Source organism: Pisolithus orientalis, assembly GCF_024613125.1.
Source record: "Pisolithus orientalis strain OTSU chromosome Unknown F5J12scaffold_49, whole genome shotgun sequence".
Taxonomy (NCBI): domain Eukaryota; kingdom Fungi; phylum Basidiomycota; class Agaricomycetes; order Boletales; family Pisolithaceae; genus Pisolithus; species Pisolithus orientalis.
Window position 1 is genome coordinate 131,052 of NW_026260830.1, and position 136,558 is coordinate 267,609.

Below are 136,558 nucleotides of genomic sequence, written 5' to 3' on the forward strand. Positions count from 1 at the left end.
AAAGTAGATTGATGATAGATGATAATAAGCAAAGTAGATGATAGTTAGACCCTTAACGAAGTCTCAACTATTGAAGCTGCTGAATGAATTACTGAGTGATGATAAAATGCAAGCAAGAGGGGCTCTCTGACATCTTCTTCTTATCCAGCTATCTAAGTACAGTGATTTATATACAGTACAGGGGCATTGCCTATGGAAAACAAGGTGCAAACACTTGGTAAGTGATTGGTAACTGATAAGTAAGGAATGTGAGCAGTAGGTAATCATCTTAGAAAGCATTGGTGAGCATTGGTAAGGATAAGTAAGCCAAAAGGCAAAGAATCATTAAGCAGGGTCAAAAGATTGGTAAGTATTGGCAATAGGTGAGTCAAAGACAGTCAGAATGTCAAAGTATGAGTCAAGTGATGTCAGGAACTGGGAAAGCACACTGGAATTGCATTAGGGGGAGGCTGTGCATGTCACATCTCAAAGAGATTGCTTCTGGGCCAAAGTGGGATGACAGAGAGGCAGTGCTGATCTGATGCTGATATAGTACATCCAAAAGTGGACAGGGTGAGTCAGGTGTCAACAGGGGTCAAGCTTTGGGGGTCTGTGGGGTGACAGGAGCATAGGGGATCACAACTTTCCTCCCCTAACTGTCCTCTCAGTGAAGCAAATAAAAAACTTGATGAATGAGGCTCTGTTGGAAGAGAGGATGAAGGGGGAGTGTCTTCTGCTGTATTTTGCAACAAGGAGGCAAGATGTGTGTCATACTCATCATGGATGTGATCAGGGAGAGTGGAGAACAGTAGATTATACTGTAGCTGTTGCAATTTTGGAAGAATGATGGATGAGACTGGTATGAAGATGTTGCAGGGAGCAGGGAGGAAGGATCCATATGCTTCTTGGACTGGAGAGACTGAAATGACCACATAAGACCTTTCCAAGTGAATGACAGACCTGAGGTGACCAAAGAATGTGCTGTCCAAGCTGGATGGGCTGAGAGGGGGCAGATGAGGATGGGATGTACCAGGATGCTTTAGGATGGAAGCTGGTAGGAATTCCTGGTAGATATGCATAGCCATGGTCCCTAGCAAAGGGGACAAGTGAAATGATTGATGTGGAGGTGGCCATATCAGAAGAATTAGCAAAATGAGTGTCTTTTGGAGGGAGTGCTGTAGAAACATGTGGAGTGTGCAAATCCTTTCCAATTTTGGAAGGTAGGATTGCATGGCTGAGCACTATAAGTGAGTGTGGGAATGGTGTCAGTATCTGTGGAATTGGTGGAGATACATTGAAAACTGGAATGCCATACATGGGTGCTTAAGAACTTTTATTGGCACTTAACTTGCTTGCTTCCTTTTTCTTTGGCACTGATGACTGTTATGCTTGACCATAGTCAAGACATAGTTCAAGCATCATGTGCCACAAGGGCTTCTTCTCTAGCTTTTTGGAGTTCTTTGAGTCTAGACTTGGCAGCAGGAAGGTGGGTTTCTGCAATCAGGGATGGAAGTGGTTTTGGTTCATACCTGTACATGAGGTAGAATGGTGACTGGTGGGTGATGGAGTGGGGGCAGTGGTTATGCATGAATTCTGCCATAGGGAGGTTATCCACCCATAGGGTGGGGTTGTTCTGACAGAAGATGTGGAGGTATGTTTCAACCTCTTGATTTATGCATTCAGTTTCCCCATCAGTTTGAGGGTGATATGCTGTCAACAGGGCAAGGGAGTATCCCAGAAGGGAGGCAAGTTCTCTAGCAAACATTGAGGTGAACTGAGGGCTTCTGTCAGATATGATTTTGTCATACAGTCCAAAGCAGGAGTAAACCATTTTGAAAAAGAGTGCCATGATGTTGGTGTTATGCTGATGACTCATATCACATCATGAATTGAGTGCTAATGCACAAGCATGTGACTGCACAAGAAGTGACACATAATTTAACTTCACTAGTGAATGGAGCACTAGCCTTGGCCAACCAAAGTCATACTGTTGAGTCCTTGTTGGTACAGCAAGCAGAGCTAAGGGTGGTTGCAAAGTAGATTTTGAATGAGGTAGCAGTATGGTACAGGCAGGTTTATATACATCTATAGAGTACTGCATGACAAACATTTGAAAATGTTTAAATGTGCACCCAAGTTCCTAATGAGGCATTGTTGAGTCATAGTGAGTCACTGCACAGCAGGACCACATGTACAACCAAGTCTGTGCAGTGGAGGGAACTGGGGGTGAATGTATGATGAAAGGGAAGTAACTGCATATGTGATGTACAGGGGTGGATGGGTACCAGGGGTACACATGTCACATGACTGCATGGATCAGGGCCACCAGTGGATCACAGAAGGAAGGGTAAATGGACACAGTCCAGCTATAGTACAACATGGGATAAACAGGGGGATAACATAAAAGGAAAATGTATGGAATGTGAGTCCAGTTGCAAGGGTGGTGGCTCACAGTGGCAGAACATCATCACTTGAAAGTGTGATGAGCATGGAAAGTACAGTATAAAGTCTAAAAAGGGAAGCTATGTGAGTGCAGTGTAACATCACCCCCCCCAAAGGCCTGAGATCCTCCAAAGGCAGGTAGAGGCCTTGGACTACCCAGGAGTGGATTTTGCTGTTAGTTGCCACTGCAAGCTGGGCAGTTAGATGACCAATGTCCAAGGCATGAACATCAGTAACAGGTGAATTGATGCAGGGGATGCTGCCAATTGAGGGGTATGAGCCCACCAAGTTCATGTTTGCTGAGGGAATCATTGGAGACTGGAATGAAGGGATAAGACAGCAGAGGTCAGGTTGTCTTATAGTAGCATAGAAGATGGCCCATCCTGCCAAGTCTCTGCAGGCTTGAGTGAAAATGTTGAGCCAGTCATGAGGGGTTCCATTGAAAGGGACTTCTGCAATGGCCTGGAAATGTTCTTGGCCTTCACCTGGTATAATCTTCTCCCAGCAATCATGACACCTCTGTTCAACATCTCCTCCAGCCTCTGATACTCCTCCTCATTGATGTTGTGGACTCCTTTGGTGACTGGCTTCTTCTCCTGTGATTGTCCATGCTTCTTTTTGGTCAGGGTCTGAAGGAAGGCTTGATCTTCCAGGCACTGCTTGACTCACTGGAGAGAAGAGCCCATGGACCATGATGTTGAGGGGGAGTTGGTTGAGAAAGGAATGGAAGGAAAATATAAGTGAGGGGCCAAAGTCTTCATGAATGATCTTGACAATGGCCTCCTATGTCTTCAGGGCTTCTTGGAGGATGGAAGAATTTGTGCAATCAAGGTTTTTGTATGTATGGGCTTCGAAGTTTCCATCTGCAGTACTGACCTGGTCATGAATGTGCTTACTGATCACTTCTGAGCTTTGGAAGACTGTAGACAGCATCTGTAGATGCTCATGGTGTTCTCCTGCTCTCCAGCCATGTGATTCCCAGTGCTTGAAGTTGTTAAGCAGCTGCATGTAACCAAGGAAGAGGCTTGCCTCAGGAGCCAGCCAGCTTGTTGTGGTGGCAGGAGCAGAGGGGGTGACCACAGGGGCCTGGAGTGCAGCTGGCGCAACATAAGGCTCTGGAGCAGATGAGCCAGGGTGAGAAGCCAGGGTTGGCAATCTGTAGGCAGCCTGGGAGAGTGGAGGGGTGTTACAGGATCAGAAAGAGGCATCATAGTGAGGTTCTGATGGTCCCTCTTGAGCCTTAGGCTTTCCCTTGCAGGCATCTTTGCAGGCTCTCTGGGAAGTGGGGACCAAGTGGATGACTGGGTATGGGTATGGGCATGCAGCAGAGGCATTGGAGTTGTGAAGGGGTTGGTAGGCACTGCCATGTGAGGAGTTGGGGGATAGTGAGGGGGATAAGGAGCATAGCAGGGGTGCTGGCATAGTGATCGAAGTAGGGATGGGTTGGATCATAGGGTTTGTTGATGTCAGCATGGAAGTCATTGTCAATGTAATTGGAGCCAGGGTTTTCAGTGTTGGGGGTGTAGGACATAGCAGGTCAGAGGTTGTGAATGTGCTTGTACTCCCCAAGAGCCTCTGGGGCATTTATAAGGTTGTCCTTGCTTTCCCAACTGTTCTGGGAATGTGGGTAACTGAGCTACTTGATGAGATAGAGGTATTTTTGCTGTGGGGTTACACTGGGCTCTTTAGATGATGACTTGACCTTGCATGCATGTTTGTGCTTGAGTATGGCTTCAACCTCCCATTTGTTCTTGTCTCCTACCAATTCTGGTGGAGGTGGGGGTTGAGCCAGGCCATACTCCTTTGTTTTGATGAAAGGGGTGAGTTTGGATGTGTGGAACACAGGATGTATTCACCAGTTAGGGGGTAATTGGAGTTTGTAGGTGACTGGGCTGATCTGTTTGGAAATTATAAATAGGCCATGGCATTGGGGCACAAGCTTCTTCAATGGGACATCCCTTTTTAGGTCAGAAGCATCCAACCAAACCTTATCTCCTATGGAGAACTCCATATGGGCTCCTTTTGATTGCTGTTTCATTAACTCCTGTGCTTCTTTGTGAGTGATAATTGCAGCATCCCAATTTGCAGCCAACTGCTTGAGTTGATCACCCACTAATAGAGGGACATGGAAGCTTTCTTTACCTCCTGGTACAAGTCAGCATTCAGCTGGAAAATGTGTCCCCTACCTTTCTGAACCTTTAGCTTGTCCTCAGGCAGGCATTCAGAGGTTTCTGGTTCTCTGAAAGAGACCTTCTGGACAGGGGCTGGGGCCTTGGGAACAGTCCAATCTTGAAAAGGGAAACAACAGGGGGTCTCACCCCCCCTCAAGCCAAATGGCCTTTGGAAGCAGGGTAGAGATGGTGGTGGAGTCACACACCAAGGGTGTTGGGGACATGGTTACAGCTGACTCTGCCTAACTTGTCAATGAGTTGCATGCAACACCCATGCCATGCAGATGAAGACTAAAGGCCTCATGTGTAGAAAGACTGCTGGATGTTAACAGACATCCTTCACACAAGAACAAGTTGTCAGTGCTAAAGAGAAAAGAGGAAGCAAGTTAAGCATGCATTAAAAGGTTTTAGTGCTGTCACAGACCAAAGGTGTTTGGTGAGGTGGACATAGATACAGCTGATGAATGGAGATGAAGACCATAGCCCTCATGCGAAGAAGGACAGCCAGAAATGTCAGCAGTCATCCCTTGCACAAGAATGAGTCATCAGTGCCAAAGAAAAAGAAAGGGAGTGAGTTAAGTGCTGGTTAAAATTCTTAAGTGCCCATGTATGGCATTCTGGTTTTTGACATATCTCCACTGTTTCTGCAGATACTGAGACCATTCCCACACTCACTTTTTAGTGCTCAGCCACATGATCCTACCTTCCAAAATTGGAAAGGATTTGCACACTCCACACATTTCTACAGCACTCCCTCCAAAAGACACTCATTTCACTAATTCTTCTGATATGGCCACCTCCATGTCACTCATTTTGCTTGTCCCCTTTGCTAGGGACCATGGCTACATATATCTACCAGGAGTTCCTACCAGCTTCCATCCTGAAGCATCCTGGTACATCCCACCCTTGTCTGCACCCTCTCAGCCCATCCAGCTTGGACAGTGTGTTCTTTTTGTCAGTATGACCTCTAGGAGGATGTTCCTTGGTTGCCTCAGGTCTGTCATTCACTTGGAAAGGTCTTATGTGGTTGTTTCAGTCTCTCTGGTCCAAGAAGCATATGGATCCTTCCTCCCTGCTCCCTGCAATGTCTTCATACCAGTTGTATCCATCATTCTTCCAAGATTGTGACAGCTACAGTATAATCTACTGTTCTCCACTCTCCCTGATTGCATTCATGATGAGTATGATGCACATCTTGCCTCCTTGTTGCAAGATACAGCAGAAGACACTCCCCCTTCATCCTCTCTTCCAACAGAGCCACATTCATGAAGTTTTACTTGCTTCACTGAGAGGATGGTTTGGGGGGGAAAGTTGTGATCCCCTATGCTCCTGTCACCCCACAGACCCCCAAAGCTTGACCCCTGTTGACATCTGACTCACCCTGTCCACTTTTGGATGTACTGTATCAGCATCAGATCAGCATTGCCTCTCTGTCATCCCACCTTGGCCTAGAAGTGATCTCTTTGAGATGTGACATGCACAGCCTCCCCCTAATGCAATTCCAGTGCACTTTCCCAGTTCCTGACATTACTTGACTCATACTTTGATGTTTTGACTGTCTTTGACTCACCTATTGCCAATACTTACCAATCTTTTGACTTTGCTTACTGATCCTTCACCTTTTGGCTTGCTTATCCTTACCAATGCTTACCAATGCTTTCCAAGATGATTATCCATCACTTACATTCCTTACTTATCAGTTACCAATCACTTACCAAGTGTTTGCACCCTGTTTTCCATGGGCAACACCCCTGTACTGTATATAAATCACTGTACTTAGATAGCAAAAAGAGAGAAAAAGACATCAGAGAGCCCCTCTTGCTCACATTTTATCATCACTCAGTAATTCATTCAGCAGCTTCAATAGTTGAGACTTTATTAAGGGTCTAACTATCATCTACTTCACTTATCCTCATCTATCATCAATATACTTCACTCCAAGCCCTCCCTGAGCTCAGTGCAGCTTAGGACATCGAATTAAGTCACCATCCATCCTTCTGTAGGCTGACAGCAGTCTACCCTGTTGCTTTCTATCACATTCTTGCTCCCTCTTCATCAGGAGCACCCCCAACCCTCAGCACTTGTCTTTGAGTGTTGTAGCTTGCAAAAACCCACCCAAATCAAGGGTTCTACCATCTAGGTACTGCATAGGCACACCACCACTTGCTCTTTTTGTCTTTTGTGTTGGTTTTGGTTGGTTTTCACCACTGAACCACACTTTGACTCACAGTGCCCATGTATGGCATTTCAGTTTTTGTCATATCTCCACCATTTCCAAAGATATTGACTCCATTCTCACACTTGCTTAAAGTGCTCAGCCACACAGTTCTGCCTTCCAAATTTGGAGAGGATCCTTGCACCCTGCATGTTTCTACAGCACTCCATCCATCAGATGCTCATTTTGCTAAGTCCATCAATCATGGCCACCTCTTCATCAATCATCTTGCTTGTCTTATTTGCCAGAGACAGTGGCTACATATATCTGCCAGGCATTCCCACCAGCTTCTGTCCTGAAGCCCCCTGGTTTATCCCATTGTTGTCAGCCCCATCTCATCCCATGCAGCTTGGTCAGTATGTTCTCCTTGTCAGTATGACTTCCAGAAGGACATTCTTTGGTCACCTCAGGTCTGTCACTCAGTTAGAAAGGTCTTATGTGGTTGTTTTGGTCTCCCCTCTTGATGAAGCATATGGATTGTTCCTCTCTGCTCCCTGCACCATCTTTATTCCAATCTTGTCCATCATTCTTCCTGCATTGTGACAGCTGCAGCATAGTCTACTGTTCTCCAGCCTCCCTGATCACATTCATGACAAGTATGATGTGCATCTTGCCTTCTTAATGCAAGATCCAGCAGAAGATGTCCCCCCTTCTCCTCCTCCTCCATCAGAGCCCCATTCATGAAGCTTTTGTTAACTTTGCTGAGAGGATGAAAGGGTGGGAGACATGATTGCTTATGCTCCCATTGCCCCACAGACCCCAAATGCCCTAGCCCCTTTGATGCCTGACTCATGCCCTTCAATTCTGGAATTAATACTTCCCTATCTGGAAACACCATCCATCTGTCATGCCATCTTTGGATCTAGAGATGTCTCCACTGAGATCTGACTTGCATCGCCACCCCCTAATGTGATATCAGTGTGCTTACTCAGTTTCTGACTCCATTTGACTCATTCTGTGATATTTTGACTGTCCTTGACTCATTTATTGCCAATACTTACCAATCTTCTTTGCTTGCTTACTTTTCATTTCTCACTTACTCATCAAGATTACTCAGTCCTTACTCATTACTTAACAAGTGTTTGTGCCTTGTTTGTCACAAGCTGTGCTCCCCCCACAGTATATACACCCCCATGTACTTAGCTACACCCCCAGTGAACCAGAAGCCATTCACTCAGCAGTCAGTTCGGCTCAGCTCAGCAAAACTCATTGTTGACAGTTGAGGCTCTACAAAGGGGTCTGTCTACCTCCATCATTATCTGAAGCTTTCATCCACACTTAGTCAGCAAGTCTGCTTAGTCATCCATCCACTCCTGCATAACTTGTCATCAACTTGCACCAGGAGCATATTCATATTCTATCAAAGTCCATTACTCCCAAGTACTTTCAGCTGAGCACCTTCACTCTGTTCAGCATCCCCTTCTCAATCAGCATTCATTCATCTTCTCCTGCATAACTTGTCATCAACTTGCACTAGGAGCACCTGCCATTGAAATTTCCCCCACTTTAGGTTTCTCTGCCCTCCAGGTTCCATGGAGGTAAACCACCACTTGCTCATATTTGTCTTTGGTGTTGGTTTTGGTTGGTTTTCACCACCTTTCCACACTTTGACTCACAGCAGGCTTGGCATTGAAGTCTGAGCAGTGGGAGAGAGTGTTGGTGGCTGAGTTTTTAGTTCCCATGATGTGGACAAACTGGAGCAGGTACTCTTGGAGGGTAGCCTGCCAATGGGCCTGATGAGTGGTCAACCTTTGTGGCTGTGCATAGTAGGTAATATTTTGATGATCAGTGTAAACACAAGTCAGCTCTGGGGGCAAGAGCAGATAGGGGTGCCACTGCTTGAGGGTGTGCATAACTGCTAACATCTCCAGATCATAGACCTGGTAGTTTTGCTGAGCTCCAGTGAGCAACTGCGACATGTAGGCACAAGGATGGAGTGTTCCTGAGTCATCAGCTTGTGACAGGACAGTGCCAGTGCCAAGTTTCAAGGCATTGGTGTGGAGTACAAATGGCTTTCAAGGGTCCAGGAGACAAAGAATGGGCTTGGACAACAGGGCCTTCTTCAAGGCTTTGAAGGTGGAGGCCTGTTTGGGTCCCCAGGTCCACTTTGCATTTTTCTTCAAAAGATCATGAAGGGGGCATGCTGTCTGCAAGAAGTTGGAAATGAACTGTCAGTAGAAGTTACAGAAGCCAAGGAAGGAATGGAGTTCCTTAAGGGTCATTGGAGCAGGCCAGGTTTTGATGGCTTCAATCTTAACTTCTGATGGTTTGTACTGACCCTGACAGATCATGAACCCTAAAAACTCTGTTTCTTCAGCTTCAAAGGTGCATTTCTTGAGCTTCAAATAAAGGTGTTCCTTCACAGCGATGCACAGGAACTGTCAGATGGCAGCATGTAGTCCTTCTCTAGTCTTTGAGTGTATGGTGACATTATCCATAAAGGTAACAGCCTTCCTTTTGCTTTTGAGTTCTCTGAATGTATGGTCCATGTACCTCTGGAAGGTAGGCAGTGAGTTGCACTGCCTGAAGAACATTACTGTCAGCTCAAAGAGTCCTCTGGGAGTAATAAAGGCTCCCTTCCACTTGTCACCTTCTTTTACCTGTATATTTGTAAACCCCCAATGAACATTGAACTTGGTGAAATACTTCAAGTCAGTGAGCTCATTGAGAAGGGTTTTTACATTGGGAAGGGGATAAGAGTCAATGATGGTGTGCAAGTTTAGGTAGCAGTAATCTTGGATGAGTCTTCTTTTTCCATCTTTCTTTCCAATGAAAAACATGGGGGCAGCTTGCAAAGACTTTGAGGGGTGGATCTTTCCACACTTGAGGTTTTCATCAATGACCTCATTGAGGACCTTGAGTTTGTCAAGTGAGAGGGGATAGATCACTCCTTTCTTCAGCTGGAAGCTGGGCCTCAAGCATATTTCATGGTCAAGGAACCCCCAGTGAGGCAGAAGAGGGATTTCTTCTTTGGAGAAGACTACTGAGAACTCCCAGTATTCTGGTGGTAACTCAACTTCTGCTTGTATGTGTGAGGCTTTGAGTTTTGTGGAAATAGAGGTGCAGTTAATTTTGACAGTCCAGGTGAAGTCAGTTCCATGAATGCAATTTTTCTTGTCAAGACCAGTCACAAGGGCAGTGGCTCACAGCAGCAGAACATTGTCACTCAAAAGTGTGATGAGCATGGAAAGTACAGTATAAAGTGGAATGCGAGTCCAGTTGCAGGGATGGTGGCTCATGGCAGCAGAACATCATCACTAGAAAGTGTGACAAGCATGAAAAGTACAGTATAAAGTCTAAAAAGGGAAGCTATGTGAGCACAGTGTAACAGTTGGCAGCAGAGGCAGTTTTCTTTGTAGGTGCTAAAATTACCCCCTTAGTAAGCCCATGGTTGATCACAACCAAGAGGGAATCATAACCCTTTGACAGGGGTAAATCAGTGACCAGATCACAAGAGATCTGTTGAAAGGGGTGGGTCAAGGTCAAGGGGATGGGTGTAAGGGGTGGTGTCATTGGGTGAGTGTTAACTTTATTCTGCTGGCATGTAGCACAGCCTTCAATGTATTTTCAGATGAAAGAAGTGAGTCCCAGCCACCAAAACTCAGAAGAGATGAGCTATTGGGTTTTTAAGATGCCAGGGTGTCCTGCAGAGGAGTGGTCATGGTGGTTGGACACAATAGTTTGTCAGAGGGAAGAGTCATCAGGAATGTACACCTGGTCTTTATAGAGTAAAATGCTGTTATCAAACCTCCAATCAGAGAGGTGGGATTTGAATGGGAGGGGCATATCAACATTTTCAATGGCTTGAAGAGCCATCTGAATGACAGGGTCTTTCTAGAGGAGGTGGCCACCTTCTGAGTCAGGTTGGAGTCAATGAGGTTGACAAACATTGTCTGGGGAAGGAGGGTCACCCCTTTGTTGTCATCATTGTCATCAGGAATGTGGTCCAGTCAGCAAGAGAGTGCATCAGGGGCTGCCAGGTATTTGCCTGGGACATGTTCAAGCTGTAAATCGAAGTCTGCAAGGTTGAGAAGCCAGTGAGCTTGTCGATGGTTCAGGTTCTGCAGTGCTTTGAAATAGGTCAAATTTTTGTGGTCAGTGTAGGGAATCTGCATTCCCTGGACACATAAGCCCCTATCATTGACCATTCTGTGACTACCATTACATCTCCTCACCACTTGCATCCACTGCTGTTCATGTGCTGTCTTCCTGCCACCTTGCTGCCTTCCCACACCCTTGCTCCCTCTCATGCAATGCTATACCCACAGCTGCTGTGCTCCAGTCTCATCCTTTCCTCAGACTCTTTTCCTTTACCACAGTCTCTGTTCCCTTTACATTAGTAGTATATCCTCAGCCTCTGTTCTGGCCTGTTGTCATAGTTGTGTCTCAACCCTGGCCAGACTCAGCCTCACCAATTTCTTATCTCCAGATGTCCTAGTGCAATGAACACTGCTTTGCAGTGCATGTTACTTTGGTTAAGGTCTGCCTGGTCTTGTCCCTGGCCCACCCTGTCCTGGTCTACATTACCTTAGTCATACCTTACTAATATTTGTCATACCAATCACCTTAGCAATCTTTTGTGAGACCAGCATTACTGGTCTCCATACTATAGCTACTTCTAGTATATGAGCCCATAGATACTCGGCCTGTATTCCCTCAGTCTCAAATCAAATAAGTTCTATCTGTAATCCTTGGCCTCAGACTCAGACTGCAACCCATGCAAGGGAATAGTGCTGTAGCCTCAGTCACTAAGTCCAATCAGTCCACCACTCTGTATCTTCATCTTTCCTCCTGATCCTGACCCCTTGGCCTCATGCCCACTTTGGTCTCTGGTCCAGACTCAACCTGGACTTCATGACCTTGACAGTATTTCAGACTTGCCACTTGTGTGGTTCTAATACATCATGGCAACCAAGACTCACTTCCAACCTCCCTGTGGCCATTCTGCCACCAACCCCAACTCTGCCTCAGCCAGTGGGACTCACTGTGAGACAACACTAGCTGCCTTGGGTACCACTAGGTGATCCCCAGACCCTGTTAGCCCTTTCAGCGGCTTTTCCACCTGAACATCCAACACTCCTACTCCACATTGCCCCATTGCCCCCTTTATGACCTCTAGAAGAAGAATGTTCCATGGAAGTAGGAGTTGGCTCAGAAGGAAGCTTTCAAGCAGCTCAAGGCTGCTTCTCTTCAAAGCCTGATCTTTGCCTCCTGGACCTCAAGAAACCTTTTGTGCTTCATACTGATGCCTCCAAACTCAGTACTGGCATGGTTCTCTCTCAAGCTAACAGAAAAGGGGTTCTACACCCCTGTGCCTTCATATTTTGGTCCCATACCAGTGTGGAGCAGAACTATCAAGTCTATGACCTGGAGGTGTTCATGGTGATGCATTCCCTCCAGCAGTGGTGCCCCTATCTCCTCTCACCATCTGAGCCTACTAAGGTTTATACTGACCATCAGAATATTATGTGTTTCTCAGCCCCTCAGAAGCTGACTGCTTGTCAGTTCCAGAGGCAGGCTACCCTCCAGGAATACCCACTCCAACTCATCCATGTCATTGGCACCAAGAATACTGCTTCTGACATGCTCTCCTGATATTCTGACTTCAGTGAAGAGCCTACTACAGTCTCTACCTTGAGGAGGGGGATGAGACATCCTGTGCCTGCAAATGCCCACTTGAGGAAACTCCAAAGTTTGGAAGCTTATTAAGGGACAATGACAAGTATACCAGCTCAATGCAGACCTGTACAAAGAGGTAAAAAATGCCTCTACATCCCTCAAGGTCCCAAAAACAACAGAAGGGTCTGATGGAGTCTGAAGAAAAGGAAGAATATTCATACCAGAACCAGTTTGCTAACAGGTCCTTTGTCAGTATCACAACATGCCTTTCACTGGCCATCCCAGAGTCAAGGCCTTGAGCAAGGAGATGTATGGTGGCTGGGAATGTGCCAACAAATCCACAAATATATTGCCAGATGTCCAGTGTGCTAAACTAGCAAGGTCAACAAGCACCCTACCATGCCACCAGTCACACCCCATGACATTGCAAAAAACCCTTTCCCATTCAAGCAGGTTTCCATGCACCTTGTTACTGACTTGCTGGTGTCAGGAGGATACAGCTCTATTCTCACTATAGTAGGTGAGAAGCTTACTAAGCGCACTGTTTGCCTCCCATCAAACATGGCTGTTGACTCCATGGGAATTGCTAACTGCCACCACATGTGTGTCTATCTACACTGGGGCATCCCAGAAGCAGTAATCTGCAACTGAGGCCCTTAGTTCATTTCTGCCTTCACCTGAGACCTTTACCTTTACAAGGCCATAGGGGTTGAACTCAAGGTTTCTACTGCATACCACCTGCAGACCAATGGTGAAGCTGAATGTGTGATCCAAGAGGTCAGGACCTTCTTATGAATGTACTCTGACTGCAACCGCTATAATTGGCACTCCAAGCTGCCTGACACAGAAATGGTGCTCAACTCCCATGTCCATTCAACCCACAGCCAACCCCCATTTTTGCTTCTGTATAGCTACAACCTGATGCCCTACCTCATGGAAAAACCACCTGAAGGTTTACTGCCAGAAGATTGGCCCAAAAGCAGCTGGCCATCAATCAGGATGCAGCTATACTGTAATTTCAAGAGCAAAGGCAAGTCCCCTTTGCTTATGTTTGCCAAGAGTGGGTGCATGGTGACATGAATGGAGATGAAAGACTAGAGTCCAACACATGGGAGTATTGTTGGATGTTAATAGTCATCCTTCACACAAGAACAAGTCATCAGTGCCAAAGAAAAGAGAAAGAAGTGAGTTAAGCACCTTGGAAAAATTCTTAGTGCCTGTGTATGTTATGATATGTACTCTTTTCCTTTGCTTTCCTTTTCTTCTCATCTTATCTAATCTCTTATCTTATCTTATCTCTTTGGACATGGTCCAGACTCTGGTCTGGACCTTGCCTTGCTGCCTCCTCATGCCTGCCTTCTAGTATGCTCCACTCCACTATGATATCATCATGACATCACTATGATGTCATGGACCTCATGTATGCCTCACCATTACTGCATGTACCATAGTATAAGTATCACCACTCAATCCCCAGGCTAGCTCCAAGCTAGTTCATTTGGGTCTATGAGATCTAAAGTTGCCTGCTCTGAAGTTCACTCCCTTGCTCTCCTTCTCTTTTCTTCTTTGGTTCTTGGTGTGAGCCTACAACAAACCATGTTGTTAGGTCTCATCACACTTGAACTAGCTTCCTCTTCATTGTACCCTCATGCTGCTCATTGCTGTCACCACTCCTTGCTTCTTCCATGAAGGCTCATGGGTGTACTTGCCAAGTCCCCCAGCTTCAGAACCCAACCCAAACCTTTTCATTCTGTTCATCCCCAAGTATCATTCACTCACACCACTCTTCAACCACTCTCTCTACCCCTTACCACCACCTCCTCTATTCCCATCTGCTGTCTTCCTTTCTTCATGCCCCACTGAACCCCAGCACCCCTGTTACAACCTTTGCCCCCATCAAACATTGAAATACCCTGAATGTCATGGACAGAATCCAGGACCAGATAACTGACCTGCAAAATGCCCTAGACATGGACCCCATGTAGTCCATTTAGTCACAATACATGGGCAGCCTGTGCACCAAAACACCAACACTTATATAGACCCCAAGATGGGCCTGCCTAAATAGATTAGCCAGTACACATGGACAGGCCCAAGGGACTAAGGTGAGAGCAACATATGTACAGGCCCATAAGTGCATTACCACAACATATGGGAGGGCCCATGGTGGGTAAGGATGTTGAAACATTTAGACAGGCCCATGACCAATTAACAATACTGAGCTGCTGTAAGACATGGACAGGCCCATCCTAGTAGGTTACACCCCTGTCACAACATCAAGGTGGGCCTGCCTATCATAACATGGAGAGGGTCACAACATAAGGATGGGCCTGTCTATGATTAGAATACAAAGTTGGCAACATGTGGACAGGCCTGGGAGGAATATCATTTATGGTGTCACAACATATAAACAGGCCCATTCATAATAAGCCATACCCTGGTCACAACATCAAGATGGGCTCATCAGTAATGTCATTTCATAATGTCACAACATATGGATGGGCCTGTCAATAGTAAGATGTACTGCTGTTGAAACATAAAGATGGGCCCATCACTAATATCATTTAATAGAGTCACAACATAAGGTTGGGCCCTTCAGGGGTATTATTTATATTGTTGCAACATATGGACAGGACCATCCACAGTAAGATGTACCTCTGACAAAACATAAAGATGGGCCTGTCAGTAATCTCATGTATAGCATCACAACATATGGATGGGCCCTTCAGTAGTATTATTTATATTGTCACAACATATGGGTGGGCCTGGATTCAGTAAGATGTACCCTGTCAAAACACAAAGACAGGCCTGTCACTAATATCATTTAATAGAGTCACAACATATGGCTGGGCCCTTCAGTAGTATTATTTATATTGTCACAACAGATGGGTGGGCCTGGCCCCAGTAAGATGTACCCTGTCAAAACATAAAGACAGGCCTGTCACTAATATCATTTAATAGAGTCACAACAGATGGGTGGGCCCAGCCCCAGTAAGATGTACCCTGTCAAAACATAAAGATGGGCCTGTCACTAATGGATGCAGTATCCCTGGCACCCACTGAACAGTGGCTTTCCATGGACACCATGCTGGCATGAATCAGAGATGATTTGAGTGACCCAGACCTCACATGCTGCACCTGGGATGTATGTCTCATTAATCAGAGTATTGCCAGCAATCTGCCCATCTGTATTGAGCAGATGCAGTATCCACAGCACCTAGTGAACAGCAGCTTTCCATTCACACCATTCCAGCATGCATTGGAGCTGATTTGAGTAACCCAGATCTTGCAAGCTGCACCCTGGATGTATTTGGTATTAATCAGACTATTTCCAGCCATCTTCCCATCTGCATTGAGCAGATGCAGTATCCCTAGCACCTGCTGAAGAGTGGCTTTCCATGGACACCTTTCTGGCATGAATTGGAGATGATTTGAGTGACCCAGATCCTGCAAGGTGCACCCTGGATGTATGTGCCATTCATCCAACTGTTGTGAGCCATCCACCAATCTGTATTGAGCAGATGTGGTAACCCTGGCACCCCCTCAACAGCAGCTTTCTGCAGACACCATTCCCACATGAATTGGAGGTGATTTCAGTGATCCAGATGCAGCAGGCTGCAGCCTGACTGTGTGCTGCATGAATCAAGCTATTGCTGGCCATCCACCTATCTGTTTTGTGTGGATGTCATATCCTCAGCACCCACTCAACAGCAGTTTTCCATGCACACCATTCCATCATGAATTGGAGGTGAAGGGCATAGTGGTCATAACAAGTGTATTTGCATGTAATTTGATCATCCATGAAGTGTCTGAAAGGCTCAGAAAAACCAGAAAGTATCTTAGGGGTTCAAACGAAGAATGTTTTCGCATTTTTGATATATTTGACATGGTCACTTGAAAAAGGAACTAGCTTTGAGGATGGTTCTGTACCTACAACATATCAACAGCTCATTATGTGGGGCAGACACCTTGAGGTATTGTGCCATGATCTCTTCTTGCTGGTATTTAGGGGTTTCATCATGTTCTAGGCTGTTTACTGCTATTCTGACTATCTAGGCAGCACTGTAATACTGATTGGCAGTCACCACAACATTCCCAAGCTCATCCCTTCAGGGGAGAGCACTGGGGAACTGACACAATCCTCGAGAGACCATGGGAAAAGGTGCAAAAAATTGCAGACTTTCAAAACATGTCAAAAAGATGAAAATGCACACCCCACACAATGTGTGGTATCCAATGGATAGTAGTACTGAGTTTCTCTTGGTGATGGGATATACATACATGTAACATATTATATTCATCACTCATTAAAACCCAAAAATGCGAAAATTGATACACTAGGACCTGTCATTCAATGGATAAATTTGACTACTCAAGGTGTGGGAGACTAACACCCAGTCTGAAGTTCTGAGTTATGTTACACTCAAGTGGGTCTAATATAGTCCAAGGAGGTCCTAACATATCAAAATCTCAGTACTACAATCCATTGGATACCACACATTGTGTGGGGTGTGCATTTTCATCTTTTTGACATGTTTTGAAAGTCTGCAATTTTTTGCACCTTTTCCCATGGTCTCTCGAGGATTGTGTCAGTTCCCCAGTGCTCTCCCCTGAAGGGATGAGCTTGGGAATGTTGTGGTGACTGCCAATCAGTATTACAGTGCTGCCTAGATAGTCAGAATAGCAGTAAACAGCCTAGAACATGATGAAACCCCTAAATACCAGCAAGAAGAGATCATGGCACAATACCTCAAGGTGTCTGCCCCACATAATGAGCTGTTGATATGTTGTAGGTACAGAACCATCCTCAAAGCTAGTTCCTTTTTCAAGTGACCATGTCAAATATATCAAAAATGCGAAAACATTCTTCGTTTGAACCCCTAAGATACTTTCTGGTTTTTCTGAGCCTTTCAGACACTTCATGGATGATCAAATTACATGCAAATACACTTGTTATGACCACTATGCCCTTCACCTCCAATTCATGATGGAATGGTGTGCATGGAAAACTGCTGTTGAGTGGGTGCTGAGGATATGACATCCACACAAAACAGATAGGTGGATGGCCAGCAATAGCTTGATTCATGCAGCACACAGTCAGGCTGCAGCCTGCTGCATCTGGATCACTGAAATCACCTCCAATTCATGTGGGAATGGTGTCTGCAGAAAGCTGCTGTTGAGGGGGTGCCAGGGTTACCACATCTGCTCAATACAGATTGGTGGATGGCTCACAACAGTTGGATGAATGGCACATACATCCAGGGTGCACCTTGCAGGATCTGGGTCACTCAAATCATCTCCAATTCATGCCAGAAAGGTGTCCATGGAAAGCCACTCTTCAGCAGGTGCTAGGGATACTGCATCTGCTCAATGCAGATGGGAAGATGGCTGGAAATAGTCTGATTAATACCAAATACATCCAGGGTGCAGCTTGCAAGATCTGGGTTACTCAAATCAGCTCCAATGCATGCTGGAATGGTGTGAATGGAAAGCTGCTGTTCACTAGGTGCTGTGGATACTGCATCTGCTCAATACAGATGGGCAGATTGCTGGCAATACTCTGATTAATGAGACATACATCCCAGGTGCAGCATGTGAGGTCTGGGTCACTCAAATCATCTCTGATTCATGCCAGCATGGTGTCCATGGAAAGCCACTGTTCAGTGGGTGCCAGGGATACTGCATCCATTAGTGACAGGCCCATCTTTATGTTTTGACAGGGTACATCTTACTGGGGCTGGGCCCACCCATCTGTTGTGACTCTATTAAATGATATTAGTGACAGGCCTGTCTTTATGTTTTGACAGGGTACATCTTACTGGGGCCAGGCCCACCCATCTGTTGTGACAATATAAATAATACTACTGAAGGGCCCAGCCATATGTTGTGACTCTATTAAATGATATTAGTGACAGGCCTGTCTTTGTGTTTTGACAGGGTACATCTTACTGAATCCAGGCCCACCCATATGTTGTGACAATATAAATAATACTACTGAAGGGCCCATCCATATGCTGTGATGTTATACATGAGATTACTGACAGGCCCATCTTTATGTTTTGTCAGAGGTACATCTTACTGTGGATGGTCCTGTCCATATGTTGCAACAATATAAATAATACCCCTGAAGGGCCTGACCATATGTTGTGACTCTATTAAATGATATTAGTGACAGGCCTGTCTTTATGTTTCAACAGTGGTACATCTTACTATTGACAGGCTCATCCATATGTTGTGACATTATGAAATGACATTACTGATGGGCCCATCTTGATGTTGTGACCAGGGTATGGCTTATTATGAATGGGCCTGTTTATATGTTGTGACACCATAAATGATATACCTCCCAGGCCTGTCCATATGTTGCCAACTTTGTATTCTAATCATTGACAGGCCTGTCCTTATGTTGTGACCCTCTCCATGTTATGATAGGCAGGCCCAGTGTAGGGAATCCACATTCCCTGGATGCATAACCCCCTATCATTGACTGTTCCATGACTACCATTATGTCCCCTCACTGCTCACATCCACCACTGTTCATGTGCTGTCTTCCCACCTACCTTGCTACCTTCCCATGCCCTTGCCCCCTCTCACACAATGCTATACCTGTGGCCGCTGTGCTCTGGTCTCATCCTTTCCTCAGACTCTTTTCTTTTTGCCATGGTCACTTTCCCTTCACACTAGTAGTATATCCTCAGCCCCTATTTGGCCTGTCTTATGTGTGTGCAGTGTTGCATGGTTTTCCCTTACTTGTACTCTGTCTTACTTAGGTTCTGGGTTTGCCTGGACTATAAAGCCCTGTACTTAGGTACAGAATGATACCTTTTGGCACTTGGAAGGTCACTATGAGTTTCTGTTTCACTTTGTCTACACCACACATCTTGCAGACTACCATGCATGAACTATGCATACCACTTGCACCACTCACATCACCAGTACTATGTCACAGACCACACTGTGCATGTCATGAATTGCTACCACTACAAAGTGCTGGGTCCCACCTTCTAGGCTCAGCAGTCCAGAATCCCTTGGGACAAGCAATTCATTCACTTCATTTTATTGTTGTTTCCTAAGCCATCCAGCTCATATTATACAGCTACTTGGACTTTTCCTACAACTGGAGCCCACCACAAGGGATTCTGCTGTTGCTTCCAGAAGGTCACTCAGGCACACCACCAAATGCACCAAACTAGAAAATTTATGCCTGCACTTTTGCAACCTCAACCTGTCAGAAGACTCTGACCTCTTCTGCCCTGTTTCACCCATAACACTGGATCATGCACAATTACCTGCTGACATTCTGTGGGTACTACCTGTGATCACTCCTCCTGATATTTTGGCAGATCAGATACCCATTGTGCCAGATCACCTGGATCTCACTGCCCCTGATTTTCCCAGTGGCTTTATCCACTTGACTCCCTGAAGACCTGAAACCCTGCCATCACCTTTAACACCTCTCACATTGTCTGATTCATCATCACTGACACCCTCTTTTTCCTGTCTCTTTGATGCCTCTGAACCTATACCCAGAATCTCAGTTCCATCTGCCACACTGCCACAACCACTCATTCAGTCACAGACCACCCATCAGCCAATTAGTAACCTGCCAGTTCATTCATGCATGATACCACCCACTCTGCATCCACAACCAATACCCACTCCTCCCATTACCAATCTGGCACTGCCACCACAGGTTAACCCACCAATGGCTAATCCCCAATTTCGGGTGCCACTCTGCAGTACACAAAACTCACCTAAATTTAGTGGAGATTCCCCTGCACACCCATGGCCAATGACTGGGATGCCTTTGTAGCCACTGTTAAGGGCTTGTACCCTGGCTGTGAGGGTGATGACTGCTACTGCCATGCAGACTTGCAGTACCTTGTCAAAGAATATCAGTCCAAGCCCATGTGAAACCAGGATGACCTTGGAGAATACCAGCAGAAATTCACTAAGATTTCTGCCCTGCTCATTAAAACTAACAAGCTTGCAGAGACAGAACAGGATTCCATGTTCCTGAATGGCTTCCCAAGGGCCATTGCAGATTGTATTCATCACCAACTCTCCATTGTCTGCACTGACCTCCACCCAGATGACCCATACCCACTTGCAGAAGTCATCAAAGCTTCCAAGTTTCTTCTGACAGGATCTGCTCTCCATAGTGCACTACCAACATTGGCTGCCATGGCCTCACCAGCTTACATGCCACAAGTGCCACCTGCTGGCACTGTCATTAAACAAGAATACAACTTCCAGCCACAGCACCTGCCACAGCAATGCAGACCCAGCTGCAGATTCTGTGCAGACCCCAGGCACTGGACAAGGATGTGCACTGTAGGAAATGGGATTTAAGAGTGTGAAGACTGGGTGATGGATTATCTGAGGGGATGAGTAAGCCAAAGGGGCTTCTATAACCTGGGACTGGATCCTGGTAGTCATCTGAAGGCTTCTATGGCTGTCTTGGTGCAGGGAATGACCTGCTTGAACTCATCTCTTGTCTTAGGGTAACTCATCTATTTTTTCTAAAGGAAAAAACCATACACAAGTAGCACTACTGCTGACTAAGCAACTAAAAATGCGAAATCTAAGTGCAACTCTTAGAAAAAAGTATCTAGAATGAAAATGAAGTAAAACAAGCAAAATAAGGCAATTCCCTACAGTGCACTCATTGAAGTTTATATCTGCACTGGTAAGATCATGAGGGGAACAGACAACCATCTCTATCCTGCAGACAGAAGCTGAATTCTGCACTTCCCTGAATGTAACTCACTGAGAGAGGCTGTTGACCACATTGTGGCTGACAGAGACCAGGCCAGTGCACATGCTGTGACTCCTGCTGCTCTGTGCAACACAGCTGCACAAGGCACCACTAATCTTTTCTATGTTGCTCATCCTGAAGTCAACATGCAGTTGGAGATCTGGCCTTCTGCCTTCTTAAACACTGTCCAAGAGGTTACCATTGCACAGTGACCATCTCATGACTATGACCTCTGCTAACATGTCTAAAGACACTACTGTAGGCATTTTAGAGAACCTGAAACTCAACTTTGGAGCCAGGCCAGTCATGCTCCAGGTTCAGGTAATTGAACATGCCAACTTCAACATGCTTCTCAGGTGTCCATTCATCTGCCCTATGAGCACAGTAACAAATGACTATCCTGATGGCAGACAGTGGATTACTCTCCATGACCCAAATGATGGCCACAAGTATGCTCTGCCCACACACCCATGGCACAAGGGCTGCCCATGCTGTAAGTGCAGCAAACACTGCCATAGTCACCAGAGCATTGTTGAATGGGGTTTTTGAGTATTGATGATCCACCAAACAGTCAGGGAGAGCCTACTAAGATGTCCTGTTTCCTATTCAGCTGCTGTTATCCATTCCTCAGTCCCACAGTTTCATCTCTGGCCTTCACCTCAATGAACTTCCCTTCACTCACAGCACTCATACCATGGAACATACCCACTGGAATACCCTCACCCACTGTGAGTCAAAGTGTGGTTCAGTGGTGAAAACCAACCAAAACCAACACAAAAGACAAAAAGAGCAAGTGGTGGTGTGCCTATGTGATACCTAGATGGTAGAACCTGTTCTTTGGGAGGGTTTTTGTGAGCTACAGCACTCAAAGACAAGTGCTGAGGGATGGGGGTGCTCCTGATGAAGAGGGAGCAAGAATGTGATAGAAAGTGATAGGGTAGACTGCTGTCAGCCTACAGAAGGATGGATGACGACTTAATTCAATGCTCTGAGCTGCTCTGAGCTCAGGGAGGGCTTGGAGTGAAGTATATTGATGATAGACAAGGATAAGTGAAGTAGACAATAGTTAGACCCTTAATAAAGTCTCAACTATTGAAGCTGCTGAATGAATTACTGAGTGATGATAAAATGCAAGCAAGAGGGGCTCTCTGACATCTTTTTCTCTCTTTTTGCTATCTAAGTACAGTGATGTGTATACAGTACAGGGGTGTTGCCCTTGGAAAACAAGGTGCAATCACTTGGTAAGTGATTGGTAACTGATGAGTAAGGGATGTAAGCAATGGATAATCATCTTGGAAAGCATTGGTAAGCATTGGTAAGGATAAGCAAGCCAAAAGGTGAAGGATCAGTAAGCAAAGTCAAAAGATTGGTAAGTATTGGCAATAGGTGAGTCAAAGACAGTCAAAACATCAAAGTATGAGTCAAGTAATGTCAGGAACTGGGAAAGTGCACTGGAACTGCATTAGGGGGAGGCTGTGCATGTCACATCTCAAAGAGATCACTTCTAGGCCAAGGTGGGATGACAGAGAGGCAGCACTGATCTGATGCCAATATAGTACATCCAAAAGTGGACAGGGTGAGTCAGATGTCAACAGGGGTCAAGCTTTGGGGGTCTGTGGGGTGACAGGAGCATAGGGGATCACAACTTTCCCCCCCAAACCATCCTCTCAGTGAAGCAAGTAAAACTTCATGAATGTGGCTCTGTTGGAAGAGAGGATGAAGGGGGAGTGTCTTCTGCTGTATCTTGCAACAAGGAGGCAAGATGTGCATCATACTCATCATGAATGCAATCAGGGAGAGTGGAGAACAGTAGATTATACTGTAGCTGTCACAATCTTGGAAGAATGATGGATACAACTGGTATGAAGACATTGCAGGGAGCAGGGAGGAAGGATCCATATGCTTCTTGGACCAGAGAGACTGAAACAACCACATAAGACCTTTCCAAGTGAATGACAGACCTGAGGCAACCAAGGAACATCCTCCTAGAGGTCATACTGACAAAAAGAACACACTGTCCAAGCTGGATGGGCTGAGAGGGTGCAGACAAGGGTGGGATGTACCAGGATGCTTCAGGATGGAAGCTGGTAGGAACTCCTGGTAGATATATGTAGCCATGGTCCCTAGCAAAGGGGACAAGCAAAATGAGTGACATGGAGGTGGCCATATCAGAAGAATTAGTGAAATGAGTGTCTTTTGGAGGGAGTGCTGTAGAAATGTGTGGAGTGTGCAAATCCTTTCCAATTTTGGAAGGTAGGATCATGTGGCTGAGCACTACAAGCAAGTGTGGGAATGGTCTCAGTATCTGCAGAGACAGTGGAGATATGTCAAAAACCAGAATGCCATACACAGGTGCTTAAGAATTTTAACCAGTGCTTAACTCACTCCCTTTCTTTTTCTTTGGCACTGATGACTCATTCTTGTGCAAGGGATGACTGCTGACATTTCTGGCTGTCCTTCTTTGCATGATGGCTATGGTCTTCATCTCCATTCATCAGCTGTATCTATGTCCACCTCACCAAACACCTTTGGTGTGTGACACCACTTTCACTTTCCTCTCCTCCACTCAGACCATACTAAACCCCTCTGCTATAGCCACTTTTGACAGCATTTACCAATGAGACCCCACAGTTCGGACTCTCATTTATAAGCCAGTTGCCAAGAAGGTTTGGACAGTACCTACCCCAATGGTGGAAGAATACTGCATCATGCACAGCCTGCCTGACAATCCACTCACTGGTCTCCAACCACTTCCAACACATCTGCCACTTCACTGCTGAATGTGGCCACTCATTGGTAGACACACCTGTCTATGCCTTCTTACCCACAGACTTGTTCAATTTTTCACACCCCTGCTTCATGCACACACAGCCATCACACATCTGCCCCATGGGTCCAGTGCAAGCTGCCTTCTTCACCATGCACCACACACAGGGGACCTTGTGGAGGATCGAGCCAGGTGGAACAATGATCTTGGGCTCATCCTCACCTTTGCTCTCTGCAACAGTCTGCCACAATCACTTTGGATTCCAGTATCAGCTGCTACCACACCATTCAAACTGCACACTTCCCTTCCAAACAGGCTGGGACACCACCTCCACATGTGACATCTTCTCTGTTGCCACTAGCACTGTGACACTCACACCCCACTCTCCTGCCTCCTGCATGACCTTCTCTTCTATTCACATGTCCTCATCACTGCCCCCATGCACTGCTGCTGCAACCTCCTCTGCAGACCACCTCTGATCAGCCTCATCAGCCTCTGCAATAGTGGGCCCATCTGCTGCATCTATCTTGACATCAATGTCCAGCTCTTGCCCACACTCAATGATGGAGTACACTTCAACCTGGAAGACTGTCAATGCCATGGGTCTCAAATGAACTGCCCACTCACTGTTCTCTCCTCCCATTGGTGAATCCACATCACCTTCTCCTCCCACAGCTCCTCCCTGTTGTTGGGAAGACATTTGGCCTCTGCAACCAGAGCCATGGAGGCAGTCACAAACCTTGCCCTAAGTGTGACCTTCTCTGCCTTGATCAGGTTGGGTGTTGCCATGCATACGAGCTGGGAAAGTTGGGGGGCATGGTTAGCAGACATGATGAGGGTGTTAGAGACAATTGATGGGGGGGAAAGAATTGAATCAATGCAAAGGTTTGAGCTGCACAGTAACAATTATATACTTAGTGGCCATGAGGTGCTTATGTCATCAGCCCAGACACCTATATGTGGCATTCAATGGTCTTCTCACATTCCTTGGCTCCATGCTTCCTTTGTTTCTATGTGGAATCCTCCAGTGTTCTCAAACCCTCAGCACCACACCTTTGCCATCACCATGTGGCAAAGTTATTTACATCCTCCATGCCACATGGCTGACCAGGGACAGTCAGCATCTAAGTCCCCTGCAGGTGTAGGGAATCCACATTCCCTGGATGTGTAAGCCCCTATCATTGACTGTTCTGTGATTACCATTACATCCCCTCACTGCTCACATCCACTTCTGTTCACATGCTGTCTTCCTGCCTACCTTGCTACCTTCCCACTGTTGTATATTCTGTCTTTCACATTATGCTTTCATCCACTTAGTATTATGGTACACATTTAGCCATATTACATAATCATGTTCATTTTCACACTCAAGTAGCATAGTCACACCTCAGTTGGCTACTTAACCCAACTGAGGTGAGCACTTTCCACATTCTGTCTTTACACTCTGCTAATAGTCCTGTAGTATATATTCTACAGGTTATGAGCCCTGATGCTCACTAACTGGGAACTTGTAGCAACATGTTGTTCACATCCAAGCTTGGAGATGATTTCCTTAAGGTCCCAAAGCTCTCAGCAGATGGAGAGAACTGGGTAACAAATAAGGACAGGCTAATGTGGTCTTTGGATTCTTGTGGGCTGCTTGGGTACATAGATGGTACTGAGACAATGCCAGTCAACCCCAAGACACTACCAAACAGGAGTGAGAGCTGGATACCTATCTCTGCAGAGGAGAAAAAGGAAGTGACAAACCACCAAGCTACTCTAAAAGAATGGAGGCTTGGCCAAGCCATTGTGAAGCAACAAATCACCAGCATGATCCCTGACACACTGTTCATCCAAATAAAGAGTCTCACTAATGCACTCAGCATCTGGACATACCAATCCAACCTCTTTGAGAAGTGCTCTTGTGTTGTATCAGTTGAACTGCTGAAGAAGCTCCAAACTATAAAATGCATGGAGAAAGGAAATGTCAGGGAACACTTCAACAAAATGTGGCAACTGAACAAACAACTTGCCTCAATGGGCCAAGTCCGACAGACAAAAGCTACATGACTATGGTCATGACATCCCTCCCAAGCTCTTATGACTCTGTCATCAGAGCAATGTCCACACTCACAAAAGTTTCCACCTCCACTACCCTAACAACTGTGACTCTCATGGATGCAGTACAAGATGAGTATGACTGCTGTGCCACAAAGCAGAAGAAGTCTAGCAATGCAGATGACACAGCATACTCAGCTGGAGGAAAGCAGAAGTTCACTGGAACTTGCTACAAATGTGGAAAATGTGGGCACTGAGTTCATGAATGCAGGTCAAGTGGGGATGACTCACAAAGTGGAGGGAAGTCTCCAAACAAAGGGAAGCAAAAAGAGCATGCAGCAGTGGCCAAGGATGACAGTGGCAATGACCCAGATGGGGTATGGCTCACACATATCAATGACAGCTATGAAGCTGAGGTTGATGAAGCTCAACCATCCCCAGAGACATTTGCTACTAGTGTGTACACAAGACCACCAAGCTACACTACTCTATATGAGTCTGGAGCCTCTTGTCACATGTCATCATACAAGGATAACTTTGTCAACTATAAGCCCATTACTCCTAAACCCATTACTGCAGCAGACAAACAAACCTTTGAAGCTATTGGAAAAGGAGATGTGTACATATCCCTACCAAATGGCAACTCACCCACTTGTATCCTCTTGAAGGATGTTCTGCATACACCTAAGATTGGCATGACCCTGGTACCCATTAGCTGCCTGGATGCAAGTGGATATGCCATACTCTTCCATGACTCACACTGCAAGATCTTTAATGGACAAAAGAAACTCCTTGGGGAAGTACCAGTCAGCAGTGGCCTCTATACAACCAAAGCCATGCAGAAGGTTTACACAGGCTTGGCAAACTTGAGAGTAACCCTTACAATGGAAGATATCCATGCACAGCTCAGCCATATATCACCAGACACTATTAAACAAATGCTAAAGGATGGCATTGTAACCAGAATAAGCCTAGACCCTTCCCATGCAACAATTGAATCTTGCAATGCATGTGAGTATGCCAAGGCAACCCAAAAACCCATAGGAAAAATCCAAGACCCCCCACACTGAGACAAGGTTGGTGATGAAATCCATATGGACTTATGGGGACCATCCCCTGTCCAAACAAATGCAAGGAGTCAGTATTTTGTGTCATACACTGATGACTATACTTGCTTTACAAGCCTGTACCTCCTGAAGTCAAAGGACAAAACCTTTGAGTCCTACCAGAAGTATGAAGCCTGGCTACTGATGCAGTTCAACATGAAGGTTAAAAGGCTTCACTCAGACCAGGGTGGGGAATTCCTAAGCAAAGAGTTTTCACATCATCTCAAGCTAAAAGGAACAGAGAGGAAGCTCACAGTGCATGATACACCACAGCATAATGGTGTCACTGAAAGGCTGAACTGCACACTTGTCAAACATGTACATGCCATGCTAAATGCAAGCAGCCTCCCAAAGTTGCTATTGGGAGAAGCCATAATGCATGCAAACTGGCTAAAGAACTGAACCTCCACCTGCACACTCAACAAAACAACACCCTATGAAATGCTGTATAAAAAGAAACCAGATCTATCTAATCTACTGATCTGGGGCTGCCATGTCAAAGTCCACACAGCAGATGGTTCAAAACTAGACATGCATGCAAAAGATGGTTGCTGGGTGGGCTTTGATAAGGACACAAATGTGCACAGTATTTATTTCAAGGACTCATGACATGTGAGTGTTGAACAAAATGTCTGATTCAGCTCACAAGAGGTCACCATTCCTATCAGCATGCAGCTTGAGGGGGAGAAATACATCACAGATGATGAGGGAGCACCATCCACCTCGCACATAGCTGGTAAAAGCAATCAGCATGCCATATAAACCACAGAAAGCACACCTATGACACCAAGTACTCCCATTGACCACCTTGGACTGAGATTTGAACCCACAGCACCCACCCATCACTCTGGTCACACATGCATTGAGTCAGCATATGTACAGCACCTGCATGAGGGCAAGGGTACATACAATGGATGAATCCCACTACCTACACTACCACTACCTCAAGGAATACAACCAGGCTCGCAACAAGAGGAGAATAGAGAGACAGCAAACCTGGGCATGATGGGGGTGATGGACAAAGATGATGAAGAAGTTTTTGCCTTGGTTGCTGGGACTGTAGAGCTAGAAGGGACAGATCCCATCATGATTGAAGACACTCATGCAAGACCTGATTGGTCAAAGTGGGAGGAAGCAATTAATAAAGAACTTACCTCATTGGACAAAGCACAAATGTGGACCATTGTTGAGGGACTGCAAGGTGTCAACATGGTTGGCTGTAAATGGGTATTTCACATCAAGTGCAACACACAGGGAGAAATTGAAAAATACAAAGCACCACTTGTAGCAGAAGGCTACTTGCAGGTCCATGGCATTGACTACTATGATACCTATGCACCCATCACACACATGGAATCTATCCACACCATCCTTGCTATTGCAGTGCAGAATGACTGGGATGTTGATGTTTTCGACTTCCAGAGTGCTTTCCTAAATGGGAAGTTGGATGATGACAAAGTAATCTACATGCAACTGCCACCTGGACTCTCAGTTAACAGCAAATATAAAATTCCTGTCACCTGACTGCACATAGCACTTTATGGATCAAAGCAAGGAGCATTGAAGTGGTATGAGTGGCTGTGCACCACACTTGCTATGCTCAGTATGTGTCATGCTGAAGCTGACTGGGGTGTTTTCTTCATGCACACAGGCTGGGACATCCTACACCTTGCATTGCACATCAACAACTGCTCCATTACTGGCAATAACCCTAGCTTAATCAAAAGGTTCAAATCTGAAGTGGCCACAAACTTCAAATTAACAGATTTAGGCCCCACCTCATCCCTACTCAGAATAAAAGTCATGCATAATTGCTCAGCACACATGCTCTCACTCTTTCAGGCATCCTACATCGATTCTATGCTGTTAAAATATAATTTTGTAGATCTATGGCCTGTTGCAATGCCTATGGACCCCTCAGTCCAATTCTCAACTGCCCAGTGCCCTGAAAATGCACACTGAGGCTGCATGCATGAAAAACATGCCATATTGCGAAGCCATCAGCTCACTGATGCACCTAGCAGTCACCACATGCCCTGACATGGCTTTTTCTGTTGCAACATTGTCACAATTCCTGCAATAATCCTGGGTTAGCACACTGGGAGGGTGTAAAATGGATATTTAGATACCTTTTAGGCATGAAAGGGCTTGCATTGATGTTCAGAGGTGATAGGTATGGCCTTGAGGGCTATATGGACACAGATGGCGCCTCACAGGAGCACTGGCATGCCATTTCTAGCTATGCCTTCCTGCTCAATGGCGGAGTGATCTCCTGGGCCTCAAAGAAACAATCATTACTTTATCTACTACAGAAGCTGAGTATGTTGCCACTACTCATGCAGCAAAAGAAGCCATCTGGCTTCATCACCTCATCCAAGAATTGTTCTGCCCACTCTCACTCCCAACCATAATCCATTGTGACAATCAGTCTGCAATTGCACTCACTCACCATGGCAATTACCATGCCCATACAAAACACATAGACATTCATTATCATTTTATATGCTATGCTATTGATAATGGCTTGCTTCACCTCATCTACTGTACTACTGGCAGTATGGTTGCAGATACCCTTACCAAGGCTCTTCCAAACATCAAAGTCAAGCACTTTGCTTATGAGCTTGGACTCCATGGTGTTTGAGGGGGAGTGTTGTACATTCTGCCTTTCACATTATGCTTTCATCCACTTAGTATTATGGTACACATTTAGCCATATTACATAATCATGTTCATTTTCACACTCAAGTAGCATAGTCACACCTCAGTTGGCTACTTAACCCAACTGAGGTGAGCACTTTCCACATTCTGTCTTTACACTCTGCTAATAGTCCTGTAGTATATATTCTACACCCACACCCTCACTCCCTCTCATGCAATGCTATACCTGCAGCCACTGTGCTCCAGTCTCATCCTTTCCTCAGACTCTTTTCTTTTTGCCATGGTCACTTTCCCTTTACACTAGTAGTATACCCTCAGCCCCTATTCAGCCTGTCTTATGTGTATGCACTGTCATGTGGTTTTCCCTTACTTGTACTCTGTCTTACTTAGGTTCTGGGTTTTCCTGGACTATAAAGCCCTGTACTTAGGTGCAGAATGATACCTTTTGGCACTTGGAAGGTCACTACAAGTTTCTTTTTCACTTTGTCTACACCACACATCTTGCATACCACTGTGCACAAACTACACATACTGCTCACACCACTTGCATTGCCAGTACTACTCTGCAGACCATGCCATGCATGTCATGAATTGCTACTGCTACAAAGTGCTGGGTCCCACCTTCTAGGCTTGGCAGTCCAGAATCCCTTGGGATGAGCAATTCATTCCCTTCATTTTATTGTTGTTTCCTAAGCCATCTAGCTCATATTATACAGCTACTTGGACTTTTCCTACACTGCCTTGGTGTTGTGACAGGGGTGTAACCTACCAGGATGGGCCCATCCATGTCTTACAGCAGCTCAGTATTCTTAATTGGTCATGGGCCTGTCTAAATGTTTCAACATCCTTACCCATCACAGGCCCTCCCATTTGTTGTGGTAATGCACTTATGGGCCTGTACATATGTTGCTCTCACTTTAGTCCCTTGGGCCTGTCCATGCATACTGGCTAATCTGTTTAGGTGGGCCTGTCTTGGGGTCTATATAAGTGTTGGTGTTTTGGTGCACAGGCTGCCCATGTGTTGTGACTAAGTGTGACATCACTATGTGAGACACACTCCAAGATGAAAACTACAGGCTAAACAACAGCCTAAGAACTGCACAGGAAATGATCACAATGATTGAGGGCTAGTGTAATCAGTGGAATGCCCTCCCTGCAGATGCCATCCAAAGAAGGATTGAGGTTATGGCTGACCTGGGTCAGTACACCAGTGATCATGCCAAGTTTTCAGAATGGTGGGTCAAGATGAAGGTATGAGTTGCACAGAATAGGACTGCCCTACCAACCCCCCAGGATAAGTGTACCATGGTGTGGTCCTGCATGACTGGACCCATGGCAGGAAGGTTTTCCCAGGCTAAGTTCTCCCTCACAATTGTCACTGGGGTATGGCCAGATACAGCAGAGATGATTGAGGATATAGATCACTTCTTTGCCCCTCAGACTGATGTCAAATGGGTGAAGGCTCAGATGTGCACCATGCACCAGGACAACTCTTGCTATGAGGAGTTCTATGCAAAGTCTGAGTCCCTAAAGGTCCAGGGATGTGTTACTGATGAGACTGCTGGCTTCCTGTTGGAGAATGCTGTTCATCCTGCTATTGTAAAGGAAGCCCTAAGGAGGGGATATACCCAGGGCAATTATTTGCAGATGCCCATCACCTTCTGAGAAGCAGCTCTGGCCAGGGACCACTTCAAACTCCTCTATAATCACTACCCCAATGAACCTGCTCCCCACCTCTCCTTGTACAACTCCTCCCCCTACTCCTCCCACTTTACCCCCACAGGTACCCAACCTTGTTGTGGTGCTCCCATGGAAATCGGTGCTGCCCAGTTTCCCCCTTGCCCCATACCCTCCCATATCAAGTGCTTCAACTGTCAGGGCAATCATTATAAATGTGACTGTCCTCATGCCAAAGGGAATGGGCATGCTAGGCCTAACATACAAGAAGCAATGCAGGAGGCACAAGAGACTGCCTTGCACCAGATGTCTTTCAAGGAGATGCAAGCCTTCTTCTATGACAAGCAGATCAATGAGATGAAGGTTCAGGGAAAAGAGTTTGGCCAGTAGAGGATTGGGTCTCTTCTGGCTACATTTACAATAAGTTTCCTGTCTTAGGCATTGATGATTTCTCTACTGAGCAGGATATATTTAACTCAGAGACTACTGTACCATCTGAAGAGGCAACCACAGTGGGCATGGCTGCAGATGTAAAACTATTGGTGCTTGATTCCTCTTGCAATAAAAAAAAAATATGCCTATCCAGCTAATGAAGGAAACCCTGAAAGTAAGGACTGTAGATCTGAAAGCAGAGTTAGAGTTGGAGGTGGTGTTGGAAGGAAGAGAAAGGAAGTGAGATGTGAGCATGCTGGTGGATTCTGGTCCAAATGACACTTTCTTGGACAAAAGAGGGGCCAATGAAAATGACATTGCCCTTATCAAGCTTGGTCATCCCATTGGTGTCCTGAATGTTGATGGAACCCCTAACATTGCTGGCAATATCACACACATTGCTTCTCTTGTTATGAATTACCAAGGACATTGAGAGTCCGTCTGGGCTCAGGTCACCACACTCAGTACTCACCCCCTCATCCTTAGTTACACTTGGCTCTGCAAGCATAATCCTGAGGTTTGTTGGGAGACCAAACAGGTGAAACTGTCATGTTGCCCTTGCAAGTGTCATGACCTCACTCCAAAGACAATAAAGGAGAGATTGGCTGAAGAACAGGAGGCTCAGGATATGGAGTACCTCTATCCAAAGCTCTGCTCCACAAGGATTAGAGCTGGTACCATGGAAGAGCTTGTCCCAAAGGAGTACCACCAGTACCTTAAGGTCTTCTCGAAAGAGGAGTTGGAGAGGATGCCTCTTCACAAGCCATGGGATCATGCCATTGACCTCAAGGAAACCTTTGCTCCTAAATATGGGTGCCTCATCCCTCTCTTCACTGAGGAACAGAAAGAGGTTTTGGACTTCCTCAAGGATCAGCTACACAAGGGCTACATCCATCCTTCAAAGTCACCCCAGACCTCTCCTGTCTTCTTTTTGTCTAAGAAGGATGGCAAGAAGCGCATAGTACAGGACTACCACTACCTCAATGAGCACATGGTTAAGAATGCATACCCTCTCCCCCTCATCTCCCAGCTTGTTGATAAGCTCAAGGGCTGTAAGCTCTTCACCAAGATGGATCTCCATTGGGGATACAACAATGTTCGTGTCAACAAAGGAGATCAATGGAAGGCTGCCTTCATCACTCACAAGGGCACCTATGAACCCCTTGTCATGTATCTTGGTCTCTGCAACTCCCCTTCTACCTTCCAAAACATGATGAATGACATTTTCAGTGACACAGAGGACATCCTGGTGGTCTATATCAATGACCTTATGATCTTCACAAAGACAGATGATGAGGCTGATGTAGGGAGTGGTATACTCCCTGAGGCTGAAATAGGGATGCCAACACCAAAATTCCACCATTACAAAAGTCAACCACTATCAGAGTTCAACATCTGTCATCTTCAGAATTATTGCATCTGCCTCATGCATCTGCCTCATGCACTGCCTCACCCATTGAACCTTCAGATCAATAACACACACCAGTCATTGTCCCAGAATTCCAGGTCAACATCAACCTGACATACATCTATCTGGAATTCTGCAGCCATGTTGCCTCAACCTTTGCCTCACCACATAGCCAGGAAATCATGCAGATCATCAGTAAAAACTCCAGTCACCCCTCTTGTTCTTTTCCTGTGAACCTTTCTCTGCAATGTGAGTTCCCCTTTGCACCTATGGCCTCTACCCTTTGCATTCCACTCCACAGTACAATGTACACTTGTCCTATCAGAAGATACCCATCTTTTCCTGTTTGTTTTTTCCCAGTTACTACTTTACAGTTTATTTTCACACAATTCTGTATGGCTTTGACATCTGACACATCGCCCTCTTTGTTTTTTTTCAGAATTTTGCTTTACCTGCACCACATTTCTCCGATCAGTACCTTACTATCCATGTACTATATAATTCCGCCTCAGCAACAAAAAAAAAAAACATCATCTTTTGGGACTCACATTCTGTGTCATATGCATGTCTAAAGTGTTCAAAGGGTCTTTGCATCCTCTGTGTCTGCTGCATCTCTGTGTCCTTGTGTCACCTGTGTCTACTGTGTCTTCTGCATCTTTGTGTCCTTGATCTGCTAGCACCTCATTTCCCCTCCCATTGTAGGGAGCTGTATACTCCCTGAGGCTGGAACAGGAGTCTGTCACTAAATTCTGCTGGCCTCTGTGACAAACCCCTGTCACTCTAGGCCTTTGGATGCTTTCAGAGTTCTTCCTGCTCATAACCTCATGTTGCCTCCCAACCCCTGTCACCTTTGGAGTTTCTCCCAACCTTCAGCATGTTGCCCAGCCATCAATGAGCTGATCCAGAAATTCTGCATTCACCCAGAGTCATCTGGAATTCAGTAGCTGAGCCACCCCCAGCCACATCACCACTCACCCATGTCAGTTGCCTTTACAAAAAACTCTGGTTACCTCTGTTGCCCCAAATTCCACAAGCCAGACTTCATGCCAGTACACTCTGCCCTCTTGTGCTTCCCCCTCCCACCAACTCCACCTCTCACTGGTACATGTAACCTTGTTCTGTCAGAAGATACCCCTTACCATTGTCCCATTTTACTCTCATCTACTACTCACTGGCCCATTTCACATGCACCTGTATTTCTTTGATGTCTGTCATCCTCTCCTTTATTTTCTGGTCTTTTAGTTTTTCTGCCCCACCTTACTCCAACTCATACCTACTTCCCTTGTACTATATAATTCCACCATGATGTCAGAAATATACCAACCACCTTTAGAGTTGCTATCTGTGTGTGTTCCACAAGTTTGAGAGTTCTCAAAGTCTAAGTGCATATATTGAGCCTACAGCATCTACAGCATCTCCAGTGGTCTTCATGTCTCTTGCATCTCCCAATCCTGCACTCCTTACCCCATATCCCTCTCACCTCAAATACACTCTTCTCACTGCCAATCAGCTTCTCAGAATTTCATATACCCATCTCACTGTTCCTCACATGTCCACATCCCTCCAGAATTAAATTCTGTAACCCTCACATGTATTACCCCACCCCTTCTAGGGTAATCCTCAACTTCTCCAGCACCCCTCAGGTCAATCCTAGGGAATTCTCCCTTCAGCTTTCCTCTAGTCACACACTTCCCAGAAGTCATGTCCCACAATGTGCACTTAATTTGTCTTGGAATTACTTCATTGGGTCAAGAAGGTCACTCAGGATTTTGAAAGCAAGTTTATTCATACCCAATTCATCTACAACTCAGTGGAATTAAATTCCACACCCTACATTCAACTCCTTGACTGACTCTACCATCATATTATACATCTCCTTCCAACTCAGTACCCCTTGGGTCAAGCCTAGGGACTTCCCTACAGCTTTCCCCTATTCACATGCTACCCAGAGGTAGTGTCCCACACTGAGCATGATAGGATTGTCCTGGAGGTGCTAAGGTTGGAGGAGAACAACCTGTTTGTGAAGCTGGAGAAGTGCTTCTTCAAGCAAAAACAGGTGGAGTTCTTGGGCATGGTCATCAGCACTGATGGGGTCAAAATGGATGAAAGCAAGGTCAAGGCTATAACTGAGTGGCCAGTGCCAACAAAGGTCCATTCAGTGTGAGCCTTTTTAGGCTTGGTGAACTTTTACCATCACTTCATCAAGGACTTTGCTCAAACAGCCCATCCTCTCAATGACCTCACCAGGAAGGATCAGTTGTGGACCTGGGGTCCCAGAGAGCAACAGACCTTCAATGCTTTAAAATTTGCATTTACAACCACCCCTGTCCTTGCTTTCCCTGACCAGGATTGAGAGTTCTGCCTCAAGACTGATGCTTCAGACTTTGCCACTGGTGCTGTCCTTTCTGTAAAGTGTGAAGACAACCTTTGGTAACCTGTCACCTACAATTCCCATTCCATGTCTCCCCCTGAGAGGAACTACCAGGTTTTTGATAAGGAGATGCTTGCCATCATCCAGGTGTTGGAGACCTGGCACCATTATCTTGAGGTGACCCCTGACCAGTTTGAAGTCTGGACAGACCACTCCAATCTCCAGTATTTCATGAAGGCACAAAACCTAGACCACTGCTGGGCATGTTGGGCCCAGTATCTCTTGCACTTCAACTATAAGCTGGTCTACAAGCCCAGTTCCTCAATGGTAAAGGCAGATGCACTGTCTCAAAGGGAGGATCATGAACCAGAGAAAGGGTCAGATAACCAGGGTGTCACTCTCCTTGACCCTTCAAGGGTCACTTCCACTGTGGTGGTTGGAGAGGATGTGGATCTCATCATTGCCCTGAAGTCCACCTCTTCAGTAATGCCTCAGCCAGAGGGGTTGGTCCTCCAAGAGGGACTTTACATCTGTTCTGGGAAGGTCTATGTTCCCCCTGCTGTCTGTGTCCACTGTTTGGAGAAGCACCATGACACCCCTGTTTCTGGACATCTGGGTTGGAAGAAAACTCTGGAGCTCATGTCCCGCAACTACACCTGGCCTGGCATGACCTCCTCAGTAAAAGACTACGTGGCAGCCTGTCATTGCTGTCAGATGGCCAAAAGCTCAAGGATCCCTCCTGCCAGTAAACTCCTTCCAAACCCTGTTCCTGATCACCCCTGGACTGACATCTGCATTGACTTCATGAGCTACCTGAAGCACAGGGCTTCAACAATGTCATGGTGGTGGTCAACAGGTTCTCCAAGGAGGTGGTCTTCATGCCCACTACTAAAGAGGTCTCCTCACTACAAACTGCAGAACTCTTCCAGGACCATGTGTGGACTCAGCCTGGTCTACCTTCCTCTGTCATTTCTGATCAGGGACCACAGTTTGCCAGTATGTTTACTAGCAAACTTTGCAAAATGCTTGGTGTTAAACCCAAGCTCTCTACTGCCTTCCACCCTCAAACTGATGGTCAAACTGAGCAACTCAACCAGGATCTCCAACAGTATCTTCACCTTTTCATCAATGACAGACAGGGATCCTGGCCCTCTTAGTTAAAGGTCACTCAGTTTTCTTACAACAACAAGTGACAGGAGTCCACTGGTAAAAGCCCCTTCTCAGTTACCTGCTCTTACTCCCCATGCATGGGCATCAAACCTTTCCTCTCAAAGGTGGAGGCCACCACTGATCATGCCATGGATCTGGCCAAGGTCTTGGCAGATACCAAAAAGGCACTGGAGAAGGCCACAGACCAGATGAGGGTCAACTCTGAGGCATATCATTCAGAGACACTGGCATACTCTGTTGGGGACATGGTCTGGCTGGAAACCTCAAGGATCTCCCTTTCTGTCATCCTTCCCACAAGCTCACTGAATGATGGATTGGCCCCTACAAGGTTGTCTCACTCAAACCAAATGTGGTTGAGCTGAAGCTTCCAAAGACCCTTAAAATCCATCCAGTTGTGAACATCTCACAGGTTAAGCTGTACAAGGGACCATTGGAAGGCCAGACTGTTGCCCATCCTGGGCCAGTGGTGGGCCATGAGGGCAATGAGGAGTTCAAGGTGGATTATGTTACAGACTCTCACCTTAAAAGGAACAGGCTCAAGTACCTGGTTCATTGGAAGGGCTACCACAATGAGGACCACACCTGGGAACCCAAGTCCACCTTGAAGTCTGCCCCAGCTGCTGTAAGGGACTTCTATCATTGCAACCCCTCTGCCCCTCAAAAACTCCATGGCATGGATTCCTCCCTTTTCACTTCCCTCTTCTGCCCCCTTGAAAATTTCACTGACATTGTTCCCACCTTTAATCACCTGGAAGTTGATTCCTAAGGAGGAGATAGTGTTACAATACATACTCTTTTCCTTTTCTTTCCTTTTCTTTTCATCTTATCTAATCTCTTTTCTTCTCTTATCTCTTTAGACTTAGTCCAGACTCTAGTCTGGACCTTGCCTTGCTGCCTCCTCATGCCTGCCTTCTAGTATGCTCCACTCCACTATGATATTATCATGACATCACTGTGATGTCACAGACCTCATGTATGCCTCACTATTACTGCATTTACCATAGTATAAGTATCACCACTCAATCCCCAGACTAGCTCCAAGCTAGCTCACTTGGGTCTATGAGATCTAAAGTTGCCTGCTTCTAAGTTCACTCCCTTGTTCTCCTTCTGTTTTCTTCTTTGGTTCTTGGTGCAAGCCTACAACAAACCCTGTTGTTAGGTCTTGTCACAGTGTACAGCATTTTGGTTTTCAACATATCTTCCCCATTTTCCAAGATGCCAACTCAATTTCCACACTTACTTATAGTGCTCAGCCACATGATCATACCTTCCAAATTTGGAAAAGATCCTTGCACTCCACACATTTCTATAGCACTCCACCCAACAAATGCTCATTTTGCTAATCCTTCTGATATGGCTGCCTACATGTCAATCATTTTGCTTGTCCCCTTCACTAGAGACAATGGCTACATATATTCACCAAGAGTTCCTACCACCTTCTGCCTTGAAGCATCCTGGTATATCCTATCCTCATCTGCCCCCTCTCAGCCTGTCCAGCTTGGACAGTGCTTTCTCCTTGTCAGTATGATGTCCAGAAGGATGTTTTTTAGTCACCTCAAGTATGTCATTCAGCTAGAAAGGTCTTATGTGGTCATTTCAGTCTCCCTGGTTGATGAAGTACATGGATCCTTCCTCTCTGCCCCCTGCAATGTCTTTATACCAATCTTGTCCATTGTTCTCCCAAAGTTGCAACAGCTACAGTATACTCTACTGTTCTCCACTCTCCCTGATCATATCCATGATGAGTATGACATGCATCTTGCCTTCCTATTGCAAGATATAGCAGAAGACATCCCCCTTCATCCTCTCCTCCTTCAGAGCCTCATCCATGAAGTTTTCATTTGCTTCACTGAGAGGACAAGTATGTGGGAAGAATGCAATCCCCTATTCTCTTGTTACCCCACAGATCCCCAACACTTGGGCCCATTGACAACAGATGCCTGCCATCCTTTTCTGGATGGAATGCTTCCATGCTTGGCAAGCAGTGCCACTCCATCATCCCCATCTTGCTTTGGTCTAGCAGCACTTCAGGACATGATGAGCAACCAAACCACCTTTCAACCAGTGCATTCCTGCCACAGGAAAGCTGGTGTTGGGGTTGGGGTGAGGCAAAACTCTCTTTATGATCTGGTGTCATGGGAGGGATATACTACCAAGCTACCAGGGTCCAGACTCCTCCCCTTCCATCTGGCCCTGGATGATGCCTTTGGCCTCATATGATCAAATAATCCTTCCCCAGTGATCCACAGTGCAGCTCAGAGCACATTTTAGCCACCCTTTCATGGCACTTGGTGTGCAAGCAAGGATTTGCCACACCCAAATCTTTATACCAGCTTTCCCAGCACTGATTAGTTACAAACCATGTCAAGCATGGGTGGGGGAAACAATACTAGGATGGCTACCAGTAAGTTGTTTATGGGTCTGATGCTACTGTAGTGGGCACCAGTGCAGGCTCAAATTTCCCTGAGAGAACACATGATGAGGTTGGTGTCCTTGGTGGATAGAGACCTCATGATGGTTAGGGTGGGCATGTGAATTTGTTCAATCTCAGACATAATGTTGCTACATGTATGTTTGTTTGTATGGCAAACAACACTAATTATCCCTTCATTTGACTGAGATTCCACCTGCTGGGCTGAAAGTGAATAAACCGTTGCAATGGCATCTCTGCTCTAAAATGGACATATCTCCACACACACAATACTGAGATTTGCAGTCCATTGGGTGCTACATCATGGTTACTACAAAACAGCCAAACATTGCAACAGCTTCTGTAGCTTGTCAGACTACTGAGGTCTCTTATAGTTCTGCAACCAGAGCTAAGCAACTGGCCCAAAACATTGATGCCACTTTGTGCCATGAACCATCTGGCTTAAATCCAACTCTATACAGCTACCTTTGGGGATTATTAGTGTGTTCCACATTGAATAGAATGGATTCCAAAATGTTGGAGGTATCCAAAGCAACAACCTGCCCTTTGGACCTCTTATCCAGCCATCATTAAAAAACTTCACTGGCTGATATATCACATCCCCATCTTCCTCCAGAAGTCCATCAAGGAGTTGTTGAGTATCAAGTAATGCATGTGAAGAGACTGATGAAAAGCAGATTGGATAAGCTGTAATAAATTTAGGTTGGCTAGATAATTTGAGAATAGATAACAAGTGGTTATGACTCACAACTAATGATATGGGATGGAGTATTTACAGTTGGTGTGTTGTATCTTGGCTGGCTGGCTTCTTGACCACAACTATCCCACACCATGCTGTTCTCTGACCCCAAGATGACCCTCCCACTGTGTCCCAGCAGACATTGATTTATCTGGATAACTCTCTTGGCATCCCAGATCCTCACAGACTTGTCATGTGAGCCTGAGACCACCCACTTCCCATCAGAGGAGAATCCAACTGACTCAGACCCCACCAGTATGGCCCTCAAGAGGACCACCAATCTGGACACCTCTCTCAGCATCCCAGATCCTCACAGTCTTGTCCAAAGAGCCTGAAACAATCCTCTTGCCATCAGAGGAGAATCCAACTGACTTGACTGCACTAGGTATGCCCTTGAAGAGGGCCACCAATCTGGACACCTCTCTCAGCATCCCAGATCCTCACAGTCTTGTCCTGCTGAGCCTGAGGCAATCCTCTTTCCATCAGAGGAGAATCCAACTGAGTTGATGGAAAGAGTATGCCCTTGAAGAGGGCCACCAATCTGGACATGTCTCTCAGCATCCCATATCCTCACAGTCTTGTCATCTGAGCCTGACACAATCCTCTCACCATCAGAGGAGAATGCCAACTGACAAGACCCCATGAGTATGCCCCTGAAGAGGTTCACCCACCTGGACACCTCTCTCAGTATCCCAGATCCTCACAGTCTTGTCCTTTGAGCCTGAGACAACCCACTTCCCATCAGAGGAGAATGCAACTGATAAGACCACAACAGTATGCCCCTCAAGAGGACCACCAATCTGGACACCTCTCTCAGCATCCCAGATCCTCACAGTCTTGTCCAAAGAGCCTGAAACAATCCTCTTGCCATCAGAGGAGAATCCAACTGACTTGACTGCACTAGTATGCCCTTGAAGAGGGCCACCAATCTGGGCACCTCTCTCAGCATCCCAGATCCTCACAGTCTTGTCAACTGAGCCTGAGACAATCCTCTTTCCATTAGAGGATAATCCAACTGACAAGACCCCAAAAGAAAGCCCCTGATGAGGGCCACCAATCTGGACACTGCTCTCAGCATCCCAGATCCTCACAGTCTTGTCCTTTGAGCCTGAGACAATCCTTTTCCCATCAGAGGAGAATTGAACTGAGTTGACCCCATGGGTGTGCCCCTCAAGAGGACCACCAATCTGAACACCTCTCTCAGCATCCCAGATCCTCACAGTCTTGTCCTCTGAGCCTGAGACAACCCACTTCCCATCAGAGGAGAATCCAACTGACAGGACCCAATGAGTATGCCCCTCAAGAGGACCACCAATCTGGACACCTCTCTCAGCATCCCAGATCCTCACAGGCCTGTCAACTGAGCCTGAGACAATCCTCTTACCATCAGAGGAGAATCCAACTGACAAGATCCCAAAAGTAGGTGCCTGATGAGGGCCACCAATCTGGACACCTCTCTCAGCATCCCAGATCCTCATGGTCTCATTCTTTGAGCCTGAGACAATCCTCTTTCCATTAGAGGAGAATGCAACTGCCAAGACCCCACCAACATGCCCCCCAAGAGGACCACCAATCTGGACACCTCTCTCAGCATCCCAGATCCTCACAGTCTTGTCAGCAGAGCCTGAGACAATCCTCTTGCCATCAGAGGAGAATCCAACTGAGTTGACTGTACTAGCATGCCCCTCAAGAGGACTACCAATCTGGACACCTCTCTCAGCATCCCAAATCTGCACAGTCTTATCATAAGAGCCTGAGACAATCCTCTTTCCATCAGAAGAGAATCCAACTGACTCAACCCCACCAGTATGGCCCTCAAGAGGACCACCAATCTGGACACCTCTCTCAGCATCCCAGATTCTCAAAGTCTTGTCAGCAGAGCCTGACACAATCCTCTTCCCATCAGGGGAGAATCCAACTGACAGCACCCAACCACTATGACCTTCCATTACAACCTGAGCAGCTGACCATTCCTTAAGCCCTCCTGCAGAAACTCTAACCAGCCAAGAAAATTTTGCCACAAACATTCTGGCAAACACTGTGTTTGATGGTGTGAATGGTAATGCAGATATATAAAGATGTGGTGTGCTGTGGGAGATCACACCCCCAAAGTTCTGCACAAATGTAATCCCATCTCGTGCTGATGCCAATGTTTCCTCAAATCCATCTTGGCCCTTGAATATTATGTTAGAAGACATCAACTGCCACTCTGTTTCACCCACCTGTAGCCATGATATAGCAGAGGCCAGAGCACTTGTAGCCTGCCCAAGTCCACTGATAAGACTGAGTGTCTCCAGCCAGAAGAGAATCTTTTCACTTCCAACAACCATTTTTACTAACATTGCAAGTCCAGATTCAAACACAACTTTCTGCAGATGGTTGGCCCAATATCCGGCATGAGTAGGATAGATTGAGTCCGATATTTCGGTTAATTTTATCCTGCAAATCAACTACCTCAGAGTTGCAACAGTAAGAACTATCCAATCCACAGATGTTGAATTTCAGTTCTTTGCACAGGGTGTGCAATGAAGTAAACGCAAGAGCACTATCCATGCCAGTGCTCGAGACACCAACACAATATACCCCACTTCGCGAGTGATTGGTGAGGAAGTCATAGAAGGATGCATGGAGAGGTCGAACAACGGAGCACCTGTCTACAATGCCACTCAACAGCAGGCGCCATAAATTCGAGAATGATAATGATGTCGAAATGGTCTTCCTCGGAGGGGAAGTGACTGCGCATCTCATTTAAAGTTCCCATTTGCTGAGGGACAGACATTGAGATGATCTGTTGCATGACGGAGCGAAATCGAGCGAGTGTGATGTCGTCCTCTGGTACAGTGTCCCCAAGGATTGTGCTGTACATGAAGTCCAGCAAGGTTCCCCCACTTTGGACATGAGGGGACATGATTTCATTGTAGCGGTCCCTGACTGTTCTGCCTGGCCTGTTCGGCCTAATGAACCCACATGCTAGACGAGCCCATTCAAATAGGCCATCTGATTTCCAAGTAATGTTTTGGATTTATGTGGCACCAATCTCTCGAAGATCACCGAGTTCACTGGAGACAGTACAGTTCGATGTCGTGTTCCACAGATATTGCAGGAATATCATCCAATGACATTGTCTTCACAGTGAGAAGTGACACGCAGGACCTGTTCAATGTCTGGCAATGGTCTGGACGTCAAAAAGATGCGGAAACTGGAGGGTAGACGAGCAGCTTCTTTCGACGTGAGAAGATGTAGGATGTGCTCTCTCGATGTGTCCAGTCCACTTTCATCCAAGGCATCGATCACGACGACCACATTCCCGACTATCGCCCCATTAACCTTGCACAGCGGTTCCAAAATCAAATGCTGCCATTGTTGCATTATGTCAGGCGTGGTCCGGAGGGAGCGGTCCTTTGCAACTATGTCGGCCAATGCGCGTCGAAACGCTGGATCACGGTCTGCCAGATCACGAGCAATCGTCGTCAGAATCTTCTCTTGGTGGCGCTCAGCGTGCCTGTCACGAGCGAAGCAGAAGCAGGACCCAAGTCCCCCAGCGTCCTTGATCCATGATGCAATTGTATGGGCAATGGCTGATTTTCCCCTTCCGGCTTGCCCGTGAAGCCACAGAATGCGAGGAGCGTTGACATCGGGGTCATTAATCCAATCAATGATCTCCTGCAAAATCTCTGTCCTCGTACCGTCGAGGCACTTCTTTGTCATATTGAAGCTCGCTCCATCTGCGTAAGCCATGCCTTCAAGGCTAAGGTCCTCAAATATGCAGTATGTGTTGACGCGAGTGTCCCGAACCGCACGATCGCGGTATTGTTGCATCAAGCTATCTAGAGTCTTGACGTAACCATTGACAATTGTCTGTGTTTCAGAAAAGACGTTCTTTTTAGCCCTCAACCCTAAGGATGTATCGTATCAAATCTCGGAGCCGAAAGGAGCACAAAACTTACAGAAGCTTTTCGTCTCAAAGTAGTTTTTGACGAACTGTGCAGACTCGCTTATCACACGCGCAATCTGCACAAGGGTATCTTTCATATTTTCAATATAGTTAAGGGTGTCTGGCTCCGATAGAAATTCGTAGACCTGTCGGACCATATCAAGAAGGTCGGATACCGCGTTATCCAGATTTGCGTGATGTATGAACAACTACAGACGATTAAGCAGGATGAAGAATGATAATAGTAGTCTGAAATGTACCTGAGAAGCAAACGTTAAGACCACCAAGGCAATCCAGGCATAGGGATGGACCTGGAACCCGTATGTGATCGTTGCAAGGACGCAAAACCGGCACACTCATGTTGGTAAGAGTGGTAACGACTTGATTGAAGACCTTGAATGGTTTAAGATATGTATCGCTCATGTTTTGAGCCTCGATGACTGCGCTATCTGCCCGACCGACCGCGTCGACAGCACCTTTACCAATACGCGACATAGAACCCATGTCGTCGAATGCCTTGACTGCAGCATCAACGTCCTTGCCAATTGCCGCCGTTGCCGGTTCTGGTTCTAATCTGTTGGTTAACTTTTTAGTCTGTTCCAACAGAATCATTTAGTCATAATCGTAAATGGTATTCGGGAATCACATACATCCTGTATTGGCGTCACTTCGAGTCCCTCTCGTCGCTCCTGAGTTCCACCACCAGTATCGGTATCGACAGTCTTCGATGAATCACTCAGTATCATCACGGTGACTGAATATGGCTTGCAACGTACTACCTCTTGGACCGGACCTGCATGGTGTAGGTGTCCTTGTCCCTGCGCTTCCGCACAGGGGACTGTACCAGCAGCTTCGGTCGCAATGGTGGTCGAAAGGCCTTTGTTCGATCGGTGGAAGAAGCGTTTCATTCTGGCGAACATTCCCAGAGAGGTCATACCCGACGTTTCAGACACAGGGCCAACGTCCCCTGCCCGAGCTTGAAGTCGTCCTGGCGGCTAATTTCTCGCGGATCCAGAAGTACATATCCAGCAAAGGATAGTAACATACCAAAGCAAGACTGGCCGTCGAGTTGGCCGTCTTCGCGAATCCCAAGAGACGGCGTTTCTTTGATTGCGTTCTGGCCATTGAGAAACAGGTGTTTGGTGAAAAATCAAGGGCTGATTCGGGGTTGGAGGTGCAGACAAGGAACTAGTGATGACGGTGTTCGAAATTAGACGCCATCAACGCATTGTAGCTGGTGCACGAACGTCAGAATTGTGTAGTACTGCGCATCGCCCCCTAGGATGTTTCACCTGTCCATCCTATTCCCCTGTCCTCGTCCACACCCATGACTCTGGATGATCATGATTCAGAGAATCGGTAAAAGACGGAAACGGGGAAATCTTCTTGATGAACATCGAGACGTAGCTCTGTCCTGGAACAGTGTGCGAATGGGCCAAGAGCAGGTAATATTGCTGAGGAGTCAGGCCGTGACAGCGGAAAGAGTTGGTGGCGGTCGATCGCACGCGATGGCGGAAATGACAAACGGTTTGCTGATTTTTCGCGCAATTCTGGTGACGTTTTTCCAACGTATAGGCCTTCGGTGGAGAAGGATAGGGATAACACCCCTAAGTCTAATACCATTCTTTGCTCCCGTCCTCGTACTCGTCGTCTTCGGACTTGCCTATGCAAACACAAACCCACTCTTGTACAGAAATGGTACGTTATTTCGCCACTGGGACTGTTCGTCATCGGTCCCCGTTTCAGATGAGGTGCGTCGTGCTATGTACACACGGGCCGAAGGCGTCGGTTTTAGTAGCGTATCGACGCGCTCGTGCCTGCTGATTTATCATCTGTACAGGCGGCCAGGGGTCCCGCATATACAAGGTAAACTATCGTCCGATATCGCAACCCATCATTGACGCGACTTGACAGATCAGCCGACATCGAGGAGATATGCACGGGAAGTGGGAAGATACGCGCGAAGGTCGGCTTTCTTCCTGCCCCGCCAACGTATCTCGGGATTGACTCGTCCCGCTTACTCCACTACCAGACCCTCACTGTTGTGAATCAGTGAATGCCGGCTCGAACTGATACCTTACCGACAGGCTGCCCCGATAGCCTGTTTACTCGATGGAAACCCAGTATTCTCACCTTTGTATTCATGTGTTGCAAGGGGCATGTGGCATAACAGTTAACCCCAGCGTCGAATATCATTCTGGCAATACCAAAGTTACATCTTTGAATAACCTTTTTCTGTAAAAACTCGAGGTCGAAGTACAGTGAGTCTCGAGTAACTTCATGCATGAAAATCTTCCATGATCATAATCGCCCGCGCAATTGCGTCTCATAATCTGACATCCCCCTATTTGAACATCGTCACCTCTCCCTTCCTTATTTGAATCTCTTTTTTCTTTGCCAACCTCCCAGTGTCGATCTTGTCCGCGAATTTCAGGCCTGCAGTAACGAGTTCTCCGACATCAATTGCGCATGCCTTGATTGAATCGACGACGATCGTCCCTACTCGTTCCGCGACACTACGGTCTGTTTCAACCATACTCAGTTTGAAGCTGCCAGCGAGATTGATATGTGAGCTGGGTGATATCACTTGGAGGGGAATGCAGTCGAGTGGATGAGTTTCTGCGTAAATTACATTTGCATGGTCTCGAATGTCGGTCGTATCGCCCAATACAAGCAAGTCCTTCAAATACGGCAGGGGCGATTCATGTAGTACGGGGAGCAGATTTTCCAGAAATACATCCTTTGAATGACTGACATTGCACGGCGCCTCACGGGCGAAAAGGCACGAATATAAAGATCCACGTCGGCCCCAATCGGTTTCCCAATGCCGAAGGCGATCAACTGACTGGCAATGATGTAGACAGCTTCGAGAGAAGTGAGGGTGTCACATGGACAGAGCTTATCAGCTGTAGTATGTGCCTTGCCCGATTTTATAAGGCACATATATGAGATGAGTCCACACTAACGGCCGTCCTCAAGGCTGCCAGTGTGTGCTCATGTTCATGATCTCCTTCACACGCCTGCTTTCCTCTTACACGGGGATGGTCGAAGCGAGCAAACCACGTTATTATCGGCGAAGGTAGGAACTGAAATGACCTTGATCACGGTTCCCGAAGTCAATATCGAAGTAAGCGCTTTGGTTATTCAGGCAGACATCAGCGGCATAACGAGTGACGCTCTCCGTACTCCATTGGATTTCAACGATGTCGACGCGCTGTGCATCTCGGGATCGAATGTGACCTTGCACTGCGCCACAGTTAGTCCCAAGATGAGCCGCACCATTCTTGCAGTCGCTTCATTGACAACTGTCTGGCGGTGTCTATGCATGGTGGAGTTTCTTGGGAGTGGTTGGCATCAATGTCTTTTCAGCGCAATATGCGCACTCCGTAAGGTGCAGCTCTCGGGGTGCCTAGTGGACCGGTTATTCCACCGCTATCGATAATGTAAGCTTGGTCATTGTCTCCGTACCTTGCTTGTACTTCCCTACTCCCAACGACTTCATTCGGGGAACATGCTTCCAATTGGTTACGCAATGCCAGCTAACTCGCATTGTAGGCACGGCTAGAGTTGTGTCTCCGTGATCTGCAAGACGCCATGGCTCTACTGCGGGAGTTTCTTTCAACACACAGTTGTCTGCCAGCTTTGTCACTTCAGTCGTCCATGGGCAGACTCTCAATTTTTCACTTCACCTAGTTGTAAATCACTGCAACACACTCACCATCTGGCCTTGCCCATTCATTGCACAGGCTAACTTGACTACGGAACGAGGCCTGGAATCGGACACTGAGATGAAGTCCCGGTCACCGACTGTAGCAATTCAAATCCATGGACCATGGGTTCAGGCAGGGCAGATGTTATTGAACACGTTACAGTACATATTATTCTTGCAAAGCACCCGCGGGGATCAAGGTAGATTCTGGTCTTTAGAGTCGCTGCTTGCATTTCTCGGTGAATGATCGTAAGGTAACGACGCTTACTGTGCAGGTCTTGTAGCGTGTTCGCGCTTGCGTTGACGGACGTTTGGCAGACGCACTGGGGGAGACCGGTCCAACCCTCCAAGCCTGTGCGAATTGGTTGCGCCTTGAATGCCATTGCAGCACGGGGGCTCCCTCCACGGTACATAGCAGAAAGAAAATACGACGGAATTTGAAAAAGCGGTACGCGACATCCTCTGGTCAAGAGACGGGTGGCGGACCTCCTCCACATTGCAAATGTCGGTCTACTGGTCTCCGCCGTAGTCCGCACGCAACGTTAGTACATCTTTGTAGTAGTATCTTCTGCATTCTCCAATCAAACCATTTTACCCTTCTCCTTAGTCGCGTCTCGGTCCGTCAGCAGGTTGGCGAAGTTGTTGAATAACCCCTCAGTTCGAATTGTCAAGGTCGTCACTCAATGTCTCACGATCGCGTATGCGCTCCTCATCTGTACCCTGTAAGAGATTTTCCACTAACCGCATTGGCATCACTCAGCATCTTCGCCTTCTCTTGTCATTCGTCAGATGCTCCAATCGTACACAGCAACTGGAATGGGCTTTGTTGTCCCAGTGTAAATCTGGGATAGTGGATTTCGCCCAGCTGACAACGGAATTAAGTTATCCGCCATCGGGTTCATGTAGAAAGTCATCCTCTTGCAATTCCGTGATATTTCTAATCTTAGGGTACGTGTCTTACTTTTCCCTCCTGGGATTGGAACCAAATTAATGCAAATTGAGCAGCTTCAAAATAAGAACGACCCCAACATTGCCATCGTTCCCGTGGACCACTCGTTTATATCCGCGTCTGCTCTGGAGGCAGAGGTAATGAAGTTGTTGGAGAACATGCTCATGGTGGTGTACTCAAGCCAGTGAGCTTACCCGAATTCGACCTCCTCCCCCGCACGGCGAGGTCTCTCATCATAATGATCACTCGGATTCATTCTACAGGGAACCTGATATCCTCACGGCCATCGTCAACAACTGCAACATTCTCATCAAGCAACGACCTTCGTCGGTTCACTTGATCGTTTCTTCTCTGGTTTCGTGGACGCCAGTTTCCCTTGCCGGACTACCGGCGTCTGTGATCAGGGGCGTGGAAAAGAGCATTCGAATATTACCTGTACACATATCCAGGTAAGTCTAAGGGTCACGAAACATATCTCGGGTTGTCTGTTGAGCTCCTTTTGTAGAGATCCTCACAGTTCGGCCTTCGGTGCCCAGATTAACAAAGCTTTCGCCATACAAGTTGAACGTATAGAACGTGCTTCCGCCGAAGAGAAAGCACCAAGGGCAGCTATCGCAGCTGCAGCAACTGAGACAACTCGTAAACGCCCGCCTTCCTCCATTTCTGCAGAAGAAAAAAAAGATCCAAAATGTCCAACAGCCGAAGTCGACAGTGGAGCGGCAAACTCTGCGGTATTCCTTGCTGCGTTCAACTCTACCACGCTCCCGGTCAGACTCGTAACGGACCTCATTGTTGCTAATCTGCAAGCGTTCTCGAAGTCCGCATTAATGAATTTGGTTCAATCGTATCGACAAAGTAGAGGATTACCATCCGTACCACCAGCTAAGCCCCCTCGGCCACCAGACTCTGTTGCTCGTACCGAAGGTACCTTAGTTGGCGGCACGCTCGCAGGTGCCGAAACTGTCAAGGAGGAAGTGTCGACCCATTGAAAATGGATATCGATGAAGAGGAAATGGAGTATGAACCGGACAAATTGAACCTGGAAGTTAGTGCCTTATTTCAACTGTGGTCGGAATCACCTGACTTAGCTTTCATTCTCTAGATTTCCGCTGAAGAAGCTGCCGCCTACAAGGATATTCCTGACGACTGTCCCCTTGATCTGTTAGATTTCAAGCTCCCGTCACCCAAAGACCTCTCCGCGGACGAACGGGTCGCTCTCATGCGGAGCGCTACCACTCGAATATGGGATAGTGCGGAGGATATACGGCGTACAACTTCCATGTGCAGTAGTCAGACTTCCAGTGACATGTGGATGGTGCTCATCGTTCCCGTGACCACTCGCGCGGTTATACTTCCCGGAGCATCTGAATCACCAAAAGACGATGCCGAATCGAGCGATGCGACGGACACAACTAACGGCGTTGTATTCGCGGCAAGATGCGCTCCGGCAGACCCTTTGCGAATATATCATGAACGATTTTCCTTCTAGGTTTGTTTTGACAGCTTTTTTTGTTCCTTTGCGATGACAGCCATGAAAACATCTCATAACAGGTTACACTTGGCGATTACTTGGATGAATGAAGAGTGGCACAACGACCGCATACGAAGTGCGGCTGACCCCGATTGCGTATGTTCAACATGTGACTTTACCTGCAGCTCCTCTGCTGACTACTGCCCAGCGCCCGAATTACCAGTCGTGGCTAAACCAAATCATTTCTACGTATCAGACCGTCCTGGAAGGCAATGCTGATGAAAAACCTGACAGTAAAGACAAAGCGTTCTCGAGGTTTTCGTTGGACTTGCCAGATGTACCCTCGGACATTTGGGACATACTCCGTGACCTTTCCGTCAACGTAGAAAAGCTGGCCCTGTATTGCCTCGTGATTAATTCGGATCATTGATTGACTTAGCAGGATGCACGTGGGCTTCGCGATGCTCCGAGACTTGTTTTGGAGCGGCCATTGTTACGGGCAGAGGCATTGCACGCGCTATTGGATTTGACGACTCATCCAGATTCGGTTGCACGGCGTGCAACTATTAATATGGTGAGGCGGTGGGTCCCAGGCATAGAAGCCCTGCATAGCATGATTCGAGACTTCGCCTTGCAAATTCTACGGTGCTTGCAGAAACGACTGTCTCAAGAAAGCAAAGGCACTAATGGTAAAGTGTGAGGCTGAAGTTGATAATATGGAAGATGGACAACTTCCACCGGAGGAGCTTATCCAGACGCCATACCTTATCGACGAAATACAGCTTCCGGCGGAGAAGTCGCATGTTCTTCAACACGTCGAGCTCCTCTTCGCTCTATCTGTCAAAATTCCCGAGTTCTGGGATAGGTATGTGTCACCCGCCCATTTTTATGGTGTAAGCTTATGCTTTATTTGCGTCCAGGATCGTTGTGTCGTACAGCCAAATGGACGTCACTGTACAGGAGGCCATACAAGATCTCATAATGGCACTGATCAAGTCGTTGGGCTGGGGCAACGGGAAACTCCTGACGCTCATGCGGACGTGCCCGGCTGGCTCTGAATCGTTGGCTCTTCGGGTGTTGACGATCTTCATGGAACACGGGCGACCGAGTGCACAGCTGGTTGCGCTGGTCAAGGGTCTCATTTCAGAGCGCGGTCCCGATGCACATTTCCTGATACCGATCGTCGCAGAGATGGACAAGGTGGACATCATGCGGCACCTCCCCCGTATCGTCTCTACCCTCGATGGGCAGCCGGAGCCGAAGAACTTGGTTCGGTTGGTATTCAGCTCTATCGTGACGACGCCTCCGCAGACGTTTGGAAGCGCGACATCAAGTTTACTGCGTGCACGACAGAGCGAGTTGCTCACGCCTGCTGAATTAACGGTGCTTATGCACGAGGCTGAGAAAGAGATTGGGTTGATGAGCGCGATCGAAGGTATGTGTTAGTGGTTCCATTCTTTGGTTTTCTTTGTGGGTTCTAATGCCATGAGGGAATCGAAACAAGCCATTGGGATTTGTTTTTCCATGACGGATATTTTCCGTTCTGAGATCCTTGCTGTGGTGATGCAGCAAATTGTTGACGAACCAGTTCTTCCAGTATTGTTCCTACGGACGGTGCGTATTGCTGCATAAATAGGGAGCCACGAATGATGGGCTAACCATGAATTGACGAACATGTCATCCAAATGGTAACGGCATATAAGTCACTCATTCCGTTCGTCTCGACATCACTCTTGTCGTGGTTAATCACGAAGGAAACTGGCAAAACCCTCACTTGTGGGAGGGTTTCATTCGTTGTGCTAAAGCGATCGCTCCAGCTAGTTTTGGGACACTGCTCCAGCTTCCTAAAGAACAACTGCGTGAGCTATTGGACAAGCAGCCGAATTTAAAATCCGGTCTGCGGGAGTACCGTTGCCAAGAGCCCAGGGAATCAGGCGAGGGTGGCTGGGTTTCTGGATATCTTCGGGGACAACGATAATACGCCGGTGGATGCTGTGATTGCCATGCCTGCATAGCATGCTTGTACTACTACTTTATGTGATCAGGAAGTTAAAGAGATGGACCTGTATTTATGTTGAGAAGCTATTGCACCTCTGATAGCTGAGTGGTAAATAGGGCATGAATCTCATTGGCATCCAATGTAACCTGTTGTGCTGAAGCATATGTCCTCATTCAATCATCTTTCCCAATTCCAAGAGACATTTGCATGGAATGCTAAAATGAACATTAGGACCTGTGGCCATCTAATCAAAATGATGATCCATGAAATGTGAGATTCTCATTCCAAAGCATTGAACACTGCTTCTGTAATATGGAATACAAAGTTACAGTATGTAGGCAATACAAGAGTTAAACAGCTGGCTTGAAACATTGATGCTACATTGTACTATGAACTATCTGGCTTAAGTCCAACTCTATACAGCTACCCTTGGGGATTACTACTGTGTTCCACATTGAATAAAATGGACTCCAGAATGTTGGAGGTATCCAAAGCAACAGTCTCCCCTTTGGGCCTCTGATCCAGCCATCATTAAAACACTTCACTGGCTCATATATCACATCCCCATCTTCCTCCAGAAGTCCATAAAGGAGTTCTTGAGTGTTCAATAAGCCATGTGAAAAGATTGATGAAAAGCAGATTGGATAAGCTGTGATAAATTTAAGTTGGCCAAATAGTGTGAGGACAGATGAAAAATGATTATGACTCACAATTAATGATGCAAGATAGAACATTTACACCCTCTGGGTTGTAGGCAACATCCATTGAGTGGCCAGCTTCATGACCACCAGTCTCCCAGGCCATGTTATTCTCTGACCCTAAGAGGGTCCTCCTGCCATCAGAGGATTGAACTGAGTTGACCCTCCCACTGTGCCCCAGGAGACATTGATCCATCTGGATGATTCTCTCAGCATCCCAGATCCTCACAGTCTTATCAAAAGAGCCTGAGACAATCTTGTTGCCATCAGAGGAGAATCCAACTGAGGTGACCCTATCAGTATGTCCCTGAAGAGAGCCACCAATCTGGACACCTCTCTCAGCATCCCAGACCCTCACAGTCTTGTCAGATGAGCCTGAGACAATCCTCTTGCCATCAGAGGAGAATCTGACTGAGTTGACTGCACCAGTGTTCCCCTGAAGAGGGAAACCAATCTGGACACCTCTCTCAGCATCCCAGATCCTCATGGTCTTGTCCTTTGAGCCTGAAACAATCCTCTTGCCATCAAAGGAGAATCCCACTGAGCTGACCCAATCAATATGCCCCTGAAGAGGCCCACCAATCTGAACACCTCTCTCAGCATCCCAGATCCTCACAGTGTTGTCAGAAGAGCCTGAGACAATTCTCTTCCCATTAGATGAGAATCTGACTGAATAGACCCCACCAGAATGCCCCTGAAGAGGGCCACCAATCTCAACCACTCTCTCAGCATCCCAGATCCTCACCATCCTGTCAGAAGAGCCTGACACAACCCTCTTGCCATCAGAGGAGAATCCAACTGAGTTGACACAATCACTATGCCCCTCAAGGGGACCACCAATCTGGACACCTCTCTCAGCATCCCAGATCCTCACAGTCTTATCAAAAGAGCCTGAGACAATCCACTTGCCATTGGAAGAGCATCCAACTGAGTTGACTGCACCAGTATGTCCCTGAAGAGGGCCTCCAACCTGGACTGCTCTCTCTATATCCCAGATCCTCACAGTGTTGTCATCTGCACCTGAGACAATCCTCTTTCCATCAGAGGAGAATCCAACTGAGTTGACTCTATCATTATGCCCCTCAAGAGGGCCTCCAAATGGGATACCTCTCTCAGCATCCCAGATCCTCACAGTGTTGTCAAAAGAGCCTGAGACAATTCTCTTGCCATCAGAGGAGAATCCAACTGACTTGACCCATTGAGTATGCCCCTCAAGAGGGCCACCAATTTGGACTCCCCTCTTAGCATCCCAGATCCTTACAGTCTTGTCAGAAGAACATGAGACAATCTTGTTGCCATCAGAGGAGAGTTCAACTGAGTTGACCCAATGAGTATGTCCCTGAAGAGGGCCACCAATCTGGACACCTTGCTCAGTATCCCAGATCCTTACAGTCTTGTCATTTGAGCCTGAGACAATCCTCTTGCCATCAGAAGAGAATCCTACTGAGTTGACCCAATCACTATGTCCCTGAAGTGGGTCATCAATCTGGACTCCTCTCTCTGCATCCCAGATCCTCACAGTGTTGTCATCTGAGCCTGAGACAATCTTCTTGCCATCAGGGGAGAATCTAACTGAGTTGACACAATCATTATGCCCCTCAAGAGGGCCACCAGTCTGGACACCTTTCTCTGCATCCCAGATCCTCACAGTGTTGTCATCAGAGCCTGACACAATCCTCTTCCCATTAGATGAGAATCCAACTGACAGGACTACACCAGTATGCCCCTCAAGAGGTCCACCAACCCCAACAACCCTCTCAGCATCCCAGATCCTCACAGTCTTGTCAGAGGAGCCTGAGACAATCCTCTTGCCATCAGAGGAGAATCCAACTGAGAGGACCCCACCAGTATGCCCCTCAAGGGTAATCTGGACACCCTTCTGAGCATCCCAGATCCTCACAGTCATATCAGAAGAGCCTGACACAATCCTCTTGCCATCAGAGGAGAATCCAACTGACAAGACCCCACTAGTATGGCCCCACATTGCAACTTGAGCAGCTGGCCATTCTTTAAGCCCTCCTACAGAAACCCTAACAAGGTGAGAAAATTTTGCCATGAGCATTCTAGCAAATATTGTGTTTGATGGTGTAAATGGTAGTGCAGAAATATAGAGGTGTGGGGTGCTGTGGGAGATCACACTCCCAAAGTTCTGCACAAATTTGATCCCATCTTGTGTTGATGCCAAGGTTTCCTCAAATCCATCCTGGCCCTTGAACATTAGATTAGGAGACATCAATCACCATGCTGTTTCACCCACCTGTAGCCATAATATTGTACAGGCAAGAGCACTTGAAGCTTGTCCAAGTCCACCAATAAGACTCAGTGCCTCCAACCAGAAGATAATCTTTTCACTTCCAACAACCATTGTCACCAATGTTGCAAGTTTAGAGTTAAATGCAACTTTCTGCAGATGGTTGGCCCAGTATTGGCACGAGTAGGATAGATTGCACGAGATATTTTGATTGATTCTCTCCTGCAAATCAGCTACCTCAGAGTTACGGCAGTAGGAACTGTCCAATCCACAGATGTTGAATTTCAGGTCTTTGCACATGGTGTCCAATGAAGCAAAGGCAAGGGCACTATCCATCCTAGTGCTGGATGCACCAACGCAGTATACCCCACTCCGTGAGTGATCAATGAGGAAGTCGTAGAAGGATGCATGGAGAGGTCGAACAACGAAACGCCTGTCTGCAATACCACTCAACAGAGGCGCCATGAATTCGAGAATGATAACGATGTTGAAATGCTCTTCCTCCGAGGGGAAGTGACTGCGCATCTCATTTAAGGTGTCCAGTTGCTGAGGTGCAAATGTTGACATAATCTGCTGCATCACAGAATGGAACCGTGCAAGCGTGATCTCATCTGGAGGTACCATATCCTCCAGGATTGTTTTGTACATCACATCTAACAGGGCTCCCCCGCCTCCGGAACGAGGGAACATGATCTCTTTGTAGCACTCCATCACCGTTCGACCTGGCCTATTCGGCCTTACGAACCCACAGGCCAGACGAGCCCACTCAAACAGACCATCTGACTTCTCAGCAATTCTTTGCACTTCCGCAGTGCCAATCTCTGGAAGATGGCGAAGTTCGGTGGAAACATATAATCGGATGTCGCGCTCAGCGGATACTGCCGAGATGGAATCTAACGAGGTGGCTTTAACATGCACAGCAGTACCCAGGACACGTTCGATGTCTGGGAGCGGTCTGGACGTCAAAAGGATGCGGAAATTGGAAGGCAGATGGGCAGCTTCCGGTGAGGTGAGAAGAGATAGGATGTGCTCTCTCGATTTCTCCGGCCCGCTTTCATTTAGGGCATCGATCACCACGACCACTTTCCCGACTATCACCCCATTGACCTTGGACAGCGGCTCCAAAATAAGCTGCTCCCACTGCTGCACCACGTCAGGCGTGGTCTTGAGCGAGTGGTCCTTTGACACGGCGTCTGCCAACGCTCGCCGAAACGCTAGGTCACGATCAGCCAAATCCCGAGCAATCGTCGTCAGAATCTTCTCCTCACGGTGCTCGGCCTGCCGGTCACGAGCAAAACAAAAGCAAGACCCGAGTCCTCCCGCGTCCTTGATACACGACGCAATCGTATGAGCGATGGCCGACTTTCCCCTTCCCGCCTGCCCATGAAGCCACAGGATGCGAGGAACATCGACGTTGGGATCGTTAATCCAGTTGATGATCTCCTGCAAAATCTCCTTCCTGGTGCCGTCGAGGCATTTCTTCGTCTTGTTCAGCCCCGCTCCCCCTGCATAAGCCATTCCATCCAGACTCAAGTCTTCAAATATGCGGTACGTGTTGACATGAGTGTCCCGCACGGCGCGGTCGCGGTATTGTTGCATCAAGCCGTCTAGAGTCTTAGTGTAGCCATCCACGACGGTCTGAGTCTCAGAGAAAATATTCTTCGCAGTTCTTTTCCCTGGTGGGGTATTGTGTCACGGTACGGGAACCGAGATGAGGATATGACCCACAGAAGCTTTTCGTTGCAGAATAGTTGTTGATGAATTGCGCCGAGTCGCTTATCGATCGCGCGATCTTCGCAAGGGTATCTCTCATCTTGTCAATATTGTTTATGCTATCTCCTTCCGCAAGAAATTCGTAAACGCTTTGCACCTTGTCGAGGAGATCGGACACCGCCTTGTCTACATTCGCTTGGTTGATGAGCAACTACAGACGACTACGTGAGACGCGAAACGCCTGTGATGAGCAGCCACGAACCTGAGCGGCAGAGGTTAAGATTCCTAGTGCAATCTGGGCATAGGGGTGGACCTGAGACGAGCATGCGATCATTACATGGGTGCAAAAAGTGAAACGCTTACATTGGCAAGAGTGGAAACGGCTTGATTGAATACTTTGAAAGGTTTGAGATACGTATCACTCAAGTTTTGAATCTCGGAGAATGTAGTATTGGCGATACCGACGGCATCAATAGCACCTTTGGTGATATGCGGAATGGGACGGAGGCCGACAAATTCTTTTACTGCAGAATCGACATCATTGCCAGCCGACGCTTGGGTGGGTTCTGGTTCTGGTTTGGCGGCTGACTTTCCAACCTGTCCAGCCGAATCATTTCATTATCGTAGCAGCCGCACATCACAAATCACATACGCTCTTAGTCTGAAATGCCTGGGACTTCCCTTCTTGCTCTCGAGCCCCACCAGTGGGACTTGTGGCACCAGTCTGTTCAGCGAATCAAACGCTCAGTGTCGTCGTATCAATTGGATGTAGTAGATTACATACATCTGGAGCCGCCTCTGACTGCTCCTGAGTCCTCCCGCCAACCCCTGTATTAGCAATTTCTGTCGCGACGGTGGTTGGAAGATCTTGGTTCGATCGACGGAAGAAGCGCTTCGCTCTGGCGAGCATACCCAGGGAGGCCGGGACCGACGTGCCAGGCATGGAGGTCAAATCTCCTGCTCGAGCCTCGGACCGTCCTGGTGGCTTTTTTTTTTTTTTTTGAGATTGATTGATGCATCTCGGCAAAGGAATGGCTACGCACCGAGGCAAGGCCTGCCGCTGAACTGGATTTCTTCGCAAATCCCAAGAGACGACTTTTTCTTGGATGCGTTCTAGCCATTGAGAAATGGGTATGTTGTAAGTTTGAACTTGAGGTTGAGGTTGAGGGTGTACCGGGTAAACGAGGAAGTGGTGCTGTTCGAAATTAGACGCCATGATCACGCTCTATATGGCGCACGGACCAGCATGCACAATGCCGGATTTAGTGCACATTGCCCCTGTGTTGTGCTCCACATCGTCATATGTCGGTCTAGTCAGTAACTGTCTAAAACTCAGCACGCAACGTTAGTACTTCTTCGTAGTAGCTTCTGCATTCTCAAATCAAACCATCTTACCCATCTTCTCCTTAGTCGCATCTCAGCCTTGGTAAATTTGTTGAATGACCCCTCCGTTCGAGCCGTCAAGGTCGTCATGTCTCACGACCGCGTATCCGCTCCTCATCCGTACCCTGCAAGAGGTTTTCCACCAACCGCATTGACCTCACCAATGTCTTCGTCTTGTCTTGTTATCATCAGATGCTCCAGTCATATACAACGACAGCAATGGAATTTGTTGTTCCAGTGCAAAACTAGGATGCTGGATTTCGCCCGGTTGTCTACAACGAACAATGGGATGAAGCTATCCGTTAACAAGTTGATCCTCTTGCAAAAATTGTTGGAGAACGTGATCACGATATTGTACACTAGCCAGTGGGCTTTCCCGAATTCGACCGCTGCCCTCGAACGACGAGGTATCTCGTCGTGATGATCACACGGATTCATTCGACGGGGAACCTAACATCCTCACTGCCATCATCAAAAGCTGGAGCACTCTCATCAAGCAACGACCTTCGACGATGCACTCGATTGTTTCGTCTCTGAATTTGTGGACGCCAGTTTCTCCTGCGGGTCTACCGACTTCCGCGATCAAAAGCGCGGAGAACGGCATTCGAATATTACTTGTACACGTATCCAGGAAGTCTAAGGATCACGAAACATATCGTTGTCTGTTGAGCTCCTTTTGTAGAGGTCTTCATGGTTCGGCCTTCGGTGGCCAATCAACGAAGCCCCCGCCGTACAGGTTCAACGCATGGAACGTGCTCCCGCCGAAGAGAAAGCACGAAAGCAGCTGTCACAGCTGCAGCGACCGAGGCAACACGCAAACACCAGTCTCCATCTATTCCTCCAGGAAGAACAAACAGATCCTAAACGTCTAAAAGCCGAAGTTAATAATGCCGGGGTGAACTCTGCGAAATTCCTCGCTGCATTCGATTTTACGACACTTCCGATCGGATTCGTAATGGACCTCATTGTTGCTAATCTGCAAGCGTTCTTAGAGCCCGCATTAATGAACTTGGTTCAATCGTATCAACAAAGCAGAGGTTTACCATCCGTACTGCCAGCTAAGCCCCCTCAAACACCAGATTCTATTGTTCGTACCGAAGGTACATCAGTCAGCGAGACACTCGCAGGTGCCGAGGCTGTCAAGGAGGAAGCTGTCGACCAATTGGAAATGGGGTATGATCCAGACAAATCGAACTTGGAGGTTAGTCTTTGGTTTCCGCTGTGGTCGGAATCACCTGACCCAGCGTTCGTTATCAAGCTTTCCGGTGAAGAGGCTGCCACCTGTGAGGAAATGATATCACTGAATATTTCTGATGACTTGCCCTTTGTCCTGTTTAATTTCAAGCCCCTGTGACCCGAAGACCACTCCACGGATGAACGGATCACTCTCATTCGGGACGCTGTAACTTGAATATGGGACGGCGCAGAGGACCTGCGGCATATGACTTCCATAGGCAGTCGTCAGACTTGTTCTTCACTCGCATGATCATTAAGGTGGTTATGATTCCCGGAGCTTCTGAGTCTCCAAAAGACGACGACAAAGCGAGTAATGTGGCGGAAACTCAGCTAACGGCACTGTACTCTCGCCAAGATGCACTCTGACAGACCCTTTGCGAATATGTCATGAACGATTTTCCTTCTAGGTTCGGTTTAACAACCTTTTTTTTTTGTTTCTCCGCGATGACAGCCATGAATATCTCATATCAGGTTATGCCTGGCAATTACTTGGATGAATGAAGAGTGGCGAACGACCGGATACGAAGTGCCGCTGACCCCAATCGGGTACGTTCAACGTGTGACTTTTAGCTGCAGCTCCTCAGCTCAACACTTCCCAGAGGCCGAGTTACGAGTTGTGGCTAAACCAAATCATTTCTACGTATCGGACCGTTCTGGAAGGCAAGGCTGACGGAAAATCGGACAGTAGAGACAAAGCGTTCTGGAGGTTTTTGTTGGACTTGCCAGATGTACCTGGGAACGTTTTGGACATACTCTGTGACCTTTGCGCCGAGGTACAAAAGTTGGTCCTTTATCGCGCCGTGATTAACTTGGATCATCGATTAATTTAGCAGGACGCACGCGGGCTTCACGACGCTTCGAGACTTGTTTTGGAGTGGCCATCATTACGGGCGAAGGCATTGCGCGTGCTATTGGATTTGACGACTCATCCAGATTCGGTTGCACGGCGTGCAGCTACCAATACGGTGAGGCAGTGGGTCCAGGCGTAGAGCCCTGCATAGCATGATTCGAGACTTCGCCTTGCAAATCCTACCGCACTTGCAAAAACGATTGTCTCAAGAAAGAAAAGGCGCCAATGATCAAGCGAATGGTGAGGCCGAAGATGATAGTATGGAAGATGGACAACTTCCAGCGGAGGAGCTTATCAAACACCACACCTTATTGACGAAATACGGCTTCCGGCGGAGAAATCGCATGTACTTCAACACGTCAAGCTCCTCATTGCCTTATCTGTTAAAATTCCCGACCTCCTGGATGAGTATGTGACACTTTCCCAGTCTTATGGTATTTTCTGTTGTCCAGCATCAGGAAAATAACACTTTACTATTTTTGACTTTTTGTGACTAATGTGACTTTTTGGGAAGGAATCTACTATCATTACCCATGTCCTGCAGGCATGGCTGCACTTGTCTTGCTGATTTTGGTCTTGTTCAAACCACCTAATTCATAGCTTTCAGTAGATACCACATACATTCAAATTGATGGAGGTTCCAAAGAGATATTGTGATTTTTCTCTCAGACAGTGTGCATCACACCAATGGCTCAATATCTCTGAATTTTCAGACATTTTCTAGTCTTCTTGGCTTAGATATATCATCACTTAGTTGTCTCAATAGATTCTGTTCTCTTTTCATTCTTCAAAATGCTGTATATGGTCAAAAAAAAAAGTACAGATAGTAGGTTCCTTCCCAAAAAGTCACAAATAGTCACAATAGTCACAAAAAAGTCAAAAAAAGTCACAAAAAGGTCAAAAATAGTAAAGTGTTAATTTCCTGATGAGAATGTTCGTATCATACAGTCAAGTAGACATCACCATACAAGATCTCATAACAGCACTGATCAAGTCATTGGGCTTGAACAATGGCAAACTCCTGACACTTGTGTGGATGTGCCTGCCTGGCCCTGAATCTTGGCTCTTCAGGTGTTAGTGATCTTCACAGAATATGGCCAACTGGGTGTACAGCTGGTTGTGCTGGTCAAAGGTCTCATTTCGGAGTGTGACCTCGATGCACATTTCCTGATACCAACCATTGCAGAAATGGCCAAGGTAGACATCATGAACCACCTCCCCCATATCATTTCTATCTTCAATGGGCAGCCAGAGCCAAAGGATTTGGTTTGATCAGCATTCAGCTCTGTTGTGACAACACCTCTGCAGGCATTTGGAGGTGTGACATCAAATTTGCTACATGTATGACAGAGCAAGTTGCTTACCCTGCTGAATTGATGGTGCTTCTGCATGAGGCTGAGAAAGAGATCTGGATAAAGAGCATGATCAAATGCATGTTTTGGTGGTTCCATTCTTTACATTTCCATGTGTGTACTCATGCCATCAGGTGATCAAAATTAGCCATTGGGATTTGCTTTTTCATGATGGATGTTTTCTGTTGTGGGATCCTTGCTGTGGTGATGCAGCAAATTGTTGACAAACTGCATCAGCAAAATGCCAAAATGCTTTCTGCATTTTTTGTGCACTTTTCACACTTTCTTTTAGCATGCATAGTCAGATAAGCATGAAACTGTCATCCATAAACCATAAACACATGTATTGGTACTTTTAAAAGTACAGTCAAAGTTCTCATAGTGAATAGTGTTGGGAAGGCCATTATTATGATGTATTATTAGATAAATTCAGCAAAAATGGTGTGACAGGTGTGACTAGCATGACTTCACTCTCCCATGAAACCCAGGTCACTGGTCCAGCATTGTCTGCTGCAGATTTCCCTGCTCCTGCTGCTGCAACTCAATCCTGAACTGTCAAAGATGTTGAGACAGGTCTGATAATGTCTCTCCAGTCCTACAGCTAATGCATATCTGCTCCATTTGTTCGAAAAGGTGAATCATCTCTCTGTGCCCCATTTCATCCCTGGCACCATTAGCATCAGCAAACCCATATTTTTGGCACAGTAGTCACAGGGTATCATAGTAGTCACAGGATGTCACAGGTCACACACAATGTAATGGCCCCATGACTAGAATGGCACACACTGTCCCACACCATCCCACAGACTCACAGTGTGACATATCCATGACTCTTGGACTCAATCCCAGTCCAGTCCAGACTGCTAGCCCCTATCTCTGGTCAAGTCTGGTCCTAGTCAGGCCTAGAAAACCTAACTCTGGCCCTAAGAAACCTAACTCTGGTCTAAATAACTCAAGTCCAGTGTTTTACCCCTATCTCTGGTCCACTCTGGCCTCCCAGCCCTGTGCTGCTCCACCCTGGTCCTCCCAGGTCCATGTCCAGGTCACCCAGACATAACTCCAGTCTGTTTTCCTTTGTTTGTACTATATTTAGCTTGGTCCATTCATCTGACTTTTGCTCACTGTACAAATCCTGTGTCTGACCCCAATTGTGCTGGTCACCCAGACTTTGACTATTAGCCTTGGCACAGCCCCTATGGCTGTCCACACTCTTGCTAATCATCTTGCTAATTGCTTATTCACAAGTCTGGCTTCATGTTCATTACTCTGGACCAGCCTTGTGTATTTAACCCCTGTACATACTTTGTAGCACCTCAGTCAGAATATCAACTTAGTATTACCCTCAACTCTGTAATACCCCTTGACTCTACTTTATAGCTAAGGCCAAGCCTTAAGCTATCCCCAGCCCCTGTCCCAGACCTCTCCCTAGCTTGCATAAGGGTACAGCACATAAGCTGAGACCAAGGGAGGTAGATCCAACCCTGGACCAGCTTTCCCCTGTGTGCACCCCAAGACTGGTCAGCTTCCCACACTACCAGCCTTATTCCTGCACCCCCAGTCTTAAGTCCAGACCTCTGGACTTAACCCCTGACCTCTGGCTTAACTCTGGTCCAACCAGACTTGGCCCCTGTCCCCTGGCCTTGACTCTGGCCACCCAGACTTAGCCCCTGACATGTGGTCTTGAAGCCTGGTCACCCAAGGGTAAACCCATACTTAACACAGTGTTACAATTGGACCAAAGTCAAGGTGTAGGTTGAGCCCAGTCACAGACTAGTGGCTTCTACTGAGCAGACTGCTTCAGTAACCTTCATAGATAACAAAGGATTTAAGCAATGCCAATTAGAGTATCCTTGTTAAGGATCTGAGGGCAAAGTTCTGAGGGTACTGCATACAGTGACTCCAAAAACCACTTCAATGTTTGCTCTAAAAGGAGTGTGTGAAGTGTAGCACAAAAAGGGGTGGGAATTTTTCTTTGCTTCTCTAGGATCAAATTTAGTACTTGCTCTTGGCTGCAGAATGGTACATTTGTCACATGATATGGCTGACAGGCAGTGGAGATATCATTGATTTAAAACTGCAATACCATTAAATTGGTTTTTTCACTTTTGATTTGAAAAGAGTATTTTGAGAACCAGAAGCTGAGATCTCAGTCAAATCAAAGGATAATTTCATTTTTTGATTGTACAAACCCAGGCACACAAATAAACATTGTATCTGAGAAGTTCACATGACCCTCAACTTTCAACCACCACCATGGTCAGATCTCTTTCTCCCACTCAACAAAAAAACATCCTGGTGAAGATATCTCCAGGGAAACTGGTATTAGTTTCTCTACCATATCTAGACTTCACTCCAAAGAGCATTCTACCCTCCCAAAGTCTATTGGGGGTCATCCCTCTAAGCTTTCTCCTACCAACATCCATCATGCCTAGCATCTTGTTTCTAATGGAAAGGCAGAGAATGCTGTCCAGGTGACCAAGGCCCTCACCAATGTCATCAACCAATCCCTCCTCTACCTTCAGATTTTGAAGGATGAGCTACTGGATACCCTGCAATGTTACCATCTCAATCCTCCTGACATCATCTTTCAGCAGGACATTGACCCCAAGCACACCTGTAGGAAAGTGAAACAGTGGCTAGACAAGCAGGATTTCAAAACTATGGTGTGACCTGCACAGTCTCCTGACCTAAACCCCATTGAACATCTCTGGGGCTATCTCAAAATGAGGCTTTCAAAGCATGAACACCCCCCTAAGGGAGTTCATGAGCTTTGTGAAAGGATTCAGGTGGGGTGGGAGAAGATACCAGTGGAGGAGTGCCAAAAGTTAATTGAGGGCATGCTCAGAAGGGTTGGTGCAGAGCTCAGAACAAAAGGAGGCTATACCAAGTACTAATAATATAAAAATACCCTTTCCAATTCAAAAGTGAAAAAAACTGTTTCAATGGTATTGCAGTTTTAAATCAATGATATCTCCACTGCCTGTCAGCCATATCATATGACAAAGGTACCATTCTGTAGCCAAGAGCAAGTACTAAATTTAATCCTAGAGAAGCAAAGAAAAATTCCCACCCCTTTTTGTGCTACACTTCACACACTCCATTTAGAGCAAACATTGAAATGGTTTTTGGAGTCACTGTACTTAGGATGCATGTGAGAGTAGACTGAAGTTGGTAGTGGGCTAGATTGTCTGTGGGATTGTACATGCTGTATGTGCTGTATCGGACTGTAGGGTACTGTTACAGCACTTGACAGAGGGGGACTTTCCTATTGTACTATAGCCTCTGTCATAGGCTGGACAGGGCTGGACAGCAGCATCTTAGTTTGCTGATGTGTCTTCATCTTTGTCTGACTCAACCTCTACAATCTCCTCCTATTCAACAGCCATCTCATGGTTTACCTGTTCCACAATCTCATCATCTCCACCATTGAAATTGTAGGCTGATTCACCAACCTCCTGCTCTTCAACAGGGTTCAGCATTTCTTCCAAGGTCAGTGCTGAGCCAATGATCTATTTGTGCTGTTTAAGGTCCTCAAGAGCTTTTGTCAAGTCCTGTTCAGCTTTGGAGAGCTGTGGAAGGGAGAGCTGTATTACAACAGCAGAAGTTTGAGTTTGTATGACTGAATTTTGATTTGCATTTGGCATTAAAAGTTTTGTTTTGTTACTTTGTCTAGTCCTTTAAGAGCCTTTGTAGTGTCATCTTCAGCATACATATCAAGTTTCAGGATTGAAGTCCACTCATCATGTTTGTAGTGGTTGCCAAGGGCCATCTGAAGACTGTCCTCTGTTTCTGGTAAGTGTGTTTCAGATGTTGTGAAGTTGTGGATAACCTTGCAAGACCTAGGGTTGTTCATTGGCCTTGCTAGAGCACAGTACATGTCTGGTGTACTGGTGTTTGGGGTGGTGTCCAGCTGGATTCCTGTGTGATTCCAGCAATTCACAATGGAGGATGATGTGACAGCTCTCCATGCTGTGGTAACCATGTTCATTGCTTCAAGTAAGTCAATTTTATAGATCTCATGGTTTCCTGCTTCATTGAGTTTGACTGGACACTAACAGAAAGCATTCTGATAAAGGGCTTTTGTTGTCCAAATGATTCTGGTATTGCATGGCTGCACATGGGAGGTAAGATTTGGCTCTAAGAATTTGGGATGAATGTTCCATGGGTGATAATCAATGTAGTGTCCAGAGAAGTTGTTGATAAGCATACAGATGTATCTGTTTTGAGACCATATTTTGAGGTCCAATGATTTGATACATCTATAGAGTGGAATTTCAGAAAAAACCCATCAGTGTAAGTGATGTCTGTACTCCTCAAATATGACTATTGCCATCCAAGCTTTTTTTATTGCTGTGGTAGTCAAAACCAAGGGCCTTTGGTGTGCATCCCCTGAAGCCCTGGGGTTTTGCAGATTTCCCAATAAAGAATAAGGAAGCTTCTCACTTACATCTGCATTGCAGGCAAGTCCAATTGTGATGTAAAATTTGTCCTTCTTCTTTCCACTCATCTGTTGGGTGGTGAGTCCATAGTCAGGTCATGCATGAGTGATATGTATCCATGTGCTGTCATCCATTGGTTTGACTGTGTAGATGATATCCTTGATGAAGATACAGGGCTGTGGGTTGTCCACCCAAGCTACATTTGCTCCTGCTATGTGTAGTTTTCACCACTTTGGGGATATGACATCTTTCCCACCTTCAGTCATTGTTATCTTACTCTATCTGGATCTCAGGAAAAAGGGGACTTTGCTATTGGTGCTTTTTGTGCTTTTTTTTTTGCCATTTTTGCCACTTTTCAGTTATAAAGTGACAAAGGATGACAGAAAGTGCAGAAAGACAATAAAAAGCAAAAAAAAAAACCACCAATAGCAAAGTCCCCTTTTCCTGAGGATGTGGCCTCAGCTTATGGCCTCAACACATATAGAGTGTTTGATCATCATGAAGCAGGGGGGACAATGAGGTTCAGAAGATGATGTTAGAGTTGATTGATCAGCTGGATTGGTTTGATCCTTAGGGGAATATTAAGGTACAGTACATATGGTATGGAACTGCCAGGGCATGTTGGATAACTCCTGATGCTGATGGCTGATTAGGTTCTAATGTAGTACAACTCACAATCACATGACTGGATAAATATTAAATCATTCTTGCTGTGTCTACTGTACTACAAGCACATCCCCCCCACCTACCTCTGAATCAAACATTCTTCCTGTGATGAACTCCACCTCTCTTGGGCACTCCCACAGTCCTAACAATTTGAATGCAAGTACATTTCATAATGCATCAAAAATGTGCCAGAAAATGTTCCTGCATTACTTAGACTGCAGAAGAGCTGGATTGGTGAGTAGAGATGCATTTTGCTCATTCAACTTTTTATTCCTGCAATGCCTACTGTATTTTGTCCATATATCTCTTGGCTGCTGATTGCTACCAAGAAAAGAGTCTGGTAAAAGTCAAAAAAGCTTACTTCTGCTAATTTGCTCATAAGTATTGTATTCACAGGTAGTGGATATCATTGCATGAGTAGGGAGTAGTGAATGATAGGCTAACATAGGTTGACAAACAGTTAAGTTAACCAAGCTGCAACAAGATAAAGATCACTAGCTCCATTCATCTCAACACCATTCTTGTCATGGTTAATCACAAAGAAATCTAGCAAAACCCTCAGTTGTGGATGCTGTGATAGCTACCATACCTATATTGCATGTTTCCACTACTATGTTATGTGATGAGGAAGTTAAAGAGATGGACCTCTATTTATGATAAGTACATACATGTCATACCTCTGATAGCATAACAGTAAATAGGGACGAATCTCATTGGCATTTCAACATAACCTGTGGCACTGGTGCTATGTCCTCATTGATCATCTGTCCAAGTTCCAAAAGACCTCTGCATGCAGCACTAGGACAGACATTCAGATTTGTGGCCATTATGTCAAAGTGATGACCTGTGCAAGGAAACAGCAGAGCTCTCATTCCAATCCATTGAACACTGTTTCCACAGTATGGAATACAAAGTTACATATGTAGATCATACCAGTGTCAACCAACTGGCTTGAAGCATCAAGTCCAGTGGGTACCATGAACCATCTGGCTTCAGTCCAACTCTATACAGCTACCCTTGGGGATTACTATGGCATTCCACATTGAATAAAATGGACTCCAGAATGTGGGAGGTATCCAAAGCAACAATCTCCCCTTTGGACCTCTGACCCAGCCATCATTAAAACACTTCACTGGCTCATATATTACATCCCCATCTTCCTCCAGAAGTCCATCAAGGAATTCCTGAGTGTTCAATAAGCCATGTGAAGAGATTGATGAAAAGCAGATTGGATAAGCTGTGATAAATTTAAGTTGGCTTAATAATGTGAGAACAGATAAAAAAATGATTATGACTCACAATTAATGATGTGGGACAGAACATTTACACCCTTTGGGTTGTAGGCAACACACATTGAGTGGCCAGCTTCATGACCACCAGTCTCCCAGACCATGTTATTCTCTGACCCTAAGAGATTCTCCTGCCATCAGAGGATTGAGCTGAGTTGACCCTCCCACTGTGCCCCAGGAGACATTGATCCATCTGGATAACTCTCTCAGTGTCCCAGATCCTCACAGTCTTGTCAAAAGAGCCTGAGACAATCTTGTTGCAATCAGAGGAGAATCCAACTGAGGTGACCCTATCAGTATGTCCCTGAAGAGAGCCACCAATCTGGACACCTCTCTAAGCACTCCAGACCCTCACAGTCTTGTCAGAAGAGCCTGAGATAATCCTCTTGCCATCAGAGGAGAAACTGACTGAGTTGACTGCACCAGAGTTCCCATGAAGAGGGAAACCAATCTGGACTCCTCTCACAGCATCCCAGATCCTCATGGTCTTGACTTCTGGGCCTGGAACAATCTTCTTGCCATCAAAGGAGAATCCCACTGAGCTGACCCAATCAATATGCCCCTGAAGAGGCCCACCAATCTAAACACCCCTCTCAGCATCCCAGATCCTCACAGTGTTGTCAGAAGAGCCTGACACAATTCTCTTGCCATCAGAGGAGAATCCAACTGAGTAGACTCCACCAGAATGCCCCTGAAGAGGGCCACCAATCTTAACCACTTTCTCAGCATCCCAGATACTCACAGTCCTGTCAGAAGAGCCTGACACAACCCTCTTGCCATCAGAGGAGAATCCAACTGAGTTGACACAATCACTATGCCCCTCAAGGGGGCCATCAATCTGGACACCTCCCTCAGCATCCCAGATCCTCATAGCCTTATCAAAAGAGCCTGAGACAATCCTCTTGCCATCAGAAGAGAAACCAACTGAGTTGACCCAATCACTATGTCCCTGAAGTGGGTCACCAATCTAGACTCCTCTCTCTGCATCCCAGATCCTCAGTGTTGTCATCTGAGCCTGAGACAATCTTCTTGCCATCAGGGGAGAATCCAACTGAGTTGACACAATCACTATGCCCCTCAAGAGGGCCACCAGTCTGGACACCTTTCTCTGCATCCCAGATCCTCACAGTGTTGTCATCAGAGCCTGACACAATCCTCTTCCCATTAGATGAGAATCCAACTGACAGGACTACACCAGTATGCCCCTCAAGAGGGCCACCAACCTCAACACCCCTCTCAGCATCTCATATTCTCACAGTTTTTTCAGAAGAGCCTGAGACAACCCTCTTGCCATCAGAGAAGAATCCAACTGACAGGACCCCACCAGTATGCCCCTCAAGAGAGCAACTAATATGGACACCTTCTCAGCATCCCAGATCCTCACAGTCATATCAGAAGAGCTTGACACAATCCTCTTGCCATCAGAGGAGAATCCAACTGACAAGACTCCACTAGTATGGCCCCACATTGTAACTTGAGCAGCTGGCCATTCTTTAAGCCATCCTACAGAAACCCTAACAAGGTAAGAAAATTTTGCCATGAACATTCTAGCAAGTATTGTGTTTGATGGTGTAAATGGTAGTGCAGAAATATAAAGGTGTGGGGTGCTGTGGGAGATCACATTCCCAAAGTTCCGCACAAATTTGATCCCAGGTTTCCTCAAATCCATCCTGGCCCTTGGACATTAGATTAGGAGACATCAATCACCATGCTGGTTCACCCACCTGTAGCCATAACATTGTATAGGCAAGAGCACTTGAAGCCTGTCCACCAATAAGACTCAGTGCCTCCAACCAGAAGATAATCTTTTCACTTCCAACAACTGCTGTTACCAATGTTGCAAGTCTAGAGTTGAATACAACTTTCTGCAGATGGTTGGCCCAGTATTGGCACAAGTAGGATAGATTGCACAAGATATTTTGATTGATTCTCTCCTGTAGATCAACTATCTGAGTTACAGCAGTAGGAACTGTCCAATCCACAGATGTTGAATTTCAAGTCTTTGCACAGGGTGTCCAATGAAGCAAAGGCAAGGGCACTATCCATTCCAGTGCTGGATGCACCAACACAGTATACCCCACTCCGTGAGTGACCAATGAGGAAGTCGTAGAAGGATGCATGGAGAGGTCGAACAACAGAACGTCTGCCTGCAATGCCATTCAACAGAGGTGCCATGAATTCGAGAATGATACTGATGTTGAAATGCTCTTCCTTGGAGGGGAAGTAACTGCGCATCTCACTTAAGGTGCCCAATTGCTGGGGTGCACACGTCGTCATGATCTGCTGCATCACAGAGCGGAACCGTGCTAGCGTGGTCTCATCCGGGGGTACCATATCCTCCAGGATTGTTCTGTACATCACATCCAGCAGGGTTTCCCCACCTCCGGAATGAGGGAATGCGATCTCCTTGCAGCGCTCCATCACTGTTCGACCTGGCCTACTAGGCTTGACGAACCCGCAGGCCAGACGAGCCCATTCAAGTAGACTATCTGACTTTTCAGCAATGTTCAGCACTTCTGTGGCTCCAATCTCTGGCAGACGGCGAAGCTCGGTGGAAACATATAATCGGATGTCGCGCTCTGCTGATACTGCAGAGATGGCGTCCAACGAGACGGCTTTAACATGCACAGTAGTACTCAGGACAAGTCCGATGTCTGGGAGCGGTCTGGACCTCAAGAGGAAGCGGAAACTGGAACGCAGACGGGCGGCTTCCGGCGATGCGGGAAGAGATAGGATGTGCTCTCTCGACGTTTCCGGCCCACTTCCGTCCAAAGCATCTATCACCACGACCAAATTCCTAACTATCATCCCGTTAACCTTAGACAACGGCTCCAGAATGAGTCGCTTCCACTGTTGCGTCACGTCAGGTGTAGTCCTGAGGGAGCGGTCGTTTGCGACGATGTCCGCCACTGCACGCCGAAATGTTGGCTCTCGGTCCGCCAGATCACGAGCAATTGTCGTCAAAATCTTCTCCTCTCGGCGTTCAGCCTGCCGATCACGAGCAAAACAAAAGCAAGACCCAAGTCCGCCCACGTCTTTGATCCAAGATGCAACTGTATGAGCAATGGCCGATTTTCCCCTGCCGGCCTGCCCATGAAGCCAAAAGATGCGCGGAGCGTCGTCGTCAGGATTGTTGATCCACTTCATGATCTCCTCCAAGATCTCTGTCCTCGTTCCATCAAGGCATTTCTTCGTTATGTTGAGCCCCGCCCCGTCTGCATAGGCCATGCCTTCGAGGTTGATGTCCTCAAATATACGGTATGTGGTAACCTGAATGTCCCGCGCCACATAATCACGGCATTGTTGCATCAAGATTTCTAGGGTCTTCGCGTGGCCATCGACGACGGTTCGTGTCTCGGACAAAATGTGCTTTCCCATTCTTTTCCCTAGTATTCTGTCAGGATCTCAAAGCCGATAGGAGCGCGTTACCCACAAAAACTTTTCGTCACGGAGTAGTTGTTTATGAAATGCGCACAGTCGCTTATAGCTCGTGCAAACTTTGCAAGGGTATCCTTGTCGAGGTTGCTAATCCTATCGTGTTCCATAAAAAATTCGTAGACACTTCGCACGGTACTCAGGAGGTCAGACACTGCCATGTCTAGATTGACTTGGTTCAGGAGCAACTGAGGACGACGCTTGAGATGACCAGCGTGAGTTGGAATGAAGAACGTACCTCAAAGACAGAGGTTAAGATTCCTAGCGCAGCCTGTGCGTATGGGTGGAACTGATGCATACATGCAATCACTGGACGGGTGCAAAAAATGGAATGCTTACATTGGCAAGAGTGGAAACGACTTGATTGAAAACTTTGAAAGGTTTTGAGATACGTATCACTTAAGTACAGGATCTCGGGGAATGTGGTATTAGCGATACCGACGGCATCGACAGCACCTTGAGCGGTACGCGAGATAGGACAAAGGTCATCAAAATCTTTTACTGCAGTATCAACATCCTTGCCAGCTGATGCCGGCGTGAGTTCTGGATCTGGTTTGGCGATTGACTTTTCAGCCTGTACAACAGGGTTGCTTCACCATCGTAGTTGTTGGACACCATATATCACATACATCGTTGGTTGGAGCCGACTGGGCTTGCTCTTGTCGCTTTTGAGCCCCGAAACTGGTGCTTGCGACGGCACCCTTCCATTAATGCTTGGGTCATTACATTAATTGGACGTGGTGGATCACATACATATTGACTCAGAGCTGCCTCAGGCGGCTCCCGTTGCTCGTGAGTTCTCCCACTGGTACCTGTGTCGGCAATTTCTGTCGCGATGGGGGTTGAAGAACCTTGACCCGATCGATAGAAGAAGCGCTTCGCTCTAGCAAGCATACCCGGTGAGGCCGCACTCAATGCTTGAGGTACGGAGGCGAAATCGCCTGGACGAGTTTCAGACCACCTTGGGGACTGATTTTTTTGCGATTGATTAATACATCTTGAGGAATGGATGGCGACGCACCGAGGCAAGGCCGGACATCGAGTTGGACGGCTTCAAAAATCCCAAAAGACGACGTTTCTTTGACCGCATTCTAGCCATCGAAAAATGGATCTGCTGCAGGTTTGGGCTTTGGTTTGAGGTTGAGGAGGTAAACGAGAAAGTGGTGCTGTTCGAAATTAGACGCCATTATCACGTTGTGGGTGACGCACGGACCACTGTGCTGCATTAGTGCACATCGCCACTTTGTTTCTGCTGCTGTCCATCCTTTTTGTCTGCACTCATCGCTCCCAACAACCCATTCCCATCCGACAGATGTCCTGGCTTTTTTTCTGTCTCGGCACCAACCCGGATGACAACCACAAAGTCAATAATACCACTATCTGCTCCCGTCCTCACACACGTCGTCTTCGGACATGCTGATGGCACAGACGAGCCGCTCTTGTTACAGAAATGGTACGTTCTTGCTAACTCAATGAGACCGTTCATGTTTCAGACTGGCTATGTCGCGCTATGTGCATACATGTGTCGAAGGCGCTGGTTTAGCGCATCGACCAACGCGCTAATGCCCGCTACTCTGTAGGACTTCTGATCTGTACAGGTGGCTATGGGTCTCGTATGTCTGTTGCATCATCGTTATGACACGATTTGACAGGCTCGTCGACATCGAGAAGACACGAGAAGAAAGGAGTACACGTAAGAGAGGGGGAAGATGGGCACGAGAGGTTGGTTTTCGTCCTGCCCCGCCAACGTACCTCGGGAGTGATTCGTTCCTTCCACTATACGCTATCAACACACCGCAACTTTACCAATGGCTGGAAGGTAACCACAACCGTTGTTTCGGAGACGGTCTTGCAGGGTATGCGCGCCCGCGTTTACCGACGTTCCGCAGACACAATGTAGCTAGTGACTCAGACACCTTCTCATGCTCCATTGAAGCCTGTGCATATTGCTTGCGCCTTGCATTCCACGGCCATGCGGAGGCTTTTCCCTTCAAGATTGAGAGGAAGATACGACGGAATTTGAAAAAGCAGTGGGGCAAGTGTATTGGACGCAAGAAATTGGGGTACTACCCTGCAATGGAGTGACCTACGGCAAGAGCGGGCTTCTGAGTAGTAAGTAATTGTAGTATGTATTCCCAAGCTGGCGAACCTTCGCGAAGAGGAGTTTTTGTGGGGAGATAAGCTTAACCCGCTGCAAAGTCAACCGAAGAGTCCGAGTTTCATATACCAATTTGTTACTATTTCCGTGGGCATATCAATGGCAAAGCTTATGATAATGTAGGATGCCGAGTAACCAGCGCACTCGCCTTATCTCGCCGTCCCAGCACGACGGCCAGAACAATATATAAACGCCGTACTGGACTATCGAACCACGGCATACCATAGAGTGGTGCATGTGCCACACGAAGTGAGTGTATTAACTTCCATCGGCAAGGTGGTGGTGGCATGACCTCACAAGTACGAGGTTGGGTAAATTCCCCGTTCACACTGCTTCCTCATGGCAAACAACACAAAGGATAACGACAACCAGTCTTCCCCTCCAGTCGCATCTGACGACTCGGAGATCCTGGATCGTGGCAGATCACGCGTCCGAAGGAAGTCCAACCAGCTCAACGAGTGCAACATGCGGAAGAAGTACGTTTACCCAACGTTCGTGGCTGGAACTGGTATTAACAGTGGTTTACAGAGGGTACCACATGTTCACGTCATCGTTTGGGAAGGTCTTCCACGTCGAGAAACGGTGGAAGCTAGTGAGGGAGATGGGGTCGGGTGCGTACGGCGTGGTTGTGTGCGTGAGACGTGTTCCATGTCCGGTGGCAATGCTTATCTTGCACCCACAGGTCTGCAACCGACCAGATATCAGGCGAAACGGTTGCTATCAAGTTAGTCACACGAATATTCGAAAAGATTCAACTCGCGAAGAGGGCGCTCCGGGAGATCACTCTTCTCAGGCATTTCTCCAACCATGAAAACATCACTGGGTTAATTGATATGGACGCTATCTCTCCCGATTTTCAAGAAATGTTCGTGCTCTTCCTCTGACATGTATTTGAAATACTCACTCGTGTGACAGATATATTTTCATGGAGGTAAGCCGCTGGCATCTGTGCTGCGGAGCTTCAACTGATCTTTAGCTCTGTAGCCTATGGAAGGTCCGTGTTTGCTTTTCCTGTGCTCGAGGTTGATCTCACTGGGATTCCATAGCGGATTTGCACCAAATAATCAAGTCTGGACAGACTCTTACTAACGAGCACGTTCAGTATTTCCTTTATCAAATCCTTAGAGGTCCCTATTCATGCAAATACGTGTGCATCGTACTTACTTAATGCACAGGGATGAAGTATATACACTCTGCCTCCGTCATTCATCGCGATCTCAAACCTGGAAACCTATTGGTGAATTCGGACTGCGAACTGAAGATATGCGACTTCGGTTTAAGCCGAGGATTCGATTCCACACCAGACGAACATATCGGCGGTCAGCTTACTGAATACGTCGCTACGCGGTGGTATAGAGCACCGGAAATCATGTTGTCATTCAGGTGATTGGATACGTGAGCCCCTTACTTGCAGCGTTCCTCAATTTTGTGTTTATAGACGATACACGACAGCGAGTAAGCCAAGTCTTGTATATGACGTTTCTGATTTGAGCATCTCAACTGGGACAGTTGATGTGTGGTCTATAGGGTGCATTTTCGCAGAACTACTACTCGGAAGACCGTTATTCAAGGGGAAAGAGTAAGTCTAGCTCTACCCTTCGTGCACATTCAGCTGGATACCTTCCTCTCAGTTATGGTAGGCGATTGGGATTCTCCACAATGCACATCTAATGAGGATCAACTCCCGATAGTGGATCAACTTAACAAGATATTTGATGTTTTGGGTGAGCCTGTCTCACGACATATGGCATCAAAGCACGATTGACTTTCCCTGGTAATAGGTACTCCAGAAGAATCCGTTATCCAACGAATAGGAAGTGATAAGGTACCAACAACCAATGACGCGCGGCTCATTTGACTTACGAAAACCAGGCACAAGTCTACGTGAGAACGCTTCCAGTCAAAGAACCTATCCCCTTCTCGAGGCTGCTGCCAGCGGCAGATCATCAAGGTAACCATGCAAGTCTCATTGTTTCACACTTGTTGATGCAGAAAAAGCTTTGGACCTCCTGCGGAAGATGCTCTCATTTGACCCGTTGTCGCGAACCGCTGTGTATGAAGCGCTGGCGCACCCATGGTTATCTACGTACCACGACGATAGCGACGAACCGGAGTGCGTAAACAAATTTGAGAAGTGGAAGGATATCGAGAAGCTGGAGACACTAGAGGAATTCCGTGAGGCGATCTGGAATGAGATCCAGGACTATAGATTGGATGTGCGGGGACTCAAGGAAGAAGAGGCCCCATTGCCCCCAGTGTCTGAGGAGTCCAGTCAACCTTCTGTCAAAGAATCCCCAGCACGCTCAGTCAGTCAAAGAACCCATAGGGAGGGAGGACACCAGCAACATTTCGGGCGTAGGATCACTTCCGCTGGTAGGCAGTCCCGAACGTATCGAAGAAGGAACAGAGACGGCTCTTGGCACTGTTACCTCACGCATTGCTTCCCCCACCTACACCGACGGATCCCGTAGTCACTTACGCACGGAGGTCCAGTATTATACAACCTCCCCGTCAACCATTTACCTATAATTCTCCTCCGGCATCTTCATCGCAGCACCCATGGCCCTGTGGTACGGAGGGCCTTCCGACAAGCAACAACCAGGTACCCTTCCCTGGCCAGACCTATGTCGTCCCCGCGCGTTCGAGGGCGCCGTCTACCACTGCAGATGTCGGGGCGCGTCAGCTCTTGCGCACGCTATCTACAGGTTTCTATCCACGAGAGTGCTGAGGGGCTACCTGGTGGTTTAGCCGCCGTTGCTCCGATTGGGAAGTACATCGTTGCACGCACGTCAGGAGCAGATGCACCTCCAAGTGAGATACCAAAGGATTTCGGGGTAGAGGAAAGTAGGTGTGACGAAGGACGTTGATTTAGCACTTCTTGCTGGCCATGCCTTTGGACATATGCTAAGGTTAATACATAGAAGCTTGACGGATACCCTCAGGTCTAGTCGTTTACGACCGTATGTGTGTGCTCTCTCAATTTTCCATAGGTAGAGTATGAGTGTGACCATGTACGGTGTTGTTCCACTCGCCAATCATGTTAGAGGTTTCTCACTAATCTCCATCCAAGCTAAAGGCACATACATTATCTTGCCCTTGACTCCTTCACTGATTTGTTGGGTGTTACATTTCTTGAAGTGAAGTACTGTATATTTACTATCTGGTATAACAAGTTGGTTGAGGATGCATAAACCATAGATTGTATGCCCAATGAGAGACAGTAGTCCCTATTTATGAATTTGAGGACTCCTTCCCAGTAAGACTCATGCTCTCATGTTTTGCTTGTTCAGCATTATACAACTGGTGCTTCAAAATCCCCAACTTGGCATTGCATGTAACCCTAAGTTGAAATGTGAGTTTAGCAAATTCCTTGAAGCCAATCATGACTACTTACTGCCATAGATAGGGTTGGTCATCACTTTGCAGTTTAGACAGAGCATTGCTAAAAATATGACCCATTTCTTGCAAGAGCTATTGATCATGTTTCAGTGCCTCTCTTGATAGACATGGGATTTACCTCATTCCTCTTTTCTAGAACTTCAGTAGTGGCTGATTTATCATTCAAGACACAATGTACCACCTAGTATTGAAAGTTAGGCCACATGCACAAGGGTGAAATAGTTGGCTTGCTTTTGCCAGCACTCCTTCAATTTCTAATTGGATACCATGCAGACATGTCCATAATATCTATTTTACACATGGAATGAATCATGCTAAACATGCATTAATAGATTTGCTCACCTTCCCTACAATGTCTTCCTCCAGTGCTTGGTGTTTATCTCCTGCTACAAACTTTGAAGGTGTTGTGCCAAGTTCACTTTGGAGTGTGATTATTTCCTGAACCATTGTCTGAAAGCTAACACCAATTAAGTGAATTATCCAAGGGATGGATTATATATTTTAACATTACTGATTGCTTCTGATTTTCTCTTCCTATTTCCCTGTAGTCATGAAATATGAACATCCAAGGATTTGAAATTAGGAATACTACCAACTTTAAACTTCTGTGTGCAATGATATGCAGCACTTATAACACCAAGTAGCTGTTCATTGAAAAAAGATGAGCTTGTTGCTTCCTTAGAAAATGCACAGAAATACCATACCATCATACCAAGGGTGTTGGAGATTGTCTCTACATCAGATTCCACCTGTCTTTTTTCAGACTTCCAGAGTTTCCAGTCAATGGAATTCCTGCCAGTATTAATTGGCATCCTCTGGATTAACTTTGATACTAGGGTCATGATGTATGGATCATTGACCATTTGGTCACCATTTACTAGATGAATGAGTAGGGAAGCAATGAGTAATATACTATTTGCTTGTACCTGCCAATGTTTGAGATAGGTTGCTACTGCTGGCACCAGCATCCAAAAGTTTGGGAAGGTGATTGAAGAAAGTTATGCTGCCAATCTGAAAAATCATAAAATAAAGTAGGATTATTGCATCCCTGCAACACTTACATAGTCTTTTAGGTGCTGGATGCCAAACATACCCATAAAAAACTTGACTGCATCTTGCTTCTGATAATCATCAGTCTGGGGAGTATTGTTACCCTGGGCAGCTATAATTTGAAAGCCAAACTGATCATGGATTATAAGTAATAAGACTCTCTCATTAACATAGCTGTTACAGAGGACATACCAACTTATGCAAAATGGAGTGACTATTCCTCTGTTTTGCCACATGGGAACCAACCTCATTAAACTGAGGCCCTTCACTGTGATAATCTTCAACTGTTATTGGGGAATGCTTGCAATACAATCAGCCAAAGATTGAACAGCTTGACAATATGATGACCCTACAGAGTTCACAAGAATATTAAAATGTTTCCTATATTCCAGAACATTACCATATGTTGTGATGACAATACATTGAAAATACCTGATATCTTCAAACAGCCTGCTGATCTCTGTGTTAACCTCATTCACACTTGCCAGACCAATGGTTGGGCAAAAGTGAATAAGGCAGGTCCTGTGGTTGTGAAAGCAATTAGGTTACTCTGAGAACCTGTAGACTGTGTCAACTGAAAGAAATGGATGGGTTCATTCCCTAGTGACAAGACTCACCTTGATGTCTACTGTGAAGTAGGCAACTCTGGACCACCCTTGTCACTAAGCATCTGCCTGGGAGATGGGTGGACAGTGCTTTTAACAATAAAACCATCTGTTGATTATTTGGAAGTGATAGAACTAACTGCATGGGTACAGTATAAGTAAACCAAAGGAAGCAGGAATCAATACCTCACCATCATTCTCCATACCTGTGCCATACTTGTTGACAACTTTTTGTTTGATGGAGATAAAGGCTGCATCCAATGGATTAACATGAAGCCTGGTAGCCAGTAACTTGAGGTCTTCAAATATATTCCCCTCACATTCCAAGTATTTGCTTTTCTGAATTCCAGTGGCCATAGTCTCCCCAACTCCTTGGATTAGTCTCTGAGGGAAATGATAATAATTTCAACTTACTTGTACCTCTTGATGTGCAGGATAAAAATTCAACTTGCTTCCCACCCACTAATAAGCTGTGGCTGTCTGGGAACCAGTCCACACTCATGAGCCCAGGCATATCATGATCATTTGCAGCTAACTTTGAGGATTATGATCAGAATTTGAATGTTCAAAGAAGAAGTGCACCCACTTTCAAACCCATCCACTTATGAGAACTATGGCAAAACCCAGTACATTGATTAACATCAATTGTAATCATGGACTTCCTTGGTTTCTTCCAAGCTCGACAAATGATCTTCACAGCCCATATGGATTGAGAAACATGGACATGTTTCATGTAAAACAGAGAGTTTCCAGAATTAGCATCTGCCATGAGATGGGCATGTTCTGCACCCATATTCCAAACTTGATGATATATTTCCTTCGCATGACTTTCCCAATCATGCACACTCTCCTTCATATAGGTTCCAGACTTCACATGTACCCACTCCTGACCAAAACACTGGCCAAATACAACAGCAAAGCCAGCACTATCCTTGTTGAACATCACCACAGTGAGGGGATTAGTTCTTGTCAACGTGACAGAACCATTTCCCATCCTAGGGGGGAAGGAAGAGCAGTAGGAGAAACCATAGTAGGGAAGGGTTCTGTAGTCAAGCTCAAAGTTGAAGTCGTTGTGTACATCATCTTGATGAGCAAGGAAGAGCTGTCGGATCACAGAATGTGACTTCGTAGTCCCAGAAGCCCCACAGTACCTATAGTATTTGGTCTTCCAGGGTGCCAGATCAATGGTCACTAGGGCACCATATCTGCGGCATGCCAGAGTGGCTTTGAAAATAAATGGACAGTTATGATAGGGAGTGAGAGGTAGCCATATCTGAATTCCCCCATTTGTGACAGAAAACGTCTGCAGCCGGGCTTGATGTAGGTCTTCTTCCAGAATAACTTCTTTTAGCTCCCTAATGAATTCATCAAACTCCACCTTCTTGATATTGTGACAGCCACGAAAGCAGGTGGGGTCATCAGCGAGGACACTGGTCGTGCGAGGGACCCTTGCATCAGGATCCCACGCAAAAATGCTGAGGTCATTAGACCTGCGAATTATCTCCTCCTGAAGGCGCTGAAATGCCTTCGTCCCTTCCCCATATAGCATAGGCATATTAACACCCAAAAGCCCCAACAGCGAGTACGCAATGTCTTCGACTCGGGTTGTCCTTCTGTCAGCAGCCCATGACAGGATTTGTGCCGCGCTCGGACGAGGGAATCCAATACCATGTTTCAAGACACTGCGTGGAATTCGCGTGATTGTCTTTAGATTATCCGCAAGGCCTTCCTTATCACCGATGAATGACCAGTGGCGATTGAAGAAGTGCACGGTTCTTGGTGCGACGAGCTCCTGAAGCGTCCAGCCACGTGTGAACCACTTGGGCCAACCACCAGACTCCGGGAACTTTTCTTCGTCGCGTTCGGTAGGAAGGGCGTCTTCAACATCTTGGAGATAGACATAACATAGCTGCGAGTTCGCATACCACTGGAACATCGAGTTGATCGCTTCGGATAGCTCCGAACTGCTCTCCCTATTGATACAACAAGTATCAACCCAGGCCCAGTGGAATCCATCCGCATTGGCCCGCCGGCAGGTATCAAGAACTTTTGCGGTACCCGTCACGCCTCCGAATTTCGTCCCTCTTCTTTGGTTTCATCGTCATAAATTTCTTAATATCCTTAAAGTGCACTTCTTTCTCCCCTTTCTCAGGTGCTTGCCAACAGTGCGACAGGATCGCATACTCGCTCCCTGCTGGCATGGCAGAACCGTAGAAGTCAACTAAAAGACGAGTTTCGGTATCTGGGTCCAGTCCTTGGCATAAATCGCCCTCAACTTCGAGGAGGGCACAAACATCGATCAAACGCATTCTATTCAGTGGAACTAAGTATAGTAGACAGACGAAGTGAAACACACTTACTGTCGTTGTTGGGCTCAGATTTTCTCCAACGGTTGGTGGGATGACAGAATACTAACACAACAGATAGACAGCAAAGCAGACTGGCCAGAAAGTTGGTTAATCCGCATCAGTCTTGAAAAGGTTCACACTTACTGGAGTGGTGGTTATGAACGGAGGTGTGCTGGTCGACACTCAGCACTTCCAACGTGGCCGTAACGCTAGGCAGCCCCGCGTGACGATTGGTAGTATTGTGATTCAACTGACTTCTTTTGCACTACGTTGCTACCGCCCAGTATCTCTGCCGGTTACAAGTGATAAGGTCTCAGATGTTGGTGTCTCAATCAAGGAAGGACATCAGTTGGGTAGAGCAGAGATGGGATCGTGCGACATAGCACATACAGAGAGCTACCCTGCAGCATACTGTCACCAGTTTGACCAAACAAATACAACGTTTAGTTGGGATCTGGAGTACTTTGCTCCGTGCGTCAATCACCAAACTAGCTGTCCACGATTTAGACTAGAACTAATTTGGCCCAGACACTGTCGGCGCTGGTTTCCCATTCCTAGAATCCTAACTGTCGGCAACTTGCCACAACTCTCGCATGCGATTACCCACCACGGCCGCTTCCCAATCAGAAGTTTAACCCCATAGTTCGCGTATATTTCATTCACGGGATTTAGCCAAAAATCTTGGCGATAATTCGAAGGAGCAACTGACCGAAAGCTGGTCCCTGCCCCACCTGAGCGCTGCTAAAATTCTGCTGATACTAACCTTTTCGTTTTTGATCGTTCGTTTACGATCCCACCGTGGCTGCGACCCGTTGTTACTGTCGGTCCTGGGACCGTGAGCAATGCAAATTGTAAGAAGCAAGGGTTTCCGCCTCTCGATTGGCTGCCAGTGTGTTCCGTGTCAGCCCCTTGGGCACCGTGTTGTAGCCGTGTTTTCCATCTTGTCGGACGTACACAGAGAAAAAGGAGGTGGGAACATATCGCTTTCGATTTCAACATGAAACCCTTACAATTGGTACCCAACCCTCACAAGGTCTCACAAATTGTATGCAGCAGTGGATACTATTTTATTCATCGCATTCTACCTATGACATGACGGACCAGTTTGACTCCGGAATAAACTTATTTTTACATCCATTAGTTTCTGTACATCAGCAATTCCAGTGCATCCGTGAGACCCATCTCTCCCTTTCTATTCAATGTACGAGCGTTAGAAGTGGTGTAGTAAAGCGTGTTGCGACGACACGTATGACGTTCACGTACTGGCGCTGTGACAAATGGCACAAATTCGCCTGCTCGGCTGCTCACGTTGTACTCGAGCGCCTGGTGCCAAGCTGCGCCTGCACGATGCAAGACGGCACAATTGTACCACGCCGTCGTTCGTCCCTCCGCTCGCCGGAAAATGCGTGATATGAGCCAGGAACTGAAACAACTGTCTGGATGGGCAACACCATTCGGAATCAACTTGGACGAGGCTGTAACCCTAGACAAGAGGATAAACTACGTTCGCGGCAGTCATGCAGTTGTTTTCCAGGGAACCTTACGCAACACAGGAACAAGGGTAGCAGTCAAGGTCCTGCGTTCCGGTCCCCCGGAGGACGAAGCCACCATCAAGGTTTGGAGTCCATGTTGAAATCGATGTTTCCAGCTGGGTCTGACCTCTGTTAGCGGGTTCTCGAAGAGGTGCATCTCTGGTCCACACTGCACCACGAAAATGTCCTCCCGCTGCTAGGAATCATTACTACATATGATCTTACGGTGTCGCTGGTGGTTAAGTGGGTCGAGAGGGGCGATGCACATGCCTATGTCCAGGATTCGAACGTCGACCCCCGCCCTTTGGTAAGTAGACAAAGTAATTGAAAGCCGCACACCTAACAAATCCGCGATGCAGCTGTTAGGCGTCGCTCGTGGACTTCAATACTTGCACGAGTTTCAATCTAAACCAGTGGTTCACGGAGGTCTCAAGGGGGTACGTGAAGCTACTGGCTTCCCCACGCCGTACATACGTTGACAGCTTTTCTCGAAAGTCCAACATACTAATATCTGAGCAAGGGCATGCGCTCCTAACAGATTATGGACTCCCTCATCTGCTTCATGGTTCTTTCAGCATGTCAATCAGTGCCCCCAGTTTAAGCGCTTTGAATTGGACGGCACCAGAAATTTTGGAATCTGATGAACAAGAGATAACCATGCCAGGGGATGTTTGGGGATTCGGAATGACTGCATTTGTACGTTAGAATGCATCACGGTTGTTCAGACTTCTGACACTAGCTCTCAGGAACTATTCACCCGTCAAATTCCCTTCTCTGATCGCCGAAGTTTTCAGAGCATCAAACAACGTGTTTCGGAAGGTCCACCAGAGCGTCCAGATACGAAAAGCACATACGATCGCATGACGGATGAATGGTGGTCAATTTGTACGTCGTGTTGGTGCAGCGATGCGTCGTCTCGTCCGAAAGCATCGGGCCTGGTCTCTGAGGTTGAACGAGCACTCGTATGTCCCTTGCAATATCGTCTCTGACCTATTTACTATCGGATATTTTCCAGGAGACCATGCGCAGGGAACATCACGTTTCGCTGTCCAGCACGGAATGTTCGGAACATGTCGCAGACCAAGAAGCTAAGGTATCTGTCCTTATTTACTGATGAATTTGCTTGTTGAAACTAGCTTACTGGTGGTTCAGTCGGCCCGTAGTTTAACTGTCAGCGATACCGAAAGGCGCCCACTCGAGGTACCCGAAGGGAGCATATTTTCCTTCATACGCAAGACGCTCTCAGCAATATTTTTGCGTGCAGGAGACAAAAGTACGACGTAGCTGGTGTTTCTTGGACTTCTTTCATTGCTTCGCACGTAGCTTGTAAGCACAGTTGAGGCCTGTAACTTAAACGCGCTTCTTCCTGGCTTGAACATGTTTTTTCTTCTTCAGTTTGACAACATCGGAAAGGTTAGAATATTAGCCCTGATACATCACCGCCAGTGAAGTCAAAGGCCCAGGCCCAGGCGCGGGCCCCATTTGAGGGTAGGAAAACGCCAGATGTTACATGTCGCGTCCCATCATTTTCAGATGAGATCCTTGATGGATAGAAGAGCAACTGAGATATCGTCGCTGAGAAGAGTGAAGTTTGCCTGGGTGGAAACCGGTAAAGTATAACATGAGAACCCTCACTTCCTCAAGCCTTACTGCGCACCTGAGACAGAATCAATCCGACATGCGGTCGGAAAACTGCCTCACCCACATAACCTTAAGTGAAAGAAAAGTGAGGATGCCCAGCTCGTGGAACGGACCAACGATGTTGTGCGCATTGCCCTTACGTGGATTGGAAGGGGTTGCTGTACCGGTGGAGACGACGCAGTTCGATGAAACCCGCTGGCGTGAGGTTGTTTGGCCAAGATATACCCATCAGAACGTATCGGTGTACTTATTCCACGAGGGATCGCTCATCAGGATATTGCAGTTCTGATCTTGTCAGTTGTGAGTTGCTAATGAGACGTACCCAACATCGGCTTTAAGGACCAGTTCGACCAACCTCATGAGGTATCCAGGTGCAGTTCCATTCAGTGGCAAGGCCCCAGCTGGACTATATAGGGTAAACCTCCTACTCAACGGTTTTTTGTCTCCCCAGTCAGCACTCGCTAGATTCCATCCCACGTAGTTGGCAGAAGCCCCTTGCAGGAAACTAGGTGCATGGTAGTAACGTAGTAGCAGAGCCAAACATGAGGACGAAGATCAGTGGTGAAGATGCTACCTAAACCCCAAATTGAGATGCATTACTCGCGTATTGCGACCTCTGCACAAGACGACGTCAGCTCCCAGTAACGAAAGACAAGAGAAAAGGCGTACTGAAGAATTCATACGAAAGCCAACAAAGAGCATTGCTTGGCATATGCGTGAGCATTCGGGGTGACATGCCCCGGAAAAACCCCCTCACTCCGTCCCGCGTCCATATAATCCGGAATGCGTCCCACATGCCTCTTACCCTCCGCAACTCAGAATCTTGAGATGTCCCTCGCGTCTGTAGCAGGGTTTTGGCGACGTCCAGAGGGGTTGTCACGCCGGCAGCCACACCTCCCGCAAGTGCGCCGGCGATTACGTGCGAAGAAGGCGAATACTCTCCTCGGGGATTCAACAGTCTCTTAACTTGCTCGTAGACAGTAAATTGCACGGCCGTAAACGGGACCGACATCATCAACGTAGTGGGATACGAAACGTAGAAGGCGGCGAGTCCTTCGTTACGGTAAACCACCCGCATGGCGGTAAAGACAGATCGGAATTCAGACTGGTGAACCTGCATCCGCTGCTTGATGACTGTAAGCATGATCGATAATCGGCTAGTGGGAATTATATCAACGGAAACGACGGGAAGCTCACCGTCAAACGGATTCATAAGCGCATCGCTTGCGATGGTTGCTGCTGCACCCGCCATCGCTGCAAGTAATGGTGATAAGCATCTGCGTAACAAGACCAGCGGCCGCGTGACACCGCAATAACGGCCATGAGGATGGAGGAAACATACCCGTCGTAAGCGGCTGGTTCCCTCCTGCTCTTCCGCCTGCAAAATCCTTCACAAACTCATACGTCCCAAAATGTACCGCGTGTGCCGGTCCTGCACCCAAAATGACCGAAGAAACACCTCGCCATAGGGCCCGCATGCCCTCCGTAGACGATATACGAGTGAACGCGTTCCCTATCCCTGTGTATACCGCTGCCGGGGACGTGGCGAAAACTTGCATTCGCGTCTGAAGAGCAAAACCCAGCGTCCGTTAGTATCACGAGTGGTAGTAAAACTAAGGATGCGATGGCTGACTTTTATGCTGTCTATAGGAAACATGACTGCGTGCTCCGTGATGCCGGCCTGTAAAAAGGTTCGTGAGCTCCCCGTCTTCTATTGTCCGTGGCAGTATCGTTGCGGACAATGACCATCTGACTTTCGAGATGGCCCGCCCGTGACGCTGCGCTAGTTGAGAAGGTGGCTTACCATGGCACCTGCTATCATATTGACCTGGAAGGGAATGAGTGAATTGAAGGCAAATGACAAGACAGATACACTGACACCGAGACCTGCATTGGAAGGTAGCGCTTCATAGTCGACCTCGTCGGCCATCTAGTCTAAGTTGAAGTGGGAATAAGAGTGAGAGATAAGCCGAATCTACGACCGAGCTGTTGTTCGGTGCCCTGAACAGTGAATAATATTGCAAGACACTGAACTGAAAGAAACCCACGCTCTTCCCCAAGCTCCTGCGAATGGAATGCGAAACTTGGTCGGTCCAAGGATGAAACGACCGCGAGCGGTGGTCAGGAAGCGACCGTCTTCCGGTGAAAAAGCAGAGGTCGGACTAAAGTCACGAGTAACTCAGGGAAAGTTGGTGTCGGTCGGCATCTAATACACACTGACAGTACAGCCAAACAACGCGCACACAAATAATCTTGATAAGCTTTCTACGACAGATATTACATATTGACAGACTTCCTCGTGCCCAAGAACTAACTATGCACCTGCGTATTCAGCCTGTCCTGCGCCGCGAGTTGGTCGTGCTCCTCAATGTCTCTGTGGGAACAGATCAGTGGATCGAAAAGGAATTCGAGCGAAAAACACACAGTGCCTCCCACGGATAGTCCAACCTACATCGGTATTACGAAGAGATTGCGCAAGAATCAGTATCTTATCACCAGCCCTGAGTAAAATGGGCGTCATCTTACCACACGTCACCCACTTCGGCGCCAGCAAAATACCTGATTAAACCAAAATTGTCAGTTTGGCAGGCATTGCTTGTTCTTGGCACTCACGGTACGTTTGGTGGGAGGATGCCAGCCTTGGGCTTGGTCTTGTTGTGAACCACAAAGGCTGCAAATTCAGTGCGGTTGGCTTCTCGTTCTGACTCCGGGAGGTCTAGCAAATGAAGCTCGATATCTTTTTGGAGTTCGGAAATGGCATATCTGATTAGGAATGTGGGATCACTCAGGGCACCCCTTGCGATAAGAAACTGACTGTAAGGTTGTGCGAGAATCATCGATTTCGTCCTGCGGCGGACCCCCGATTAAACGACTTAGCAGAAAGACGCGAACATGACACTCACGACGACGAGAGCTTTTCGGCCAAGGAGGGATTTTGTCCCGTCTGCTGTCCTGCAGCGGTCAAAGATCAGGGATGACTAACCGCACACAAATGTAGTGATGGCTTACAACCATTGTGTGCGAATAACTTCTTTTCCAATTTGCTCTGCAGATGTCTCTGCCAGAGGCTCGTACAACGAAAGGCCGATGGCTCGGATCGGAATGTTCTTTTTCGTAAGAGGATCCTTCAAAAACGTGCGCTACGTAGTTACACGACGTGATAAGATCCCCACGTTGGAAACGAGCTCGAGAATAAGAAGAGAAGAAGGCTGAGGGGCTTACCAATACTCGGGCAGGGAAGAAACCACTGATTGGTTTCCGACATGAGGTCAGGGCCGGATGACAAAGGCAGAATATCTCACCCTCCTCCTAGACGGAGAGAAACGGGTTGATATGAGGAGGGTACTCGAGATATCGCGTGATGAAGGTGCACCAACCGATTGCAATCAGCACGTCCGGTTTGAATGATTGCGATATCTTGGCTGCGCTCTCCTTGATAATCGTGTGGATCTCATTGTAAGTTGCATGAACGTGTGGGCATTCAGCAGCCATGGTGGTAAGAGGAAGAGATAAACCCACGCCGTACTCTGATTTCTGAACAAACTTGCTTCTTGCCACCTGTACTAATCAGTCGATGACAGCCTAGGCATAGCAGACACGATAACCACGTGACGCGTAATCATTTGTCCCCGATAGATAATTTCATCTCAAACCTCCGGGACCAAGTCAATGGCTGACAATGGCTCTACGAGTTCACAAAGGAGCGGGTCGCAACAGGAGGCCGGTCCATCTGGCGTTCCAAAGGCTATAGGAAGTCTGGCTAAGAAGCAGTCGGACGTGACTAGACTGGGCACCCAAAAACTCAAATTCGCCCCAACACTACCAACACGTAGGAAGAAGGGGTAAGTACCTTCCGTTGTCTAAATCCTTCTGACTAAACGAACCTGTTGCAGAGAGGTAAAGCCGGTATGTATTGGGGTTCTGGAACAATATAATGTTACGTGAACTGGTTCTTAGGAGCCACCAACAGAAAGTGCTCAGCCCGCCCCTGCCAGAGGAGATGGACGCGGACGCGGGAGAGGGAGAAGTAGAGGCGGAGAATCGAAAGGAGCAGCTCCGAGACCTTCCCAAGTAGAAATGACGGCCAGTGGTCCATTTGCGATGGGCCCCGCTCTTGCAGGGACTTCGGCTCGCCGTACGGCACCACGTTCAAACTTTACTCCTATACTGCCGCAAGGCCCAACGGCCTCTCCGTCATTAGGCGGTAAACTATCCAATGTTGGCCCCCCTCAACTTAAGAAAGATAAGCAACGCGAAAATGTACTAGAGAACACGGACCAGAAGAAGATCAAAAGCGAAAGTGACGAAGAGGTCTATTCGGAACCGGACGAAGGGGTAGTGATTATCGATATGGAGGATGTTGGAAGGCTTGATTGGATGGCACCCGAGACCTTACGCAAAGAGCGCCGAGACAGACAGAAGAAAAAGTTGGTAAAAGCAGAAATCGAGGAACCTATGATACCAGCAAGTTCTAAAGGGAAAAGTAAGCTATACCCGATTACACCGAATCCATCCGCCCTCTGACGTCTGCAGCATCCGAGAGAGACGTTATCAAACCTGAGGGCGCAGCTGACCCTTTGGAGCAAAGCGAAAGCGAGGAAGATGCCGAAATCGAGGATCTCATCGCAGACTTCGCTGTCCAGGCGGACATCGAACAGGTGTGTATTCATAGTCGCGAGGGAAATAGACTGACTTCATTTCCTTAGGAAGAAGACATTCGGCAAGAACGCCTTTACCTTTTCCAATTTCCAGAACCTTTCTTTACGTTCGTCTCGAGCGTCGCGTCCCACTCAACGACACCGATGGATGTGGATACACCAGATTCAAAAAATTTGGAGACGAAACAACGCAAGGTATCGTTTGCGGCTGATGTAAAGCCACCAGCACCAGTAGCCGCATCGTCTTCTACGGCAACAGCCGATGGTGATCCATCTGCGCAGAAGGACGCCCCCAAAGTCGATGGCGTCATAGGCCAACTCGAGGTCTACAGATCGGGTGCAGTGAAAATGCGTCTTGGGAACGATATTCTCTTAAACGTAGGATTTCTGCCCATCAGATGCCTCTAAGGTGGAGTACTGAGCCACCCCTTCAGGTTTCCGAAGCCACACGGGCCTTGTTCCTACAGCAAGCAGTTCACTTGGACATGGAAAATAAGCGGCTGCACGTCATCGGGGAAGTCAACAAGCGATATGTCGTTTCTCCGGATCTTGACACCCTTTTGAGTGCCATGCAGGCGGAGGACAATGCTAGTGCAATGGCTCTGGACGATCCTAATCTTATAAAAATGGGTCCCTGATTTTGGGGCGATGGAATAAATTGACAACAACAGGATCACTAAAAACGACATTTGAAGTTTATTCACGGCCAAAGGAAGCCAGCTTGTACATGCGAAAGACCTACGCATCCCGACTCATGCCAAGGAGATACATGAATCGTCGCCAGGCTCCTTCACGGCTTTCCGACTGCTCGACAGCAGCGTCAGGAACCATAATTGGATGTTGCAACTGGTGGAATTGCTGCTGCTGAGGATGTTGTACCGCAGCTGTCAACTGCTGTGATGTGCTGGGGTCCACAGTGGCAGGGTGTGTGATGTACTCGGGTATGCTCAGCGTGCGAGGGCATACATTGGGATCGAAAAATGAAAAGCTTCCTCCAAAATGGTCGCCCGAGTTGGGTCCAGGAGTATAGTGTGTACTCGAGTCCAAGTACACCGAGTCAAACTGTGGAGTCAGGTAACCCATAAGTGGCGGTTGTGGTAGCAGCCTCAACTGTTCTGCGAGTTCCTCGTGGGATTGGCTCAGTGTCGTGGATAGGTACGATGGACTGCGAATTGGTGGCGAATTGGAAGGCAACGGGTTGGTAATGATGCTTTTGCGGCCCCGGAGGACGTCGAGTTCGTCGGGTAAGGAAGGGCTGTGCGGTCCCCGAAGTGGTAGGCCACCTGCTCGCGCTGCCGCCATGGCAGCCGTGGTACGTTGTCTCAGCTTTCGGAGAGCGGCCTGCGAAGGTAATGAGGATCCTCTCGTGTTGACCTGCGTCAATGAGGGACGTACCAGTGTAGTTGGGGAGCGATGGGCCTCTGGCAGTTGCTCGTACAGGACAAGAGCATCATTCAGCTCCTTGGACGCGTCCTGAGCGTACTGGCAACGAGGACTGTCCGCCGCCAAAGCCCCAAGGACGACCTTGCCATTGCCCATTAGATGCCACATTGTCACCTCGAGCGATATGTACTCACGCATGACGAAAAAAAGTTTGACCAGAACCACCGCTGCCGGCTAACGGGACCGGGGTGTGCCGCATATAGGCTTTTGAGGTTAGATACCAGAAACCGCGAGCTACCATATGCTGCCGAAACCGACCGCGAGAATTTGTGCGTTAGGGGATCATCAGGGGCTTCTTCGATCGCCTGAGCGAAGTAACCTCTGTGAAGATAGAGGAGGTCTTCGCGCAATATGAGCGGAAATTTACGGGAGTCGGAACTGTGATGCCTACTAGATGCCCGCAGAAACGAGGTACAATATTGTTGCATGGCCTTGCTGCTGTCGCCGGACCAGACACAATCTACCTCCGCTCCTGCAGGGGCCTGGAGGTGAGATGGAACAATAAAATAACGGATCTGGATGTCTAGATCCAACACCGCAGAATAGTCTATACTAGGTTGGTGTATGTTGAAAGCATGACTAACGCAAGCTGATAAACAATTTGCCGAGTATCGAAACTTCCAGTTATACCCTGTAACCAGACATTGCATCAGATCTTCATCCATGAAGAATGGAAGCCGCCTTACAGCCTGCCTCCGCATTGCCTGAGCGTGTAATTACGATATCATTGTCTTCCGGAAATTTGCAGTCGGTGTGATTTATGCTCAAGGCAGGGGGCCTGCCAATGACAATACTCTGCGCGTGTATCAGGCCTCAAAGTTTACGCGTTTAAGGCGTGAAACGAACCACCCAAGCATCAAACGAAAATAGTTCCCAAAAAAGGACCCGGCGTCGTTGGACCTCGCTCGGGTCTAGATTCCACCCAGCGCTGTCTCGTTCTTTGAAATAAAGCGCTCAGTTAACAGCCTCTATAATAGAAGAAGTGTCACGTGGACTTACGTAGTCCGATCTGTCGATTTGAAAGGGTGTGGTCAGAATTCGAGTGAGTGGTACTATGAAGTGGCGTCATCGACTCACGATTTGTCCGACTCTGGCGCATAGACCAGTCAACAGCCAACTTGCTTCGTTATTCTGCCGGTCCTGTTCGTATACGAAACGCGTGATTAACAGTAGCGCTTGGACCGTTGAGCAGGTCGCCTCGTTGAAAATCGAATTAAGGCACAGAGCTGCACGCGCAACAGCGGAATACAGTTCTGCCGCACGCGGTTCGCTGTCAAAAAGGGCACCTAATGCCAGAATAATGAAGAATACAGAGAGGGTGTGAGAATGGACTCGATCCAAATTGGGGTGACCAGGTGGTCCATAAAGGATATCGATAATGCCGGACATGAAGTCATTTCTGACAATGGGGTTGCACCTTTAAGAACGGCATCAGACGGGCATTGAATGGAACGAATTCACAGAACACAACTCACATCCACGCAACCTCCTTATAGTATACGTCCACCAGGTGAAGAGCAAGCTCACGCGTCGGGATGCACGATAAGAAAAGATACTTGGTGTAAGTGGTTTTTCGTAAACCGAATGGAAACGCGTTGCATAGTTCAATAATTTCAGCAGGTAAATCCAAGTCTCTGGGAGAAGTCGAAGCTGGTCTTGAAATATTATTTGGCTATCGTGACGAGTCAGTCATATGGAGGATGCAAACCGAGAAGTCACTAACCGTAAGAAGTTGCTGAAAACACTGTAATTTGTTAGCAAACGATAGCCAATCTGGTGTTCTGAGACATAAATCATTTCATTACCTCTGAACCGGCTGATTCCCCGTGATATCTGACTTGGCCAAACTGACCAATCGACAGTGACCCCAACGCATCCGCTGCTTCACGTTTGTGACCTTCGGCACCGAACAGTGTACCAGACACTCGAGACGACTCTCCTAGAGTATGGGGTTGTTCCGTGGTGTTGGAGCTTTCTCCGGCATTTGGCAACGCTTTTTCTTTTTCAAGTTGTTTAATTTTTTCAGTCATAGCCTTAACTTCATCGGCAAGTTTCACGTTTAGGTCCATAAGGACTCTGGGGTACCGAGCTACACGTCAGATGCCCGGCTCGTAGTGTGAAAGTAAAGGGCACATAGACCAAACGCACTGGTTTCCCTTAGTAGGTGGCAAAGCCTCTAATAATGAAAGGGCTTAGAATATACCACGATGCGGCATAAATTATGAAGACAGACTATCAGGACAGATCTTTGAACATCCTCGACGCACGCACGAGTCGCAGGGAAACACTCTGAAGGAAGGTGAGTGTACGCCACTACACCAGGTAGCCGCCAGAGCTCACCTACTGCATTTCAACTTAGACCTTTGGAAGTTTTGACAAGTAGTGCAGCCATAAATAAGATGAAGGGATCAGTAAGTACCACGGTCGCGATTGGGATGGTGATATCGGCGATACCTGCGACATTCAGCACAAGAAAGGATGTTGACCTTCCTACTGCGTCTTGCTGCGCTTTTAGCACACCCTGTACTAGTGCTGCCCTCTGATGCAGCGCTCATGCCGGAGGGAGGACAACTGTAATGCATCAGGAGTGCCGTTTAGATACGCCTGTTCCGTCAGTGAGGCCGCAGGTACCTGGGAGTAACTTATCGAGTTACCGCGTTGGTCACCCTTTATTCCTTCGCCGCAACGCACACGGCACAGCAGGGGTATGACGGAGGAATAACTATAACGGGTCAAGCAAGTGAGGAGCTCTACTGCCTGCTCAGCTGAAGTTACTTGGAAGCCGTAACTGCGTTGTATGGAGCAAGTTCGACGCCGAAACCAGTATCCAAGCTACGGTACTTTCTTTGCCCGATGTACAGGGAGGCGTTGTCCCTGCCACAGGAAAGATCTACAGGTTTGAGGGACTCATACCGTCAGCGAGTGCTGGTAGGACGTACGTACGCGGGCAGGCTTCGTACACGCCATCAGTCGATTATCCGCGAATCGACTCACACGCAGGAAGCTGGGGAGCAGAGCATTTCCGTGTACCGGAGTCTTCGCGTGGTTTCCCCTTTTGCAGAACGTTGTGTACATGCTAAATTATTAGCCCCGATCAGCGCCCAAGCACCTGAGTGCACGTCGTCGTAGTGTTGCGGGTCCTCCGGTTATCAAAAATTCATTGGCCGGAAAGGTAGCCTCAAGATCGGACTGATACTTTCCAGATAATTGTTATATTCACTAGAAGGCGAAACTAGACAAATATGTTTAGGTAAAAAAGCAACAAGACATTTAACGTTCGACTTGCGAGCGACTATCACGTATATCCTTGAAAAAAAAAAGAACCCCAGAACGGCCATTAGAGCGCACAACCCTACGAGACTTATTAGCATACTGCGTTTAAAGACAAGGAAAAGATTCAGACAAAGCGGGAAAATGCCGCCAAGGCAGCACCACCCGAAGGTAGCTGAGATAGTTCTCTGCACTGCAGGAAATCCCCCACATAAAGCCAAATGCCTCAAACATCACTTGCGAAGGTATGGAACCTTCCCGACGGACATGAATACGCAACTACTTACCTGCTGTATGCGGTGTACAAGTTGGGCCGAGTCGCCCACAGACAGGATAAAAAGCGAAGAATGGAAAGGCAGCCGTGAGAACCTTATATACCCCGCTACGCGCTCAAATTCAATCTCCGACACCGCCACCTGGGTTCCCCTACCGACGCCATGTCGACGCCAGGACCATCTGACACCCAAACATCTCAGAACCAGCCAGCGCAGTATACATATTTTCAACCTCAAACCCAATCCGATGTCTTGCAGCAATCGTCTTCGACGGCGACCACGTTAGCCACGTCAGGTTCCGGCACCACGGCATCATCAAGCACTGCTGGCCCATCTACGCAATACCAGACGCGTCAAGCTGCAGAGGAAGCCAGGAAAGACCGTACACTGGCCGAATTTCTACTTATGCTCGATGAATATGAACCGTTGGTGCGTGCACTTCAGCATGCACAGGTAACGAGTGTAAGTGGGTCACCCCCCTTCCCATTAGATCCCAGCGGAGGTTACGGATTACTACCTTCAAAGAGTAGGATTTGAATGTGACGATGTACGGCTGTAAGCAGCTGATAAAACATAAATAACAACTGTGCACGCTTAAGCCATTTCCAGCAAACGACTTCTCGCACTAGCAGCACAGAAGTTTGTGTCGGACATCGCCGCCGATGCATATCAACACGCCCGTATACGTACGAACGCTGCTGGTGGTCGTACCCGGGTGAACCCCACAGGTTCGGGAGCTGCCAAGGTAGGTCACACTGGTTAGACTTTCGCTTGTATTAATGTCACAACCTGGTATAGGACAAAACAAGGACCACGCTCACTATGGATGATCTGGGCGCGGCACTTGCCGAGTATGGTATCAATGCAAAGAAACCAGATTTTTATCTTTGATTTCCTGTACCTCCATTTCAGTCTAATTCACCTCGTGTAATCTATATCTACAGTGCACGTATGATGTGATAGAATACGTCATGGCTTCACAGCAGAGTTTCGTCCCGAAAAATCAGGGAAGGTCGTGTCGAGTGAGGACCCAAACTTTCTGGATTTCAGACTTCTTTCTCTCAACATCCCCTAACTTACCCACCACTCCACAGCCTCTCGTGCATTATATCCAAATGTCCGACTCCTCACCCCCTCCCATTGCATTCGTAGATCCTCCTCATCCCAGCCTTTTGGTAGCATCATAGCTTGCAACATGTGGTCTCGCGCTTCTCGGGGGCCAGGCGGCAGCTAGGCCATCCGCATCTGCGTATGCTCCGTTTCATGCACTGTTTGACACTGCTCTTCCCGAATGTCTTGGAAGCCCCCGACAAGGTGAGGAAGCTGTTCCATGCTGTGTAATCGCAAAAGAATAACAATGGTAAGAACAAGGTTGTCCCGTAATGTAACTGCCGTACGTACAATGGGTGGGTGCGCCGCATCGCCAACGCATCGCCCATCAATATTATTCCCCCCGACGGGCCTGTCCAGTCGGATGCGGCTTGCTTCCGAGTGTGCCGCCAGCGCTGCAGGGTGGAGCAAAGCTCCAAAAGCCGCATAAGTCCGGATATCACGATGTCTACTGACATAGATGAAAAACGTCTCTACTTGGAGTCTCCTGTGATTTTCAATTTTTCTCTTGTTGTTTCAACATCCGAACCCTGGGATAGTTCGCCACCGTGATGTTTCACGTCTTTTGGTCAGAATAGATGTACCATGTACTCGCTACCACCACGCTTTCGAATACGGTTTTGGTAGGTCATTGATCATGTATTTTTAGTCAAAATCATTACCACAGCGAAGGCAGTCGCGTGGGATGATGTTTTCATCCATAGAGAGCACTGGACCAGCAGTATTATTTCCTCTTGAACTACAGCTATGGGGCACGCCTTACCTGTGGTCCCCCGCACTCTGCGCGCGTAAAAGCGTCAAGTTCGGGATCCTTTTTGAGCTGCTCTCTCGAAATCGTTGCACTAGCGGTGATGAATAAGGGCTGCACACAGTCTGAGAAGTGGTGATTTACATGCATACCGAAACTCATTTCGCCAATGGTGTCTTCGACTCTGCACCTTTCGACAACCTCACGGGTGATACCGTCTGCGCCATCCGCTCCTACAATCAAATCAGCGCGGATCACCTCGCCAGCGGCAAGGCGAACTCCGGGAGGGTGCACTTCCACTTGGATCACAGGCGTGCTAAATGATATATGAATCCCTGCGGAGGTCGCCGCTCTGTAAAATATATTATGTAGATCTTGGTACTGTATCGGAGCGATTAAGCATGGAAGAGTAATATTGTGGGATTTCTTACATGCATCAAATAGAAGCGGGCACCAATCTCGTCCATTACCGCTTCCTGCCACGTGATATGACCAAGGAGATCTCCAGTGTCCACTGAAATGAGGGGAGTCAAGGAAGGGTTCGAGGTCTGAATCTAGAACACACTCAACTAGAAAAACACTCGCTGCTCGTAGTTGTTGAGCCATATCGAGAGAGTTCCTCCCCTAAGCCCCACTCGTCAAGAATTCGGGTGGGATTAGGAGGAACGCGAACGCCGCATACTTTCTGCAAGGTTTCGATGCCTCTACCCACAGATACGCCTTTCGGAAATATACTTACTTTTCCAGTTCTTGATTTCTCGATGACACACACACATATTATGTTCCAGCCTGGGTCCAACCTGAACGCGGCGGCTAGACCAATGATACCTATGAACTGCGGATTCAGCAGACTCTGTCATAGAAGGATGAAACCTAACCTCCTCCAACGACTGATATGTTCAGTCACAGAGAAGCCATGCTAGTTTGTGGCACACGGGATTGAATGAACGTGTAGAAAGGGGAATAAGGGGCCACGGAGACAAAAGCCGACGAACCTGACGGGATACTTGTCCGACCAAACCAGTACTTTATCAAATGGCAACTATGGAGCATTCACCCGACGGTAGTGAGGAGGCGAAGGAAATGGGGCCGTGAGTATCCCCTCAATGAACTTTGAGGGCATGGTACGTAGGGATATAATAATATCCACCAATAAGGTACGAACCTGTACACACTGATGAGTAACGCGGGTGTTTAGCGAATGCTCCCCTTCTCTGTGGGTGCTACTATTACTATTACCGCAGAATAGATAATCTTCCGTATATGTAGGCGAGATCTGCGATCGCATGTATTTCTATTCGCTAATAGCTTTAATAAATCCGCAAAAGCCACAACAAAAAGCAAGGCAACAGCCGAGTGAGCGCTTGCAACACGTGGGAAGGTAAGGGAGCAGAGATTACCCACACCACGCGCCAACAACGGATATAGAAATAAGAGTCCCCAGAAATGGAAAGGAGGAGCTCGCTAGAGATCGGCTGATCAAGGAACCCTTGTCCACACGATCCTTCAAGCTTCGAGCTTCACGGGGCCATTCGGTCACTTGTTGTACATATTTAGCCGTCCAGAGGGTTACGCGAAGGAGTTCAGGCGAGGCCGGGCCGGTGGAGGGCTTGCATTTGAAGTAGCTTGTTTTTTTTTTTTTTTTTTTTTTTCAATTCAAGTGCGATGAGGATTATTACTGTGCATTCTATGTAGCACTATGCCCGACTACCTGATCTAATCGGCGTGGGGTCCTGTACCCCGCCTACTCCCCGAGTGTATGAGTGCCCCACCAGTCCGGGCTGTAAGGCCCTCCAGTGGTCCGCTGCGTTCCCGCCGCGCGTTTTACTCATCTTGCTCTGACGTATGAGGAGAGGCTTGAGACATTTGCTTGATTGATCTTTACTAACACGTACCCGTCTGCGCTGAGCAGAGAGTACCGGACAACGAGGTGGGGTGGCATCTGCCGCGGTAGATTCGCGCATGAGCATTTAGTTCTTTGTACGACTTGACGTGGGGTCTTGTGTTGAAGAAGCTTGCTAACATGCTATGTATACTGATGAGGTCGCACAAGGGCCTTCCACGATCAGGGAACGTATCAAGAAGCGAACACGCGACTTGATCGCTCGAAGGCTCGTGCGACATACATGCAAGACTATACTGTAATGTGCATCAACCGGCGCCCGGAGGTCACATGGGGAGACACCGACGCCACAGTTCGCAGCTTATAATATCAGATGTGCATCAATGACCAGTTTCCAGGCAGCAGGGTTGGACAGACCACATTCACCCTTTTGTAGAAAATTCCTGATGTTTCGCTCAAGCGATACCAGCCCATCGTCGTGTTATCTTGTCAGCAGGGAACGACGTACCTGTGACCATCGCACACAACTTTTGGAGGCCCAGAGCGTATCGATCTGGTTCGACCTAATTTGTGTATATCCACCGTCCCCCGGGATGTGCGGTGGGTCTGCCTCGCCTCTGCTGGTCGGCAAGACCCTGAGATCTCCCGCGAGGATCGAAGCCTTATTCAATAAGAGGGTCGATTGCTGTGCTATAAGATCCATGGAAATGAGAGCCAGCAGGAATCGATCAGAAAGATATACTCGGGCGCATCGCTTCATCTTAGTAGATGATTGCTAAATTCTAAAGTGATCGGCCTGATAGGCACCCACATTCATTTGCCGTGCCCTGTTCGGCCCGGTGTGAAGTGGAATGGTAAGTACTTGCAAACACGTGCATTGTGAACGCAAGAGCGACAAAGCCTGTGCACGAGTTACCACACCTGCCAAGACCTTGGGCGCTGTATATAGTCGCATTCTGAGCCTTCCCCGTGCTAACAGCTTCATACTTCATCACCAGATTCTTGATCTCCCCTGCTACTTGCTATGCTGCTGGCTCGCGGGCAGGAGCATCCCACTTGCGCGACGTATTCCCTGAAAGCACTGTGGCGGGAGATATGAGAATGAAGCAGATAAAAAAGGGACGTTGCTTGTGCGTATATTCAATCAGTATCTTATCATCCTAACTAAATGATTTACTGACTGCGTTTCACTCTGGCTCCTGTATTTCTGTATGATCCGAATAGTAGAAGATCAGTCGGAATTGCGGCACATACGCACAAGCCCTCGCCAAGCACAATTGTCCCAACAAAATGTGGCACATCAACAGCCATCATGGATAACTTTTATACAGCTTTTGTACGACGTTGTCGACATCCGATAAGCTGGCTTCCTTGCGCGCAACTTGTACGTAAATTTCTCCCCTGCCATCTTCGCGGTGAACTACATGCCAGTGTTGCGGACTCAAGCCTCTCGAGAAGACTTCCACTGTGTTTGGTTGTCTGCTCGACAAGATGAGGAGCCGCCAATAAACCTCACTCGTGGTACATTACCTCTCTAGCAGCTCCTTTGCATCATAGAGGTGATCAGTGAGGGAAGACATTCCGGTACCTCCGAGAATATAGTCATGTGATTTCATTAAATGGGCATCCCGAGGTTGCAGTATCTTCGTCGCGGACGGCAGTGAAGAGTCCAGAGTTCTAACTAGACCTCAAAAGACGTATCCGTGCAAGCAAAAAAAACGCACCGTTGAGCATCTTCAGACAAAGTAACATCAATTTCCTCTAGGAGCTGTGAAGTTTGTGACGCCAGCGCTTCAACGTCATTGGGGATGCGGTCATTGTCATCGCTGCTAACGAGTGCGACTGCAATATCGTTCCTCTGCTCATGGACCAGTGTTGGACACTCTACCTTTCGATTGAATACTCACTGACCTTCAGCAAAGCAACAGCGCGGCGGGAAGTTGCCCAAGGTTTGTCATCAGGAGCTAAAAACACGTCAAGAAATATAAAATGTATGCGATGCGATGCTTTGCAGTCATTGAGTTCTGAGCGGGAGCTCGATCTTGCCTCCGAGGTTGTCAACGTGGGAGAAGGGGCTCTCGATGGACGGGGAGTTCCCACACCGAGCGGCTGAAACCTTTGCTGCTCTGCATTGTCGTGCGACACGTCACCATTTGTGCATGGCGTTAAGTCCGCATGCGGAAATCCTCTATCCTGCTGTTCGTTTGAACCAAACGAGTTGTGGGAGATCGCATCGTCCAACGCGTCTTGATCAATCGGCGCAACGGAACTGCCAGCGATAGACCCCGGAGGGCTACCTTGGGTTACCGAGTTTGCGTTACTGGATTTTCTAACTGAGTTCCGGCTCAGAAAGAATCCGCCAGGCCATCCCCATTTCCGGGCGTCTGCGGCCTTCGAGGGAATTCCGAGAAAACCATTGGACGCATTGGATGCATGGGCGTCCGCAGTTGAAGATGGTCCTACACCATTGTCCGGCAGCTCTGCCTTTTCGGACGGTCGGTCTAGATGGGGTAACCCTGCCCTAGTTTCATGATGACTCCGTGAGACCAGACCCATTAAGTGGCGTGCAAGAGTTGTAGGATAATGTAGACTTCTATATCCAGTAGAGGGAGCGACATGATCTGGTGTCAGTACAATAGTTTCCAGACCTTCAGGTAGGTGTGAAGAAAAGGTATCGATGACCGGGAGTATTGCGGGATATATGGGATGGAGTGGCGGACCTATCAGAGGTTATGCAGGGGTTTACTTCGCGGACGAATGGACCTACCAAGGTCCAAAGACAGATTAGAGTTTCCTTCCAAATCCCAAGACCACGCCCAGATGGTGAAGAAGTGTTCGAGTTGTGATTCCAATGCTTGTTGTCCCTGTGAGTCTAATATAGAGGTAAAGGATCCGTGAACTATCTATGTTCATGTGTAACATGTAAGCAACCACTTTCTCATGGAAAGGAGTGAAATAACCTTGAATTGTTCGTAACCCCGCAGCAAACGAGCACGAATAGCCGAGTCGTGTAGTGAGCCGTCGTAGTACTCGGGGGCAGGTGTGTCCCCGCCGCTTGCTTCCTTCGCCTTCCCTTTATCCTTCGATTTCGACTTCGACTTCGAGGACTGAGGTTGAAGAGTTTTGGCCAATTCGATGGCCTAAGAGCGATCAGTAATTTGCATGGAACTGAGTCGTCTAACATACTGCATGTATCCAGAAATTAGGTTCTGGACTAAGCATCACCATTCTCCTAGATTGGGAGTGGACATTCTGGTATGAACTTGCTGTCTGGAATGTCCTACCAAAAGCTCAGCTCCAAAACGCCGGAAATCTTATGTTTCTCTCACTCTGCGAAATGTATGAGGGCTTTAGCGAGCCCGACCTGCCTCAGTGTCTTGTCCCGTGAAGTGGCCTGGTCTCGTGAGGTGTAGAAGAGAATCTGGGCTTGTTCCTCTGCGTCTTCGTCGCCTTCGTCGACCGTGGTATTAGGACGTATGGTAGGATTGTATATCGTCAGATACAGCAGAGCTGCAGGTATTCTGCTCATATGTGCCGGAATGTTTGGGATGGTGGGCAACTGCGCGTGTTAGCCATGGCGTTTTCACGCGCACACCGGGAACGCACTAGCTATAGTAATAAACGTGTACGAACAGAAAGTTGAACCCAGTAACTACTACATGGGGCACGCATGCCCATGCTGAGGCATCTACTAGGGAGTACATTAAACTGGCGATCGTGCAAGTAGATTACAGCGCTGCTTTCTAATGTCCTGGTATCTCAAAGTCCGCGGTAGCTATCCATCCATTGGCCGGAGGCTGGGCGACAGATCTGAGGTGACGGCGGAGGCGGGGGAATTGTCATCCCAGCCTCTGTTTAATGACTCGTCTGGGCTTGAGAGTTTTTGATAGTCATCGTCACCTTCTGTTGCCGCGGATGATGTAGGTGACGGTATACGACTCCATTCGAGTTCTGAAGCATGCAAGCCACCTGTATCCAGGAGAAGCGAGTCTTGGATCAGCGGGTCGCTCTGAGATTCATCAAAAGTAGGCAGGTCGTCGAGGGGTGAGGATGATCCTGGTGTTGCTTTTCCAGGCGAACGCGGGGCGCAGAACCCGCTTTGCGCTGTCACAAAAGCAGGCGGAGAGGTTTCCTCGGGAGGGGTTGGAAGCTGATGCTGCTCAGCAGGAGTAATATCATCATCCTCAATCGATCCCTGCGCGGCCTCTTCTATTTTCTGTAGGGTTTTACCACCCAATGGCCGATTGCTGCGGCGTTTGTAGAACAACAGGTACGCGTTGGCGTTCTAAGTACGGGAATAAGCAACACGCTTCGGTTAGTTCAGCCTAACTTACAACTGCGTGCATCGGTTCGGTTCGTGTCACGTACGAATCGTCGAAGTGATACCATTGTCCAATGACGTGGTTGAAGGCACAAGCACGATAATGCCCTCCACCCAATCCACCCAAATGCTCATCGACGGCATAGAGATCGTAGATAAGTGGTTCATCCAAATCATGGATACCAAGCTCTTGGAGGTTAGCACCGCTCTCATTCAGCCTCTTTCCAACCTCGCGTTCACCAACTAGACGGGTAAGGTCGAACCCTTCAATCGGGAAGTCCACGAAAGCGTCGATTTTGTCTCTAAGCGCACGACTATTACTGAACCGCTTGAGGTGAACGGCGAGGATGTCCGGAACTTTCCAAAGATCGAATTTCTTCGTCGCTTGTTGATGCTTCTTGCAACGAGGGCAGTACCACAAATCATCTTCGCCTAACTTTTCCTCCTTCGTAAATTCTTCCAAGCAGTCGTCGATGGAAATAACCCTCGAGTTCTTGTTTAACGAAGCCCGCTTCGCTTCTGCGTACTCGGGGTGAATGAATTTATCCCACGCCTCCCAAGTGGAGTGCTCCCAATGCGAAATTTCGTCGCCGAAGAAGTACGTTTTCATATTTCTGTCAAAGTCGCAGTAGAGTGCATCCCACTCTTTGAGTAGTGGTACATCTTCTCCCATCTGCTCGATACGATCGTCCCATGTTTCCAAACGCTGGGAGTTATACGAGCCGAAACTAGCAGTGTAGTCTTTCTGGCCAGATTGAAAGCGTAGGTCGAAAGTCGTCTTCACCCCGACCTTCCGGAGGACAATATCAACAGAGCCCTCGGGGGGTGCGTCCTGCTCTCCAAAAGCATCCGTAATGTCGTCCTCGATAAGCATCCCTTCCGTGGCATCGCCGTTCACTTTAATCTCGGTGAGAGAATCGATTGGTGGTACAATTATAGGCGCTGAATCGACAAGGGTAGCCTGCCCTTCCTCCCAGACATACAGATCACGGGCATTATGAGACCATCGCTGCAGGTAGTCGACAACCGCGCTGTATATTCCGTCAACGGTGCGCGCATCTTCCCGGTCGATAACGGCGAAGAAAGGATGCCCGAACGCTGCATGACTGCGATATCCATAGGTCATTGGTCGCGCGTGCAAGTCGCTCAGGAATACCGGGACGATGAAAGGATCATCGTTCTTTGCTTTATAAGAACGGCTTTGGCGAGCATTGCACGGCAACTCGTAGCAGAAGATTACATCGTTTTCGGACATATCGTCACATTGGACGGTATCGTCGAGGTTCTTGTAGAAGCGGTGCCCAAAGACTTCCATTGTAAGAAGCTAAAAGGTAGTGTGAACTCACTGTAAAAGCTGAGTGCTACGACACGTACATTCTCTGCAGGTACGCCCATCCAACGTCCAAGTAGTAAGCGGAGATCCTTGAACGTTGCACCTCGGACAATTTCTACAGGCACCTGGGATTATGATTTTCGTTAGCCGACCCTAGAACATGACAAGAAAACACTAACTTCGACATGAGGTTTCGAGGGGTCCCACGGTACATAACGTATGGTGTGCGACCACTTCCTCTCAATCGGGATCGGAAGGGTAAGGTACATGAACGGATCAAACGTTATGGAAACCTGTTCAGGAAAGGCGTCAAGATGTTAACTCAAGTGCACGGACCATACAGAACCGACCTTGTGACACTCGGGGCACACAAGAGTACTTTGGTACTGGCCTTGAAAGAGATCGACAATTACACTGTCATTTCGTCGCATATAACCTTGCCATGATTGCTGTGCTAGCTGAGCGAGTTCAAGGTCTCCGCCACCTTCCCAATCTGGCTTCTCAACGTACGGTTTCTTGCGCACCCGGTTGAGATCTTCATGCAAGCCATCTAGTAAAAAGGCGACAAGTTCCTGGGAATCGTGCTGTTGGTAGCCAGAGAATTGTGGCGCGAAGCGCTGTAGTTGCAGTTTGAACTCTCGAGGGGAATAAGTTGTTGCTGAAAGGTCTTTCGCCCAGATGCGATGAAGGAGCGATCCAAAGGCCTCAGCAATCGCACCCTGCATTCCAAGGGGATTTTCAGGGTTAAGTTCACTTTGATACACACCAGCTATGTGGAATGAAATGAACAAAGACGACCCAGTATAACAGAACGCCACGCACAAAGGAAGTAGTTTGCCAATTGTTCAGTATGTGCTAGACACTGAAGGGCCGAGTTCATAAAACAGGTATTGCCCCTGAGATTGGCTAAGAATCTACTCCTCACAAGCGAAAGGGGACGTACATATTAGCAAGCCCGAGAGTTCCTGGCTCTTGCACAACCTTAGTTTTAGAAAACACACGAGGGCGGAAAGGAGTGATCTGGGTGTCCTTCGATTTGGAAAACGATGTGTTGGCGGTGACAGTGGTGGGCGGTGGTGTCTGTCGTTGCTGAGCGGGTTGTTGAGAAGTACTGGCGAGACGACTAAAGAAATCATCTCCCTGACAGAACAGGGGTGCGGGTTCGGAGACTGCAGGCTGTGCAGCGGAGGTCAACTGATCCGAGATCCATTTCCCGTCCTTCTGGAACTCCACGACGAAGGGATCGTGGAATTCAATCAATGACTCCTCGAGGGTTTTATTACTGATCTCCAGGAGTTCCGCTCCCGACGGCAAGAGTTTTTCTGCTGGAAACTGCACTCCTTCATACTCCCCTGGTTGTATCTTCCAAATTCTGTAAGGAATGTCGGAGCGCGCAGAAAGCCTGGCCACCAGCTGTCTGCTAAGTTGCGCTACAGTATCTTTAGTAGAGAGGGTGACGTATTCCGGTGGACGATCGGTCTGGTCGGATTTGGTTTCCGCGAGGTACAGCACTCTGAGACGGGGAGGACGAAGTTCCAAACTTGGCTGCCCAAACTGTCCCCTTGAAATTACAGATCGAGGGAGTGCGTGGGTTGGGGTACCATACCTGGTCATACTCGGATCAGTGTGCAAAACGGGGCCGAAAAGAAACGCGCCACTACCAAGCTGTGAATGCATTCCAAGCGTCTTCTGGGAGGAACTCGACGTTTACACCCTCGGTCAAGTCGGAGGTGAGGTTTCCGTCCTGATCAACTAGCGGCGTGTTGTCCACCGGTCCAATGTCCTTTTCCTCAACGGTACCACTCTTGTCCATGGTGCCCTGGCATGCGAACTCCCATCGCCTGTACCACTGGCGCGATACGAGGAACCACGTCTCTCCTACTTGCATTGACTTGCAGCGAAAACGTTTGATGTACTCAAACTTCTCTGACGGGGTCAAATTAACCGGGGCGACCGGCTGGGCAGGACCAAGGAGAGTCATAGCGCAGACATCATCCTCGCCCTGCACCATCATGTACGAGTCGATGTCGGAATCGGATACGCAGGCTGTATGAGTTGTGTCGTCCGTGGTAGTACGAATAGGTGTCGATGCAGGCCCCTCAGATGCAGATCTCTTTACAGAAGACGTGGTTGATTGTGAAGATTCTGAGCGTTGTCTCTTTCGACTGTTAGATCCTGGGTCCAAATCCTTGGTTTTCGACGAGGGCGACGGTGCTGGCGACGGCAGGTTCATGACATTTGGTTGGATCGAAAAGAACGGAAGGCAAGGGAAATCCGACTTGCAAGAACTCTTTTGACTTGACAGCCGCATCTCCGTTGGAATAGGCTTGCAGTGCTTGACGCGTACGTCACGGTCACACCTGTCACGGTGAACGGACCACCCTATCCTCCGACTCCCCATGGCCGTGCAGAGTGAAGTGAACGCACACAGGTATTTCGAGTTCATGACGACTGGAGAACCGCCCAGGCAAACACTTTGTATCGGTGTCCTCGCTGGTGACTGATTCCCTGCAAGGCTTATGCGTCTTAAACCCAAACCTTTCTCTTGATGTCGCCAACAAAGGTGTATTAGACTCTGAATTCCATATCTATGATTTCCATCTGATTCTGTCGTGACAAGTCGTCCACGTCACGAACCAAGATCGGTCAAGAGTTGCTCTTTTGTGTGGTGGGGGCTCTGGACATGAGCCGTCGCATTCAGGATTCGTTGGTAAAGCATGATATGATGTATTCTTGTAGTGATCTTAGGTATGACACCTCTACAGGACAAGGCATCTTGACCGGTAAGGGTTTTAATTCTATGTACTGGAGCGGGCCACGGATCATGTCCCGTAGCTGCGGTATGTGGATCAGTATTCGCGTCTCCCAACTCCAGCCAGGTCCGTCGTGCGATTGACCTAATCAGCAATGACAGAGGGTGCGCCCGCCTCGCGTCTGTATTTTTTACCGTTCTGACATGCCTTACGGGTAGAACAATCATCATTGTCAAGTACGCTGCACTAAGGTGTTGGGCGCTAGGCAGTTTTCTGATGGCACTTAAGGAATTACACTGGTGACGTCCTGAACTTCGGGCTCGCTAAGGAACAGTACGCTGCGACTCATCCGGACAAAGCGGGTTCTGTCAAATTCATCGTGGTTGGCGACGACGTTGCTGTTGGTAGGACGCAAGGATACATCGTTGGAAGGAGGTTCGTATATCCGTGCCAGGCTATTAATGCCTTCACAACTGTGATGACAGAGGTCTTGCCGGCGTCTGCCTCGTCTACAAGATAGCAGGAGGACTTGCCACACGGGGTGGCTCCCTCGACGAGGTGTATGAAGTTGCGCAATACGTCTCGTCTCGATTGGGAACCATAGGTGTCGGGTTAGAGCACTGTCACGTCCGCTTCATCTATATCCTCCGTTTGGAAATTCTCGATACTCACGCACAGTGTAGGTCCCAGGGACTTCCGTGCAAGACAATCATCTTCGGGTTGATGAGATTGAGATCGGGCTCGGTATCCACAATGAGAGTGGAAACAACCGCATCTCACCCATTCCCCCTCTGAACGAACTTGTACACGATTTTCTGAAGTTAATTACCTCGACGACCGACCCTGAACGGGCATTCGTACCCTTCGGAAATGATGGAAAGGACGAAGTTGTACTCCTCGTAAACAACTTAGGAGGGCTCAGCGAACTCGAGCTCGGGGCCATCGTCAACGAAACGAAACGAGCGTTAGACCACCAGCGTATACATGTGCGACGGGTACTGGCTGGGACGTTTATGGTCTGTCCTGTTGCATGTACTTTAATTGTAGCGCTGACGGTCACCTGACAGACTAGCCTCAATATGCCAGGGTTTTCGCTTACCCTTCTCCTACTGCCTCGTCCCAATGACAAGCACGCCCTGTCTGTCGACTTACTACTCGCTCTCCTTGATGATCCAACGGAAGCGCCAGGATGGAGGTGGTCCTCAAAGACTGAGCCAACTCATACGCTGCGGATCCCGGAGAGCCTGACGGCGTCTACCCCTCCTGCGAGTGCACAAGCTGCCAAACTAAGGGCTACGAATGTTACATCATTTAACACTTCGATCGAGTACGCTTGTAAAGCCCTCATCACCGCTGAGCCAGAGATCACGAAGATGGATAGTATTGCCGGTGACGGTGACTGTGGTTTAACGCTGAAAGACGGAGCCAACGGTATGTCATCACCGGTCCCTGGAGGCCATCCTACTAATTCGCCTGCGCATCAGGCGTCCTCAAAGCACTGGAAGAGGGGAAAGTGTCAGGCGAGGATGTCATCGGTAGTATGATAGCCATATCCAAAGTTGCCGAAGAGGCCATGGGTGGAACCAGTGGTGCCCTCTATTCGTGCGTGTCTCTACTTGTTCAGTATAAAACGTTTATTGCTCACCGATTCCTATTTGCCCTTAGGATCTTCTTCTCGGCGCTCGCCCAAGGTCTTGCGGGCACCTCAACTCTCGCCAATGCTGATATCTGGAGCATCGCGCTCAACTGTGCCCTCGACCGGCTTTATACCTATACCCGCGCTCGTCCGCCGTCACGTACGCTCGTGGATCCTCTTGCGGCCTTCATCGAGGCTTTTCCGTCCGGCCTTGAAGTAGCCGTCAATGCTGCTAAGGATGCTGCGGAGAAGACTAGGGACCTCGAGGCTAAGGCGGGGCGCAGTGCGTACGTCGAAGGTGGGAGGTTGAGAGCAGAGAGGATTCCTGATCCAGGTGCGTGGGGCGTCAGGGTGGTGGTTGATGCTCTGTTCGCAGGTTCAAAATGATGGAGTGCTGCGCATGATGGAAAACTGTATGACATGTGTAAGTTACGGTGTATACATCAGCGTTCCGTCCAGTGTACAGTAGAAAATATATTTGGCCACGAACAAATGAACCAATGAGTACACGCAATCAGGTCCTGTAACACTAATCATCTCACTGTGCACTCAATGATGACACCCGAGTAGTATATAGATTGAAGAAAACAATAATAGTGTCAGCTTGACCCAAAGATTTTCTAAATCAGAACGTGTACACCTCGTGTCGGAAAAAGCCACCACCAATAGTACACAATTGTATTGTATTTGGTCATCGACAGGCGCCTTGATATCGATCAGCAGCAGTCCGCAACTCCACGCCCTCTCTACTTGTCCATCTTCACTTCGAACTATACGCTTACTGCTCCTGCGACATTCCAAGAACTTTGACTTCTTATCATTCATGGCGTGTTTCAAGGCATTGTGTTGTATTTGGCAGCCGCCTTCTCCGAGCGACGACGCAGTTATTCCGCAAGTTCCCGTGCCCGTTAGAGTTGCTCAGCCCCAAGCCAGTACAGACATTCACGTCCCTTCTCTGACTGAAGTTCCTGTCGAAGTCTCCGACTCTCCCTCAGTCAATATTGGGGGTGTTCATGCTGCCACGGCGGTCGAAAACACTCCGCCATGTTCTCCTGCGGGCCCTAGCCCCAGCAACGTGGACACTCCCGCTTCCGCTCCTACCCAAGGTGGTTGCACGTGTTCTTTATGGTTTCCTTTAGTGTATTTAGTGACTTGCCCAGATTCTCCGTCAAACAGAACAGGTGCGCTTGCTCCTGCACTGACCGAGGTGCAACCCACGGTTCCGCGTTCTCCGGAGGAGAGTGTGGATACTCCCGTTCCTGTACACACTGAAGAAGTACCCACCGGTAAGCATTGTACCTGCGACGATGAAGACAAGTCTAAGAACATTAATGATCAGTGTCAGCCTCCGCACGCTCTAGGTTTCGCTTAGATCCAGCGAAAGCCAGAGAGCACATCGGTCGCATCAAACGCTTTCGCATTCTCGTCATGGGAAGAGCCAATGCAGGTAAAACAACAATCCTGCAGAGGGTCTGTGATACTACGGATGAACCAGAAATTTTCAATGCAGAAGGAGAGAAGGTATGTGTGTTTCATGGTATTTGTTTGAGATTAACAAGGTGTCGGGCTATATTCAGGTGGATGCTACTGTGGTGCAGGGTTCCCTAAAGGTGAAGTAACTTCATGAATATCCGGGAGCTTACATTGAATGGTCGTATGTATTCAGCGTGGCTACCACAACATCGAGGATGAGCTGGTTTTCAAAAGTAATGAACGCTTTGTATTCCATGACTCACGTGGATTTGAAGCCGGAAGTGAAGGGGAGTTTGATATGATGAAAGAATTCGTGATGGAACGTGCCAAGACAACCAAGCTTGACAAGAGAATTCATGCCATATGGTGGGGAAACTATGTTTGACACCCTAACCAAAGTGACAAGATTTCTGTGATGGATTTAGGTTTTGCATTCCTTTGAATGATAGCCACAGGATGGTCACAGCTGCAGAAAAGAAGTTTTTCGATGAGTGTGATACAGGACATGGTGGGTATATTGACTGTGCTCTGTTTGGTTTTAAATTTCAATGGTTTTGTCACAGTGCCTGTAATTGTATTGCTAACAAAAACAGATACTTTGGCCTTGGATGCTTTCCAGGAGCTCATTGAGGATGGTTTGGATGAAGAAGATGCAATGAAAAAGGCTGCAAAGGTAGAAAGAAGGAACCTGAATGAGTGTGTTGTAAAGGTCAAGGGTTGGTTGGATGTGTTGAGGTTTCCACCACATGACTATCTGTCACTCACTGGTGAGTATCCTAGCCATCACCCAAGAATGGCACAGTTTCAGAGAAAATGACTGCAGAAATGGACAAAGAGGGTGCTGAGTGTGCACCCCTACTAACATGCACAGCAAATGCCTTAAGTGAGGAAGGATTGCAGCAGCTGCTCATATCATCACAGCAGTCAAACTTGGAACTGTGTTTGGAGTTTGCAATAACAAAGTAAGTGAGAAAAGAGAAGGAGAAAAATACACTGATAGGTGCAAGGACATTGATGAGATGCATGAATACTTTGGTTGGCAAGATTAAACCAGCAAGTCTTTCATATATCCTCTCATGCTGGTTTCCATATGTAAGAAAACAGTGAGTGGTATGGATGTGTTACTGAGTTGAGAGCAGAGGGTCTGTGAAATTCCAAAAAATCTGATTTCATGGATACTAATTTGGCTATGGCTTGGGATTCATAGCATGTGAGTGGAGTCATAACAGGTGGTGGCAGGATACTGACCATGTTCACTCCCACCCTTTTGGATTTGCATTCATAGAAAGTGAGTGGAATCATGGCAGGTGGTGGAAGCATTCTGACCATGTTCACTCCCACCCTTTTGGACTTGCATTCATAGTTGGTGAGTGGAGTCATGGCAGGTGGTGGAAGCATTCTGACCATGTTCACTCCCACCCTTTTGGACTTGCATTCATAGAGAGTGAGTGGAGTCATGGCAGGTGGTGGAAGCATTCTGACCATGTTCACTCCCACCCTTTTGGACTTGCATTCATAGAGAGTGAGTGGAGTCATGGCAGGTGGTGGAAGCATTCTGACCATGTTCACTCCCACCCTTTTGGACTTGCATTCATAGAGAGTGAGTGGAGTCATGGCAGGTGGTGGAAGCATTCTGACCATGTTCACTCCCACCCTTTTGGACTTGCATTCATAGAGAGTGAGTGGAGTCATGGCAGGTGGTGGAAGCATTCTGACCATGTTCACTCCCACCCTTTTGGACTTGCATTCATAGGAAGTGAGTGGAGTCATGGCAGGTGGTGGAAGCATTCTGACCATGTTCACTCCCACCCTTTTGGACTTGCATTCATAGGAAGTGAGTGGAGTCATGGCAGGTGGTGGAAGCATTCTGACCATGTTCACTCCCACCCTTTTGGACTTGCATTCATAGTTGGTGAGTGGAGTCATGGCAGGTGGTGGAAGCATTCTGACCATGTTCACTCCCACCCTTTTGGACTTGCATTCATAGGGAGTGAGTGGAGTCATGGCAGGTGGTGGAAGCATTCTGACCATGTTCACTCCCACCCTTTTGGACTTGCATTCATAGTTGGTGAGTGGAGTCATGGCAGGTGGTGGAAGCATTCTGACCATGTTCACTTCCACCCTTTTGGACTTTCATTCATAGTTGGTGAGTGGAGTCATGACAGGTGGTGGAAGAATTCTGACCATGTTCACTCCCACCCTTTTGGACTTTCATTCATAGTTTGTGAGTGGGGTCATGGCAGGTGGTGGAAGCATTCTGACCATGTTCACTCCCACCCTTTTGGACTTTCATTCATAGTTTGTGAGTGGGGTCATGGCAGGTGGTGGAAGCATTCTGACCATGTTCACTCCCACCCTTTTGGACTTGCATTCATAGGGAGTGAGTGTAGTCATGGCAGGTGGTGGAAGCATTCTGACCATGTTCACTCCCACCCTTTTGGACTTGCATTCACAGGAAGTGAGTGGAGTCATGGCAGGTGGTGGAAGCATTCTGACCATGTTCACTCCCACCCTTTTGGACTTGCATTCATAGGGAGTGAGTGTAGTCATGGCAGGTGGTGGAAGCATTCTGACCATGTTCACTCCCACCCTTTTGGACTTTCATTCATAGTTTGTGAGTGGGGTCATGGCAGGTGGTGGAAGCATTCTGACCATGTTCACTCCCACCCTTTTGGACTTGCATTCATAGGGAGTGAGTGTAGTCATGGCAGGTGGTGGAAGCATTCTGACCATGTTCACTCCCACCCTTTTGGACTTGCATTCACAGGAAGTGAGTGGAGTCATGGCAGGTGGTGGAAGCATTCTGACCATGTTCACTCCCACCCTTTTGGACTTGCATTCATAGGGAGTGAGTGTAGTCATGGCAGGTGGTGGAAGCATTCTGACCATGTTCACTCCCACCCTTTTGGACTTGCATTCATAGTTGGTGAGTGGAGTCATGGCAGGTGGTGGAAGCATTCTGACCATGTTCACTCCCACCCTTTTGGACTTGCATTCATAGGGAGTGAGTGGAGTCATGGCAGGTGGTGGAAGCATTTTGACCATGTTCACTCCCACCCTTTTGGACTTGCATTCATAGTTGGTAAGTGGAGTCATGGCAGGTGGTGGAAGCATTCTGACCATGTTCACTCCCACCCTTTTGGACTTGCATTCATAGGAAGTGAGTGGAGTCATGGCAGGTGGTGGAAGCATTCTGACCATGTTCACTCCCACCCTTTTGGACTTGCATTCATAGGAAGTGAGTGGAGTCATGGCAGGTGGTGGAAGCATTCTGACCATGTTCACTCCCACCCTTTTGGACTTGCATTCATAGTTGGTGAGTGGAGTCATGGCAGGTGGTGGAAGCATTCTGACCATGTTCACTCCCACCCTTTTGGACTTGCATTCATAGGAAGTGAGTGGAGTCATGGCAGGTGGTGGAAGCATTCTGACCATGTTCACTCCCACCCTTTTGGACTTGCATTCATAGTTGGTGAGTGGAATCATGGCAGGTGGTGGAAGCATTCTGATCATGTTCACTCCCACCCTTTTGGACTTGCATTCATAGTTGGTGAGTGGGGTCATGGCAGGTGGTGGAAGCATTCTGACCATGTTCACTCCCACCCTTTTGGACTGTCATTCATAGTTTGTGAGTGGGGTCATGGCAGGTGGTGGAAGCATTCTGATCATGTTCACTCCCACCCTTTTGAACTTGCATTCATAGGAAGTGAGTGGAGTCATGGCAGGTGGTGGAAGCATTCTGACCATGTTCACTCCCACCCTTTTGAACTTGCATTCATAGGATGTGAGTGGAGTCATGGCAGGTGGTGGAAGCATTCTGACCATGTTCACTCCCACCCTTTTGGACTTGCATTCATAGTTGGTGAGTGGAGTCATGGCAGGTGGTGGAAGCATTCTGACCATGTTCACTCCCACCCTTTTGGACTTTCATTCATAGTTGGTGAGTGGGGTCATGGTGGGTGGTGGAAGCATTCTGACCATGTTCACTCCCACCCTTTTGGACTTGCATTCATAGGATGTGAGTGTAGTCATGGCAGGTGGTGGAAGCATTCTGACCATGTTCACTCCCACCCTTTTGGACTTGCATTCATAGGATGTGAGTGGAGTCATGGCAGGTGGTGGAAGCATTCTGATCATGTTCACTCCCACCCTTTTGGACTTGCATTCATAGGATGTGAGTGGAGTCATGGCAGGTGGTGGAAGAATTCTGACCATGTTCACTCCCACCCTTTTGGACTTTCATTCATAGTTGGTGAGTGGGGTCATGGCAGGTGGTGGAAGCATTCTGACCATGTTCACTCCCACCCTTTTGGACTTGCATTCATAGGGAGTGAGTGGAGTCATGGCAGGTGGTGGAAGCATTCTGATCATGTTCACTCCCACCCTTTTGGACTTGCATTCATAGAAAGTGAGTGGAGTCATGGCAGGTGGTGGAAGCATTCTGATCATGTTCACTCCCACCCTTTTGGACTTGCATTCATAGGAAGTGAGTGGAGTCATGGCAGGTGGTGGAAGCATTCTGACCATGTTCACTCCCACCCTTTTGAACTTGCATTCATAGGATGTGAGTGGAGTCATGGCAGGTGGTGGAAGCATTCTGACCATGTTCACTCCCACCCTTTTGGACTTGCATTCATAGGAAGTGAGTGTAGTCATGACAGGTGGTGGAATCATTCTGACCATGTGCACTCCCACCCTTTTGGACCTGCATTCTTATCATGGTTACTGCTTCTATGATATTGGATTTCTAGATTGTGAGTACAGTTATAGTAGATTTTTGCTAGATGTCTGCTCACTATTTCCCTCTCTTACCTGATGCATTTTTGGTCATAGGATGTGAGTCTCATTCAAAATTATTGAACAGGTTGCTGATATTATATAGCTGGTGAGTACCATTGTTGTATTTGTGTGATATCCATATTTTACACATTTTTCAGGATGTAGGTGTACATTTTCATGGAGGTTCAATTTGGCACCTTCTCTCTATTTGTATTTATCAGCATGTTAGTCATCATCATTCAGAATTATTTCCCATGCTAATGTACCTTGTCTAGAATACATGCTTTTTTTTGAATTTATATGATGATCAAAGATGTACTGATAATGTTTGTAGTTGGTTTGTGACCCTGTTCTTCACTGGCATTACCTCATATGGTCCCATGACATATTTCTCAGGTGGTCAGTTTTGTCTCCCTTATTCTGCCATGGACAGATTAATTGATTTGATACCATCACAGCCTACTATTATCACTTCTTCCTCATCCTCTGTGAAAATGCCTACCTTGGCCATATCACCACAGTCTTCCATGCAATTTATTGCAGAACATGGCATTGGTAATCAATATCCTGTCATGATTTCATGCCTATAACCCACAATTTCAGGTGCTGTTCTTGTGTTTGAATATTTATACTTCCTGTTGCAGGCCAATAATCTGAATAGTGATATTCAGACAGGCCTTAAGTTGGCTGTCTCAATGTATCAAACATCAGGTGTTCAAGCTACTGTTGCCAACCTTGTCACAACTGCATTTCAGCAACATGGTGACGATGTGAAGTCTTTATCTCCCATCCTTGTGGGTATTGCAAAGGAGAATCAGATGTGTATGAAACTATTTCTGCAACACTAATCAACCTCTTTCTTACCTCTGCTTGGACCAGCAAAGATTGCAATAGGAGGGCATATTTTTCAAGTGGTTACTGAGCCCATTGTGAGTCTCCTCCACTTCCCATTAGAGTGACATATGAAGAGTGAAGATATTATTTTCAGCCCACCAATGCTTGTGTCATTTTTAATCCTTCAACATGGGGGGAAACTTCCTAGTTGGCTGTCCCCCTTGTAACATATGCCATTGACCTTGGAGTTGACAATCCCCACATCTGCTACACCAGGAAATATTAATATTGATGAAATGTGATGGTTCTGTATAAATTGAATCAAACATATATCCTATGCCTTGTCACTCAGCTACCCAGAGTTTGACCTTATGTTCTATGCCATTCTGTTTTGCTTTTATGACTCATGTCCAAGTGCAATTCATCCCCTACACCAAGTGACTGTCACAACCATGCCTAGACTACCCTAGACCAGTCCTACCCTGGTCTCAACCAGTCTTGTCCCACCCCTACCCCAGTTGTGGTGGGAAGTCATCTTGCATGATCACAGATGACTGTGTTTCTGCATTGTCCTCCTTGTCAGTCAAGTCTTCTGGCCTTGACACTTTGACCCAGAAACATGTTAGCTCACAAGGCACTGCAAGGCAATGCCCAATCAAGCTGTTCACTCAGTTGAGGCCAGACCAGTGTGTTACCTGGCCCATCACTAGTCCTGCCCCAGTTCCTGGTAAACCTTTGTTCTTACCTTTGCTTGATAATATTCTTTGTAACATCATACTTACCAATCAGTTTACCACTACTGTACTGGTGCAACCAGTCTCCAGTGCTGTGTTACACTTAGTTTACCTTTAGTATTTAAGCCATAGGAAGAATTGTTTAGCCTCAGTCTGAAATCAAACTAGTCTTGTCTAACCCAGTCTCCCTCTGTTTTCTGTCTCAACCAGACTACAGCCCATGCAAGGGAATAGCACTGTTCCTCAGTTGCTAAGTCCAATTAGTCCAACCCTCTAGTATCTCATACCCCCTCTGATCCCCAACCAGACTCTGGACTGGCTTTGGACCAGCAACAAACTGGACTTAACAGTGACCCAGTTGTTAAAACCTTTCCCATCTAACCAGCCCTTTGCTTGAGCCTACCACCTGCATTGTATCCATGATAACTGCCCTATCACTTAAATTCCCTATCTCCTAGTATATTGGCAAACCACACAACATCACATGCATAAGGCATGTCAGCTGAAATACACACATAGCATACATATGTATACATAATAACTTAAATAGTCAACTCCTGCCAGATGTTGATCCTGGCTGTGGTCAGAATAGCAGACACACACACATTATATATACCAAGTCCATGATGTGCTAGACAATGCTGTGCATCAGCAACATCAACAACATTCTGCAATTGTGTTTCTGTTGCCACCTTGTTTGCAAGGCAGATGTGCATGCTAAATGAAATGTCCATCCTTATTGTGCATCCATCACCCTACCACCTAAGCATTTTATATAGGCCCTTAATATTAATACTTACAGATTGGAAGAACTGAAGTGCATGGTAAATGCATGATCAATGGGATTTGATGTGTCATTACTTACTGCTGACAAGACCAGTGTCCCTGAATAATGCCAGACATATCCCATCAATACCATGGACATGTTATTCTGGTCATCAGACATGTCTTCATTGATAGATGGCCTGGTAAAGTTGGTCATACTTTTGCACAGCACAGATCTTTGGAAAGCTGGACAGTCACCAGTCACCACATCTGCAAAACTAGCCAGGCTGTAATGGACCATAATGGACATGTGGTGGCAATGTTGTGGCAATGGTGACTTAAGATGTTACATGCAATCTGTGCAAAAAGTTAACAATAGTTATCATGCAAATATGTGCATAATGATTAAATTTAACCAACAACTGTTAGTATTACATTCCTGCCCCTGACATTTCTGCCCCTTGTGCATATATGTCCTCTACAAGCTTATTATAGATTTGCAATTCATTGTCATGTAGGATAGTTGCATGAGAATATAATTTGTGATGTAGGGACTTGTTAAGTCTGGTTCATCACTGGTCCAAGGCCAGTCCAGAGTCCAGTTGGGGTCAGAGGGGAAGATGAGGGTACTAGAGGTTTGGGCTATTGGACTTAGTGTCATGACCATGCATTTGTCCTAGGTCCTCACTCACTCTGCACCCCTTTCCACCAGTTGTTCGCTCACTCCACACCAACTCTGCCTGTCCCCTGACATTTACAAGTCACCTCTGTTCTGACTGCTGTCAGACTTGTACTGCTCTCCTACTGGACCATGCAGGCCATTCTCTGAGGAGTCATGTGACTACCCTTTGGACTTCTCCCTGACAGCATGTGATCAGGTACTCTGCAGTGTGCACACTGCATGGTCCAGTGCCTGGACTGTTTCCTCTTTGGGATGTTCTGTGTTACCCATTCATGTGTCCTCCATCTACCTTTCATTCATTGTCTAGGAGGTTTTACTTGAAATTTTATGAGTCTCCATATGTCAGTTCTGATTCCAATTACTGTACCTCTGTAGTAGTATAAAAGCATGTATTGTACTCCACTGTTCTTCAGTATGAATATTGACTTAGGTCCTACTCCCTCTGTCTCCATCTTCTGCCTGTTGGAGTTACCTCCAACTGTCCACCTGTACTCTCCCTCTGAAATATGAGGGCTGAGATTGTGCAAGGGGTAGTGCACAAGCTAAACCCAACACCCTCACTTTGCTCCACCTTTATCTCAGTGGACTTTGTTCCTGCCAACACTCTGCCAGTCAGAGTTCAGCTCTTTCTGTCAGACTTGCTTCTGAACCTCTCCCCAGACCTTGTTGAGTGTCAGAGTTGGTCAGAGTAGGCCCAGACTTGACACTTAGCAACTGAAGGTGCAGTGCTATTCCCTTGTGTGGGCTGTAGTCTGGTCAAGAGGCAGGAGATAGAGAACAGAGGAGACTGGGTTTGATGAGACTAGATTGATTTCAGACTGAGGCTAAACAGATTATCCCACAGCTTAAATACTAAAGGTAAAGTAAGTGTAACATAGCACCAGAGACTGGTTTGCACTGGTACAGTGATGATTGGTAAACAGATTGGTAAGTAGGATGTTACAAAGGTTATTATCAAGCAAAACAATGAACAAAAGATTTACTGGGAACTGGGGAAGGACTAGTGGCTGGGCCAGGTATTACACCAGTCCAGTACCAACTGAGTGGACAACTCAATTGGGCACTGCCTTGCAGTGCCTCACAAGCTAATACATTTCTAGGTTGAAGGGTTAAGGCTGGGACTGGGGCAAGGGTTGGACAAGACTGGTTGAGACTGGGGTAGAGCTGGTCTAGGGTAGTCTGGACACAGCTGTGACAGTATCCCCCTCTTGGAGCCAAGCCCATGAGGCTCCAATGATGACAATGCTGAGAACAAAATTTTTGTGTCTGACCTTGAAAGCCAGTGGACTTAAGACTGGTCCACCTCAGGTTTGGCTCCCCACCTTGACATGTCTATTTGCTGGTCCAGAACACCATGTGACCAAGACTTGTTGCCTGACCTGACCTGGGTGATGAGTGAAGAGTTGCAAGTGGGCAGTGACAACTATGACCAAGCAATCTGGGGCAAGTTGGCTGGGCACAAGAGATGCAAAGTGAAGGCTCAAGAGGAAGCCTGGTTGGAGGCAGAGAGGCAGGAGCAAGCCTGGCTCAAGGAAGAAAAGGTGCATGCAGAGGCTGAGGTGCAGTGGGTAGAGGCTGTGCACAGGGCTGATGAGGCCAGAAAGGCAGAGCAGAGCTGGTGGGCAGGTGCCCTGGTAGGTGGGTCAACCAGGGCTGGGTAAAATGTCAAGGTGATGAACCCTTGGTAAGTCCTCTACTTGGTTTTGACAGGTTTGTTAACATGCTCTTTTGCAGGTGTCTTCATTGTGACCAGAGCAACACAGTCTGTGTGTGTTCCACCAACAGCAAGAAGTGGTGTCTGGCCTGCAACTGGTGCAATGAGTTGAAGGAGCATTTCCAGTGACCAGTTGAAGGTGAAACCACTCAGGGGGCCAGCCTGGCTATTGACAAGGGCAAGAGGAAGGCCAATGTGACATCCCCATGTGCTGGTGAGAAGAAAAAGGGGTCACAGAAACCATTGACCAAGGTGATTGAGGGTGCTGGTGATGATGAGGTTGAAGTGCTTGTGGGGCCATCAAAACAGGCTGGTGCAGGTAAGGTGACTGGTGAAGAGACTGGGGCTGGCCCTGTCACCAGTGATCAGATGGAGCACCTGATCAAGGTGGTGGAGTGCATGGCTGACAATGTGGCCAGCCTAGCTGTGGCACAGAGGGAAGTTTCAAGAAACTTCTACTGGTTTGCCTGGTCATATGCGACCTATGTCAAAGAGTGCTTCAAGGCACTGGATGTGCCTTCAGACTGGGACACCACTGATGAGGAGGATGAGGGCACTGAGGGGCTCAACAAGGAGCTGGAAGGGCTGAGGGAAGAGGGAGGCTGGTCCCAGTCCAAGTCAGGTGACCAGGCCAGTGCCAGTTCTGAGGGGTCCCAGGCCTGAAGTTGTGCACATAGCATAGTGTTTTTTCTTGTATGCATATGCCTGCCAATGCCATTTTCCAGTTCTGGTTCTAAAGTATGAAAAAAATCAAATAAAAGAAAAGTAAGGGAAATCAAGAGATGGTAACTACAAGACAAGTGAAACAGATAAGGAGAAAAGCTTGAGACTGGTTCTAGGTTATTTCTTGAAAGGACCAGGTTTGTCTGGGTACTGGTCATGATACTCTTGGATGAGTTCTGAGGTGTTGTCTAACTCTGTTGCTAGTACCCAGGTTGTTTCTTCATCAGTTCCCTCATAACTGGTCCACCAGACTAGGTACTGCAACCAACATTTTCTGTGCCAGTCAACCTTTGAATCAAGTATCTCTGCTACCTTGAATTCTAAGTCACTGTCAACATCTACTGGTGGGGGTGGAGGTTGAGTCCAGTTGGGTATGGTATTTGGGATGGCCAGTTTGAGTTGGGATATGTGGAAGACCAGGTGTACTGCATGCATGGAGTCTGGTAAATGCAGGGTGAATGAGTGTGAACCAGCCTGGGCTATTATGGGGTATGGCCTGAGGTTCTTCTCACTCAGCTTCTTGGAGGGCTGGGTCAACCAGAAATATTTGGTTTTTACATAGACATTATTGCCCACTTTGAAGTCTGGGGCTGGCATGTACTTAGCATCTGCTGGTCCTTGGTAATGTTGCTGGGTGAGAGCCATTTCTTCATGAAGGTATTGGTGCAGAGAGTCCAAGTCAACTGTGTAATCATGAGCCCAGTTGGATGTGAGGTCATGCTCAGGGAAGACTGAGATATTAGGGTGATAACCCTTATTAGCAAAGAAGGGTGATACCCCAGTCATAGTGCTGGGTGCATTGTTGTAAGCAAATTCAGCTAATGGTAGTAACTCAGCCCAGTTATCCTGTTGGTAGTTACAGTAGACCCAGAGATATTGTTCAAGGGTCTGGTTGGTGCACTCTGTCCAACCATCCCCCTCTGGGTGATACCTGGAGGTGAAATGTAGATGCATGTCTAGAGCCTTATAAAGAGACCAGAAGAAGTGGGATTCAAATTCTGATCCCTGGTCTGAGGTCACATGGGCTGGTACACCATGCTTGGAGAACATGTGCATGAGGAAGAGTTTGGTGAGCTCAGGGGCTGTGATGGTGTCATGAGTAGGTATGAAAATGGCTTGCTTCAAAAGCTGATTGACCATGATGAGGATGGTGGTAAAGCTGGTTGAGGCTGGGAGTTGCTCTATGAAATCCATTGAGATGGAATTCCATGGCTTCTCTGGCACAGGGAGCTGCTTGAGTAGGCCATAAGGCCAGTGGTGGGGTACCTTGGCCTGGGCACAGGTAGTACAGGACCAGACATAGTCTTTGACAACTGTCCTTAGGCCAGGCCAGGTGTACTCATGCCAGATGAGCTCTAAGGTTCTATTTTGGCTGAAGTGGCCAGACAAGAGGTGATCATGTTGGAACCTCAAGACATGAAGATGAAGGTTGTTAGAGTCTGGTACATAGATTCTTCCATCTAGGTGGAGGAAGCCAGTGTCATCAACTGACTGCCAGGAATCTGATGTATCTGAGAACCAGACTTGGGTGACTGGGTCTGAGGGTAGAGCTGAGAGGATATCATTATGAAGTTTCTCCACATCCATCAGTGCAACAGCATGTAGGACCAGGTACTCAAGGTAAGTGGCATGCAGGGAGGTGGCTAGTTGTTCCTGCATGAAGACCAGTCTGAGATTCTGTGGGTTGACCCAGGCATAGTTGCTATCCCCCTCTTTGGGGTAGATGTCCCATTGTCTAGTTAGGGTGTCAGGCTTAGCACCAAGTTTATGGGGTCTGAACTGGATAATCATATTGAATTGTGACAGAAACTCAGACCAGTGTGCCTGGTGCTGGGTCAGTACCTTTGAGGTGGAGAAGTACTCCAGGTTCTTATGATCAGTGACAACATCAACCAGTACTGCAGATCCTTCTAAGTAATGCTGCCATGTCCAGAATGCCTTGAAGATTGTGAGGAATTCCTTGTCATGAGTGTCATAGTTTAACTCCAGGGCTGTCAGGGTACAAGAGTAGAATGCAACCAGCCAGATTTGACCATCACCACTGGTGATGGTCAAAATACCAGCCATGGCATAGTCACATGCATCAGTTTTGACAGCAATAGGAGCATCTGGGGAAAAATGAGTTAGGACTGGGGCAGAGGTGAAGGCCTGCTTGAGTTTGTTGAAAGACCAGCAGCACTCCTCAGAGAAATTCCAGGGAGCACCTTTGCATGTCAACCAGGTTAGGGGTACCACTATGTCTGAGTAGTTAAAAATGAACTGGCAATAGAAATTGGCAAAGCCCAGGAAGGACTGAATGTCCTTTACCTTCCAGGGCTTGGGCCAATCACAGATGGCTTTGACTTTCTCTGAAGACATGGTAAGGCTGGTTGGGGACAAGTGGTAGCCCAAATATTCCACTGAGTCCAAGTGGAATTTGCACTTCTCCAGTTTTGGCACATAGGCCATGCAACTGGAGCCAGCAAAGAACCTCCTGGACATGCTGCTTGTGAGAAGATTCATCTCTGGAGTAGATCAGGATATTGTTGAGGTAGATGGTGATGCAGACATCTAGCATATCTGCAAAGATTGAATTGATGAGCCACTGGAAGGCAGCCTAGGGCATTGGTAAGACTGAAAGGCATCACCAACCACTCATAAGACCCATGGTGCATTCTAAAGGCTGTTTTCCACTCATCACTGGGTGCAATCCAGATGAGGTGGTATGCATGCCTCAAGTCAATTTTAGTGTAGATTTTGGTGCAACTAGGGGAGTCAAGTAGATCAGATATTAGTGGTAGGGGGTACTGGTCGTTCTTGGTGAGCTTGTTAAGGCCCCAGAAGTCAACACATAACTGGAGTGAACCATCCTTCTTCTTTATGAAGAGGACCAGTGCAGGGTAGGGGGAAGAAGTGGGCCAGATGAAACCAGTAGTCAGGTTTTCATTGATGAATGCCCAGAGAGCTTGCAGCTCAACCAGGGATAGCAAGTAGATGGTTCCAACAGGTGGTGTAGTACCCTCTTCCAGTTTGATCTTAAGGTCATACTCCCAGTGTGGGCAGAGAGTAGATGCCTTGGCTTTGCTAAAGATGTCAGCAAAGTTGTGGTAGTCCTTTGGTACACCAGCCAAGTCCAGTGGAGGACTGGTGGAGGTAGACCAGGCCAGGATCAGGACCAGTGGTGTCATGACCATGCCCAGACCACCCTAGACTGGCTCTACCCTGGTCTTGACTGGTCTCATCCAACCCTATGCCCTGGTCCTGGCCTTAGCCCTTCAACCCAGAAAATGTGTTAGCTCATGAGGCACTGCTAGGCAGTGCCCAATCAAGTTGTTTGCTCAGTTAGTACCTGGGCCAGTGTAATACCCAGCCCAGCCACAAATCCTGCCCCAGTTCCTGGTAATCCTTTGTTCATAGTCTTGCTTGATAATATTCTTTGTAACACTACTTACCAATCTGTTTACCAATCATCGCTGTACTGGGCACAGACCAGTCCTCCAGTGCTATGTTACACTTAGGTTACTTCTAGTATTTAAGCCATAGGATAATCTGTTTTAGCCTCAGTCCTGAAATCAACTTAGTCTTGTCACAACCTGGTCCCCTCTGTCCTCTGTCCTCTGTCCTCTGTCTTCTGTCCCTTGACTGGACTACAGCCCATGCAAGGGAATAGCACTGCACCATCAGTCGCTAAGTCCAACAGTCCACCCCTTCAGCATCTTGTATTACCCTCTGACTCCCAACTGAACCCTGGACCTGCCTTGGACCAGTGAAGACCTGAACTTAACAGTATTTCAGACTCACATTGTGTGGGTCACTACCCTTCTGTCCAAGCCTCAGCAATACTTTCTCAGCATGTCCTACCCAAACCAGAACCCAAGCAGCACATGGCATGTGCTACCACCAACCCAGATTCCACCTTGGCAGTTGACTTGTGCCATGCTGCTGCCCTGGTGTCCTTAGGGATAGCCAGACAGGTTGCCCAGTGAAGTCAACAACTTCAGGGGCTTTTCAGTCCATGTAAATCCACTACTCCCACTTCTAATCAACCTCCTGCACCCACTAATGATCCAGATGATGAACCAGACCCAGGTGCAAGCCAGATGACTTCAATCCCAGTGGTAATGCACCCTGGTGATGATGGACCTGGTGATGACAGGCCAGGAGATGACCTGGATAATGATGATGAAGAACCCCTCCCAGAAGATGATGTCAAGCCTGGTGTAACCATGCTTGATAATCTTGCCTGAAGCCATTGAGCTTCTCACACACAATGCTTGCACCATGCTCTGAATCATCCTCCAGAACCAAGTTGCACAATGTAGGGAATGTAATTTCCCTACCAGGGGAATTGGTTTGTTTTCCTTGTTTTAATTGGTTTTCATTCCTAGATACTTTTTCTACAAGTTATACTTAGATTTCGCCTTTTTGGTTGCTGAGTCAGCAGTAGTTCTACTTGTGTACAGTTTTTTTTCTTTAAAGATAATAGATGAGTTACCACAGATGAGAGATGAAATCAAGCAGGTCATTTCCCTGCACCTAGACAGCCATAGAAGCCCTCAGATGACCCTTCCATCCAGTCCCAGGCTATAGAAGCCCCTTTTGGCCTACTCTCTCCCATCAGATTTCACCCTTCCCCTCAACCTCTCTCTTAAATCCTCTTCCTACAGCAAACTGGACACCTTCAATGGGACAGACTCAAAGAAGCTGTGCACTTTTCTTATCCAGTGTGAACTCAACTTCTGGGACCAACCCCAGGCCTTTCAAAGTGACCAAGCCAAAGTCACTTTTGTGCAGTCATTCCTGAAAGTGATGGCTCTTGAGTGATTCAAACTGGACCTACTTGGGACTGAAGACCTGGGGGACTGGCCTTATTGGATGGACTCTTGGAAGGAGTTCATCATAGAACTTCAAACCACCTTTGGACCTCATGACCCAGTGGCCAATGCTGAAAGCCAGCTAGACCACCTCCAAATGAAAAATAAATGGGTCAACAAGTATGTGGTCGAGTTCATCTGGCTTTCCTCACAAGTCTGGGGATATGGTGATGGTGCCCTGTGCCACTTCTTCTACACCAGTCTCCCTGACTGCATCAAAGATGAGGTCTGCTGGGTTGGCAAACCAAGAACCCTGCATGAGCTTCACCACCTAGCTCAGGAGGTTGACATGCATTACTGGGAGCACAAGGAGGAGGTTCAGTGGTCCAGTAAGCACCAGGGGCCATCCTCTGGCAACAAGTCAACTCCCACCCCTGGTCACCACAACCAGTCTAAGCCTGGTCAAGAGAAGTCCAAGACCAGCAATAGTTCCAAAAATGGCAACTCTGGGAGCCAGCCCTCATCCAAAACTGCCTCAACTGGTCAGACCAGCCCTAATACACCAAGGCCAGACTCAAGCAAGTTGGGCAAAGATAGCAAGCTGACACCAGAGGAGTGCAAGTGTTGCAGAGACAACAATCTTTGCATGTTCTGTGGGGGCACTGGACACTTCACAGATAAGTGTCCCAAGAAAGCTGGGAAAGCCAAAGCTTGTGCTGTGGCCACTTCTGAGGCAGCACTGGCCTCAACCTCAGGCTCTGCCCCCAAGGCAAAAAAATAGGTAGCAGCTCTCAGAACTCCACACAGGCTGAGAGCTGCATTGACTCTGGCTGTGCACCCATGGAGGCTTGTCTCAACATGTCCACTCTTTCTAACCCAAATTCATTAAATCCCCATGTTTTCATTGTCAGTCACAGTTTGCCCCAGTTTTGTACACTAGTGGACTCCAGTTCCACACAAAGCTTCATAGATAAAGATTTTGTTAATCAACACTCTTTTGCCCCTTACCCTGTGTCCCCTATCCAACTCCAGCTCTTTGATGGGTCATCAAGTTTCATCATCACTCAAGCAGTAGATCTTTCAGTTCAAGTTCCCTGGAGAAGTCATCCTGGTTGGAAGAAAATAGGGGTTGGGGGATTTGTGTTTTATTTCTTGCTTTTGTTTTTGTGTTTGTACCACTGGACTTGGTGGCAAGCAGCTGCATTGCTGACTAAGCATGTGTGCTGTGTTCATGTGAGTTCAGTTTACCAAAAGAAACCAATCCATGTCACAGGCCCTCAGTAGTAGGGTGATTTCATCTCACATTTCAGTGAGTTTTTGAGGATAGAATTATTACTTTGGGGAGTACCCAAAGGGCCAGGAGGACTGGCAAGACATTTATATCAGTAGGAAGACATCCAAGAGCTAAGTCTTCATTTTAGTTTGCATTTTTACCTTTTTACTACACCTTTCTTTCTCCACACAGGACCTCCCTTTTGGGTCAAGCACAAATACTTGCCCATTACTGATAATTACTATTTCTAGGTATCTTCTATTACCTATTCCTACACCAGACATGCTGCTTGTGTGATGACTCATCTCCAGAGTAGATTAAGATGTTGTCAAGGTAGACAACAATGCAGACATCTAGCATATCTGCAAAGATGGAATTGATGAACCACTGGAAGGCAGCCAGGGCATTGGTAAGACTGAAAGGCATCACCAACCACTCATAAGACCCATAGCATGTTCTAAAGGCTGTTTTCCACTCATCACTGGGTGCAATCCAGATGAGGTGGTACACATGCCTCAAGTCAATTTTAGTGTAGATTTTGGCATGACTAGGGGAGTCCAATAGGTCAGATATTAGTGGTAAAGGATACAGTCTTTCTTTGTGAGCTTGTTAAGGCCCCAGAAGTCAACACATAACTGGAGTGAACTGTCCTTCTTCTTTACAAAGAGGACCAGTGCAGCATATGGGGAAGAGGTGGGCCAGATGAAACTGGTAGTCAGGTTTTCATCAATGAAGGCCCAGAGAGCTTGCAGCTTGACCAGGGACAGTGAGTAGATGGTTCCTATGGGTGGTGTAGTACCCTCTTCCAATTCAATCTTAAGGTCATACTCTCAGTGTGGGGGAAGAGTAGATGCCTTGGCTTTGCTAAAGATGTCAGCAAAGTTGTGGTAGTCCTTTGGTACACTGGCCAAGTCCAGTGGAGGACTGGTAGAGGTATACCAGGCCAGGACCAGGTCCAATGGGCATAGATGAAGTTGGAATTGGGTAGATCCTTCTAGCTTGCAAGCACATACATATGCAGCTGCATTGATCAGGGTGATAGGGGGAGCTTTCAAGGGGGTGCAAGCCAGTGAGTCAACAGGTAGTACAGATGGCACAGGGCCAGGGTTGAGTTGGTCAGGCAGACTGGGTTTGGGAAGACTGGTTAAGACTGGTGTGGCAGGGGGTGTTGATGGGGTTGGCATTCCTCCTGTAGATGTCTGGAAAGTTAGACTGCTCAATACCCAATCAATCAATGGATTGTAGTGGGTGAGCCAGTCATGTCCAAGGACTATCTTACATTCAGAATCCAACAGGGCTAGAAACAGGGTTACTGGGGTGACAGCACCAGTTGCAAATTGAACTTGTTCCCTACATCCAAGGGGTGGTTTAGAATTCAACTGTCCTTGGTCACTCTTCTCCTTGCACAGACATCCTTGCCCTCACATCTGCTTCCCTCAAACATGGCTCCTCGCCCTCTTACTTCTTGAACCTTGCACCTCCAAACACAGCTCCTTCCACCCAGAACCACCACCTGGCCTCTCAAACATGCACCCTGCTTCTTGAACCCCTCACCCTCCTTGCAGATGACCCCTTTGACCCTCAATTACTCCACAGCCCCCAAGTTCCTCAAACTGAATGACCACAGAGGTAATTCTGAGCACACAAGCAAGTGAGTAATAAACCAAGTGCAGAGTGAGTCAAAGACTGCTCTTTGAGGCACAGTCTTTGCATGAAATGGTAACATGGTGTAATGCAGCACTGCAGCTGGTACAGCAGAGGTTGGCCTTTACAAGGCAGTTTGAAGACATATGTACCTAAAAAAAAAACTCCTGCTCAGTCATGTATTTACCATCCTTATATGCATATGTGCTCTTGACTCCTGCTGTCCTTAAGACAATCTAGCACATAAGAAAAGTGAAAGAAAATCGAAACTAGATGTCAGGGTGAGTAGAATCACCCGAAGACTAGTGCAACTCGGTTGAATGGGACTTTTGCTATACTGTCCTCTTCATTCTCATTTTCGCAGCCTCAGCCCTCTGCGCATGCGTGCACTCAATTCCTTGTACATCATCTGGCACTTTGTCTGGGGGCTGAGGCCCTTGCACTAAGTATTGCTGAGTGACCTCAAGTTGCCCATCTTGGTTTGTTACTTTCTCGGTCCTAGAAACACAGTGTCTTGGCATAGTATATGTTTGAAACAAAGTAAAACATGTCACCTTGGATCTGTAGATTCTCGTGTCTCTCTGATAGACTGGTCTTCGACACTGATGGGTGTTGATGCTAACGTCGCTTGAACTGAGTTGTCAGCCTTCTACCTCTAAGTCAGTTGGACGGAGCCTTGGTGCTAAGTGTCGACAAACAGTCTCAAGCCATCTGTCCTCATCAATCTCCTTGTCTTTTGCACTAGGGACACTGTACCTCAGAGTAGCATACATTCGGAGCAAAATAGAACCTATCACCTTGAATCTGTGGGCTTCCTTGCTAAGCTTCTCTTCCAGTGCAGCTACCCTTGGGGACTGGCCAGTCCAGTGAGGGGAAGTGTCGTCGGTCCACATCTTGTTGTGCTCGTTCCAGCTTTGCACATCGCTCCTGTAATAACCTGTCATGCCATGTGAGACCCCCGGTTTCTTCTTCGAGGGATTCTACTCTACGTAAACCAGCCACTGCTTCGTTTGATGCCAACCTCGAGATGCTTTCACAGTCGTGCTTCTTCTCGACCTTGAAAATCTTACCGTCTTCCTTCATCGCCTGCCCCTCACATTCCCTAACCAGTGTAGCATACCCAGCAATTCGGTCTTCACGAGAGAGACTCCATGCATGAGTCTCTTCGGTTCATTCTTCCTGGCTCCTGCTACAGCTCCATCTGGTGGTCTTCGCCTTCGGTGAACTTCGAAACTTGAAACAAAAATGAAACCCCAGGCCGTTGAGCCCAGTCAGCACATCTCCTAAGTCCTTTGCACACTGCATGTCCTCTCGTATCATTGAAGTCTGTTGTGGTAGTTGCAAACACGATCAACCTTGTCTCATGTAGTTTCGCATTGCTTTGTCGTATCTGTTGCTCACTGTTCCCAGCCTCCACACGTTCACCTCAGGCATAGCTTCCGATCTGAGTGAAGTGAACGACACCACCTTTGAACCTTCACCCCACTCATAATAAAACTGTCGGATCGTGTTGTGTTGCTTTGATTCTTCGGTCTGTCATAGATACCAGATTTCCCTACAGTAACGTAGCTGTAAGTGAAACGACACAAAGCAAAAGAGAAAGAATGAGCTGTCGAGCTCAGCGTGTGAATCTCCTATGCATCTCCTCCATTGAACATCTGCTGTTGCTTCAAATGACCATCGTTCCATGGCAGACTGTGGTGCTGATGTTCGTGCTCCTGTCATCTCCTGTAGTGGTTTGTATGTACTTTGTGCTTCTAAGCTCGATTGTCTCCACTCGTCCACAACATCTCCAACACAGAGCAAAACATCCTGGTTCCTCTGTACATCCAACCTGGGGAAGGTGTCTCCCCTTGCTAGTTGTAGGGACTCGGTTGTAGATCGTCTTGATCCAAATCTTCGTATTGTAGGTGTGTCAATGCTCGAAGATTCATTGATACTCTGTAAAAATCTGTGTTCTCTAAAACAATGAAGTTGTAAGTAAAGCACTTTGAAGAAAAAACTGAACTTGAGGCCTTTGAGCCCACTCAGCATGGCTTCGATGCTCCTCACTGAACATCCATCTTGTCACGATTCTGAACTTCAATATCGTGCTGCTACTTGTAGTGGCTCTCGCAAGTGAGCCTGTAAGGTTCCCTTGAATGCTTCTCGTTGGGCATCTCGTAGTTATTGTGGTTGTCCTGTCATGTATTGACATGTTCCTTCTTCGATGTCGTTGTCTACCCTAGAATAATGTACTTGTAAGTAAAAAGCTGTGAAACAAAAGTAAAAACCTGAGCCATCAGGCTCCATATCCATGCTCATCAGATGTCATATCCTCGATGATCGCCATGGTAGTTCGAGTCGTAGTCTTCGCTCTTGTCTTGTCATACTTCGTTCATAGTTAGCTATAGATTCTGGAATTGCAGTCGCCAGTACGTTGGTCGTGCTTCGCCACACACTCTTACTTTCCCTAGGATAGCGCAGATGTAAGTAAAATGTTTCAAATTCAAACTGAACCTTCGAGCTGTCGGGCTTGGCATCTGTGCTCCTTGTGCCTTGTTCTCATTGAATGGCAAATCATGCCTTGTGCACCTGTCAATCCACATTGAGTGCCATCGTCATCATCTCTTGTATCATGATTGCTGTTCATTGTAAATAGCTACCTTCCCTAGAATGAAGCAAGTGTGAGTACAACGTCCTGAAGTAAAAATGAAAAGTTGAGCTGTTGAGCTCATTCTGCATGATCCTGATGTCTCCCTTGTGTTGCACTCGCTCTTGTATCCTCGACAGTCATTGTTGTAGATCGAACCATAGTCATTGCACCTGTTTCATGGTATGTCTGAGTGCCTTACATTCATAGTCCTTCATAGGTCCATGCACCATGATCATGCTGCATCATAGGTATCTCTCGCTCTTCCTAGAGTAGGATAGTTGTAAGTAAAATGCTATGAATTCAAAACAAAACCTTGGGCTGTCATGCCCAGCACCCATGCTCATCATGCCTCATCTCTGCCAAACAGCAACATCAGTAAATCACTTTTGCTGGCCAGAGCTGTCCAGAGCTATCCAGCACTGGACAGATTCCCTAGGACTACCAGCTCACAAAGTGGTCTACTGATGAAGTCTTGCCTTGTGTGGCCATTGATCAGCATCAAGTGCCATCATCAATATCACTCACACTCTTCATTGTGTATATCCATTTTTCCTAGAGTAGGATGGCTGTAAGTAGACTGCTATGAAATCAAAACAAAGCCTTAAGCCATAATGCTCTGTTTCCATTGAACAGCAATTCTAGCAATGCATGGCCATTGCTCCATGTCAAGTGTTGTCATCATCATCTCTTGTATTGCACTTGTCTGCATGTCACTCGCTCTTTGTGGCATAACCCAGTTCTCCCTAGCATAGAATAGATGTAAGTAAAATGTTCCAAACTCAAAACAAACCTTTGAGCCATTGGGCACATTATCTGCACTCTTCATGCCTTGTCTCCATCAAATGGCTGTTCTAGCCTTGCATGGCCACCAATCTGCATCAAGCCTTACTGTCATCACCATTCCTTGTATTGTGATCACCTGGATGCCGGTTGCTCTTTGTCATATATAGTCATTTTCCCAGACCCTTCAGTCACATGTAATCCAGAAAGTGGGTCATCTGACATGCACATTTGGTCCTGAAAGTGGGACTAACCGACATTGGCCTATAGACCCTGATGGTGGATAGGCCAACATGTTGGAGGGAGGTTGGCCGACCTCACTGGGGGATGGACTCACACCCTGGAAGTGGTGTCGGCCGACCTCACTGGGCGATGGACCCACACCCTGGAAGTGGTGTTGGCCGACCTCACTGGGCGATGGACCCACACCCTGGAAGTGGTGTCAGCCGACCTCACTGGGGGATGGACCCACACCCTGGAAGTGGTGTCGGCCGACCTCACTGGGGGATGGACTTACACCCTGGAAGTGGTGTTGGCCAATTTCACTGGGGGATGGACACAGACCTCACCACCTGGAAGTAGGGTTGGCCAAACCCTGAAGATTCCCTTGGCATAATCAATTGCTTGTCAATTTAGATGTTACTAGAAGTATTGACTCTGATGACACTTCCAGATGGACATACCCCCTGAGACCAGTGTTGGCCAACCTCACTGGGGGGTGGCCTTACCCCCTGAATCCATGGCCATTCTTCACCTCCAGGTGATGTCAGTGATCTCACAGGGTTTGAAACTTGCAATGAGCATGGGTAGCCATATATAGGGATCCTTTTGATTCACACCATCTACAGTTTATTTATAGACCAAGACCCAGAGCTCTCTTGGTTGGTTGACAAGCTCTAGTTGATTTCTTGCTTGCCTCTTCACCCTCCTTTGCCATCTTCTGATCAACATCCCCACTGCCTCCCCTTTTTCTTTTCCTCACATCCTTTCTTGTATTCCGGGATTCCTTCATGCCACCCCCCTGGGTGGGACAGGAATCCCCTGCACTGACCCCAGTTGTTTCCTGTGCACCAATCCCTCTGCTTGAGCCACCAGAATTCTGCTGCAGTCTTGCAACTACCAGCCCTACTGCACCCATAACATCTTCCCCCTTGTGGATATCAAGACCTGAGCCTAGCAAAAAGCCCAGATTAGCAGCTTCAGGGTCATCTGATTCTATGTCCTGTGCTCTTTTGCACTCCCTCCACAACAAACCAAATCCCAGTACAATGGTAAAACCTTTCTGGGTGGATGCAAACTTTTCACTTTGCAATTGATACAGTGCCTTCCAGAAGGAATCCCCATTGCCATGCATCTCCTGGGGCAAATACTGGGCACTCCAGGCCCAAGATGCCCAGACAGGCAGGTTGACTGGTCCAGCATCAGGTTCCTGTACAAAATGTTTGTTAACCTGGTATTTGAAGAAAGTTTATCACTTACTGTCTCTGGCAAGCCATCTACAAGCTCAACAAGTTCCTGGTACCTGGGCATGATGCAAAGGGACTTTAAATATTTCACCCTGTCCCCATTGGCATGACAAGCAGGGCTGGATTCATGAGGGGTATCTTCAGATGGGGCCCTCCCAGAGTCAAGGATATCCTGGGCCCCTGATGAAGTTGCTATAGGGGTCATACTAGCCCCACCAATTTCTTCCCCTAAATCTGAGGGCTTGGCCTCCACCCAGCTTCACTGTCCTCCCCAGGGCTCATCCACTCTCTCTTTTTGGATGGGGTTTTCCTGTTCCAGGGCCTTCCCAATGGCTCATCCTCCTTTTTGCACTTGATGAATGAAACAATCACCTTATCCTCCTCCTCTTGGGAATTCCAATGATTCCAAAGCATCCACATGTCAGCCTTGGTCCATTTTGAAGGATCTTTCATCACAAATCCTTCTGGGATGGAATCGGAACTCAGATACTCCAAATGGGACTTGATAAGTAGGCCCCAGGGAACCTTGGCCTTGGGCTTCCCTGTAAACTTTGCTATGTTTCCAACTTCCATCAACAACTGTAGATGCACTTGACAATCAAGAACATACCATAGGCAGCCTGGAAGACCATTCTTGCCAAACTCTGCTGGACCTTGAGTTTCTGACCAGTCCAAGCTGGTACCTCTGGGTTTCCTTCATCATCCAAGGCTATCTCCACCTTTGGATTCTCATCATTCAAATCTTCCTCAGCTGAGTATGGAATCAACCTAGGTACACATATTACATTGATCACCAATGTTTATCACTTACCAGCTTCAGTCAAAAGATAATTGGTTAACATTTGCTCTCCCTTTAGAACCCAATCCTTGGTGGGCTCTGAAGACTCTGAGAAGGCCTTCTTCCCATCAGGGGGTTGTGTTTCAAAGCTAGGTTTCTTCATTAGCATTGGATAGACAAGGTAAAGGGGAACCTACACTGCCATCTTGATCTGAGAATCAGTAGTCTCATGAGCCAGAAACATCACTATATTTGACCCCATGGTCCTCCTGACTGTTTCAATAAAGTCTCTGGCCATGTTGGGAAAATTTTTTCTCCTGTACCTGAATTATTGCATGATTAGTATAAGACATTTGAAGTAGACCAGCACTGACAATTCATGAGTTTCTTTTGGAGCTCCCAACTTATTCCACTTGGAAGCAGCCCTCCCTGCTTCAGCCTTCTTGTCATCTGCAAGAGACTCCCACCACTGTTGGATGATTTTGGTCCTCTGACCTATGGTCTTGGGGTCCTTGGTGTCCCTCCTCTCCCTATCATAGGCATCCATGTCCTCTTTGAAGAGCTGCTGGGAGGCAGTAAAATCAGTGAAGGGTTTTCTGTAATTTCCAGCCTTGGTAGGTCTGGTCCTCTCCTCTCTGCCATCCTCATCCTCACCAGTCCCAGGCTGCTCCTTCCTCTTGTCTGTTGCAGCCAGGATGCTCTCAATGATGTGTTCCTCATCATCCTGGTCTTCAGGGTCTAGTTCTGGCAAAAACACCCTTCTGATGGCCTAAATACACTTGAGATATGTGAAACTTGATGAAAAAGATACCCTACCACTCTCAAGTTCTGGGGCAATTCCACAGATCCTGAAGATGCTTGCTGAAGGATCTGGGATTTCACATCAGCCAGGATCTGGGCCCTGAGGTCAGGATTCCCTCAGGCATCTGTGTACTGCTCCACATAGGAGGACAGCAGATCAGAGTAGACTTCAGACCAATCAGCCATGAGAGAATAAAATCAGGGGGATAATTAGCAGCACAGATGATGGAGGTTGGAAGCAAGGTGAAAATTTTTCAGCCTTTCCCAATTTAGGCAGGAGGTTGAAGTTTTTGGCCATCACTCTTTTAGGAAAGGTACCATTATGGTATGATTGTTTTGATGTATTTGCTATTCACTTTGATTCAGATACCAAGTGCAAAGCAAGGGTAATCGGAAAACTATACACATATACCCATGTTCTAAATACAACCCATTTGTTTACCTTGGAACATCAATTGGGCCTTTTTGGAAAAGTCAGTCCACAACACTATCTGCTTGTGAGCATAAGCCTTTTTCCCTGGTTCCAACAATTGTAGAGCCCTTTTCTCCCATATGTCCTTCTGGAACTCAAACCATGAGATGGCCCAAACCATCTCATGCCTCACCAATGACAATTCTTCTTTCCACCTGTCCCTTCTTGCCCTTGCTTTGAGCCAGTTGATCCTGTAAACTGCCCCACAATTTATCAGTGAGATTTTTTTGAGTAGTATTAACACTTACACTCCTCCATTAAACCCCCCTTCTCAGCATTCAGTTGACCCTGTTCACCATCCATCATCCAAAACCATGCCATTTTGCTGGTCCCCTGCCCAAACCGGTTCTCCTCTGTAACATCCTTACTCACTGCCAGGTCCTGGGGCTGAATAGCCTGATATTTTTGTCCAATCTCTTGATTGGGTTCCAACTGGAGAATGGCCTGCCTTGCCCTCTGATAACTTCTGACCTGCTTGTTTATCTGAGCCACCACTTTTTGGATGTCCTGCTTGGTTCTTGTACCTTCCCTAGTTGATTGTGCACTGCAGAAGTTCTGTCTGTATAACATTGCCTTGTGTCCAAGGTTGGTTCGGAGCTGGTCTAGACAATCATTAGCTTGCCCAATCCTGAGTTCCATTTCTTCTTTGAGGAGGTCATGAAGGCCAAGCTCCATCAGTTTGGTTGCTCCAATGGATGAGGGCATCCATATACTCATGAGCTCAGCAGGTAGCTCCTCTCCTTCTTCTGTAGCCTCCCAATCCTCATCATCTTCCCAGTACTCTCCATTGTCATCAATTTCTTCACCTTGCCCAAGGAATGCTGGATCATCCTGGGGTATGAAGACATCGTCCACCTCCAAACCTTTGAGAAATGCCTGGCTGGTGCCATGGAATTTGTCAATCCTGGCAGAAAGTCTTTTTCTTTTCTCTGAGACTTTGATTTCTTGTCTGGTAGACATGTGGCTCTGTCTAAGCTCAGATCTTAGCTGGTCCCTGCAGGTCTGGTTAGCAACCTATTGCTTCTGGAAACCACAGACCATACTGTGCATCCTCTATGCTAATTCCTTCCACAAGCCAAGCCACAGAACCATGGCTCCCTGGGGACACAGGTGGATTTTTCATGAGCTTTCACTGCACTTCACCCATGGTAGGGGCTACAGGCCATCAGACATGCCCAGGGTTTCTTAGGAACATACTGACCTTTTTCCCCTTTCAACAAATAAATGTCTAGGGAATCACCTTGATTTGCTTCTGCCTCAAGAACATCTGACTCCCATTGGGCAAGTTGGCCAGGGTCTAGAACAGCTGTCAACTGCTCATATGCCTGATTCATTTCTTCTAGGCACTTGTGTGAGGTCTTGTATTTTTTCAACAGTGCAGGAACTGAGATGTACAGGGTAAATTAACTTCTCTTTGAAGAAAAGGTCTCTCACCCATGTTGACAATTTTTTTCCAGTTAGAATCTCTCATATGGTCATCATACACTTCTTGTCTGTGGGCCTGAGTCATAGACCTTGCAGTGGGAGAGATCTTATTGAATGGAGCCCACAATGTCTCCAAAATTTCACCATCCAGATGACCAGCACCCTTGATAAAGTTGAGGCTATATCTTGGAAAGCAAGAGAGTTTGTGGGCAGCAAGATGAAACTTCCCCACAGCAGGAATGATTTCCAGGGAGGGAGGGAGATGGAGAGAGCAGCTGGATTTTACCCAACTCTGGAAGTTAATACTTCACTGGCACCCAACATCATAAATGACAAGGGCCTTTGTGATGCTTTCTGAATGATAATCAAGAGCACTGCAGATGGAGTAATCTGTGTTCATGTACCTAGCACAAAATGAGTTCCAAAGGCTTCCAGTACATCCATCAGGTCCACTCACTTTTCCCCTTTCTGAAAGTCCACCACAGAATGGGGAACAAAGCAACCATGCCGAGCACAGGCTGTGGCACCAATCCCAGTGGACTGGAGATTGGACTTGTTAATATTAGCAGCATTGATTGCCCTGTGATTGCTGCAGGTGGATCTCTACCAGTACAGTGGGTCATTTAAACTCCATGACCTTGGGACAACTCACCTCCTTGTTATCCAAAGACTGCTCAAGATGGGCCTGGTAGGGCTTTTCAGCAACCATGTAACCAGTTCCATCTGCTAATGACACATCCAACTCAGGCTTGTTCATTTTCATATGCTGAGCAGTGAAGTTGCCATCCATGACATATTGCCTCATTATGGTATCACTAAGGGGGGAGGGGAGTTAGAAATCAAAACCCTACAGATTATCACTCCATACCTGTCATATCGGGTTTTCCAATCTGGAGGTAAATTAATACCTGGTTGTGGGCAGGCAGGACAAAAGAGTGCAAGTTCTCCTTGTCTAGGATCTTGTTCTTTATCATGACCAAAGCCAAACCATTTCCTATGTTTCAAATCCCTCCACAGTCTGGAAACCCTCATCAGCTCTCAGTACCTGTCCTAATTGGAAATGAATGCATTAATAGAACCCCCTAAGAGCAAATAGTGCATGGCACTCAACTGGTATACAGTCAGGAAATGCATTGTTGGTGAACCTCTTCAGCTTCTGATAGAAACTCATAGCTGAAGTCTTGCATTCCAGGGCATCAATGAGAAAGTGATTAAGAACATCAAAGGTGAAAGCAGTCTTGGGCTTTGTTATACTGGCTGGAAAGAGTCTTTCCCTGAGTAAATCAAGGTGCCAGTCGATTGGATCT

At 47.4% G+C, this 136,558-nt stretch overlaps 24 protein-coding genes across 24 annotated transcripts in view; 12 read left to right on the top strand and 12 right to left on the bottom strand.

Annotated features, from left to right (window-relative positions):
• Nucleotides 1-24,366: 24,366 nt before the first annotated feature.
• F5J12DRAFT_786119 (uncharacterized protein) lies at nt 24,367-24,782 on the bottom strand (the record flags this gene model as incomplete). Its single annotated transcript, XM_051743371.1, has 2 exons — nt 24,367-24,531; nt 24,579-24,782. 2 exons carry the CDS (start codon nt 24,780-24,782, stop codon nt 24,367-24,369), a joined length of 369 nt encoding a protein of 122 aa, XP_051595729.1.
• A 6,731-nt stretch (nt 24,783-31,513) lies between these two features.
• F5J12DRAFT_726895 (uncharacterized protein) lies at nt 31,514-31,822 on the top strand (the record flags this gene model as incomplete). The annotated part of the gene is made up of 1 exon (XM_051741757.1): nt 31,514-31,822. A coding segment is annotated over one exon (309 nt), but the record flags the coding sequence as incomplete, so codon positions are not given.
• A 292-nt stretch (nt 31,823-32,114) lies between these two features.
• On the top strand, nt 32,115-32,297 carry F5J12DRAFT_726920 (uncharacterized protein; the record flags this gene model as incomplete). Its single annotated transcript, XM_051741759.1, has 1 exon — nt 32,115-32,297. A coding segment is annotated over one exon (183 nt), but the record flags the coding sequence as incomplete, so codon positions are not given.
• Nucleotides 32,298-43,859: 11,562 nt separating this feature from the next.
• On the bottom strand, nt 43,860-45,150 carry F5J12DRAFT_859672 (uncharacterized protein). Its single transcript, XM_051746819.1, has 5 exons — nt 44,965-45,150; nt 44,694-44,912; nt 44,568-44,639; nt 44,178-44,511; nt 43,860-44,126 (listed from the first exon to the last, which is right to left on the bottom strand). Exons 1-5 carry the CDS (start codon nt 45,040-45,042, stop codon nt 44,098-44,100), a joined length of 732 nt encoding a protein of 243 aa, XP_051595732.1. The 5' UTR covers nt 45,043-45,150; the 3' UTR covers nt 43,860-44,097.
• F5J12DRAFT_859680 (uncharacterized protein) lies at nt 45,143-46,214 on the top strand. The gene is made up of 2 exons (XM_051746820.1): nt 45,143-45,783; nt 45,832-46,214. Exons 1-2 carry the CDS (start codon nt 45,255-45,257, stop codon nt 45,963-45,965), a joined length of 663 nt encoding a protein of 220 aa, XP_051595733.1. The 5' UTR covers nt 45,143-45,254; the 3' UTR covers nt 45,966-46,214.
• Nucleotides 46,215-47,008: 794 nt separating this feature from the next.
• On the top strand, nt 47,009-52,102 carry F5J12DRAFT_929638 (Symplekin tight junction protein C terminal-domain-containing protein; the record flags this gene model as incomplete). The annotated part of the gene is made up of 19 exons (XM_051749503.1): nt 47,009-47,173; nt 47,331-47,360; nt 47,664-47,788; nt 47,902-48,033; nt 48,073-48,167; nt 48,234-48,348; nt 48,574-48,759; nt 48,839-49,024; nt 49,081-49,499; nt 49,544-49,620; nt 49,678-49,998; nt 50,027-50,064; nt 50,127-50,202; nt 50,255-50,428; nt 50,489-50,628; nt 50,702-50,911; nt 50,967-51,481; nt 51,551-51,660; nt 51,750-52,102. The coding sequence occupies 19 exons, from the start codon at nt 47,009-47,011 to the stop codon at nt 51,933-51,935; spliced, it is 3,300 nt and encodes a 1,099-aa protein (XP_051595734.1). The 3' UTR covers nt 51,936-52,102.
• A 4,614-nt stretch (nt 52,103-56,716) lies between these two features.
• On the bottom strand, nt 56,717-58,326 carry F5J12DRAFT_436101 (uncharacterized protein). The gene is made up of 7 exons (XM_051739410.1): nt 58,103-58,326; nt 57,950-58,032; nt 57,751-57,902; nt 57,492-57,692; nt 57,360-57,431; nt 57,071-57,304; nt 56,717-57,020 (listed from the first exon to the last, which is right to left on the bottom strand). The coding sequence occupies exons 2-7, from the start codon at nt 57,978-57,980 to the stop codon at nt 56,919-56,921; spliced, it is 792 nt and encodes a 263-aa protein (XP_051595735.1). The 5' UTR covers nt 57,981-58,032; nt 58,103-58,326; the 3' UTR covers nt 56,717-56,918.
• Nucleotides 58,179-60,315, top strand: F5J12DRAFT_786122 (uncharacterized protein; the record flags this gene model as incomplete). Its single annotated transcript, XM_051743372.1, has 7 exons — nt 58,179-58,224; nt 58,454-58,713; nt 58,773-59,440; nt 59,518-59,667; nt 59,798-59,872; nt 59,928-60,099; nt 60,160-60,315. The coding sequence occupies 7 exons, from the start codon at nt 58,179-58,181 to the stop codon at nt 60,313-60,315; spliced, it is 1,527 nt and encodes a 508-aa protein (XP_051595736.1).
• On the top strand, nt 60,214-60,605 carry F5J12DRAFT_859697 (uncharacterized protein). Its single transcript, XM_051746821.1, has one exon. The coding sequence runs from the start codon at nt 60,329-60,331 to the stop codon at nt 60,590-60,592; it is 264 nt and encodes an 87-aa protein (XP_051595737.1). The 5' UTR covers nt 60,214-60,328; the 3' UTR covers nt 60,593-60,605.
• A 10,818-nt stretch (nt 60,606-71,423) lies between these two features.
• Nucleotides 71,424-72,724, bottom strand: F5J12DRAFT_436433 (uncharacterized protein). Its single transcript, XM_051739412.1, has 6 exons — nt 72,379-72,724; nt 72,111-72,326; nt 71,987-72,058; nt 71,697-71,931; nt 71,596-71,646; nt 71,424-71,545 (listed from the first exon to the last, which is right to left on the bottom strand). Exons 1-5 carry the CDS (start codon nt 72,454-72,456, stop codon nt 71,597-71,599), a joined length of 651 nt encoding a protein of 216 aa, XP_051595738.1. The 5' UTR covers nt 72,457-72,724; the 3' UTR covers nt 71,424-71,545; nt 71,596.
• Nucleotides 72,725-73,854: 1,130 nt separating this feature from the next.
• On the top strand, nt 73,855-76,382 carry F5J12DRAFT_907387 (Pkinase-domain-containing protein; the record flags this gene model as incomplete). Its single annotated transcript, XM_051748930.1, has 14 exons — nt 73,855-73,991; nt 74,044-74,145; nt 74,198-74,384; nt 74,492-74,495; nt 74,562-74,642; nt 74,691-74,898; nt 75,008-75,094; nt 75,147-75,151; nt 75,207-75,239; nt 75,297-75,340; nt 75,388-75,466; nt 75,514-75,821; nt 75,923-76,183; nt 76,221-76,382. The coding sequence occupies 14 exons, from the start codon at nt 73,855-73,857 to the stop codon at nt 76,380-76,382; spliced, it is 1,698 nt and encodes a 565-aa protein (XP_051595739.1).
• A 277-nt stretch (nt 76,383-76,659) lies between these two features.
• On the bottom strand, nt 76,660-81,360 carry F5J12DRAFT_859727 (uncharacterized protein). The gene is given in 22 exon segments (XM_051746822.1): nt 76,660-76,855; nt 76,910-76,986; nt 77,158-77,202; nt 77,257-77,371; nt 77,426-77,448; nt 77,511-77,558; nt 77,619-77,791; nt 77,841-77,925; nt 77,976-78,095; nt 78,157-78,264; nt 78,318-78,345; nt 78,397-78,434; nt 78,455-78,486; nt 78,582-78,708; nt 78,756-78,908; nt 78,984-78,991; nt 79,029-79,104; nt 79,156-80,615; nt 80,635-80,879; nt 80,930-81,009; nt 81,062-81,244; nt 81,308-81,360. The coding sequence occupies 19 exon segments, from the start codon at nt 80,876-80,878 to the stop codon at nt 76,747-76,749; spliced, it is 3,069 nt and encodes a 1,022-aa protein (XP_051595740.1). The 5' UTR covers nt 80,879; nt 80,930-81,009; nt 81,062-81,244; nt 81,308-81,360; the 3' UTR covers nt 76,660-76,746.
• A 690-nt stretch (nt 81,361-82,050) lies between these two features.
• On the top strand, nt 82,051-84,204 carry F5J12DRAFT_859733 (kinase-like domain-containing protein). The gene is made up of 8 exons (XM_051746823.1): nt 82,051-82,532; nt 82,586-82,756; nt 82,809-82,886; nt 82,945-83,145; nt 83,196-83,411; nt 83,465-83,542; nt 83,602-84,058; nt 84,116-84,204. The coding sequence occupies exons 1-7, from the start codon at nt 82,320-82,322 to the stop codon at nt 83,731-83,733; spliced, it is 1,089 nt and encodes a 362-aa protein (XP_051595741.1). The 5' UTR covers nt 82,051-82,319; the 3' UTR covers nt 83,734-84,058; nt 84,116-84,204.
• A 186-nt stretch (nt 84,205-84,390) lies between these two features.
• F5J12DRAFT_859736 (mitochondrial carrier domain-containing protein) lies at nt 84,391-86,297 on the bottom strand. Its single transcript, XM_051746824.1, has 8 exons — nt 86,139-86,297; nt 85,970-86,076; nt 85,895-85,918; nt 85,724-85,771; nt 85,433-85,655; nt 85,288-85,344; nt 84,760-85,224; nt 84,391-84,706 (listed from the first exon to the last, which is right to left on the bottom strand). The coding sequence occupies exons 2-8, from the start codon at nt 86,018-86,020 to the stop codon at nt 84,687-84,689; spliced, it is 888 nt and encodes a 295-aa protein (XP_051595742.1). The 5' UTR covers nt 86,021-86,076; nt 86,139-86,297; the 3' UTR covers nt 84,391-84,686.
• Nucleotides 86,298-86,315: 18 nt separating this feature from the next.
• F5J12DRAFT_964045 (PRTase-like protein) lies at nt 86,316-87,582 on the bottom strand (the record flags this gene model as incomplete). Its single annotated transcript, XM_051749975.1, has 9 exons — nt 86,316-86,464; nt 86,515-86,538; nt 86,617-86,649; nt 86,704-86,853; nt 86,906-86,937; nt 86,994-87,042; nt 87,100-87,230; nt 87,313-87,337; nt 87,464-87,582. 9 exons carry the CDS (start codon nt 87,580-87,582, stop codon nt 86,401-86,403), a joined length of 627 nt encoding a protein of 208 aa, XP_051595743.1. The 3' UTR covers nt 86,316-86,400.
• A 78-nt stretch (nt 87,583-87,660) lies between these two features.
• Nucleotides 87,661-89,386, top strand: F5J12DRAFT_929643 (RNA polymerase III RPC4-domain-containing protein; the record flags this gene model as incomplete). The annotated part of the gene is made up of 6 exons (XM_051749504.1): nt 87,661-87,932; nt 87,984-87,996; nt 88,048-88,573; nt 88,624-88,748; nt 88,797-89,126; nt 89,183-89,386. The coding sequence occupies exons 1-6, from the start codon at nt 87,760-87,762 to the stop codon at nt 89,384-89,386; spliced, it is 1,371 nt and encodes a 456-aa protein (XP_051595744.1). The 5' UTR covers nt 87,661-87,759.
• A 100-nt stretch (nt 89,387-89,486) lies between these two features.
• F5J12DRAFT_726872 (fungal-specific transcription factor domain-containing protein) lies at nt 89,487-92,221 on the bottom strand (the record flags this gene model as incomplete). Its single annotated transcript, XM_051741755.1, has 10 exons — nt 89,487-90,089; nt 90,144-90,272; nt 90,326-90,531; nt 90,583-90,822; nt 90,878-90,986; nt 91,038-91,144; nt 91,265-91,608; nt 91,667-91,863; nt 91,915-91,935; nt 91,997-92,221. The coding sequence occupies 10 exons, from the start codon at nt 92,219-92,221 to the stop codon at nt 89,487-89,489; spliced, it is 2,181 nt and encodes a 726-aa protein (XP_051595745.1).
• Nucleotides 92,222-93,866: 1,645 nt separating this feature from the next.
• F5J12DRAFT_436724 (transcription initiation factor TFIID 23-30kDa subunit-domain-containing protein) lies at nt 93,867-94,772 on the top strand. The gene is made up of 4 exons (XM_051739415.1): nt 93,867-94,165; nt 94,227-94,291; nt 94,346-94,481; nt 94,535-94,772. Exons 1-4 carry the CDS (start codon nt 93,899-93,901, stop codon nt 94,625-94,627), a joined length of 561 nt encoding a protein of 186 aa, XP_051595746.1. The 5' UTR covers nt 93,867-93,898; the 3' UTR covers nt 94,628-94,772.
• An 819-nt stretch (nt 94,773-95,591) lies between these two features.
• F5J12DRAFT_726922 (uncharacterized protein) lies at nt 95,592-96,270 on the bottom strand (the record flags this gene model as incomplete). The annotated part of the gene is made up of 3 exons (XM_051741760.1): nt 95,592-95,975; nt 96,026-96,108; nt 96,165-96,270. Coding segments are annotated over 3 exons (573 nt in total), but the record flags the coding sequence as incomplete, so codon positions are not given.
• Nucleotides 96,271-98,482: 2,212 nt separating this feature from the next.
• On the bottom strand, nt 98,483-101,089 carry F5J12DRAFT_436786 (uncharacterized protein). The gene is made up of 9 exons (XM_051739416.1): nt 100,767-101,089; nt 100,624-100,717; nt 100,398-100,577; nt 100,205-100,340; nt 99,349-100,157; nt 99,162-99,295; nt 98,968-99,114; nt 98,619-98,916; nt 98,483-98,564 (listed from the first exon to the last, which is right to left on the bottom strand). Exons 1-8 carry the CDS (start codon nt 100,964-100,966, stop codon nt 98,748-98,750), a joined length of 1,869 nt encoding a protein of 622 aa, XP_051595748.1. The 5' UTR covers nt 100,967-101,089; the 3' UTR covers nt 98,483-98,564; nt 98,619-98,747.
• On the bottom strand, nt 101,013-105,427 carry F5J12DRAFT_859791 (uncharacterized protein). The gene is made up of 8 exons (XM_051746825.1): nt 104,753-105,427; nt 104,035-104,697; nt 103,914-103,987; nt 103,442-103,860; nt 103,271-103,384; nt 103,133-103,216; nt 101,772-103,082; nt 101,013-101,722 (listed from the first exon to the last, which is right to left on the bottom strand). The coding sequence occupies exons 1-8, from the start codon at nt 105,400-105,402 to the stop codon at nt 101,213-101,215; spliced, it is 3,825 nt and encodes a 1,274-aa protein (XP_051595749.1). The 5' UTR covers nt 105,403-105,427; the 3' UTR covers nt 101,013-101,212.
• Nucleotides 105,428-105,448: 21 nt separating this feature from the next.
• Nucleotides 105,449-107,977, top strand: F5J12DRAFT_859798 (Dak1 domain-containing protein). Its single transcript, XM_051746826.1, has 12 exons — nt 105,449-105,503; nt 105,559-105,654; nt 105,712-105,801; nt 105,857-105,874; nt 105,927-106,008; nt 106,063-106,080; nt 106,133-106,279; nt 106,330-106,471; nt 106,528-106,860; nt 106,912-107,275; nt 107,329-107,446; nt 107,510-107,977. Exons 1-12 carry the CDS (start codon nt 105,491-105,493, stop codon nt 107,865-107,867), a joined length of 1,779 nt encoding a protein of 592 aa, XP_051595750.1. The 5' UTR covers nt 105,449-105,490; the 3' UTR covers nt 107,868-107,977.
• Nucleotides 107,978-108,822: 845 nt separating this feature from the next.
• On the top strand, nt 108,823-110,163 carry F5J12DRAFT_436942 (uncharacterized protein). Its single transcript, XM_051739417.1, has 8 exons — nt 108,823-109,001; nt 109,058-109,090; nt 109,147-109,319; nt 109,379-109,461; nt 109,517-109,720; nt 109,777-109,915; nt 109,998-110,045; nt 110,093-110,163. The coding sequence occupies exons 1-8, from the start codon at nt 108,909-108,911 to the stop codon at nt 110,118-110,120; spliced, it is 801 nt and encodes a 266-aa protein (XP_051595751.1). The 5' UTR covers nt 108,823-108,908; the 3' UTR covers nt 110,121-110,163.
• A 25,541-nt stretch (nt 110,164-135,704) lies between these two features.
• Nucleotides 135,705-136,558, bottom strand: part of F5J12DRAFT_907395 (uncharacterized protein) — a gene marked incomplete at both ends in the record, with an annotated part of 919 nt that continues 65 nt past the window's right edge. The window contains 5 exons of the mRNA XM_051748931.1: nt 135,705-135,854; nt 135,904-136,066; nt 136,120-136,269; nt 136,297-136,301; nt 136,363-136,558. The exon at nt 136,363-136,558 is cut by the window's right edge and continues 65 nt beyond it. Coding sequence (XP_051595752.1) covers nt 135,705-135,854; nt 135,904-136,066; nt 136,120-136,269; nt 136,297-136,301; nt 136,363-136,558 — 664 coding nt within the window. The remainder of the gene's footprint in view (nt 135,855-135,903; nt 136,067-136,119; nt 136,270-136,296; nt 136,302-136,362) is intronic.

Coding starts and splice junctions, on each gene's coding strand:
- F5J12DRAFT_436101 (XM_051739410.1), bottom strand. CDS start 57,980: ATGTGCACTAAATCCGGCATTGTGCATGCTG. Junction 57,903..57,949: donor ATCCGGCATTGTGCATGCTG/GTCCGTGCGCCA, acceptor AATTTCGAACAG/CACCACTTCCTCGTTTACCC. Junction 57,432..57,491: donor AGTCAGAGGCGGCTCCAGAT/GTATGTAATCTA, acceptor TTCGCTGAACAG/ACTGGTGCCACAAGTCCCAC.
- F5J12DRAFT_859680 (XM_051746820.1), top strand. CDS start 45,255: ATGATCATGATTCAGAGAATCGGTAAAAGACGGAAACGGGGAAATCTT. Junction 45,784..45,831: donor AGGGGTCCCGCATATACAAG/GTAAACTATCGT, acceptor GCGACTTGACAG/ATCAGCCGACATCGAGGAGA.
- F5J12DRAFT_859672 (XM_051746819.1), bottom strand. CDS start 45,042: ATGGCCAGAACGCAATCAAAGAAACGCCGTCTCTTGGGATTCGCGAAG. Junction 44,913..44,964: donor CGACGGCCAGTCTTGCTTTG/GTATGTTACTAT, acceptor GCGAGAAATTAG/CCGCCAGGACGACTTCAAGC. Junction 44,640..44,693: donor CAGGTCCGGTCCAAGAGGTA/GTACGTTGCAAG, acceptor GATTCATCGAAG/ACTGTCGATACCGATACTGG.
- F5J12DRAFT_436942 (XM_051739417.1), top strand. CDS start 108,909: ATGGGAAGAGCCAATGCAGGTAAAACAACAATCCTGCAGAGGGTCTGT. Junction 109,091..109,146: donor TGGTGCAGGGTTCCCTAAAG/GTGAAGTAACTT, acceptor GTATGTATTCAG/CGTGGCTACCACAACATCGA. Junction 109,721..109,776: donor TGACTATCTGTCACTCACTG/GTGAGTATCCTA, acceptor AAATGACTGCAG/AAATGGACAAAGAGGGTGCT.
- F5J12DRAFT_859697 (XM_051746821.1), top strand. CDS start 60,329: ATGATTCGAGACTTCGCCTTGCAAATCCTACCGCACTTGCAAAAACGA.
- F5J12DRAFT_859791 (XM_051746825.1), bottom strand. CDS start 105,402: ATGCGGCTGTCAAGTCAAAAGAGTTCTTGCAAGTCGGATTTCCCTTGC. Junction 103,083..103,132: donor TGGGCGTACCTGCAGAGAAT/GTACGTGTCGTA, acceptor ACTACCTTTTAG/CTTCTTACAATGGAAGTCTT. Junction 101,723..101,771: donor CCGAACCGATGCACGCAGTT/GTAAGTTAGGCT, acceptor TCCCGTACTTAG/AACGCCAACGCGTACCTGTT.
- F5J12DRAFT_436724 (XM_051739415.1), top strand. CDS start 93,899: ATGTCGACGCCAGGACCATCTGACACCCAAACATCTCAGAACCAGCCA. Junction 94,166..94,226: donor TCGATGAATATGAACCGTTG/GTGCGTGCACTT, acceptor CCTTCCCATTAG/ATCCCAGCGGAGGTTACGGA. Junction 94,292..94,345: donor GAATGTGACGATGTACGGCT/GTAAGCAGCTGA, acceptor AGCCATTTCCAG/CAAACGACTTCTCGCACTAG.
- F5J12DRAFT_859798 (XM_051746826.1), top strand. Junction 105,655..105,711: donor TCTTGATGTCGCCAACAAAG/GTGTATTAGACT, acceptor TGTCGTGACAAG/TCGTCCACGTCACGAACCAA. Junction 106,280..106,329: donor GGATACATCGTTGGAAGGAG/GTTCGTATATCC, acceptor CTGTGATGACAG/AGGTCTTGCCGGCGTCTGCC.
- F5J12DRAFT_859733 (XM_051746823.1), top strand. CDS start 82,320: ATGCGTGATATGAGCCAGGAACTGAAACAACTGTCTGGATGGGCAACA. Junction 82,757..82,808: donor ACGTCGACCCCCGCCCTTTG/GTAAGTAGACAA, acceptor TCCGCGATGCAG/CTGTTAGGCGTCGCTCGTGG. Junction 83,412..83,464: donor CTGAGGTTGAACGAGCACTC/GTATGTCCCTTG, acceptor GATATTTTCCAG/GAGACCATGCGCAGGGAACA.
- F5J12DRAFT_436433 (XM_051739412.1), bottom strand. CDS start 72,456: ATGGCTAGAATGCGGTCAAAGAAACGTCGTCTTTTGGGATTTTTGAAG. Junction 72,059..72,110: donor AGGCAGCTCTGAGTCAATAT/GTATGTGATCCA, acceptor CATTAATGGAAG/GGTGCCGTCGCAAGCACCAG. Junction 71,647..71,696: donor TCGTTTCCACTCTTGCCAAT/GTAAGCATTCCA, acceptor TGTATGCATCAG/TTCCACCCATACGCACAGGC.
- F5J12DRAFT_436786 (XM_051739416.1), bottom strand. CDS start 100,966: ATGAGCAGAATACCTGCAGCTCTGCTGTATCTGACGATATACAATCCT. Junction 100,341..100,397: donor GGGGTTACGAACAATTCAAG/GTTATTTCACTC, acceptor ACATGAACATAG/ATAGTTCACGGATCCTTTAC. Junction 100,158..100,204: donor TAATCTGTCTTTGGACCTTG/GTAGGTCCATTC, acceptor AACCTCTGATAG/GTCCGCCACTCCATCCCATA.
- F5J12DRAFT_859736 (XM_051746824.1), bottom strand. CDS start 86,020: ATGGCCGACGAGGTCGACTATGAAGCGCTACCTTCCAATGCAGGTCTC. Junction 85,772..85,894: donor ATATGATAGCAGGTGCCATG/GTAAGCCACCTT, acceptor ACCTTTTTACAG/GCCGGCATCACGGAGCACGC. Junction 85,345..85,432: donor GAACCAGCCGCTTACGACGG/GTATGTTTCCTC, acceptor CATTACTTGCAG/CGATGGCGGGTGCAGCAGCA.
- F5J12DRAFT_859727 (XM_051746822.1), bottom strand. CDS start 80,878: ATGCGTTTGATCGATGTTTGTGCCCTCCTCGAAGTTGAGGGCGATTTA. Junction 77,926..77,975: donor TCCAGCACCTAAAAGACTAT/GTAAGTGTTGCA, acceptor ATGATTTTTCAG/ATTGGCAGCATAACTTTCTT. Junction 77,203..77,256: donor AGGAAGACATTGTAGGGAAG/GTGAGCAAATCT, acceptor TGTGTAAAATAG/ATATTATGGACATGTCTGCA.